The sequence below is a fragment of the Camellia sinensis genome, chromosome 3, assembly GCF_055761805.1.
Source record: "Camellia sinensis isolate YWXY chromosome 3, ASM5576180v1, whole genome shotgun sequence".
Lineage (NCBI taxonomy): Eukaryota > Viridiplantae > Streptophyta > Magnoliopsida > Ericales > Theaceae > Camellia > Camellia sinensis.
Genome location: NC_138963.1, coordinates 28,656,564 through 28,800,742, shown reverse-complemented (window position 1 = coordinate 28,800,742; position 144,179 = coordinate 28,656,564). Strand labels below are relative to the sequence as shown.

The window sequence follows — 144,179 nt, the reverse complement described above, 5'->3', positions numbered from 1 at the left end:
CCAGGGAAGAAGGATTGGCGGAAGTTTTTTGGTGGCTGATGAAGATCTGCAGGACAAACAAACAAGACATTAGAAACAGAAAAGTTTTGAGGACTTGGAAAAGAAATAACTAAGTATTGGCGCTGGGCTCTTACCCTTGCCCTCTTTAACTGTTCGAGAAAAAGGGTAGAGGTGAACATCTTTGTCTGGACCAAATTCCCAATTTCCCGAAGCAATGACAAAGTCATCCCCGGCTCCCTTGTTGGAGTCTGGGAGGTCGGCTACAATTTTGAATTCAGTAGACCTCGGCTTGAGGTAGTAGACGTAACCTTTTTCCTTCAGGTTAAGGGGGCACATGGTATAACAATATTGTACATCGGCAAGGGTGATCCTAACATTTTCCTGCCTAGCTAGGGCTATGATACCATTAATCACTCGATAGGAGTTGATGGTAAGTTGCATGGGGTTCAACTTATAGTAGTGGAGAACCTCGCGAAAAAGGGGATTAAGCGGAAGCCGGAGTCCGCATTCAGTAAAAGCTACTATTGGAAAGGGCATTGAATCATCTGTGGGCATGATAGAGTCATTATCTTCAGCCAGCCTCAGATGGACATCGGCAGGAATAGAGAACTCCTGCCTAAAGTACTCAAGTTTTGTCAGGATATCAACCTTATGTCTCCACATGCCCATAATGTCGGCCCAAAGTCAGAAGGCTAGAAAGAAAGTGTTCTTAAAGGGTTATTGGAACCTCGGCGAAACCCTAGGTATAATCTGGTAAGGATTGTTTCAGTTTTTCCTAAAAATTAAAGGTTCTATAGACAAAATCCAAACCTAAATTTATGAAGGCAAGAATTAAAGGCAGAGATCTGGAAAATAACACAGGAAACAAGAAACAAAGAATGACGTTTCAGAATCAAGAACAGAGGTATGGTTCTCAAAAGCGAAAGAAATACAGGCTCAAGAACAAAGGCAAAAAAATATTGAAACAGTACAAGTGTTCAAGACATGAGTGAAATCATGGAATAAGCGCATCCAGACAAATAGCTCAGCAAAATCAAAGGTTTAAAACAAAGCAATAATGGCAGCAAGTAAACAAAAAGCACATAGAAGAAATTTGGAACAAGAGGAACAGAGGCTTACCAGAACAAATGAAGCCGGAATAAAAGGTCGCCGAGGTAAGGGAACGGTTGCAGACACGACGGAACGGCGAAAGCTTCAAAGGGAGAATGAAGACAGTTGCAGTGCTTGAAGCTAGAGCAATGGCGGATTTGAGAAAGTTTAGAGAGAGAAAGAGCTAGAAAATCGAATGCAAAAGTAAAGAGACGAAAAGCAAGGGGGAAAAGTTTTGTAAAAAACTTGAAACGGCGGCAAAAGCAGGGCATTAATTACGCTTGGAGCAACGTACACGTCAGACGGCGCAGATGGGTGAAATACAGCTTTCAGGCGCGTCACAGACACGGGCCAATGAGGGTAAAGCACGTGAGGGGAACGGTTGAGAAAAGGTGCATGACAGCTCATGCGCGTGGAGGAATTCGTTTGAGTTCTTGTTCTCTGATGAAGGCATGTCGGCCTAAAATGAATGATCTCGGCCGAAGAGTTCTCACACCGAGGTACTGGAAGAAAATACAGATATAGGTTCCATCACCTCAGAATACCGAGGTAATAGAACCTAGGGGGCAGTTGTGGGGATGTTTTTTTTGTATACCAACATGTGGCATGGTGATGCCGACGTATCAGCCGAGGTGCCACGTGTCCTGGTAGTTGGGCCGAGGTTACCTAGGCAAGGCCGAGGTGATCTTCGAAGATATCGGAATCCGAGATAAGCGGATAGGGGACAAGAGTCCTAGAGTAAAAAGAAGACTTTGCTAGGATAAAGATAAAGCTCTTAGGGAGTTTATCTTTATCTCTTAAGGAGTCCAAAGTTGACATTGAATTGGAGTCCATAGAAGTCAAGCTTCTAGTGGGACTTGGATTGAGTAAACTATAAAAGGGAGGCACCCCCGTGGGTCTAAGGTACATAGTTTTATACTCAAGCTTGTGAGTTTAGCACTTGATTATCTTTGAGAGATATACTGACTTGATTGTCGGAGTGCCCCCGGGTGGAAGAGCCACCGTCGGAGCCTTTTCTTTCTGTTACAGGTTTGCTGAAGCCATCTATTCTGTCGGTGCTCTCCAACTGATTACTAGGCGGACAGTGTGGTCAGAAAATTACTCCCACAAAATTATTTTTAAAATTTAAACTCTTTTGAGGTCATCCACAGGACAACCACTCAATCATCCTAGGACGAAGAAAGAAAATGTATCAAGGGGTCTTCCTGTCAAATTTGACAAGGAGGGGTGATTCCAAAAGTTACATCAACTTTTGATACATTAGGTAGAGTTAATACTTGATGTTAAAATATGATTATTAAAGTGTCATATTAAATTTAAAGTTTTGGGTGAAGGTGCTTTTATTTTTTATAATTTCTCTCAAATTATATCAAAACTCCATGGGTGCTATTGGTTAGATGTTACTATTCACTTCTTATTTTTACTTTTATTTGGTAAAAATCACAAACACTCAAGTTTGACATGTCTTGAAAAAGGCAAAAAATCAAAAAGTTATCACTATTCATCAAAAAATATATTAAAAAATTAATTTAACACATAAATAATTTAACACATAATTACATTTCAGACAGCTTTGCGGTCCAACAGGCGGAGGTGACTTTTGGGAAAAATTGTACGGTTCTAGGTGCACAAATAACACGGTGATGTTCGGCTCAAAGGGCCCATCACAGGTCTCGTTTTAATAATCTGAACCGTTCAATGTGCAGAATTCGTCGAGTACTATGTATTTATAAAAAATCACGTTGATTGGATATCAGTAAATATATGATCAAATCAGTTAAAATTTATAAAATGGATGATGTTATAGTTAACGGTTGAAAAAAAACTAATTTGATCAGATAACTATCGATATCCGATTAACGTGATTTTTTACAAGCATATAATACTCGACGAGTTTTACACATTGAACTGTTTTGATTAGCAAAATGGGACCCGTGGTAGGCCCCACGGGCCGAACAACACCTTCAATTCAATGTCCGCAAAGCAGAGAATCATATCCCAGGTACAATCTGCACATGCTATCCTCAATTGTCTTACCGTACCGCCTATTTCCTCACAATTTTCTCCTATACATTAATTTATATAATTTTTTAATACACATTTTTCATAAAATGTCAAAAAATTATCCCAAACAATCATATTTTTTTCCTCAACTTTTTAGTTTAAAAAATTAAAAAGTGCACTTATTTAGGACACCCTAAACAAGTCCGGGTTATTTTAGGACATTGATTAAAAGTTAATTTTTTATTTTTTATTTTTAAAAAACGTATAAAAAAATAGAAAGATGATATGATTCAAAATAAATTAAAATGAAATTTTCAAATTAAGCTTAAATAAAATATACACCCCTAACATTTCTGATATGTCACAGAGAACTCTGGACATGTGGAAGTCATATTAGTTGAACCTTTATTGGCTATCACTGTTAATCTATTTTTAATGAATATATTTTTAATGAAAATACAAATTTACAGTTCGCTCTAAATCACAAATACCTGTAACATCAACAAAAACAAAAACAATGATAAGGTTTGGAATCCAACAAGTAAATGTTAGAGCATCTTCAGCAGTCTCTTCATTTCACTAAAATTTTTACAATAGCAACGTACAGGCTTAAATTTTTTCTCCAGCAGCGTAGCTAATGTGAATCCAAACTAATATTTTGTTACAGTACCTTGCTAGGAAAGACTTGGCATTGTGCACTATCTTTAATTTTTTTTTTATCATTTTTTAATTGAAACTTTTGTTTTTAAAAATATTTTAATAGAAGATATCTAAAGTATAAGAACATTTTAATAGAAAATAGCTAAAGGAGATAGTCTTGTCGGAGTATATATTAAAAAAAGATATACTACAAACACATTACTTGAGATTTACTTACTGTGTGGGTGAAAATCTGACCACACTGCCCGTTTAGTGATCAGCTGGAGAGCACAGGCAGAATAGATGGCTTTAGCAACCTGTAACAGAAAGAAAAAGCTCCGGCGGTGGTTCTTCCACTCGGGGGCACTCCGACGATCAAGTCAGTATATCTCTCAAAGATAAATCAAGTGCTAAACTGAATACTTAAAACATAAATTGCATACCTTAGACCCACGGGGGTGCCTCTCTTTTATAATATACTCAATCCAAGTCCCACTAGAAGTATGACTTCTATGAACTTCATATCATTGTTTACTTTGGACTCTTTCAGAGATAAAGATAAACTCCCTAAGAGCTTTATCCTTATCTAGGTTAAGTCCCCTCTTCGTCTTAGGACTCTTGTCCCCTGTCCGCCTATCTCGGATTCTGATATCTTTGGAGATAACCTCGGCAACTCCGAGATCACCTCGGCGTAACTACCAGGACACGTGGCACCTCGGCTGACACGTCGGCGTCACCATGCCACGTGTTGGCATTCAGAAAATACATCCTCACAACTGCCCCCTAGGTTCTATTACCTCGGCGCTCTGAGGTGATGGAACCTATACCGATATTTCGATATTCCTTTTCTGAGTAATGACTCAAAAATTGTTTAGCCGAGATAATCCACTTTCAACCGATGTGTTCTCTTCGGAGAACAAGGTTTCAATCGTACTTTTTTATATGCATATTTAACTGTTCCCTTCACGTGTTTTGTCTTCATTGGGGCGTGTCAGTGACGCGCCTGAAAGCTGTCTGTCATTCGTCTGCGCCGTCTGACGCGTGCGTTGCTCTAGGCGTAATAATTGCCCTAATTTTGCCGCCGTTTCAAATTTTTGACAAAACTCTTCTTTGCCTCTATTTTTCCTTCACTTTTTCATTCTGACTTCTTGCTCTTTCTCTCTCTGAAAGCTCTTTCCTCTTCGGATCTGCCATTGCTTCGATCTCCCTTCTGGAACTGTTCTTAATCTCCCATTCCTGCGAAGCTTTCTCCACTGTTGCGACCGATTTCTGGGTTCGGCGAACATTCCCTCGGCTTCATTTGTTCTGGTAAGATTCTTTCCTTTCACTCTAACATTTTTTCATGAGCTTTCGTCTGTCTGTTGTCATTGTTGCTTTTGTTCGAAGCCTTGGATTTTACTTGTATCCTGGATTGTGGCTACGTCTTGAACTTTTGTACTATTTTACCATTTTTCTTGCCACTGTTCTTGATTTTGAAACTATGTCTCTATTTTCTGTTTTTTGTATCTGTCCCAGATCTGTGCCTTCGATTTTGTTCTTTATAGTTCCTTAGCTTGGGATTTGTGTGTAGAACCTTCAATTTTTTAGGGAAAACTGAAACAAGCCTTATCAGTCCATTCCTAGTTCTTTGCCGAGGTTCTTGCAACCCTTCTCTAAACGCCCATCTTCTGAAACACATTCTTCTTTTGTTAAGTTGACGTGATGGGTATGTGGAGGCATAGGGTAAATACCCCAACAAAACTAGAATACTTTAGGCAGGAATTCTCTATCCCAGCCGATGTTCACCTTAAGCTAGCTGGGGATAGCGACACTATCATGCCCACAGATCATACAATGCCTTTTCCTATAGTTGCTTTCACCGAATGTGGACTTCGGCTTCCACTTGATCCCCTGTTTCGCGAAGTTCTTCATTTCTACAAGCTAAACCCCATGCAACTTACTATCAATTCCTATAGGGTAATTAACGGTATCATAGCCCTAGCTAGGCAGGAAAACCTCAGAATCACCCTAGCCGACCTTCAATATTGTTATACCATGTGCCCTCTCGACCTGAAGGATAGGGGTTTTGTCTATTACCTTAAGCCGAGATCTACCCAGTACAAAATTGTAGCCGACCTCCCAGACTCCAACAAGGGGGCTGGAGATAATTTTGTCATTGCTTCTGGAAATTGGGAATTTGGCCCAGATGAAGATGTCTACCTCTACCCTCTTCCTCGAACAATTACAGAGGGCAAGAGTAAGAGCCCTGAGTCAACACTTTAGTTGTTTTTATTTAAGTTTTTAATACTTTTTGTTTCTGACGTCTGTTTCTTTGTCCTGCAGATCTTCATCAGCCGCCGAAAAATTTTCGTCAATCCTTCTTCCCAGGAACAGATCTGAAAACACTCCTTAAGCTTTCAATCCATAAACGAAAAGCCCCACTGTTACTAAACTTCATCCCTACATATAAATCCACTTTACCCGACGTCCCAAGAAAAAGGAAGAAGAGCCTTTCTCCACCCACGGCTACAACTTTAACTGCTTCTACATCCCGAACAGATCAAGAGTCCACATCTGACCCAGTCGATCTTCCATCAACTTCGGCCCCCTACTTAATACCAATTCCAGAACGTAAACGTCGACGAAGGCTTGTAAAGACTGCCGAGATGGTTCGTCCAAGGCCTGTCGTTCAAGACCTTCTCGCCGACCTTCCAACTGATGCCGAAGCTGCGCCATCGCAATCAATGCTCCCACCAAAGCCAAAGAGAGTTAAAAAGGCTCAGCCCAAGGCCAAGGCTACAGATGCCAAAGCTGAGGATGCTTTGCCTATTTCGAAGCTGGCAGAAAGCAGAAAATCAACCTCTGCTTCCACCAAGAGGTCAGCTGAGGGCCAACCCTCAGGGTCTATACAATCAAAGAGGCCAAGGTCATCGTCTGCGACGACCTCGGCGTCAAAGAAGCCCGATGTTCCATGGGCTCCTGAACTAACTCTGGAGGATAGGCCTATCATGGCCAGTGAAAGTGCCGACGATATTAACGTTGGTGTCGCCCTCAGCACTGCTCTTCTGCTTCCGAATTATTTGGAGCGAAATGCTAAGCTTAGTGAGTATGAGAATTATGCTCTCATGCTCCAACATTCTGTTCAGGTAAGCATTTCTGTTTGCATTTGTGTTTTTTCCTTCTGTTTCTTACTGAGAAAATTCTCTAACACTTCTGTTTTCTTTCAGGCTATCCAACACGCCCATTCATTTTCAATGCAATCCTTTGAAAATCGTCAAAGATTGGTTGATATGAAGAGGGAGACGTCCTCTCTGAAGAGGGAAATAAAGTCTCTTGAATCAAAAATGAAAAAACTGGAGGATCAGCCCGAGGCTGCCACTAAAGCCCAAACTTTAGCTCTTGAGAAGGCCGAATCCGCTGAGGCCGTTAAAAAAGTTACTGAAGCTGAGAAAAGAGAGGCCGAGGCTAAGAGGGCCCAAGCGGAGAAAGAACTCCAGCAAGCTCTGGCCACCAAGGAGGCCGAAGTCAAAGAGGCTGATGAAAAGGCCTATGCCCAAGGTATGGCCGACGTCGCAGAAGATTATAAGCTTCAAGTCAGGCAGGCATGCAACAGGGGATTTTCCCTTGGTTGGATGTCCCTGATAAAGAGGCTTGATCTCCCTGTTGACTCGCCCCTTCGGAATGCCGATGCCATCCCCTTACCATTTCCTCCTCCAAGTCAGGCTGAAAACGAATCAGAGACTGAGGCCGATGTCGAGGATGAGGATGGAGAAAAAAATGAAGATGAAGCCTTGGTGAGAAGACCCAAGGATGTTGTTGAAGCCAAGTCCCTTCCTCCTGTTGAGCAAGTTATGGATCTAACCCTGGATGAGGAGGGTGATGAGGTGGGGGAGGCACCTAAGGAGATTGCCATCGGGCAACTATCATCCGACCTTCTTTTAGCCAAAAGAAATGTGAATAATACGCTGGCTGAGATTGATGCTGAGATTGAAGCAGAAAGGGTTGCCGAGGAGGTTCCACCAGAATCGTCCGAGGTCCCAGTCCTAGCAGCGGCTAATACTGAAGAATCTTGAAAAAATGTCTTTTGTACCTTTTTCCTTCTTTTTCTGTTTTTTGCATTTTGTACTCTTTTAATTTCTGGATAATGCAAAACTTCTTCTTATGGCCGACGTGGCTTTTTCAATATGTAACTGTTCTTCCTTTGGATGTTTTAATCTTGTGATGTTCTGTTGACTGCTTCTGCATAGTCTTGTACTTAAGAACTTTTTTTGCATGCTTCTTCATGTTGCTTCCTTTGTGCAATCTTCTAGGGGTTTCATACCTCGGGTATAACTACAAAACTTTTACTTCGGCAAGATACTGACCTGCAAAATTTTTCATAAAATTTAACAAGTATAAAACATATATTTCTGAATGTAAACTTTGCAAGTTTCTTCTCAAGTAAGTTTCAAACAGTAATCTCGATCTATCCTACTTGTAAATTGCTACAAATTTCAACAAGTAGTAAACAATATACTTAGCCTTTATTTCAACCTGTAAATTTCTGTATACCTCAGCGGGTGACCATATGTCGGCTTAACATAAACTTGTAAATTGCTACAAATTTCAACAAGTGTTAAGTATTTTCCTTAGGGTTAAGCAACCCACATATTGCTATGAGAACTTAAGCGATAACCTCGGCTTAACTTCAATTTGTAAATTGCTACAAATTTCAACAAGTGAAGATAAGGAATCAGCTTAATTCCAATTTGTAAATTGCTACAAATTTCAACAAGTGAATTAAGGAATAATCTCGGCTTAACTTCAACTTGTAAATTGCTACAAATTTCAACAAGTGAAGGTAAGGAATCAGCTTAATTCCAACTTGTAAATTGCTACAAATTTCAACAAGTGAATTAAGGAATAATCTCGGCTTAACTTCAACTTGTAAATTGCTACAAATTTCAACAAGTGAAGATAAGGAATCAGCTTAATTCCAACTTGTAAATTGCTACAAATTTCAACAAGTGAATTAAGGAATAATCTCGGCTTAACTTCAACTTGTAAATTGCTACAAATTTTAACAAGTGAAGATAAGGAATCGGCTTAATTCCAACTTGTAAATTGCTACAAATTTTAACAAGTGAATTAAAGAATAATCTCGGCTTAACTTCAACTTGTAAATTGCTACAAATTTTAACAAGTGAAGGTAAGGAATAATCTCGGCTTAACTTCAACTTGTAAATTGCTACAAATTTCAACAAGTGAAGATAAGGAATCGGCTTAATTCCAACTTGTAAATTGCTACAAATTTCAACAAGTGAATTAAGGAATAATCTCGGCTTAACTTCAACTTGTAAATTGCTACAAATTTCAACAAGTGAAGATAAGGAATCGGCTTAATTCCAACTTGTAAATTGCTACAAATTTCAACAAGTGAATTAAGGAATAACCTCGGCTTAACTTCAACTTGTAAATTGCTACAAATTTTAATAAGTGAAGGCAAGGAATCAGCTTAATTCCAACTTGTAAATTGCTACAAATTTCAACAAGTGAATTAAGGAATAATTTCGGTTTATTCTTTGCCCCCAATGTGAACTTGAGTTTGACTTGGGTTCACATTAATTACGTTTTCAATAAACAACAATGCATAACTTTATCAATCATATGTGTTGAAGGAATTCTGAAGAGACTTTATTGAAAACGTCGGTCAAAAAATGATGCACATCTTAATGATAGAAATATTTCAAATTACAAGTATTCCAAGGTCTGGGTAGTGCTTTGCCCTCATTATCCTCAAGCCGATAAGCTCCATTGCCTAATACTGAAGTAATTCTGTAGGGTCCTTCCCAGTTTGGGCCAAGTTTGCCTTCCCTGGGATCCTTCTTGTTCCCGACGACTTTCCTTAGTACTAGGTCGCCGACTTGAAAATCTCTTGGATTAACCTTCTTGTTGTAAGTTCTGGCAAGCTGTTGCTGGTATACTGCAAGCTGAATTGCAGCTTTCTCTCTTCGTTCTTCCAACAAATCCAGATCTCGGGCTAAGAGTATGTCATTGGTGCCATTTTCTACTCCCTGGGTTCTGATCCCTGGGATGCCGATTTCCAATGGGATGACTGCTTCTGTGCCATAAGCCATGGCAAAGGGGGATTCTCCCGTTGATCTTCTCGGCGTAGTCCGATATGCCCAAAGTACGTTGGGCAACTCGTCTACCCACTTTCCTTTTGCTGCCTGCAGCCTCTTCTTTATTCCGTCCAGGATTACTTTGTTGGATGCCTCCGCTTGCCCATTGCTTTGAGGAAAACTTGGTGTTGAGAAATAATTCTTGATCTTGAATTTTGCACAAAAGTTCTTGATGAGCTTGCTGTCAAACTGTGTTCCGTTGTCGGCGACTATTGCTCTTGGAATCCCAAATCTGGTGATGATGTTTCTCCATATGAAATTCTTGACGTCCACATCTCGAATTTTTGCAAGAGGTTCTGCTTCTATCCATTTTGTAAATTACCTCCTGTGGTTTTAAAAATTACATTATACTCCCCTAAGATTCTAATTTTATAACAAATAGGTCCTTTTATTAATAAATCATCAAGTTAATTAGCAGTTTTTAATAATGTTAAAATTTCATTTCAATTAATAATTCAGATAATTTCATTATTATATAGGTGAACAGTTAGAAATTTTCTTTTTATCAATTAATTTTGTTAAATAAAAAATTATGACAGAAAGGTAAATAATTTTCCAAATCACAGGAGGTAATTCGTATTTTAAGTAAACCTCAGGGGGTGTATTTATAATTTACTCTTAAAAAAATGACTAATTAAAATAGTAAAGTGATATTTTGAATAATTATTTTGACTATCCTTGCTGCAGATGTTCTTAGGAGGTGTCCTTGTAGTTTGGTTAAATGTCAAAGGGTGTCCACACTATACTTTTTTTTTGAAATTTGCTTGGGTAAAATTAAAATAAAACATAGGATTTTGAACTCGTTTAAGATAAATTATAAAATAAAAAAAGAATTTAGGTGTTCTAATTAAAAGTTAATGGGACCAAAAAGTAGAGAATTCTAATATACACACGCATTCCTTGCCTTATACATTTCTAGTTTCGTCATTTTTTTTTTAAACTATGATCATTTTCCTTCTTTAGTTATGACTTTTTTTTTAAATTTTTTTTTAATTAAGACTCAAAAAATATAAAATAGCTATAATCAACACAGAGTGCTTATTAGTAAGGACCTGGGTGATTAGCAAGTCAAGGAAAGCCTTTTATTTTTATTTTTTTTAAAGCTATGTTTGAATTTTATATTTGAAGAGGAATTTTTTTACTAAATTTTTTAGACTACTTATCACGTAATATCTACTAAATTTTTTAGATTTAATACTTATATTAGGTAGGGTTTGACAATTATTTTTTGCTTTTTGGAAATACAAAAAAATTAATGCATATAATATTTTCTTAAAAAAAAAAAACCTTTTGTAATATATTTACTTCTTTAGTGAAAAAACAGCTTTTAAAGAGCTGGTCAAATAGCGCAAAAAAGCTGGTCAAATATGAGTTTCTAAACTTGTTACTTACGTGAGGTTATTCACTTATATCTTCTAATGAATTGATGTGAACACTTTTATCAGGTACCATCGAGACTTTGACCATTCAAATTTAATTCAAATTTTACGTAGCATCCTTAACAAAGTTTGGCGATAAGGACATAATATTATTATAAAGGAAAAATTATATTGACCCTCTATGAGATTTATGTTTATTATAATTTTTTTTTTATTTTTTAGAAATTACATCTTTCTTCTTGAGGTTTAAAATTTTATTACAGATTGCCCTCTGAGGTTTAAAGTTTCATAACAGTTCCCCTTTCACCGTAATGATCATCATACATAAAATTAAATTAACAGGGGGTCAGTGTAATTTCTCAAATGTGAGGGGGTGAACTGTAATAAATATAAATCTCAGGAGATATCAGTGTAATTTACCCTATTATAAAATTAGACATAAAATGTAGGGAAATTTTTTTAAAATTTTTTAATATTAAAATTTTATAAAATAAAAGACATATAATATTTTTATAGTAATTAATTTCACTTAATATTTTTAAAGAGAAAATTCGACTCAAAGAAATTTCATTCGACTCAGATAAATTTTGGCCTCGATACAAATTTTTTTTAATTTTCACAGAGAAATTTATCTAATTTCATAAAGACATTTTGAAATTTCTCTAATATGATCATAAAAAAATTTTCATCAAGGGACTTTAACTAATAATTTTTTTTTAATTTTTCTTATTACACAAAGTTAGAGAGAGATAATTCGCTAATTTTTTCTAAAATGTATACAACCAAATATTTGTATAAAAATATTTAGATTTTTCACTATTTTCATTCATTTTGCTATACACTTCTATTCTTTAATGAATTTATGTCAACACTTACATTATACAGCAAAGGCTTTGACCATTCAAATTAATTTTAAGGGCAAATTACAAATACTCCTTCGAACTTTAGTGAAGATATAGATTCTCTCTTGAGTTTTGAGAAATTACATCCCGCCTTCTGAGGTTTATATTTTCATAATAAATTGTCCCCTGAGATTTTTATTTTCATACAGATTCCCTCCTCATTTGTTATGCAAATTTGGCCTTCAGGGGGCGGGTTGTAATTTCTCAAACCTCAAGAAAAAATCTGTGTTTTCACCAAACTTTGAGGGGAGAGTTTGTAATTTGTCCTAATTTTAAAGAATTAGATATGCATGTACTATATATGCAAAATATTAAATTTAAGAAGACAGAACATTATTACAAAATGAGACTCATTAAACATTTTATTCATTCTCTATTTTGTTTTTTTGTATTCATGTGTTTTTGTGAAGTTGGTAAAAAGTTAATTTTTTGATTTTTTAAACTTATTTTGTTTTTTTATAAGTAAGTTATATGAGAGGTGATGTAATTCAAAATGAATAAAAAAAAGTTAGAACTTAATTTTTTCAAAAATGATTTAGACCTTTAAAAGAAGAGCTCTAATAGAGCACTAATTTGTCTTTTTCTTCCCTCTTTTTTGTCTTTTACTTCACTGTTTATTTTATTTATTTTTTATTAGTTGACAGCTCATTAGAGCTGTCCTTTTGCAGCTCTAATTAGAGCTCCGGAGCATGACCCTAATTTTTTACCGGCTTTCCAAAAACTCCAATCATAAATCAGAGAAAAAAAATACAAATAAAAAGAAAGAAAACACTTTTCAGTAGATAAAGAATCTGTGGCATCTAAAGAGCACAATTTTTTGGCATTTTATACATTAGATAGATTGATTCCAACGCGAATTTTCCCGGAAAGAAAAGAAAAGAAAAAAAAAAGGAAAAGGAAAATGAGAGGCAAAAAAAGAAAAATCTTCCTACATTTCCGAGCCGTCTCTCCTTGTGCTGGGGATTTCTTCAATTTTTAAACCCACCGAAAACTCAAACTATTCTTCACTTTCCGAACTCTCCCATTTTGCCTTTCCTTGCCTTGCCTTGCCTTGACTTCAATCTCTCTCTCTCTCTCTCTCTCTCTCTCTCTCTCTCTCTCTCTATATCTGGGCCTTGCGAAAAGGGTTCAATAGATAGATATAGATGGAGATCGATAAAGCAATCAGAGAAAGCGATGATCGAAGGCTGAAAACGAAGTACAACAACGCCATTTATGTCATTCAACGAGCTCTCGCTCTGTACTCGTGAGTTCAACACTTTTTTTTTTATTTATTTTATTTATTTTTAGTTTTTACAATTCACAAGTTTTCGCAGTATTGATTGTGTGAAATGCTGAATTGGGTTTTTAGTCATGTGGGTCTTAAGGGTTTTAGAAGTTATATTATTTGATGATTGTTTTTTTTCCTTTTCCTTTTATGTGTTTTTGAGCTTAAGTGAAAATCAATGCATTTCTCAGTTTTAAATTTTAGGTCTGTGAATCTTGCAGGGGTGAAGGGTTTGTTCGAGTTTTGGGTGTCTTTCTGTTGCATTTTTATCACGTTTGAAGATTTATCTCGAGGGTTTATTTTATTTCCTGGTTATTTTTTCAGAAATCAATGCACACATTTCCATAATTTGGCAGTTATATCATGTAAACATTCTGTCAAATATGTGAATCTTTTATCGGCCACGTGTACATTTTGATTAAGATTTCACTGTGAGGGGTTTTTATTGTTTATAATCAATGAACAAATTAATGATGAAGTAAAATTACTCTCTCAATCCATTTCCACATCGGCTTATGTTAGTTGGGAAGGATAGAGATCAATAGATTTTGGATGTAGGGAACAGTTACAAATACTCAACGCCCGACAAATTTCTAATCTTGGATGCCATTCCAATGAGGTTGTTAAAATTGCCTTATCTTGGAGTCAAATCAAATCTATTTTCCCTTGCTTCAGTGTCACAGATAATAGTTGCTTATTTGGGAATTGAGCCAAATACATGTCCTCTTGTGCTGCAAATGGTTGCAAATGCCAATAAAAGGTTAGCTTATTCTTGAGTCCTGATCTGCTTGGGGCATTACTTGTCGCAATGGTAAAAGCTCGGGTTGTCAAGTTTCAGAATGTGGGTTCAAGTCTAAGAGCAACTGCATTGCACATGTAATGCCAAAGATTAGGTTTGTTTCCAGTCTTACTCCTGTCGTCACCCTTGATAATGGAAACCAACACCGGGCAATGCCTTTTATTTTCCTGAACAAGTCTCATAATATTTGCAAAATAACCTTCTATTCATTTTTTTTTATATGACCAGCTTAGTACAATCCACAAAGGCACAAACCATCACTGTATCTATCAAAGTAAATTACCTGAATGGTTTTAGGTGAGGATTTTGGATTTGTGTATAACGATTATTTTATGTCTTTCGGCCCCTCACTCTTTTGTTACGGAAAGTAGGAAACTAAACTCATTGATCCCTGACCAGAAAAAAACCTCATTTGTTGGTATTTAGTACATAATTAGATGGTGTTGAATGCGGCCTGAAAGTGTGAAAAAGGTGGGTTGAGTTTAAGAGCTGCTGCTTCATGCAAATAAGGTCAGATTTTAGGTCCGTATTTTGTCTCTCCTCCCCACCTAGAATCTTCTTATTCTTTTTTTAATGATAACTGATTTTGTTTGATAATTAGGTATATCATTTAACGGTAGGTCATGCTATTTTAACATTGGTTTAATCCAATTAGTTTGGTGGGCTACGCTGGATGACTAGATTGGTTTAATCCAATTAGTTTTTGTGTTGTTGATGTGAACAATCATTATGATGAGGTTTCCTTTTAAATGATGTTCTTTGGGACCAGATATAAAAGTTTTAAGTTAATGATGCATATTACTTGGACATTTTTCTCTTTGAACTGATATTGTGCATCTATTTCCTAATTCATTTTTAGTTGGTTTTTTATTAGTAAATTGAACAGAGAGTAATTCACTAATACAAAATATTGTCTACTTGGAAAGAAAGAGGAAATAGAGAAATAATTTTGGGTAAATTACACTTTAACCCCCTGTGGTTTGCCCCAAAAACACGGAGCCTCCCTGTAATTTCATTTGTAACACTTAAACCCCTAAACTTAATACTAAACTGTAATTTTGGACGGACTTAACTGAAGTAATAAAAAGTCATAAATGCCCTTAGATATTTTCCACTCAGTCATTTTATTTGTATCACTTCGTATCTCTATCTCCATCTCTCTCTCTCTCTCTCTCTCTCTCTCTCTCTCCATGCTTACAGCTTCGCTACCACCCTCATCCCCATCTCACAACATCATCACCGGTGACGGCTGGTCAAACACAGCAAATTGAAGCTTCTAAAATCGACTTGGAGGATGGAGTACCAGTCGTGGTGATTGTTGATCCGTTTCTGGGCAGCGAGGAGGACTTCAGCTACGGCCAAGATCTGATCGGGACCTTCTAATAAGGGCTCGGTTTCTTGAGCTAAGATCGCGAAGTCTCGAGAGCCGTTGAAATCTTGGCCTTGCAAGAGTTTCTCGACGATTCCGAGTAATCGTTCTGCTTTAGCTCTCCTAGGATGACCTTCCATTTTTTGTCGATTTTGATTTGGATTTGGATTTGGGTGTGATTGGGAACTGAGAAAATGAGGGGAGGGAGGGTTTTCTGATGTGTTCACTGTGAAAATGGGGGTGAAAGTGGTGAACTATAACACACACACACACACAATTGTATGTCTAACAGCACAGAATACACTAATGACACACCACTGTGAGGCATTCACCTGCTGTACATGTGGGATAGTTATTTGGTGCTTCTCTGGCAAGTTCACGTGGAGAGAAAATCTTGAGAGAGAGACTCTTTGCAACATGAGCTACACATCGTAAGCTTAACCAGTCAAAAAACCAGACTGGACTAAGCTCAAACACAACCACCACCATGCGCGTTGAGACCACCAACACCAACGGCAAGTCTTTGCAACATGAACTTTCAGCACTCACCACTGGGTTTTTTTTTAACCCTCGTCCTCACTTTTTTTTTTTTTTCCCTTTTTATGAAAGTAGCCATGGCTGTCCTAGTTTAAGCAGCCACCTACATACAACACCTCAAACCAAAAAAATATGAAGTTGTGAGGTAAAAACTATTTCAAGTTCCAACTATTCTTTGCATTATAATTTGCAACTTTTATTTAACAATTCAAAAAAATAATTTGACAAATTTATTATTAGCTTTTGAAGATTTATTTGGAGATTTGCTTTTGAAGATTTTCTTTTGAAGGTGTGTGTATATATATTAGTTGTAGTGCTGCTGAATGGGAATGGTGTGGCAGTGCTGTGGGTATCGCCTTGGTTTGTTGGATGAAGCGAGTGATAAGGAAAGGAAAATGAGAAGGAGATGGAGGGTGGATGGTGGTGTGGAATTGCAGGCTAGTTTTGCTATGCGGTGAGGAAGAAATCCTGAGATAATCTGCGCAATTTCAGAGGCCTCAACGTGTTTGTTGCATATTTATATAATGAGGGGAGAGAGAAAGGGTGTTTTGGTCCAAAAGTGTAATGTTTTTGGTAGGAGAGAGTGCTGCTTACACTTTTATGCTCGTGAATCTCACGCTCTGGTTAAATAAACGGATCTGTCAAAAATTACAATTTGGTATTTAGTTTAGGGGTTTTAAGTGTTACAAATGAAACTACAGGAACGCTCCATGTTTTTGGGGCAAACCACAAGGGGTTAAAGTGTAATTTACCCAATAATTTTATATAGAATGTTATTCAGGGAAATATGATTTGAAATACTACTACTTCCGAAAATGTACTCTTCTTATTGCTTTGAAGTCATAAAATCATGGTGCATCTTACAGTTCCAATTTTCGGTCTGAAATAATTTGAGAATTGACATGTTGAAATTTTTTTGAAGCAAAATGAGGTTGTTGAGTTAACATGAGTAGCATCTCTAGAAATGGTAAAAATAAAAACTGTTGTGGCCTATGGGTGGATAGAGGTGGTACTTATTGAAGATAATACAAGGGAAAGTCATTGGAGATGGTTTTCCTTTCGCATCTCTGATCAATTAATGCTTTTGATATGGAGGAGTGACTAAATCCAAGTTGAAGGTGCCAAAATGACAAGGGGACTTGTTGAGTTGAGTTAAGTTTGCAATTTAATCCTAGTTTTGAGTTGAGTTGACCTAGCAATAGAATCATTGTTTTGTGTAATAATGTGCGCCATATTTGCTTTGGATCATGCTGTTAGCGTATCACATAAATGAAGAAGCGAAATGCACTTAATAGTTGTTCTATCTTTTTGTGATTGTTCTTCTGTGCATATTAGCATGTAACATCAATATGGAAACGATCAATTAATTCTTATATAATCTTGTAGTTGTGCAATGAGCCAATTGATAATAGTTTTTCTTGTTCTTATCCATCTGTGGTCATGTAAGTCTGTGGGTACTGAAATTGTTTGCCTGAACAGAATTGAAGAGGTTGCCTTTAGCTTCAATGGAGGAAAGGATTCAACTGTAAGCTCTCATATGTGCTTGTCATTGCTAACCTCTCAATATCTGTTTTTCATTGGTTTGACTTTGTCTTCAATTATTTTTCATTGGTGTTTCTAGGTTTTGCTACATCTGCTGCGAGCTGGTTATTTTTTGCATCAAGTGGAACAAAGTGATTCGAATGGGGATCTCACTGATTGTGATTTCACATTTCCAATACGAACCATATATTTTGAGAGCTCTTCTGCATTTCCGGAAATCAACTCGTTCACTTATGAAACAGCCTCTACGTAAGAAAAGTTATTTTCTTTTTCTTAACTTTCTTTTATTTTTTGGTTTTTTTTTTTAAATTTATATTTTTGTGAGTTTCTTCTTTAACCTTGTTTCATTATGTGATCATGAGAATGCTTTGTGTTCTAGATGTAATTCTATTTTGAAGCATTTGGTTGTTGATGAAAACTATTTCTCATTGAGCAGTTATGGCGTGCTACTGGATATCATTCGCCTAGATTTCAAGTCTGGTCTTGAGGCTCTCCTAAAGGCTAATCCTATCAGAGCTATTTTTCTTGGCGTTCGCATTGGCGATCCTACTGCGGTATATTAATGCATTTTCAAATCTCTTGGCTCACTAAATTGTTCAATATTTTCATAAAATACCTTTAGAGGCTTGAAAGTGAGAAGATGTTAGCATTTATATCTGATCATTTTCTTACAGGTAGGCCAAGAACAATTCTCCCCTAGTTCCTCTGGATGGCCGCCTTTCATGAGAGTGAATCCAATCTTAGATTGGTCATACAGGTCTCTTCATGTACTATAAGCTTTACATACACATATTGATGCGCAAAGATAGCTAAGTTTTTTATTTGTATTTTTCCCCGGAAAACAGTGATGACTGTTTGGTAGCAAAGTTATTCATTTAGTCATTTGTTACTTAGAAAGAATAGACAATAAAAAAGGAAATAAAAAAAAAGGTTATGGTTATAACTAATCGTCAAGTTTTGGTAAGTGCTGGTTTTAGAAAACCAAGACCAAAAATTTAATTGTTGTTTAGTGTGCCAATAAGTGCTGTACTTTAATAGAGAGGCTTTAAAGTTGGGAAAATTAATAACAAAGTCATGCTTTTAATACAATAAAAAAAACTGGTATGCAGGTAAAGGCCAGCATTGCCATCAAGGGTGAATTTGGATTTTGTTTTTATGTGATCCCTGCAAATATGCAACAGTACAATTTCTTTTTCTTTATTTTTTCCCTCTTGGAGATAAAAAAATGGATAATACTAAAAAGGAAAAATAATGTTTATGTAAGGCCAAGAATCTGGAAACCTGTGACTCGTATACATTGTAGCTCAACTCAGGAAAAAGAAAAAAGCTTGTTTACTGTCTTTCACTTTTCAAAGAAATATTGGGCGTGTCACTGCCAGATGTTCAGCTTTTGGTGGCTGTTATGGAATTATACATAGGGCTTCTTGTATCCTTGGCCAACTTGGATAACTTATTCTACAATTCAAGATGTATAATTTGCAGTCACTTTATCTCCTTCTATTAGCAGTTCCACTGGATTCTTGTCTTTTTCTTGTTGGTTTTCCTCTATTGCTTGAGGATTTTTTTTGCCTGAGTAATCATGTTGGGGTTCTTTCAAGTAGTGAGTAAAGTTACTCTTAGCTTTCAATTCTCCTGATATTTGGGTACTCCTTGGGTTTTGCCTTTTATTCGATGTTTCCAAACTGGACCGGCCAGTACGCCTGGTTGGCCAGTCTAGGTTCTAGTCCGGATACACTTTGAACTCATTCTCATTTGAAAACTGCCATCTAAAAAAAAAATTAAACTTAAACTGGTGAAATCCATGGTTGAACTGGCTGACTGGACGAACTGACACCTGTTGAAGAGAAACGGCCCAACTTGACAGTTTTCCAACATGCCTGTCCAGGTGTTGAAAAAATCTGCCACAAGGGATCGAACACAGCACCTCTTGCTTGAAAGACCTGCTTCGTTCCACTAGACCATCATGACTCGTTAACAATGTGTAGTGGATATATATTATGTATTGTATTCAATGCAATTTATCTCAAAAACTAGTATAATTAACATTTTTGCAAACAACATCAATATAATTTTTTTCATGAATGTATCTTAACATTTATTTATTTAAAGTATAATTTTTTATATATTTATTAAGTAATTATGACATCACAGTTCAATTATGTTGACCTGATGGTTGAACTAGTGACCCGTGACCTGGTTACTTTTCCGGTTTGGCCAATGGTCTGGGTTTCCGAACATTGCTTTTATTGGCACATAATAAGAATTTAATGAATTGGAACAGCTGCTAATTTGCTACTATAATTGCATTGGGCTGTGCAAGCAGCGACAGGCACTGCAGTGTTGTTTGGGACCTTTATTTAGTTTTTAGTGATTAGTTGTTTCATCTATATATGCATAAATGCACTGCTTGTAGAGTTTGAAGATGCTATTTGTTCCACTTTGTTTTTACTTTTGGTAAATATGGTGGACTAACTTCCTCGTGTTAATTTGACAGAGATGTATGGGCATTTCTTTTGACTTGCAAGGTTCGATATTGCAGTCTGTACGATCAAGGGTAATTATTCTTTTCGATGGCTTGGAAAATTCTTCTACATGATTGTTCAATTTTTGTTGATGTACGATATGCTTTTTAGTTGTGCTTGTTTGATCTGTGGTGTAAATATGTATTTCACATATTTCTTTTTGAAGTCAAACTGGTTTCTGCTTGTTAGTTCATATTAAAATTTTGGTTTTGTAATTTTTTTGTTGTGTTCACAGTTATACTTCAATTGGGAGCATACATGATACAGTTCCAAATGCCTTATTGTGCATAAAAAATTCTGACAGCAGCAAAGAAAAATTTAGAGCTGCGTATATGCTTCCAGATGGAAGACTAGAAAGAGCAGGGAGAGCAAAGAAATATTCGACTCCAGTTTGTGGACGTTTTCTTGCTGTTGGCAATGGCTTGAAAAGTGTGGACATGAATGAAAATGGCATCCTCACAGCCTCGGTCATTGCTGTGGGAGATGAGCTTCTGTAAGTTCCTCGTTATTGCATAATTTATTTGGAATAGTCTCTACACTAGTTTACCTATCTTGAGTCACTTGTTGTGTAGTCCATAATACCATTTTTTATGTGCTCTTTTCACTTGTAGGGAATGTGATTCTGTATGTCTCTTGTTTGTTCAATTGTTTTAACAGAAACAGTCTTCACGTTGCTTTACCTTTTATAAGCCGCTTCTTCTGTTGTAATGAATAGCATTGGAATTCTATCATTAAACTTCAAGCTTTGTTTGGATACTCACTGATTCCATCATTGGACTTCAAGCTTCAAAAAAACTATTTCACTCCTATGATTCTTGTCAATTGTCTTTTGTTCTTTGTTGATCTCTATGTGGTTTTGGGCACTTTCTTAATAACATTTGTATTGCATTTTTTGAGTTTTCTGAAAGAACGTATATTTAACAATGAGTTCATATTTATGAGCTAATGTTCCACTGATTTAATGTTCCTTGCTAATCCCGGTGTTTCCATTTTAGGTTTCTGTTCAAATCAATGTGTATTAGCCGTCAAACTTATCTGTTTGGGTTTTGATGCTTTTCTTTTTGCAGTAGAATTTATGCTGTTCACCTATTTGACAATGACATAGATGTGGATATGGGTTTCTGACGTATATAGAAATGTTTCACATGTGAGTTGGACATAGATATATACGAAGTTCGAGACATTATCAGATGGTTTTCAAATTTCAGCACATTCGGGCCTTACAATAGCCTTTGTTTTTCAGAGTACATTAATTTCTTTGGGAGAGATAGTTGTTCAAACTTCAATGAATTGCATCATTCATTGTGATTAATATGTTTATATATGTATATATATTCTGCATTAATTTTTGTTGTAGTATCTTATATTTTCCTATCGGTTCCATAGCTCAGGTTTGGCACCATTGAGGACCAACTGGGACCTTCCTTGTGTAGAAAGCTTTGTTCTATAGGTTGGGCAGTATCACAAATTGCTGTGGTCCGAAATGATGTAAGTTATTATGAAATAATGTTTGTCTACGTAAGAGCACTTACTAGTATGTCTCATTCTCTCCTCCTCCTCCTCCTCCTCTCTCAAGTAAATCAGGATCTCATCAGATATTGTGTCATCATAGAGTTTTGGATGCTTTTGTGCATGAAAAGCATGAGGAAATATGTAAATAATTGATGAATTACCTTAGAGGCATGGTTGCCTTGCTTCCCCCCCAAATCCTGCTTAATCATAACACACATTTTATTTTCTTAAAAGATGCACCCTGAGTAACTCTTAAATTTTCATTTACTGACTTCTCATTTTTGAATTCCATTCCTAATGAAATTCTTTCCAAATCCAGATAGATTCTGTAGCTGATGAAGTTGAACGGCAGAAGTCTGCAAATGATCTGGTAAACTTATCGGTTTGCTTTAGAGCTCTTTCATCTTTATTGGAAAAATGAAAAGCAAAAGAGAAAAATGAATAAACACTTTTGCTGATATTCTTTGTCATCAAAATAAATTATTGGAATTTGGGTGTCTATTGTCTGATTCTTTTGTGGATCTAACTTGAGCTGGTCATTGCAGGTTTTCATATATGGAGGGGTTGGCCCATTGCATTCAGATGTTACTGTTTCAGGCGTTGCAAAGGCATTTGGGGTTCGTATGGTACGTCTTGTGTGTGTGGGGGCGTGTGTGCGTATATAGAAGAAACCATTACTTGTGAAGATCAGTCTGGACTCTGGAATTTAGCTGCATTTGAAACTTCTAGCGAATACTCGTTATCATACAATGAAGAGTTTCATGCTCTGCTATTTGGGTAGGGATTTGGAAAGGTAAAAGATTGGTGAAATGTGAAAGGGAAAGGGAAAGGGAAAATATAGGTGAAATGTGAATGAAATATAGTTACATTCAATCTACCTTTTCCCTTTCTCTTTTCAAATCTCTACCCAAATCCATGATCCAAGCACAATTAGATTTAGAACTGCCTAACTCTTCCATTGCTACACTGACTAGTAATAAGTGATTCAAAGGGATAAAATTTGCATGTTTAAGTTTGCAGATTTGTAGCACTAACTATACTTCTGTACCTTTGATTTTCTAATTCAGGCTCCTGACGAAGAATTTGAAGAATATCTTAGGCATCTTATCAGTGACAAATGCACCGGGGATCGGAATGAGGTAGAATATTAAATTTTGTTGTTTTTGATACTTCATATATCTCACATGGGTTTTGAATAAGTAATCGTCTAATAATTTATCCCAAAAATAAAATAAAAAATAGTAATCATTTAATAATAAACAAGGAATATCTGTTTTTCTGGTAAATAGGATGAATTTAACTCTTAATTCATGGGACGCTCTTATATATATATATATATATATTATAATTTTATGTATGTCGACTGAGCATTGTTAGCAGACCACTCCTGGTTGTTTAATCGTTTGATAACTAAGGTTAATTTTTTTAAAAACTGTGAGTTAGATTCAGTAGACTTCGATCTATCATATATGTAAAAATTTATGTATTATTGATTGATGTTTATTGATATATTACAATGATTCATGATTCCTATATATAGAAGAGGGTGAGTGTGTAGTAGGTAAGGAGTAGGTGAAGTGGAGGTGGTAGTGGTGTAGTGGGTTAGGTTTAGTGGAGTAGGTGAGGTGGTAGTGGTGTAGTGGGTTAGGTTTAGTGGAGTAGGTGAGGTGGTAGTGGTGTAGTGGGTTAGGTTTAGTGGAGTAGGTTTAAGTGGGTGAAGTAGGTGATAGGTTTTAACAGCCCCCCGCAAACTCAAGGGGGATAGGAACTAACCAACTTGAGTTTGGAGAGAGTTACAAAACAAGAAAATACATAAAAATAAAAGAGGATAGGTAACACTGTATGGTCGTGTCAGACCATTGGTGAAGACACTGGATGGTGGTGTTATAACGTTGTAGAGGACACGGTATGGGGGTGTCATAACGTTGTAGAGGACACTGTATGGGGGTGTCATAACGTTGTAGAGGACACTGTATGGTGGTGTCATACCAATGTAGAAGACAGTTTATGGGGTCATGTTGGACCGTTGTAGCAGACAATGTTGTGACAGTTGTTGTGACAGTTTACAGAGTCTTGCTGGACCCTTGTAGAAACTAACCGGAATCAATGTCGGAACAGTTTACAGAGTCTTGTCGGACCCATGAAGGAGCTAACCGGAATCAATGTCGGGACAGTTTACAGAGTCTTGTCGGACCCCTAAAAAGTTGCACCCTCAAAAGGTGTGCCCAATCTTTCAAAAGGCGTGCCATCAAAAGGCGTGCCCAATCCATAAAAAGACGTGCCATCAAAATGCGTGCCCAATCCATAAAAAGACGTGCCATCAAAAGTTGCGCCCTCAAAAGGCGCACCCACTTCATCAAAAGTCGTGCCCGACAGAAAGCGTCGAGCCATCAAAAGGTGAGCCGGAGACGCGGCGAGGCACGTGAGCGACAGAGTGGCGTGTCGGCCGCGTCGTCAGTGTCGATATAAACCAATGCGGAGGCTGTGCTTGAGGCAGAAGCGAAGACAAAAAAACCTGGGAAAAAACTTCTGAAAAACTCTTTATTTTCTGAGAGAGATATTCGTTTTTCTGAGAGATTGCCTCTAAGAGCTGCAAATCTTGAAACACTCCCCTTCCAAACATTATTAGTCTGAAATTGCTATTTCGCTGAAACACTCAGCAACCCAAAAAACATGGCCTCTTCTTCCCGTTCAGCTACCCAGAATATGGCCTCTTCATCCCGTGGTCTACTCACTCTCTTTCCCGACCTCAACGAGTCAACAAGAGAGATAACTGGTGCGGAGGCCCGTGAACCTCAACCAAACACCTCTGGTTTTGCTCCGTTGAACTTTCCGATGCGGTCGGTGGAGCAAAGAATGGCAGTGCAGTCGGATGTGGAGGCCAATCAGTATACATTGAAGTCATGTGTGGAAACCATGACTGCGGTTACAAATTTGTCGAACCGGCTGCAGAGTAGGACAAATGAGGTGCAGCAGTTAAACGCCCAACTGGCTCTGCTCCAACGCATGTATAAGGATGCGCGAGCAGAGTTAAGTGTGCTAAAGGCGGAAAATAAGGAGCTGAAGCGGAAGGCCACCGTGATGTTCCGATTTGGAGGTCCACCGTATGCTGTAGTGGAGGAGCAGGGAGGAGGCAACTTGCTTGGTGGTCTAGGAAGCACGGAGGCAACACCGGCAAGGACCACCCAGGACGGAGGCAAGAAGAAAAGACCGGCGGCTGAGTAGAGAAGAAAAATCCCACTGTGGGTGTGGTAGTTTTGTTTTTGTTTGTGTGGGTTTTTTTTTTTTTTTTTTGATGTAAAAGTGTGATCGGGGTTGATCCCCTGATATGAATAAAATGACAAGGTTGTGGAATGTTGTTGGTGTTATTTTGTGGTGTTGTTTTGTTTAATAAGAAAAATAAAATAAAAGAAAATAATGGATAAAGAAAAATAGAGAAAAATATTTGTGGATGGGTGATAAGAAAAACAGCAGTGTGATTTTTTTTTTTTTTTTTTTGGTGGAATATAAAATAAATAATAATAAGAGAATGGAAAACGGGTGATGCTTACTAACAAGGGATAGGGAAAATATATTATAATAAAATATATATATATATATATATATATATTAAAATAAAAGAAAAGGGTGAAAGAACGTGGATGAAATAAATTAAGAGAAAGGAGAGATATGATTAAAGTGGGTTTGAAAGTGGGAAAAGATGAGAGAGAGGGAGATAGAGTGGGTGCATGATGATGATGTTGGGTCCATGGAGAGAGAGAGAGAGGGATGTCCAAGAAGCTTGTGCTTTTGATAGTTACACATTACCCAAGCTGTATGTGAAGATGCATGTTACTGTCTTACACTTCTGCAGGCTTGGTATTCTTTGTGGGGCACTTGCAACACGTGACATTGAAAATTGTATTCGAAAATGATGACATCTCCAACATGAAACGTCTTGGAAGCAGCCCAGGCCTTGTAATCAATATTCCCAATGATGGTTCAACCAGCGGAGTCCCCAACCTTGTACACTGCTGCCATTGAAACCTTCAAGCCAGCAAACATGGCTACCAACAACAGAGCCACAGCTCTACACCCCACACCCAAATCCATGGCTAAGAGAGAGAGAGCAAATCGGGAAAAAAAAACAGCAGTGACGAGCAGAAAAGCAGCGCCAGAAACGCCAACGACGACGACGAGTAAGAGTACAACCACGGATATGTGAGAGGCGAGGTGAACGGCGATAGAGGCTAGACGATGATGCGGGTGCCGCCGCTGACATAGCGGAGGAGGGGTGTAAGAAAATGTTGAAGAAGTCAAGGTATGTGTAGAAAATAAGCGGAATAGGTTGAGGTCCGGCGGGCGGCCAAGGCGAGGTTGCCGCCCGCCGGTGAAGCGAGAAATACTAAGGTCTTAACCTTGCTCTGATACCATGTAAAAATTTATGTATTATTGATTGATGTTTATTGATATATTACAATGATTCATGATTCCTATATATAGAAGAGGGTGAGTGTGTAGTAGGTAAGGAGTAGGTGAAGTGGAGGTGGTAGTGGTGTAGTGGGTTAGGTTTAGTGGAGTAGGTGAGGTGGTAGTGGTGTAGTGGGTTAGGTTTAGTGGAGTAGGTGAGGTGGTAGTGGTGTAGTGGGTTAGGTTTAGTGGAGTAGGTTTAAGTGGGTGAAGTAGGTGATAGGTTTTAACAATATATAATATATATGTATATATATTTCTTCTGTCTTAAGGTGAAAAACCAAACCAAGTATTCTCTTTGGAGAGAATGGGACAGCTAGATCTACTTTCAATTTTATTGAAATAAGATGGGCATACATTAGTTGGAAGGAAAATAATACTTTAGATACACAAGTAACTGCTGAAACATTGCCTTCAATAGGGAAACCTACTTAACTTTCCCATATCCCTATATTTCCTAATATGCTATGGTTTTGAGTTATGCAGATGGCTCTCTTTCTCTTTCTTTCTGTATATATATATATATATGTTTTTCTAATTTGTCTCATTTCAGATGGCTCAGTTGCCCGAGGGTATCACTGAATTACTGCATCATGAAAAACTACCTGTGCCTTTGGTATGTTTTTTAGATCTGGCATGCGGTGATTATGCTTTTTGATTGCTAGGGTCTGCTATATGTTATTGCATCATTATTAATAAGCATCGATCAAATAGTAAATCATAATAAATCTCATGCTAAGAATTCTTTGGAACTACTTGATGAATTTAGCTCTATGCAAAAGGGCTCCATAAGCTTGATTATGAAGCTGTGGTGTACTTTTTCTCGAATTTTGTTATTGATTTAATCAATTTTGCTGTAAGTTTCAATTAGGCATTTCCTTAGGAGAAGCATTTGATTTGTTATAATGTTAAATATAGTAAAACAGGAAAATGGATTCTTAGGTGATGGTTCTGGTTATCAGCTATTGATGTGCATGCTACTCTTTATGAAGGAAGAAAGATTATCCTCTTCCTTTCAGTTTATTTAAGAAGCTTTATCAAGTAGTTCATTGCTATGAAGATTGTGAATTCAAATGTTAGGTTACCAATTAGGAGATTTAAAATCAGTTTCTTAATGCTGTTTTCATCTAAAATATAATATATCCTGCTGGGAAACCAGTTCGTTCTTATTTTTATTTTTAATTTTTGATGTTTGAAGTAGGAAACATCAAAAGGGAAAAAAATGAAGTACAAATTAAATTTCGAGTTGTGATATGTTAAGAGTATGGCTGTGTACCGATATTAGGCAATGCAAAAGTTACAACAATTTATAATCCATATTCATGAAGGGGCCCAATCTTTTGCTTTTGCTTGTCAATTTTTGAATGTAGTCTCTATTCATGGAACATACGGTATAATTTAGAGGGCTGAAAGCCCCTACCTTTTTCCTTTGGACCCCCACCTCTTCTATATTTTTTTTATTACAATTTAACCCTAACATCAATTTCCATTTTTGACCCATCTCTATCCTTCTAATCCTAACCCCAACCCCATCTCCATGTCCACCTCCATTCCACTCTGGCCGACAGCCTCATCTGGCAGCCATCCCAGTGCCTCCTCACCGGCAACCACCCTCTTACCACCTCTCCCCACCCTCTCCACACTTCTCGTTGGCGGCCACCGTTTCCACCTCCCACCGCCGCCACCAACCCCTCTTTCTCTATTCCCCTTCAACTCCTAAACCTTATCTACAACCCTTAGCCACAACCTCCTTTCCCACCTTCAACTACCATTGCCGCTGTCGTCAACCTCTTTTGATTCCAACCTAGATCTCTCTCTCGCAATCTCTGACCCAGATGCGCCACCCCACACCACTTCACAGCCTTCGCGAACCCTGATGCGCTCTTCTTTGCCCTTGTCGTCGATGGCTTTGAGTATGGAACTGGCAATGTTGGACGGGGTCAATGTAGGGTTGTGAATCCACCGATTCAACTATGTTCTCTTCCCATCTACATCTTTAGAAGTAGAAGAAGAACGAGGATAAAGAGAAGAGGTGGCTGTGGTGGCGGGAGAGGAGCTGGGGTTGGTGGCGGTGCGTTGCGACGGAGGGTGTAGCCAAAGTTGGTGGGGATGGGATTAGGGTTAGGGTTTGAGTTTGAATTTGGGGTTAGAGATATAGTTTGTATTAAGGCGGGGGTTCAAAGAGAAAATGGAGGGGTTTCATTTTGTTGGATGGGGGTTCAAAGAAGTGGGGGGGCCAAAGTAAAATGGTGGGGGCAAATAGCAGCCCTCATAATTTAAGACGTCAAATATGGAATGCCTTAAAACTCACATTAGCATTTCATCACAGAAATATGGATTTCAACATATTACTTATAAAAAAGCAAAACGAAAAAAAAGGCTTTCAATATATGAAAGCAAGAAGAATGTTTGCATAGCTAGGAGCAAGACTAAAGTGAGTGAAATTTAGTTAAAAATGAAGGAGAATAGATCCTATTGGCTGAAAGCTATCTTTGACATGTATATTACCAATGCTGTCCTCAACTGTGTCCTAAATATTTGTTACTAACAGTAACTGCCTGCCCTTCCTGTCTCTACTTTACTGTATAAATCTTATAATTTTAGACTGTTATGCTGCATTTTGCTGATTAGTCCTGTTGTACCTCTCTAGATTGTGATTCCATTGTTATTGGTCTATGTTTTTATTTATTTTCCCTGACAAAATCCTTTGAATTACTGACGTCAAATGGGTGTTTCTTGTTGTAGATCAAGTGTCTAAATGTAATCATCCTTACTGCAACGAATGTTACCGAGCTGGACGGGCAGTGGGATTGTCTGATTGAATTAACAAGTTCTAGTGGCCTTCTAGCATTGGCGGAACCATTTGTATCTAAGCGCTTGAGAACCACTCAGTCAGATGTACGTGCCAAGTTTACTATTCTGTACTTTGTTATTTTTTTTTTCAGTTTCCATGATTTTGTTATTGTATGGTAGTCTCTGCTAGAAAAGAAGATTTTTTGTTTTTCCTTTGTGTTTGCCACTTGATTTCTGCCCATCCTTGAATTTCCCTTCATTATACGCACAATAATTTTCCCTTTTCTTGTTATGTGTTGTTTGGGTTTTACACAACTGGCAGGAAAATGAAATATAAATAACAAAAGGATAAATTTCCCTCCATTTCACTGTCGGTTAGTCTGTACAAAAACTGAACATAGAAATGCAAAAGGGGGCAAAAGATGGTTCAATCAAGAGCCTGGTTATAAATAAGGAAAGATAATAGAGCATTATTTAATAAAACAAATAGCAAGAGCAATATTTTTGCTCAATTTAGAAATTGAGGAAAAATAGAAGAAAGCTGAAGGAGGACATAGGTTGAGATTGTACAAAAGGAGGTGATTGTCTTAGACTAATTGAGGACATGGCTTTTAATAGGAACTAACCGGAGAAAACAGTTCAACCCCAAGTAATTGGGATGGAGGCCTGTTAAGTTGAGTCAATTTGAGATTGAAAAATAAATTGTGTTGCTTGTTGTCATGAAAAGGATAATAATATTGAGAAGATTTTTATGTGGTTTTTGTTAGGAGTGAGGCTTTGACATTGCTTTAATAGCCCTCCTCAAGAATTTTTTCCTCACCAGCTCAAAGAATTTTGTGGATGAATTCTAAGTCCGATTTAATATTTATATTTCACTTATTTTATTTTATGTTATTTTTGATTTTTTGGTGGCATGTTTCCCCTTATGCTCTAGTTTATACATGCATGGGTACTCTCACACTTAGGTCCATGAGAGTACTTAACTCAATATTTGGGAATTGCAAGCTAGCAGGAAGTGTTGACATTGTTGAACTGTTAGATCATTATTCTTTGAGCCAACTTGGCTGGTAATCATTGTCTTCTTGTGCCGTTCAAATTCATTTCAACAGTTTTTCTGGTATATCCATCTACTTCTTCCTTGGTACTCTGTGAATCGGGGTAGGTAGAACTTATCAATGAGGAAACAGGTAAACATTGCATTCGTATGGGAATGGAGTGGTCAATATTGCATATGTTGAAAGTTTTGGTGAAATTGTTGCTAGGCTTGGTTTGTGTGAGTAATGCTTAATCAAATAGTTGTGCAATAGCTTTTGTTTGTGGTGTCATTGATTCTTTGTGTTCTACCTAATACAGGTAGAAACTGCTCAACCTCTATCAAAACTGTGTCTTGAATTCCCAGATCTTTACATAGGTGAGCGTCTTTAGTTTTAACTGTGATTGGGAACTAATATAACCATTTCTTTCTCTTCTAATTGTGTTATTTTCTTTGAAACATCAAGGTTGCTATCGTGAATCCAGAACTGGTCCCCTTGTTATTAGTTTTGAAGGCAAGGTACGGGGATAATTGCACGATGATGTCAATTAGTTCAAAATATATTTAATCCTTAACAATAAGTTATTTATCAAAAAAAAAAAAAAAATCCTTAACAATAAGTTATTTCGAATGACAAAGACCTTCCCATGATTGGCTGCAGGATCAATCAAGAGTAGAAGCAGCTGCGGAAGCACTTTGCAAGAAGTTTCATCCTGGGGCTTTCTATGAAATCAATTGACTCGAGGGGGGTGAAACTGCTCGTCTTTGAACCATAGCCTGCTTGGGCATTGACTGAGCTTTGTCATAGCTGCGTCAGGCAGCCTTTCTATCGGGGGATTCAGATGGTTGGTGGGTGGGTGGCATTGGAATTACAGCGGGGGGAAAGGTTTATTTTATTTTATTTTAAAATCATTAAGAAAATTATTAAAAATTTTAAAATAGAACAATTTCGGAACTTGTAAAGACCTTGATTTAATTTTTCGGAAGGTAATTGTTAAGCATTGTTGTCAGGCTAGTAACAAGCGCACAAGACAATGTATAAGTTGTTGGGCAAAGGAAAGAAATGTTGTTGCTGATCCATTGAAACTTTCAGTGCCTTTTTCGCATTCGGTTAATCTGAAAAAACTATATATAAAAATTAAAAAAAAACTCAAGTCTTGGTGATGCGATAGATATTATAGTTTCTTGTTTTTATATATCTATCTGATTGTAAGGATGAGAATTGAGTCACAAACCTCATCTTTTAAGGGTTGTTTGGGGTATTCTAAATAAGTGTATTTTTTATCTTTTTAGATTAAAAAGTTGAGGAAAAAAATATAGATGTTTGGGTTAATTTTTTAACTTTTTATAGAAAAATGTGTATTAAAAAATTGTATAAAGAAGTGTGTAGGAGAAAGTTGGAGAGATGTGAGCCATAGCCGTACAATCTTCACAAGTGGAATGGTAGTAATAAATTATTGGTTACTTTTCAGGCATTGCACTGGACAGTTTTGTTTGGCCTGTGGGGGTCATCACGAGTCCCATTTTGATAATCTGAATCGTTCAATGTGTAGAACTTGTCGAGCACTATATATTTATAAAAAATCACGTTGATCGGATATCGATAGCTATCTGATCAGATTTGTTTTTTTTCAATCGTTAATTATAACACCATTCATTTGTTGTACATAACTGATTTGATCATGCAGTTATCGATATCCGATCAATGTGATTTTTTACAGACATATAGTAGTCGACGAGTTCTACACATTGAACGGTTCAGATTATCAAAATGGGACCCGTGATGGCCCCTACGGGCGGAACATCAACCATCTAAAATTACACCCAATCATTTCATTTTTGTCAACAAACGCAGCTTACACCCAATCATTTCATTTTTGTCAACAAACGCAGCACCAGCTGCACAAAACTCAAACCAAAGTTGTACTTTTGTTTAGAAAATTGATTATAAATTTTTTTTTGGTAAATATTGATAATTTTTTAACTTTTTGACTTTTTATCTTTTTTAAGTTATGCTAAACCAGCCCTTAATGTGTGAAGTCAGCCAAACAACTTAAAAGACAACCAAACATAGGAATGGCAACGGGGCGGGGCCGGGGATCACACTCCCCGTCCCCCGATCCCCGATGGTGAAAATCTCCCCGTCCCCGGCCCCGATCCCCGACGGGGACCCTATCACCGTCCCCGCCCTCACCCCCTAACGGGGATCGGGTTTCCCCGACCCCGCAAATTCCCCGACCAAAAAAAAAAGTCAATTTCATCTCCTCATCATCAACATCAACAAAAAAATTCAAGAGTTCAGAAAATTTTAAATAAAAAATTATATGTACATATATTACGTTTAAAATCAGAACAAAATTTAAAACTAAAAAATTTCATCCCAACTGTTGCTCATCATCATCATCATAGATCTGTAGAACATTTAAAATCAGAACAAAAAAAATTATATTTCAACATTAAAAAATCTGTTTCATCAACAATCTTCCTCAACATCAACATTAACAACAACCATTGTGTATATATATATATATATATATTACGTTGATTGGAGAGGAGAGCCATTGGAGAGGAGAGGAGAGCCGAGCAACTCAGATCTGACGGTGGTGTGATCATCGCGGAGAGCCAAGCCATGACGATGGTGCGATCATCGCGGTGCTTAGATCTGGGGTAGAGTTGCTGCTCAAATCTGGGGAGGCAAAACTCTTCAAACCAGTAGCGGTGAGGGATGGAGGGAGGATCGGCGCCGTCAAACTAGGGAGGATCGGCGCGAGGGAGGGAGGGAGGATTGGGAGAGAGAGGAGGCGAAACCCTAGATAGAGAGAGAGAGAGAGAGTGGCTGCCATACTCACATACAACACACGCATATGTTATATATAAGCAGGGGCAAAGTAGTAAATTCACATTGGGGCAATCGGGCCGAGGATCGGGGCCGGGGTCGGGCTGGGTCTGGGACTGAAACATGTATCCCCGTCCCCGGCCCGATTATCACCGGGGATTTAATTTTTAATACCATCCCCGGCCCGTCGGGGGTATTTTTCGAGGAATAACCGCTCAATTCGGGGTCGGGGGATCGGGTCACCGTCGGGCCGGGTTCCGATTGCCATCTCTAACCAAACAAAATGAAATTGACCCATGGTCTAGGAAGTGACGCCCAACAAATATGACTTACTAACAAGTAAAAATAAATGTTAAACAAGCAACACTAAAATAAAACATTTTTATACACTCTTACAAATGAAAACCCAACAATTAGAAGGGCAATTTTAGTTAAAGGACATACTTGTAGGTCCTAATAAGTCGATTTTATTCTCTAATAAGTCATGTGAGAGTTAATGACATTTTTCATCAAATATTATTAAAAAAGTCACTAATTATTAATTTTTAACGACAATTTAAAAATTGTCACAAAAATGTCACTAACTAGTATAAGTTTTAGTGCATGCCAAGAAAAAAAAAAGTATAAGTTTTAGTGACAATTTAAAAAAATCGTCACAAATTAACCTTCAACGACAGTTTAAAAAATTCGTCATAGAAAAATATCACTAATTGTAGATTTTAGCGATAATTTATAAAAAATGTGATAAAAAAGAAGTCATTGATTGTCAAATTTTAACGACATATGTAAAAAAAAGTTACAAAAAATTATTTTTAACGACAATTTTATTAAAACTTATTTTCAATAAGACTTGATGGAAATTAAGTCTAACTATTAGGACTTATTAATAGTTTACCTTTTTTTATTCATGATTAATTATCCCGATGGGTAGAGCTGACATTTTTTTTTTTTAATCCTATTAAATTGGTGTTAAAAAAAAGAGAGAGTTAAACACCATGTGACAAGAGTTATCCAATACAATAGGACTGAGTTATCCAATACAATAGGACTGAATTATTATTATTGTTTTTTTAGATAGAATAGGACTGAATTATTGGAGTGACGATTTCATGTCACCATTAAAATGTGTAGCAACAAGTTAACATTATTGTAGACCATAAAAGTCATCCTTCCCTGCAACCTTCCAAATCCATATCCCATTTGCTAATGATAAAGCAAAAATAGATTTAAAAGAAGGTTAAAAAACACAAACCAATCACAAAATTAAGTACAATCTTTTGATAGGAGATATATCTCATATTTATAATTAAAAAAATTCACAAAACCAAAACCATAATACACAGTTGGTTTTAGTTCCTCAATTAACAAAAGCAAACGGTTTGTTTCAGTATTAAATTTTTGCTCAATCCCGATTGAATTGAACTACTTACACTCCTAATTGTATCTCTAAAATTTTAGAAAGAATTATACTGTGAATTTATTGAGAAATATCACTTAATTGCGTCATATGCTGACATTCTACTTACCTAATACAAACAAAATAAAAAAAGAAATGGAGGACAACTTTGCATATTATTATAATTTTTAATTCCTCCATTGATTGAAATATGCATGCACCAAAGCTGTATTTGCATACCCAAAATTGCCCTCCAAAAAAAAAAAAAAAAAAATCTTTTAATCCAGATTTTTGTCAAGAATTAATTTGTGCGGTAAAAATTAAATGGGTGAAGTATGAGTCCATATATAAAATGAATTTGAATCATAAATTGTTATTTCTAAATAAAATTTTAAATATAAATTTTGAATTTGTAATCCCTTTGAAAGAAAATTGAACAAGTAGGTCCACACTTCAAAACCCTTAAAATGACCTAAAACAAAACAAAAAAAAAAAAAACAATAGTAAAACCCACTAGCCTGTTCATACTTGTCGTATTTATCATGGAATCCAGTAATAAATTAGTTGGTGTTGATTGTGGATTGTAGCAATGGTCATTAATTTTTGGGAAAATTGCAAATTCAGTATAGATTTTTTTTTTTATTAGTGATAAATCTTTTCAACTTCAATAATTAAAATTATAAAATTTTCCATACATTTATAAATATTTTGTGAAATCTCAACTGAATTGCAATTTTTTCCTTAATTTTTTTTTTGTCCCTTTTATTTGTTTTCTTCATGTTTCTTTTGCCCCTTTGTCTTCTTGTCTTTCCTATCTTTTAAATTTGTAAACAATAGCACATATATATGAGCATCATCCTTTTCTGTTTTAATTGATGTTTGATAATTTAATTTAATATTTAAAATTAAATGTATTAAATAAAAATTAATTAAATTTGTTTGATAATTATAGTTTAATATTACTTAAAAATTTAAGTAACTTTAAAAATATAAGTTAAAAAAATTTGAGTAATTAAATTTATAATTACTTATGCATAAGTATTAACGTGTACTATTATTACTTTATTACTGTTGCCATCATCATCACCATAACCCTCACGATCGCCATTGCCACTGCCTCGATTGTCATCATCACCATAGATATCAACCATCATTTTACTGCTACCACCACTACTGCGGTCATCGCTGCCACTACTATCACTTCATCACCACTACCACAAGTACTATAATCTTTCATCTCCACCATTATCCCTACCTCTATTATATTCAGCACCATCATCATTACACCACCACGCTTCTCCACCATCATCACCACAACTATTGCTCCACCTCAACCACCATCACCATTGATAACATAGTCACCACAGTTGCCCCTGTCACCTCCTCCCCTTCGACCACCACTTTACCACCTCACAACTCAACATAAAAATTGAAGGATAAAATTTTAAAAATAATAAATTTATATCAAACAATTTACTTTAGTTTAACAATATAAAAATTAGAACTTTCAAATTTTATTTTATACATATGAATTACTTTGTTTTGGTTCAATGCTTCAATTTTTACCAAATAATTTTTTCTTAAAATTCAATATTCAATTTTTGATACTTGATTTTTAATTTAAAGTTTTATCAACATCACTTTAATCATCTGCATCTCCCAAACTCTCTTCTCATTATACAATATAAATAATTAATTTATTTTAATTAAGTGTTAATGCATAGTAAAAATGAGAAGAGAGTTTGATTTGAGACGTGAAAAAATTGCCGAACCTTCTTCCTACGTCTGGTCTTCTCCAACTTCATTTAAGTAAAAAAGTGTAGAAAGAAAGTTGAAGCATTTTTAATGGAAATATTAAATTTATGTTTTAATTGACAAAAAGTGATAAAAAAAAATTTGTGTGTTAAGTGTTTGATGATTTAATGAGTGTATGGATATTTCAATAGAGAAGAAAAAATATGTGTTAAATTTAAAATCTACTTAAATGTGTATAAATATAAAAATAAAATATATATAAAAAATGATAATGCTATATATGGTACACACAGTTCAAAAGGTGTACCATATACACCCTTCTTATACATTTTTTTGGTGCATTTTACTCATTTTTGTGGTAAATGTCACGTATTTTTCTTGATAGAATTATGATGAGTTGTGGTTAAAAAATGAAATTATGCATTTTGTGGTAATATTATGCATTTTTGACATAATATTTTACATTTTTTGGTTAGAAAATGATTTCATTAAAAATTTGTAACATTACCACAAAATGTGCAATTTCATTTTTAATCCATTAATTGTATTAATTTAATAAAAAAAAATACACAGCATATTTGCCATAACAATACATAACTTATACATCATAAAAATTAATTGAGCCCAAATTATATTGTATTTAGACAGCTAAAAAATTAATCCCCCAGCCCAGTTAACAATTAGGAGCCCAGTTAACAAATTCAAATCTTATTTTTAAATTTTTGTGCTCTTTTAGGAAGCTGGTAAAAAGCCAACTTCTAACTTTTTACCAATTTTGGGTCACATCACCTCTCACATAACTTACCCACAAAAAGAAATAATAAGCTAAAAAAGTAAAAAAGTCAACTTTTTACCAACTTCCCAAAACAACTCAACTAATCTCTTAAAGTTTTGAAACTGTTAGCAATGACAAATTACGAGAGTTTCACACCACTGGATCAAGAGATTAGAATACATAAAAAAAAAAAAAAATTCCTTTAAATAGATGAATTAAAATTATTGATTTTTTTGGGAAAAAGATTTAATGAAAAAAACTAATATGAAAATTGACTATGTTAAAATATCATAAAAAATATTTTTTTCTTTTATATTGAAACAAACAAATACATAATTTTAAGGGTAAATTACAAATACACCCATTGAGATTTGATTAAAATACGAATCGCCTCCTGTGATTCTAGAAATTACATCTCACCTCCTGAGGTTTTTAATTTCATAACAAATCGCTTATTTTATTAATAAATCATGAAATCAATTAATAATTTTTAATGATGTTAGAAATATATTTTAATTAATAATTTAGATAATTTTATTATTGTATAAGAGAACAATTATGAATTTTATTTTTTTAGTTAATTCTGTTAAATAAAAATTATTGACAAAATAATGTTTATATTTTTTTAAATCATAAAAAATAATTTATAATTTAAATTTATAATTTACCTTACTTTTAACAAAGTCATGTTGAGTTTATTGATAACCCTTCCAAAAGAAAACAAAATAACGCTATGTGGGAATTCTGTCAAAAAAAAAAAAAAAAAAAGGTTCTGTTTACTTGTCTTCTTTTTTTTTCTGATGGATTCTTTTCAATATTTTAATATTTTTTTTATTTTTAATAATTACTGTTTAAAAGTGGTGTGCCGCCGCCACACGGAAACATTTTAACAACCAGGCTTGATTTTTTTAAAATTAAGATTTTATAAAATAAATAATATATAATATTCTTATAGTAGTTGGAATTTTAATATTTTTAAGAGAACATTTGATGCAAAAAAAATTTGTTCCGAGAAAGAAATTTTAAAAATTTTACTAATTTCACAAAGAAATTTTAAAATTTCTCTCTATTAGAGAAATTTTATTGAGGGATCTTAATTAAAAAAAAATATTGAACCTCTCCTGCTATCCAAAGTTAGAGAGAGATATTTCATTAATTTTTCTTTAATCTAAATATATTTAAAAATTATAATATTTATGAATTTTTACAAAAAATATTAATAATATTAAATCTAGATGTAGATCATATTATACGAAGTTTAAATTTGCATAAATTACACTCGGAGTCCTTGTTTGCATCTTGTATCAACTTTATCCATAATTTTTAAAAAATATATCAATTTAGTTGACTTGATAATGTCTTTTTAAAAATATCAAGAGATAAAATAATTTAATCGCTCTTCTCAAAGATTTGAGGGGTCGCCTTCTAAGTTAAAATGATTCAATTTTTTTTAAGTGAACCATTTTGCCCATGATTCAATTTCGTAACGAATGTCATGGTTTGTATTAAATTAACACAATATAAAAAAAATTAAGGACAAAACTGATACAATCAAAATTATAGAGACTAAATTGGTACAAAGATAAATTACAAGGATTACAAATGTAATATGGGCTTCAAATTTTAAACAATTTAATGATTTTTTTTTTTACCAATTAACACCCTAACTATAGATGTTAGATTGATCATAATTGGATGTTTTAAGGAATTAGCTGAGTTATAACTGGAATCGTGATAAACAAACTAAGAAACATAAGTTACGAGTTTGAATCTCACAAAACTCTTGAACGTTTTGAGATTATTTCGAAACTTATGTTTAGTAATTACTTAATATTCACTCAATATGTGCGAGTTGATATATGTAAAATAAAATATTCATTGGAACAAAGCTCTGAATATTCCACTAAACATAAAAAAAAAGGTAGGTAGAGAACTATTATAAAGTGTATGAAATGAAATGAAATGAACCTTTTTACTTATTTTTTAGGCCTTTATTTGTTGACTTTCAATTCTTGAGATTAATGTCGCTGAGTGATCTTTTTTGTGGCTTATAAAAACTCTGACTGGTGACTTGAGGACTCAAGGTTACTTTTTAAAATTTTTAATTTTTAATTTTTAAATTTATTTTTAGGTCGGGCTCTAAAAAAAGAATTTTTTTTCAAGTTTAAATATGATTGAATCCTTATGTTCAGGTTCGTTGGATTCACTATGGATCTCGTAAATCAAGTCGTTCCGATAATCATATCATTTTTATTTTATTGCGTTTAGTCTATTTTTAAAAATACGCATGTAGTCTATTTTTTATATATTTGTTCACAAATATTTTATTTTTTTAATGTATCTAAAATTAAGTGCATTTAAAAAGTTTTATTAAAAATTAAAAAAAATTACTAAAAACAAAAAATGAAAAACTTAAAAATAATTTTCAAAGACTAAATTATTATTATTATTTTTTAAATTTGTGCAATGAGTGCTCAAAAGCTGTGGGCAATATAGAAAGAGTTTTTATCCAAATCAATACATTGAAATTGAGTAATGCAAGAGTCCTAAAAGTTTCATTAAAATCTTTACTAAATGTTTTATATTATGTGGATCTCACAATCATGTGAAACATTTGGTAGAAATTTTAATAAAAATTTTAAAATCTCTAACATTTTTGTTGAAAATTATTTTATTCGTATAACTTGGACGAGATAGATTAAAATAGTGTATTGAGCCCTATTTCAAAGTGTGATTGGCTCACTTAAAATAAAATATTTTACTGTATTATCAGAAAACAAAATTGGAGAGAGCATGAATCATTGGAGTTCTCAGGTCAGTAGTGCAAAGTTTATAAACAATTAGTAATCGATAAAATCATCACACTGTGAACTCAACAATTCAAGCTATCACGGAAAATATCAATTCCGTGTTGAAAAATCTAAAAACTTTTGAGATTGTGATTTATAATTAGAATTTAATTTGAACAATGAATAACAATTTTCAATCAAATAAAAAATGATCTAATTAGATAATAATATAAATCATCAAGTCAATACGATAGTGATTTAGATTATTCCTAAACAATCAACAAAAGCGACACAACGATATAACGTAAAAAAATTACAATTAGAGCACCTCCAATTGTGATAAAAAATCACGGACGAAAATCACAAAATAATTTACTAAGAAGACAAATGAATTACACAATAGAACCATTAATTACCAAGCGAATCCACGCCTAAATTGAACCGAACTTGTTATGCCTCTTCCAACAGTGTCTTCACCTCAAAATTGCTTCGCCAAATGTTGAATTCATAACGCCAAACTCGAATCTACGATAAAGAGCCACTTTGGAATTCACCAAAGCCTCCAAACTCAAGTTCTACAGAATCCAGTGATGAATCTCTTTTTAGAATGAACTTGAATGAAAGAAATCCCTTGATGATCTTCAATATAAAACTTGTTAATCCATTGATCACCTTCAATTCATCAAGGTAAACAATCAATAAACACCCTTTAATATAGAACGCTTTGCCTTATCTCTTTAGAGAGAATTCTGGAAGGGTTAGCCCTAAATTATGCATCTAAGGCGATTTAAAAGATCCAGAGTGGTGATGACTGCTCGAGCACATAAATGACTGCTTGAGTGGTGTGTCTGAAAGGCGATTCTAACAACATTCCACCTGTCATTTCGCTCGAGTGCAAGACTTACTGCTCAAGCAATAAAGCACACCTCTCAGTATCTCTGTCTCTCTGAAATCAAATAGAGATACAGACAGAGATACGGGGATGTTCCAAATTAGCAATCGAGCGCACAATTAACTGTTCGAGCGGTCCAAGAAGTTTGACAAGATCAATAAAAGATTATGAGCATACAAACCTTTCCTCTAGCACAAACACCTTTGCTCAAACACAAATTGAGTTGGATTCACATCTAAAATTTCAAATTACCTACCTAATAAAATAAACAAGATAAAAGGGTGGATTAAATAAAAAAGGGTAAATTACACTGACACCCCCTGGGGTTTATGTTTATTATAGTTTCCCCCCTCACATTTGGAAAATTACACTGACCCCCCTGTTAATTTAATTTTATATATGATGATCATTACGGTAAGGGGGGGAACTGTTATGCAGTTTTAAACCTCAGGGGACAATCTGTAATGAAACTTTAAACCTCTGGGAGGGGGATATAATTTTCAAAAGGTGTGGGAGAACTGTAATAAACATAAAACTGAGGGGTGTCAATATAATTTATCCAATAAAAAAAGAAAAAAAAAAGAAGAAGGAGAAAAGGCCCAAATTCCACTAACCCAAAAAAAAAAAAAATCCAAAACGAAAAAGAGAAAATGTAACCCTACTAGCTTTTGAAGCATGATAACCGCAAATTCCCTTTTGCCTGTAATTTGTGCTAAATGACAACTAAATAAGTCATCTTATCTTCTATTTTATATTGGGTAATCATTTAGTAATGGGACACTTTTTTATAAATATTTTTTTACCTACTTATATTTTATTTAGTTCACATTATTTTTTTATATTCTAATAAGTTTTATGAGTGACATATCAAATATCCCTAATAATATTCACATTTATAGTATAAATATTCCGTGATATAAACCGTCAATGTGAATGTTCATACCATCAGTGTGAATGTTAATACGTCAATGTGAATGTTCACACTGTCAATGTGAATATGTACAGTGTGAACATTCACACCATCAATGTAAATATTCATATTATAAAATATGAATATTCACATCACCAAATTGATAACCGTTCAAAAAATATTTGTAAGGATAGAAATGTCCATAAAACACTTTAAATATGAGAATTAAGATTTGGTAGATCAAATGTTCAAATAATAGGACTTATTGGAATACAAAAATATCTAATGAACTAGGGTTAATTACATTGATAGTCCCTATAGTTTGGGACTTGTGTCACTTTGGTCCCTGACTTTTCAATTGTGACACATTTGACCCTGAATTTTGAATTTTGTTCCAAACAAGGACAATTGAAAATATCATTAGATTTCTCAAGGGTAAAATTGTCAATTTGATAAAATATAAACTAATTTGACAAAAATAAATGTCAAAAAAATATTTTTAATTTTTTTAAAATTATTTTTATCCACCAATGATAAAATTATGTAAAATTAATAAAAATTACATGATTAATTTTTTAAAATTAATTTTACATGATCATCATCCAAATACATAATAAAAATTAATTTAGTAAAAAAAAAAATGTCTAAAAGATTTATCAATTTTACATAATTTTATTTTTCGTAGGTAGAAATAATTTTTTAAAATTCAAAAATATTTGTTTGACATTTATTTTTGTCAAATTAGTTTATATTTTATCAAATTGACAATTTTACCCTTGAAAAATCTAATTATATATTCAATTGTCCTTATTTGGAATAAGATTCAAAATTCAGGGTCAAATGTGTCACAATTGAAAAGTGAGGGACTAAAGTGACACAAGCCTCAAACTATAGGGACTATTTGTGTAATTTGACCAATGAACTAATTGGAATACGAATACTTAAAAAAGGATTTTCTAATAAATTTCCTCCTAGATTATCATGGGACATTATTTACATAATGTTTTAAATTAATTATATTGCAAAATTTTTTATAAATAGAACATGTAAACTCACCATTATTAAATAGTGGATAAATGATGACTAACTTTTCATGTGTATTACAGTTTTTATTAAATAAAATTACCACGTAAATAATATCACATCATTAAAATATCTAATAATTTTTCTATATATAGCTATAAGCATGCTTCAATCAAAACACAGAAGTCATCATTAACTTCTTTGAGTTACCGAGAGAAAATCAGAGAGAACAATTCTTCATTTTTAGTCAAGAATGGCAGCTCAAGTAGGTAGATTCATGGCCAAGACCATGGTCCTAAAGAACTGTGGAATATATTGCAGGTGATAAAGTTGCAGTTATACAACTAAGAAGATGTGCATCTACGAGTTTCCATTGGAAATAGGCAGGATTATCAACATCTGATCCAGAAGCATCTTTGATTGTGATGGATGGACAAGGTGATCAACAATTCCAAGCAAATCAGTAGCTTTCAAAATATTCTGAGTTTGATTTTTCCAAATCAAAAAATTTGAAGCATCAAGTTTGACAGTGATAAACGAAGACAGATTGGAAATTAAAAAGAAAGATTAGAAGGAATCAAAGACATCGAATAAGAAGATGAATTGGATTCAAACACAGATGAGGATCAACTCGCAAGAGATTGAAGCTCTGATACCATGTGGAAAGTTAGAATTCAACACAGAGATTTAAGATTTAGATATTTTCATTGATAGCTCTCTCTCACACTTTTCAACTCTCTCAGGATAGTATCTATATATAGAAGCCTAATACATTCTTTTAGAATCTCTAACAGATTTGCATACCTCAAGTTAGTTATAATTGAGAGATGAACTAGTCTCATATCTTTCAGCACACGTGGAATCCATAACTGCTTTTTCAACTGTGGCTCAAGGTGTGGCTTGCTTCTGCAACTGTGGCTAAAGTGTGGTTTGAGCTGAAGTTGAAGCTGAGACTGCAGTTGAACTTTGTTCGGTCATTGGCTCAGTAGTCTCAACACATGTACATTGTAATGAGTTTTATTCCTCTTGTATTTATTAAGAATTTCTCTCCTTTAATTAATTTTTTATTTTTTATTTTGGTAATAATGATATGTTGTATTTCATTTTCAATGTAATGTTGGTAAAATTATAATGTTCAATGATGTCTTCCCTAGCATGCCAAATTAAAGTACTTGATAGCCCAGCTTGAAAAGCATTTCTAAATTTTTTTATTGAAAGTAATTTCCATTTTTAAATTTTATAAAAAGAAATGTGTTTTGTTTGGTTCTTACCCTAGCATAAAATTTGTTTTCTTATTATATTTATTGTGTATGTCATACACAATTCAACTCCTAAAATGGGAGAAAAAACATGCCCTTTTGTGAAAGGAATTGAACCTTTGAGTTTATAGGGAGATGCAACCACTCAAGTGAAATAAATTTTGTATTTTGAGAAATTAATTTAAGAAATTACTTGATGATGACAACTATACTTTCAAACCTTCTTAATTATAACTTTTGAATTGATGGGTAAGTAAAAAGAACTAGATATGGAATCAGAAATCAAATATATCAAACAAAGTAGTGAATGTTGCATTACACGTAATTGATTCTCATACCATATGTTTTAAAATAATTTCTCGATAAGTGGGTATTGAATTAAATCTATTGATTAGCTTAAGTGCGTATAAGTATAGAAAAAGTAGAGTGGACCTATTGGTTGGGGGAGCAAATTGGTCACAGCTCGTTAAGCCTTAATTTGGGGATGTATAATTAACTATAGTTAGGTAAACCTTACTTGAAGTTTGGCCTTTAACTTTTTTCTAAATGAGAATGAACTATACTTTAGTTCATCTTAAATTTGGTCATGGAAATTATCGAGACACGAAAATCTTAAGATATGATTCAATAATTAAAAATGTAATGAGACAGCAGAAAAAAAATAAAATAAAATTGGGAACTCATAATTATATATCCCAGACAATTTGCATATATTTTTTTCAACAGTTTGATATTTATTATTTAAAATAAAGAAAATATATTTATTATATCATATTACAAAATCCGTATTTGGTCAATGAATTCCAAACTTTTATGAAAACATAAAAGTATAGGCTATTTGATAATAGGGTAATATTCAGAAATTTAATCTGAATAGTACACTAAATAAAATATTTTTAAATTTTAAATGAAAGCCTAAGAAAATCTAAATTAAACCACCGGCAGTCATAATCAAAGAGATCATAATATAATAATCAAATGTCACTTAAGATACAATCAAAAAAATTTAGTCATAACAAAAATAACAACTACAATAGATGATAATTAGGTCATAACTAAAAAATACAATGAAACATATCAAGTCATAATCAACGCTACAATAGATCATAATTAAAAATCATAAAAGATTATAATTGAAGCATATGATACACCCTTTCAAGAATAATACATATTATTTAAAGAATTTAAAATCTGAATAAAAGTCCCATATAAATTGGGTTTAGGCTAAAAAATAAAAGAAAAGAATATTGTCAATTTCGTTAGTAATAATAATTTTTTTTACAACACTTAAAGATTGTGTCACAAATAATCCCAACACAAAAAAAATCATTTTAGTGGGTACGAATTATGGGTCAGTAATTCTGTTTACCCAAAAAAATAATCTCAAATTTCTATCGACGTAACAAGATTGTGTGATTAAGATTGAATTCATTTAATATGAGATTATACATAGAATAAATTCAAACCACAAGTTTAATAATTCTAAATAAATTTTGAAAAGGATTTTTGGTTTTTTGGGCTAAAATAGAATTAAAAGATAAAATATGCTAAAATAACTAATAACACAAAATGTCATATCAAATTCATAATTATTTTATTTTTTCTCTCACAAACATCATATTCAGCTATAAAAAAATCTCACCCTCTCCTCAAACATAACTATTTTAACCTATTAAAATAGTCAATATTTAAAATAACCTATTAAAATAGCCAACTTCTCAAATGTGAAGGCTCCATTAGGGTTGTTTTGGAAATATAGTTAAACAAAAATGGTAGACACCTCAAAAATTCTACCAAAAATTCTATCAAATGTCTCACATGGGTGTGGGATCCACATGGGACACACATTGTATGGGTTCCCAACCCATGTGAGACATTTGGTAGAAACTTTGGTATAATTTTTAGGATCTCTAGCATTACTCATAGTTAAAAGTTAACTTTTTAATTTTTTTTTTCAAAAAAAACGTGTAAAAAATATTAAAAATAATATGACCTAAAATGAATTAAAAGTTAAAAAATAATTTTTAACCATCCTTTTAAAATAGCCGTAGAAAGCTACTGTTGGGGATTACCCATTAATATCATGCGTGCCAACCACCAACATATATAAACTCGTTACACTGCCAACCACCAACATATATAAACTCATGACACTGTATTTTGTAAGAGTTTTCACACTAGTCTCTATAAATTAAAATTTTTAATTAAATATAGTTAGCAAATCATGAAACAATGCTCCATTTGACTCAAAAATCTAATTTACTGGCAATTGAATAGTTTATCTTCTTTTTTTTTTGGGGGGGAGGGGGGGATAAACTTTATCTCCACTATTTTGAATTTTTTGAGTATTTTTCATTGAGGGAATGAATGATAAAATAGAATTAGAATAGAGAGTCTAATGAATGATACAGTTAAAACAGTAATTAATTAAAATAAGAAATTAGTTTTTTTAAATTAGAATTTGGCTCAAAATTTGTTAAAACTGATGTCGATGTTCTAATTAATCATAGAGCAGAAGATTGTTAGATATTAAAAGAATTTGTTTTTTTTTCTCACACATTAGAGCATCTCCAATGGCAAGCTATTGGAACTGCCATTGCCAAAATTTAGCAATAGTCTCCAAAAATCTTACCCCAGTGGACTGCTATAACCCTTGTTAAATTTGACAATTGCCATTTTCTCTGTCAAATTTGGCAACACGTTTGGCAATCATCATCCAAGCAAATAGAATTTGGCTCCAAAATTTCTATGGAACAAACAAACACATTGGGAAAAATCCAGCAACAATACAATAATAATAAAAAATACTATTTTCTAGATTTTTGGAGATGGAGATAAAGGCAAAATCCCCCCCCCTCCGAACAGAACATATATATATATATATATAACAAATTTAGAAAACAACAACAATAATCACTACAAAGACAATAATCAAACAATTTTAGAGAAATTTCAAGCAATCTCAAACAAAGCAAAAGGAATCGCAACTAATTTCAAGCAAATTTCAAACAATTTCATAAATGAAATTTCACAAAAATAAATACTTGGAAAGGGGTTTGAAGTTTCTTCATCTTCTTCACTCAATTTTGTAGTGGTATCAAATGGTGGGGTAAATTATATATATATATATATATATATATTTAATTTTTTATATTTGTCTAGTCAGATAGAATGTAAATATTTAATTTTTTTAGAAAAAATTTGAAAAAGATCATAAAAGATAAAATAAATAAACAATAAAAAAATCATTAAAAAACACATAACCTAAAATCCTATTCAAGACTTATAAAAAATTTTAAAAAAATTTTGGAAATATTTTTGATTTAAAATATAAAAATAACAGGTGTAAACAAAAAAAAAAAAAATCGAACACTGTTTCGATCAACCAGCCGGACGTCCGGGTTAGCCAAATTTTCCAGCCTAGAAAAGAGTTTTCAAAAGTGGGTGTAAAATTATAATTTGAAAATTCAAAACAAATACTACACTGAAATCAATGGGTGGAAATGTGTTTGGGGAACTTCTCCAAACGCAACCTAGTTTTTTGTCAAATTAAGGATGAACCAAATCTTTCACTAAAATTTCAATAAGCTTTTTTCTTTTAAATTTGATTCCGTCCCAAAATAATAGTCTATTTTGGAGAATTTAATTTTTTTTAGTAATACAATTATTACATTTAAAAAAATTAATTTTCAAAATTATCCTTTGATAGTACAGTATATTTTGTAGGAAATATCAATTATCATAATTATACTTTTTTGTGTTGTTAATAAATTTTTTTTAAAAAAGAGAACAAAATAAGAAATTTATATTATTTTAGTCCTTAATTTTTAAGAAAAGACTTATATTTTGAGTGGGATGGAGAGAATAATAAAATTTAAGATGAACAAGTTATTTTTTAAAAACTTTTGATGAAATTTAATGAAAGATTGGAATAACTCATATCAAAACAAAATTTTAACTCATTTAAAATCAAATAAAAAATTTAGTAAATGATTAGAGATGGTGTATCTATTTTTCTAGTCAGATCAGTCGTTTCCAAAATTTTCATAACTCATTCCTCAATTAAATTCATTAATCAACTTTCATTCTCTTAAAATTCAAAATTCCCTCTCTGCAATCTATTTTTCTTTCCAAAATTTTCACAACTCATTCCTTAATTAAATTCATTAATCAACTTCCATTCTCTTGAAATTCAAAATTCTCTCTCTCGAATCTATTTTTCTTGTCAAAATTTTCATAACTAATACCTTAATTAAATTCATTAATCAACCTTCATTCTCTCTTGAAATTCAAGGTTGCGTTTGGTAAAACTTTCTAACTATGATTTGAAAGTAAGAGTTGCAATAAATAAATAAATATATAAAAATTTATATTATTTGATCAACTGGCTGAACCGACCAATTAATCTAAATTTTCCCGCCTTTGATAAAGCTTTCAAAACTGAGTGTAAAATTAACTTTGGAAACTATAAACAACCATTCAACACAATTAAAGAAATGGAATCATAGTTTTAAAACCATTCCAAACAGAGTCCAAAATTCTCTCTCCCCGCAATCTCTCTCTCTCTCTCTCTCCATAAATACCTACCCCTCTCTTCCTCACCTTCCACATCCTACATTAACACACTCTCTCTCTCTGTACACACACAGGGTCTTTTGTTAGAATGGCAAAGGAAGTTGAGGAAACAGTAGTAACAGAGCAGGAGTTCTCAGCCAAGGACTACCACGACCCGCCTCCAGCTCCGCTAGTGGACGTGGTGGAGCTGACAAAATGGTCGTTCTACAGAGCTATCATTGCAGAGTTCATAGCCACACTTCTCTTCCTCTACATCACCGTCCTCACCGTCATCGATTACAAGAGCCAGATTGACCCCATCAAGAACCGTGACCAGTGTGGCGGTGTCGGCATCCTCGGCATCGCATGGGCCTTCGGCGGCATGATCTTCGTCCTTGTTTACTGCACCGCCGTTATTTCTGGTTAGTATAACCTAAAACCATTATTTACCATTTTACTAATTTAAACCCTAATAATTATACATATTTTTTTATTAGTTAAGATTGTCACTGACCTTTGTAAACAATAATTATTCTACCTGCACAAAAATATATGGCTGAATTGATGTAGGATTAATAAAAAGTGAGATTCATCTCATGTAAAAGGGTTCTGTTTAATTTTATATTCAATTTTTATGTTTCTAATTATTTATTTTGGAAAGAATTGAATTGTCCAATATTTTGATGTGAGCTCAAAATAAGATGATTCATCCTATTTATTTATTTTTAATTTTTATCATTTACAATGATATCATCTCACCTTGTTATATTATTTCGTCATTTTTGTTTGGGTGAAGTACCAATAAATGCTAAATTTAGATTTTGTGAACTGATTAGTCCCTAGGTTTTTCTTATGGACCCAAAAGTCCCGTTATAAGTGAAATTACTTTAAGGGATGGGGGCAGAACACGCGTGTGTGGAAAACAAAGGGTGAATGTGGGATTTTGCAATAGGCTGAAATTACACATTTACACCAAGCTCACTATAGATTTTTTGTGTTTTCCCTCCTTTGCAATCGAATCTCACACTATCAGGGTAGGAAAGTTTCTGTATTCCCAATGTTGAATTGTTGCGTAGTTAATATGACATTGGGTTCCAATATGTTCTTTGTTGCAACTTCGAGAAGTCGTGAGATTGAGGCACATTAGGATACAGAAACCCTACATTGTGTGAACGAGGGATTGGGTGTTAGAGCCAGCAGACGTTGAATTTGTATCGTTGAATGGGTGTTGCGGAGATGACAACGCCACGACCAAGTTAGTGATGTTTATTTCAGGAGTCGGGAATGGGAGGCCTATTGATAGGGTTTGCTAGCGTAGAGTTAGGGGTTGCAACGTTGGGGTTTAATACTTATGTCGTATGCCTTTTTTGTGGTATGTGCTTGGTATTTGGTCCACCACTGTTAGATTTTTGAATTTTGTTGGGTTTAGATTGTTTGGCAACGTCATCTGGTATTCAATCTTGTGTTGATGTGTGTTTTTTTTTTTTGGTAGGATCAACCATTCTGTGTTTCTCTTTCACTTTTAGGTTGGGGTATTATCCAGGTGGCACATTTTGCAATTGGATTGTGATGTTAATGGGTGATATATGAGAATTCCACATACACATTAAACCATATAACCAAAATGTGGTCCTGGTTATGTGATCCTAATGTCTATGTGGTTTGGCATTACATGTTGGCCAACCTAGGTATAGTGTCCTGTGTTGTGGAACTGTAGATGTGTTGGATCTGCTTATATAACACGGCATTGACACCGTACTCAACTATGTCGTTGAACGATATGAAAATAAGGAGTAGTGGTTATATTGTCAATGTGTATGGACATTGTTCTGTCAAGGTTTTCTAGTGTTTTTTATCGTTTTAATGTGTTCTTATTTTTAAACCAGTATGGGTCGGAATGGGTGGCTGATGTGTTGTTGTAGGTGTTGTTTGTATGTGATTCGTAAATTTGCGATAGTTGTTTAGGTCTTTGATGGGAAATGTTATATTGGTTATTATGTGTTCCGTCACACTTCTTTGAAAATGTATTATTGGGTCTTCCATAAGCTTGTGAGATTGTATTAATTGTTTCCGTATGTAAGGAATCGTTAAGGCATACACGTTTACATTGGAAGTGCGTTTATGGAGAGTGATAACAATTATTGAGTCCATGAATGGAACAATGTTTTGCACGTTTGGTGAGCGAGTCCTGTACAGGCATAACCTAAGTACACTGCAATGCACATGACAAAGAATATGTTATTCAACTCATTGTCAACATGATACAAACATATGTGTATTACACATTAGTATACAGTCGTTATAAGGAAATGATGAATTCAAACGTCGATCCACCTTGAACTTATTGTAACCAGGTATGTCGAACAACATGTATACCGGACCCGGCACCAACCCATCAAACTTCCCACAAATAACATCAACGATTCTCTCGAACGTCGATGCATAATGCAACCGAATAGCAGCATAACGACAAAATCCCAGCATCCATACCTGCGCATAACAAACACATGGCCATCACACATTCCATACATTACACATTATGGTGATGTATAATTTTTTTGAATTAGACACCATTACAGTTAACTTCTTGATTGAAAAAAAAAAAAATGAAACCCAGATTGAAACAAAACCACCATGATGACCAAACATGCTAACGTGCATCAGTAAACCAACATAGACACATCGAGACCACCGAATGCGAAAAAAATTGCCAACCCGTGTAGAAAACCACATTGATCAACCACCAAACAAACCCACATTACACATAAACACCCACCATTAACACAACACACGACAAACATGAAAAATGACCCCCAACCAATAACAATACCCACCCCCCTATCCAACTAAAAAATCACATCACACCCCTGTGCATAAAGAACAATCGACGAAAATGTACATACCTTGTGTCATTCTACTAGACCCGAGCAAATGCAACACCACCGTCTCTAGAAAAACACACTAGTAAAAAAGACTCTGTTCACTCCCCGAAATGCCAAAATCCACATCCACCGTGATACACTCCATCAAATCTCACACACAGAATAATATCAATCACGTCTTACCCACCAAATCTCACACACCCAGGAATTTGTTCCCAAAATGAATCATTAAAAAGGGTATTCTATTCAAGAGATACGCCTTTTCAAAAAAAAACTAGGACCTATCCGTCCATAAGAAAACTCTTAGGACTAAATGGATCAAAGCTCCCCCATATAGGATTTATGGGTAAATTCTCCTTTTTGTTTTGTAGTATATTTTAAAATTATATTTATTATTGGAAAATGTTACGAACCCCAAATAATCTACCAAACTTCGACCCACACAAACTCACACAAGTGAGAGATTTGGCAGAAAATTTAGTAGATTATTTGGGATCCCTAACATCACTCTTTATCATTTATTTATTACAAGAGTCTAGTTAATATGTGCTTTTAGAATAAATTCTAAAAATATTTAAAAATATTATGGTCTTGTTTGGTTTGTTTTTAAAATATTTCGATATTTCTTTAGAAAATTATTTTCTTGTTGCTGCTTATTTGTGATAGCTTCCAAGACTTTCGACTTTTAGGTTCTCCTTTATCTTCCTTCTTATATGTAGTTACATCAATATCTATGTTTGTGTTTGTTTATCTCGGTTATATACAATTGTTATACAAGTTTCAAATTTCCAATTCATTCCGAAACTAAACGAAGTTTAGGGTTTGAGGATTTATTTTGATGTTTGTTAATTGTGAAAATCTTGATGAAGCTTGATTTTGTGAATTGTGACATGTTCTTGTATGAAAGAAACTGCTTTTCTTTATCTCGATTGGATTATTTAATTTTTATTATTATTTATTTTTGAAAAAATCTGTATTGGAGTTTTGTCATTTAGCTGTGTGATGTAAGGGAAAGACTTTAAATTGTACTTGAAGGGTTAAGTTGCTTGTGGGTATTAATGGCAAAATCAAAGAATCAAACTTTGATTAGATAGTATATTAGTATCTACTTGTTTATATATATATATATATGTTCTTCAAAACGAAACATCCTAGGGTTTGGGAAAGATTCCAGCATTCACCCGAACTTCTTCCACCCAATTTGATTCGGATTTCGGAGTCCCTCTCCTCCAGATTTGACATTCATTGCAACCTATGAAATATAGATACTTCTAGATGAGAGTTGTATTTGTATCGAGTATCAATACTTTTTGGATACTAGCATAAACCTATTTGATACTTCTTAAACGTATCTATAATTTGAAATTTATTTTATTTTATTTCAATCAAGTACTAAATCGGCTATTCAATTGATCCTAAAATCAGAATATGTGGAGAATTGATCTAAAAGAGAAGATCAAAAAGTTTTGAGAAGAACTAGAAGAGAAAAGAAGAATACAACGGTCAAAACCTTAATCTCACAAAAACGGCCACAACCTTTAACAACTCAACACTATTATCTCAAAGCTAACCGAAAACTATTACATAGAGCCATATATATAGGCAACGTAGAAAACCCTAATTAAAAATAACAAAGTAAATCATGACATTATTTGGAAGCCTAATCTCTAATAAAATAAGTAACTAAATATACTAAGGTTTTAATTAAATTATTAATAAAAAAAAATAAACATAAATTAAAAAAAAATTACAAATAAATGAAATCCACATATCACGTTCCGCATTGCCTAGATCATGTAACTTATTTTGAAAGTTGAGTTTTTCTTGCATAGCATTAGAGTAATTGTTAGGATAAATACAAGAGTAGTTTCCAGGTAAGAAGAATTGGGAAACATTGAGAATAAAGCATGTCAAATTTGGTCCAAGTTTGAGTGGACATAATGAACCCTCAATATATCTTATATGAATATATTATCAATATTAATATATAAAGGGGGCTCATTTTGGTGTTGATCATGTACTGAAGTTGTGTATTATTTTCCTTCTATCAAGTTATGGGGCAATAATCAAAATTCTCACAAACTCCTTTCCACTTAGAAACATTAAAATCAACTTCCCACAAATTCACATCCTGACAACTTCTCCCGAAACTGCTTTTCACTTGCCAACTTTCTCTTTCAAATCAAATGGTTTCCTATATGAATTGGAGGATGTCTGTGGTGCAAGTGCTATTATACATCAAGTGTTTTCTTGCTCCTACTGGTGTTGCAACTTGAAGGATGACATTTTCGCTTGAAGGCCTCAAGGTGGGTTGGGTCTTTGATTAAATAATGATTGTCATTCCGTTTCTTGTTGCAGTGGAAAAAATAGAGTTGCAAAGTACATTGTCTCTGTGTGTATTATATATATATATATATTTGCTCCATCAAAGAGGAATAGACTTTCCAATTCCTCCAAACCAATAGTATGGAGCAGAAGAACATTCAATTCTCTCCTTGGATTTGCTCAGTAATTTTATACTATCACCACCACCTTGGTTTAAATGACATCACTTATGTTGGAAATTGGGCCAGGTATTGGACCCGAATTTGGGCGCCTATGTGGCATGACCCATGGCCCATTCAAATTACCCATGTAATTTGAATTTGATTTCTTGATTATCCTATTTGTTAGGATAATCCTCTATCTATCTACATCAATCCTATCCTTAGGAGATATAGATAGATGGATATATATGGTTAGATATTTGATTATATATTTTAATATATAGAGCATCAGATACGTGATGTGGTTTTTTATCTATAACATTTTTTCCCTATACTCTCTCTCTAACTCTCTCCCATCAGAGAACGATCTAGCCTTTGCACTGTGACTAGTGTGGGTGATACTCATACTGTAGTATCACTCCATTGCTGGTTGTTCATAGTTAATGGTTGTCAAGCACGTGATTTACCAACAAGGTTCTTTGTTTTGGATTCTTTTACACAAGATATAGTTTGAATCATTTTACCTGTTGCGTTATCTGTTTCTTACATTGGTATCAGAGCCATAAATGGGTATTTTCGTGCTTGTTTTTTGTGCATTAAAATATGTATATAATTATATATATATACACACGTGATATATGCATGAAAAATTAATATTTTTTCGAACTGTCCCCAATCAACTTGAAATTTACATATGTTGTGGTATATTTCATGTAGAATATATCTGCAAAGTTTCATGAAAATCCAATGGTCGGATTTTGAGAAAAATGGAGATTCATATTTAATTTTTCGAAACTTTGACTGCATGCTGGTTTTAAACGCTTTGTTTTTATGTTATGAAAATTATATATTTGGAATCCTTGTTTTGATACCTTCGAAATGGTATATTATGGGCTTGATTCCGACTTACGGTTGATGAGAAAAAAAAAACTCTAATTTCGGTTCGTTTTGTGTTTTGTGTTTTTAGTGGCTTAAGGAAGAAGATGAAGTGTAGAGTTTCTACACTTCCACTCTCATTAGAGAGAGGGTGTGCTACACTCCATTATTTGTATTTGTTAAATGTCATTTTTGATACCACCATAGTTTTTATTTTGGAAAATGGAGTCTAGTAGTACCAAAATTGGACTAGAAAACACACCGGAAGGCAGCGTGTGTGCCTCATGCGCCAACTGACGCCGTCAGCGGCGGCCACGTGCCATCACGCGCCGGGCGTGCTTCCACGCTCCATCACACGCGTGTCAGCCACGTTGTCCATGCGCGCCGCGTGCCCAGCCGAGCTATGCTGTTTTCACCGCCGGCTTGTTTGGTTTGGCAGCTGGGTGTAAGGCGTTGTTTGTTGTATTTTAAAATCTAGAATTGCTTTAAATGGTCATAAGTAATTCGTTATAGTTTTGTTTTAAGCGTGGTTGGTACTGTTAGACTTAGAATTAAATTTTTAATCTACTGTAAAATTTTCAAAATTTTATGAAAATAAAAATATTTTTCCTGAAATAATAATTCATTATTTCTGTTTTAAAATGCTTCTGGTGTTGCATGACTAAGTTTCTGGGCTAAAATTTTTTCTGTAGACTACTGTAATGGTTTACTATTTACTGGTATGATTTTTTCTTTTTCCCAGATTCTGGAATATTTATTTATGATTTTATGTGTATTTATTAATTATTTGAAATTCCAGAAAATATTAGAAAATTTCAGAACTGATATACTTTCTGTTATGGCATAGTCTGAATATTAAACATAGCATATTGTTATTTTTTGCCTAGAGAGTTTCTAATATGTTGTGATTAGAATAACATGATTAATTGTTTTTTATTTAAATTCCATTATTAAATGTAACATAGCGTGAGTTGATTGTGAATCTATATTAAGATGCTATTGTATGGAATTAGAATATTTTATCATGCTTTAGACATGCCATAGTCAGTGGGAGGTTGTTCGGTTGAGAGAAATTTTTGTAGATTTACTCCTGAAAACTAATATTTTTCGCTTGAATTAAATTAAATTTTTGGATAATTGTCACATGTGGCACAAGAGATGATTACGAGCATAGCGGATTTTCGATCTTGCGACTTGTGTAATATTGTTACTATTTAATTTAGATTTTTGCAACAAAATTATATTATGCTTATCAAATTAATCCCAATGCGAATTTATCTCTAAATTGACTTAGCTGATGGAAGTTAATTTGGTTGACCTAAACTTAGTAGAGATGTTTAAATGTGAACAATGTAATCCTATTATTTAGATGAGCAAAAAGTCTTGGAGACTTTATGTTAGAGTTTAATTGAGCCAGAGTAAGGAAACATGACTCAAAGTCTCCGTGGTTTTGTTGCCTTGTTTGGCACAATAAAAATTGATGCATGCGCTATGGTTAGCGGCATGCTACGTAGTTTTGATTGGTGAGTTTTGGAGTTGTGAAATTAGTAAGCCCTCAATAGATCTGTATATGATCTTGACTATTGAGCTGCGCGGATTGACTTTGTAATTTAACTTGTACTAATGTTGCATCATTGGATAAAGTAACATTCAAGAGTAACACCATCTAAGAAATGCGAGCTTAAATGAATTAGTCATTAAGTGTAAGACGAGTAACTAGTATGAGCAATGTTTTGCTCTCTACCCAACTGTTGGGAGTGGATGGAGCAAAAATTTCACGCACTATAATAGTGTACATTAAAGTATCACTTGAAGTTAAAAGATTAGCGCTTAGTAGCAGCAAAAATCTATTAACACTAAGTGAAAAGATTAGCACCAAGTGACTGCAAAATCTATTAGCATTGCCAACTTGTCCAAGTCTGGACACTTACTGTTTCCACACTTGAGTGTGAGACATGATGAGGCGCTTCTTTGTATGATTCCTTAGCTAGGCTAACGCTTTTGAATAACGTTTACCACTTAGCAAACGTTGCAACATAGTAATGAAAAGGTCCAGGCCGACAAGGTTAAGAATTTGACGCATGGCTTGTGAGAGCATTGTGTTGAATTAGACTCTTTAGCCTAATTCGCGCTTAAGTTACTTCGGGAGTTGTCATAGATTGATAGCTTATTCTCTCCTTCTTGTGGATAGTAGAATTAATTGCAAGTAACTATGAAGCGAGAAACAGAGATGGCAAAAGGAGTATCGTCATCTTTCAACTAGATGCAGTAAAGTGTACGGAGAATAAAATTGACTTGAAAGTGCAGGGGATTAGCACTTGCTAGCTAAATTTGCGACTTAGGTGCACTTGATATCTCCATAACATCCTTTTATGATCTAGTGAACATGAATTTGTCGTGAGTCATTACCTAGTTGGGCCTAAAACCTTTAAAACTTGCCTTCGAGAATTCACGCATTAGAATGATTGGAATTAGTTTATGACATTGGTCATGAACTGGTGGCTTATTATACTCAATCACATTAATGAGAAGATGACATAGATGGTTTGAGTAGGCCCTCTCGGGCCCACTCGCTTGTGACATCTTGCTCTCATGTGAATGTGTAACTTTGTTCGCAATGGTTGCGCACAAGTAAGTAGGAAAGCTGCAGAAGGGCATTTGTATTGGCACATTTAGTTCACTATGATATTTGTGACTGGATATGTGTAAGGGTATGATAGTGCAAGAATTTGATATATTATTGATTGATATGTGTTATATTACAAATGGTGAGGGGCTCCTTATATAAGAGATGTAGTGGAGTAGGTGGTAGTAGGTGGTAGTGGTAGGTGTGTAGTAGGTGGTAGTAGGTGGTAGTGGTAGGTGTAGTAGGTGGAGTAGGTGATGGTAGGTTTTAACAGCCCCCCGCAAACTCAAGGGGGACAGGAACTAACCAACTTGAGTTTGGAGAGAGTAACAAAACAAGAAAATATATAAAAATAAAAGAGGATAGGAGACACTGTATGGTCGTGTCAGACCATTGGTGAAGACACTGGATGGTGGTGTCATAACGTTGTAGAGGACACTGTATGGTGGTGTCATAACGTTGTAGAGGACACTGTATGGGGGTGTCATAACGTTGTAGAGGACACTGTATGGTGGTGTCAGACCGATGTAGAAGACAGTTTATGGGGTCATGTCGGACCGTTGTAGCAGACAATGTTCTGACAGTTGTTGTGACAGTTTACAGAGTCTTGCTGGACCCTTGTAGAAACTAACCGGAATCAATGTCGGGACAGTTTACAGAGTCTTGTCGGACCCATAAAGGAGCTAACCGGAATCAATGTTGGGACAGTTTACAGAGTCTTGTCGGACCCATAAAGGAGCTAACCGGAATTAATGTCGGGACAGTTTACAGAGTCTTGTCGGACCCCTAAAAAGTCGCACCCTCAAAAGGTGTGCCCAATCTTTCAAAAGGTGTGCCATCAAAAGGCGTGCCCAATCCATAAAAAGGCGTGCCAGATATGATGGCGAGGCACGTGAGTGCCTTGGCTGGCGCGCCCGTTTGTCGTCTGGCGTCAAGTGGCGCGCGATACGCGTGGCTGCCTCGGCTATTTAACCAAGACGGAGGCTGAGGCTGAGGCTGAGGCAGAAGCTGAGACAGAAAAACTGAGAGAAACCTCTGAAAAATTCTTCCTTTGCTGAGAGAGAAACTCTGTAATACGCTGTAACACTCTGTTGCCCAGAAAATGGCTTCGTCTTCCCGTGGGCTGCTCACTCTCTTTCCCGACCTCAATGAGTCAACAAGAGAGAGAACTGGTGCGGTGGCCAGTGAACCTCAACCAAACACCTCTGTGTTTGCTCCGTTGAACTTTCCGATGCGGTCGGTGGAGCAAAAAATGGCGGTGCAAACTGATATTGAGGCCAATCAGTATACTCTGAAGTCATGTGTGGAAACCATGACTGCGGTCACAAACTTGTCGTACCTGCTGCAGAGCAGGACAAATGAGGTGCAACAGTTAAACTCCCAGCTGGCTCTGCTCCAACGCATGTATAAGGATGCGCGAGCAGAGATAAGTGTGCTAAAGGCAGAAAACAAGGAGCTGAAGCGGAAGGCCACCGTGATGTTCCGATTTGGAGGTCCACCATATGCTGTAGTGGAGGAGCAGGGAGGAGGCAACGTGCTTGGTGGTCTAGGAAACACGGAGGCAACACCGTCAAGGGCCGGCCAGGACGGAGGCAAGAAGAAGAGACCGATGGCCGAGTAGAGAAGAAAAATCCCGCCTGTGGATGTGGTTTTTGTTATGTTTTGTTTTGTTTTGTTTTTTTTTTTTTTTTTGTGTGATGTAAAAGTGTGATCGGGGTTGATCCCCTGATATGAATAAAATGACAAGATTGTGAAAAGTTGTTGGTGTTATTTTGTTGTGGTGTTTTGTTTAATAAGAAAAATAAAATAAAAGAAAACAATGGATAAAGAAAATAGAGAAAAATAGTTGTGGATGGGTGATAAGAAAAACAGCAGTGTGATTTTTTTTTATTTATTTTTATTTTTATTTTATTTTTTATTTTATTTTTATTTTTTTGGTGGAATATAAAAAAAAATAATAATAAGAGAATGGAAAAACGGGGGATGCTCATTAACCAGGAGAGGGAAAATATAGTATAATAAAAATATATATATAGATATATATTAAAAATAAAAGAAAAAGGTGAAAGAATGTGGGTGGAATAAATTAAGAGAAAGGAGAGATATGATTAAAGTGGGTTTGAAAGTGGGAAAAGATGAGAGAGAGGGATGTCCCGCATGTGTGTGTATGGGGCAGTGTGTGGAGTGTGTGCCCATGTGAAGGCCAAGCTTTTCAGTCGGCTGTTTGCAAAGAAAGAGATGCGCATATTGATGGTGGGTGGAGAATATGTTAGAATAGAATAGAAAAATATATGTCTCTCCCTGAACCATTTGTCTCTCGTCCCAAACAACAAAAGATGCCAGCTTGAAACCATACTTCAAGACCAGACACCACTCAAGCAAACCCACGTTCCTGCGATCCAAACGGGTTCCAAGTTCACAATGACCTAAAATGATACCGCCGTGCGTGAATGGATGAGAGAGGAATAAAGTGTGTTTTCAAAAAAGGATGAGAAGCTTATAGGGAGGTTGGAATCGGCGGTGGTGCATCTCGAGGCGCTGTCCGCCGTGTTCCGGACCGGAGTTTCCCTAGAGAGCGGCAGAGATGCGACGGCGCTGGATCCGTCAATCACCGCATTCGACGATCTGATGGCGGAATTCGTTGGGAGATTTCGGCTTCTGCGGAGAAGATTAAGAACAGTCCACCAAAGGAGAAGATGAACCTCCTTCCCCCCTGCACTAAGGATCCCGCTAAGCCACCCGCCAAGGCACAGGTGGTGGGTTGGCCGCCAGTTAGGTCATTCCGGAAGAACATAATGTCTCAGAAGAGCACCACCGAGGAGGTAGAGAAGACTAGCAGGAGCAGTGGTGGCGGTGTAGCCTTTGTGAAGGTTTCCATGGATGGCGCACCTTACCTTCGTAAGGTGGATCTGAAGATGTACAAGAGCTACCAAGAACTTTCTGATGCCTTGGGTAACTATGGGGCCCAAGGAATGATAGATTTCATGAATGAGAGCAAGTTGATGAATCTGTTGCACAGCTCCGAGTATGTGCCCACCTATGAAGATAAGGATGGAGACTGGATGCTCGTGGGGAATGATGTAGATCGAGGATACTACTTCCGAGTATCAATCTGTGAGACCAAGCACTGTATCGCCGGATATGAAGGAAGATTCGCCGGAATATTCGTCTAGGGTTCGAACATAGTCGCCGGGAAATTGAAGGAGGAGCTGGAGGGGCTGTTGAGCTGCTTGCTGAATGAGTTCCATTTGTTTTTGAGTACTGACTTGAGCTTGGTTAGTTTGCCTCCTTTTGCCATCTTATTGTATATGATTAACCAGTGTGGTTCAAGACTTGGTTGAGATCCGGCGGGCGGTCAAGGCAAGGTTGCCGCCCGCCGGAAGGCGAAGAACACCAAGATCTTTAACCTATTGCTCTGATACCATGCAAGAATTTGATATATTATTGATTGATATGTGTTATATTACAAATGGTGAGGGGCTCCTTATATAAGAGATGTAGTGGAGTAGGTGGTAGTAGGTGGTAGTGGTAGGTGTGTAGTAGGTGGTGGTAGGTGTAGTAGGTGGAGTAGGTGATGGTAGGTTTTAACAGATAGCTAGCCTCAATCTTGACACATTTATAGATTACGATACGCATCTTAGTCAAGGTTATTTGATCTCCCATAAGTCAAAAGTTTTGAGATGATTTTTGACATTGCACAAATGAGGTTGAGATCAATTAGATAAGAGCTTTTGTGCTTTTAGTTTTGACCAAGGTGGCGAGTATCTATTTGAGTTTTTTCTGAAAACTCTGTGAAGAGAGATGGATGCTTAGAAAATTGATTATTCCTAGTACCCAGCAACACAATGGTGTAGTAGAGATAAGGAATTAAATATTGTTTGTGTTAGGTGGATGATGGCGCAAAATGTTTCCCAATTGGGAATTGCACTAGTTTGTTGCCTATATCCTTAACTAAGTACCCTCCATATCAGATTTTACACTCCATTTAAGTAATGGGTTAGCAGAGAGCCATTTGTGAGCGATTTGTTACCATCAAGTAGCTTATCTTTATTTTATTTCTCTTAAGGTTGCGAAGTTAAGACCTAAAGATCTAGGGCGCATTATTGTATGCTGTCTTGTAAAAACTTAGGGTCATGTGGCGCATTATTGTATGCAGTCATGTAAACCCTCCAGGTCATGTGCTTATAGATAAGCAGCTTTGTGGGAGTGTAACTAAGTCACATAAAGTTTTCTTAGTAAAGGTGACGTGAATAGAGTTTTGGAACTCTATAAAATAGAGAATTCTAAGTATAGCGGTTTATGTAGCCTAGTTGAGAATGGAAAGAAATTTCCAATATCCTAGGGACAGTGGGAGCGATGTGCCTACTAGTGGATTACTCCATTAGAGAAGATTACTCTACATTCTTAGTTGCGTGGTAGAGAATGTGAAAATTTTCCACGTCATCAGTAGGTGATTGAGAGGGAAACATTCATGATTGCTCCACAAGATGATAAAGAGCCTAGGATAATGCCAAAGGCTCTCTAGTCCCCTACTTTTAGAAAAGTGGATCAATGTTGCGCAGTTTAAGACAAAGTCTTTGAGGATTAACCATTTCTATAATTTGGTTGACTTTCCGCTATGACGCGAAACTGTTCTAAAGTTATGCGCGATTTGGATAGTCATTTTTTGAGGCATAAGGCTCGCTAGATACCGAAAAGTCGCACCATTGAGGAAGGTGTAGACCATGAGAAGACTTTCTCCTGGGGAGTAAGGTTACTTTGACTTAGGCTATGATTGACATGAGTTCGGAATTTTGATTTGTGGACGTTGTGACCCAACTTCTTGTTGGAGAATTGGATAAGTAGATCTGTAGGGATTTACCTTCTGCTTTTATGGTGAAAAGCTAGGAGCGCAAAAAGGATTGCTAGTTCTAATAAATCTTTTACGTCTAAAACAGTTACCCAAATAGTGGTTCTTAGATTTCATTGAGCCATGATAAGCAAACGATGATCGATGAAGACCACTGAGGCATGATCATTGGTCCAAAAGAAGTTTTTCCTTACTTAGTCATTATGAGTCAGGAATTTATACGGTTGTCACCACCTAGGATTGGCAGTCCTCTGTTTTAGACATGATGGACATGGGTGATGTTATTTATATGCTCAGATGTAAGATCCTTAGAGATTGTTCTGGGAGAATTCTCGGTTTGTCTTTAATGACTTGCATAAGGAATATCCTAGAATGATTCTAAATGCGAAATTGCAAACCCATTGACTTACCTATCGGTAAAAGCTAGAGCCTTAGCTATTGAGTGAATCCTCGGATTGTCTTTGGGAGAAACAAATGACCTATATTCCTTGATTTTTTTTTTTGTGGGAGCCTGAAGTATGCTATGTGGGCGTATTCGGCATAATGAGTGCTATCTCTTTAGATGGTCAACTGAGTAGTTTTAGACCTTGACCTTGCTCATTAGACTGTGGATAGGATGCTTTACTGGTAGTGTATAAATTTGCCATTTGTAAGATTCAATGCGCTAGTTGGGCACATCTTGAATGAACGTAGATTGGTCAACAACATATCTTTAGAGAGGTAATTGCGCAAGAGGTAGTGATCTTGAACCACTTCATGTGAGGCGCACATGGTGGATTCTGTTGTATATGCTTATCGCAAGAGGTGCTGATAAGGTTTATGCTTGGAATCCAGAATTGCGCAGACTGTGGTCATGTTTTTTTTTAAAATCGATCACTTATTTGTTGTGAGATGATGGGATGTTGACACTATTATGGTTTGTGTCATAACGATTAGCAGATGATGATGTGAGCAGGCAAGATTGGCTCACTCACACGAGCAATCACCCTTGGTGCTTGGGAGCGAGTAAGGATGAGACTAGTGGTTTATTTTTATTTGGAGCCAAGAAAGACTTAAATTATCCACTATATATGTCGCCTTGGTTACAACCAAGATGAGGTTGTGTCAAGGACCAAACATGGATGTTAGTACCCACTTTCCACGTTGTGCCTGTTATGATTAACTAGATGCGAGATCTCATTTGGCACCTGGAAGGCGAGCAAATAGAGAATTCGGGTTAGGCGCTAGAAAGAGACTAGACTAAGATCTGTACGGTGTATCGAGTATGAAGTCACTCTTTTGGAAGAGTTACTCCACCGTAGCATGTATTCATACTCCATGTGTTTGGCGACCGAGTAATGAGGTTAGAGAATGGATCCCTGTTTCCTCACCGTGTGAGTCTTACGTGTCATTATTGATATGACTTTCACTTATGTACCCTTTTGTGACATTTGACTATGTCACAAGGTAAGGGGTTGATGTTTTGCTACCTTGGTATGTTGCTTGCGATCATGGATGATTCGGCCTTAAGGGGCATCACTGGGAAAGTGGTCAATCCTAAACTAAATGGCATAAGGGTAAGGGGAAGATCATCTAGTATTACATCATAGTTGTACATTCACTGCCGGCAACTCACATCGCTCTGTATGAGGCGGATTGAGTGAATACATTGCAAGAATTGAGAGGGTCAAACATGCTCTTTTAAGGAATTAAAGATGTTTTTGGACCGGTGTAATTAGATGGGTCTGGGATATATGAGACACTATTTCTATTTTTTGGGTTGATGTCCCTATGCTGGCTCATTTTGAGTTTCTAGTATAGAGCTCCCACATGCAAGTGTTTCTCAGCGGTCGCACGGTTCATTGGCTAGTATGGGATTGTTCAATATTTGGGAGATTGAGATAGAGATGTGGCAGTATCATGCCAACTCATGTGTGAGTGGGAGATGTTGGAAATTGGGCCGGGTATTGGACCCGAATTTGGGCACCCATGACCCATGGCCCATTCAAATTACCCATGTAATTTGAATTTGATTTCCCGATTATCCTATTTGTTAGGATAACCCTCTATCTATCTACATCCATCCTATCCTTAGGAGATATGGATAGATGGATATATATGGTTATATATCTGATTATATGTTTTAATATATAGAACATCAGATACGTGATGTGATTTTTTACCCATAACATTTTTTCCCTATACTCTCTCTCTAACTCTCTCCCATCAGAGAACGATCCAGCCTTTGCACTGTGACTAGTGTCGGTGATACTCATACTGTAGTATCACTCCATTGCTGGGTGTTCATAGTTAATGGTTGTAAAGCATGTGATTTACCAACAAGGTTCTTCGTTTCGAATTCTTTTACGCAAGGTATGGTTTGAATCCTTTTACCCGTTGCGTTATCTGTATCTTACAACTTAAAAGACTTTTCTTCATTTTTACGTACATATACATCTATGATAAATTGTATGTATATATAATGTTATGTTGACTTTTGTTGTGTGATGTTGTGTATGAAGCTTTTCATAGTCATTGTTGCCTATGAAGCACGGGTACAGGTACGAATACGAATACTAGTACTGGTACGATACGGGTACTACATCAATACGGTAAACTTTTTAAAAAATAGGGTACGGGTAAGGCTTGGTACGCTTGTAAAAAAATATTCATTTTTAATTTAGAGTAATGAAAAAATTAATTAAATGATTTAATTTGTTAAGGTTCAACTTACAATTAACATTTAATGTCAAAAGTAAAGGTATAAATCAAAGTTAAATGTCAATATAGTTTAATTTTAAAATCATGCTAAGTATAAAACAAAAAATAAAAAAGAAGTCTAGTGAAAGGAGTTTTATCTCTGCAATAGAAGAAAATATTATTTCAACTGAGGTACGGTGCGGCTTGGGTATATACTAGGTACGTCTGGATACGCCAAAAATTAAAAAGAAAAAGCTTGGGTATGTGTTGTGTACCTGGTCAGTACGTATGCAGAAGTACCATACGAGGAATATACATATTTGCTCTATCAAAGAGGGATAGACTTTCCAATTCCTCCAAACCAATATTATAGAGAAGAAGAACATTCAATTTTCTCCTTGGATTTGCTCAATAATTTTATACTATCACCGCCATCTTAGTTTAAATGACATCACTTAAAAGATTTTTCAACATTTTTACGTACATATACATCTACCATAAATTGTATGTATATATATAAAAAAAATTTTGATTTTTTTTGTGTGATGTTGTGTATGAAGCTTTTCATAGTCATTGTCGCTATATGCTTAGCTAGATATAGTGATCTATCTGCCTATAATTTTCATTTCTTTCACTGTTATTAATTTCCTATGTCAAATGTGTTACAAAGAGATTAAATAACTTCAATTTGATGATGGTATTATTATCCCCTGAAAAAAAAAACACAAAAATTGATGATATTCTAAACATAAAATTTAACAGGGACTTTGAATATTTTGTTAATTACTTTTTTATTTTTCTTTTTGTCCATTTTTTTAAAAAATTTACTGGGTTGCTGATCTTTTGAAGTAATTTACGGCATCATTTCTGGTAACATTTCATTTATACCATAAATTTTATATTTAGAATTGTTATTGTCTTTCAATGATTCATGCACACTTTGTGCTTGCTATGACTCCTAGTAGTTTGAAAAACAGTCTTCACAAAATTACTTTTTAAATTTATCCATTTCTTACTTTTCCAGAATTTGTATCGATGTATCCATATTGTGTCACACCTCTATCATGTATCCCATTCTATGCTTTATAGATTCAACTAGTCACTTAATCTCTACCAATATTACACTTTGAATTTTTTTGCGTGCCGTGACTTCTAGTAGTTTGAAATGAAGACTATTTGGTAGACAAGAAAGTCAACACATACTTGATGTGCTTGAATACATCGTAGGGAAGCATTGCAACTCTTGATGATAGTGGAGTTATATGCGGAGCATGGGACTGGAAGTAGAGATCTTACATACTTTATGGTGGTTATGTAACTGTGTATATAAAATAACTATGTGACTCTCAAATGATTTGATTAATTATCACCATCTGAATAAATTAATCAATTTTTATTCAACTTTTTTCTAGAAATCTAAAGTCTGACTCAGCTTCGCCAAAATTAGAGTGTTTCCTAATTATAGATAAATAAAGAAAAATAGTTTATCCTAAAAGATTTATGACAATTACTTTTTAATTTATATATATTTTTATTTATGGTCGTATCCTTTAACATAATCCATATCCTACTTTTTTCAAAATTTGTATTGATGTATCCATATTGTGTCATAACTCTTTCTTGTATCCCTCTAGCCATGCTTTATAAATTGTAACTAGTCACCTAATCTCCGCCAATACAATACTTTGTACTTATGTCTTAATGTGAGATAACACAAGTATATTGGAAGAAATACTCTGTAATAATCTAATTGTAGGTTATATAGTACGTGAATGATATTTCTCTGCTCCATGTAGGCATGTTTATATTCTAATTCTAATTTTCATGTCTTATTGTTTATCATATTGTTAAGACTAATAATCAATCCATTAGAATAGACCTGTGTTTCTAATTCTTCAGTTACTTTCGGGGATGGGAGCAAAATTTTAAGAACCTTAATATTTTACAGTAGTTCCCTTATGGTAAGTCTGAATTTCTGATATCATTTTATTTGTGAGATATTTCATAGTTCTGCATCATCTTTGACTCTCCTAATTCCTGATAACTAACACATCAATATCTAAAGGACTCTAATTTGCTTAGGCTGCATGAAAAACCACCAACTGATCTTAGTTTCTGCATCAACATTAGGAACAATTCTGCAGTTACTTGAACTGATACATTCTTCCATTTTCAATTTTAGCCTGAAACATTTTATTCTTGAATTCATTTTCACAGTAGTGTTGGAGAAAATAGATGAGCAAGAAGGTTTCAAGCTGTTTGGGACCACAGATACTCGTGAACCTGAAAATGCAATAGAAATACTTGAGCAAAGGGAGCAAAAGGTCTTATTTCATGAATCCACTGAGTTGGGAAGAGCAAGCAACTTGCGCAAAAGTTTAGATTGGGATACTGCTTTTTTCACCAGTGCAGGTATGCTTTTACAAGAAATCTGAAATATTTGGTGCCTTCTGCCAATGTTAACTCATTTCATATGGTTAGAGCAAGTTAAAATTCGAAGTCATTAATGCTTCATGCGTGATCAGGACTTCTAGATCCAGAAGAGTTGTTTATTATAAATAAAGGATTTGAGAAGGTTGAAGCTCACCTATTACCCGTAACTCAAGAAGATCTGTGTACGTGGAGATATGCAGACTCAGAATCTACATTAGATGGTGATGACTTCTCCTTGGACAGCAACCAAAGCACTGAGGTTGATTTGTTTGAAGATATAAGAGCATCCATTGAGAAATCCAATATAATGTCCAATATTTGCAAGTCAGTTTGCAAATCAGGAGTTGGAGAAGCCCACAAACGGGAAACCCACTGTAAGTATATTGCAAATTCAGAACAAATCTTATTGTGAATGGAAGAATAAATTTTTGCCTGTTCATTTTGTATGCGAATTGCAATGTGATTGCATTTAAGGTATCCCAAAGAGATTTAATGGGTAATCAAGCCTTCCGCTATTGTTGCAGCAGGAAATATTGAAACCTCACTTGTCCTAAATTCTTTTCTTACTCTTAGGCTTAGTAAGCATAATATCTTGTGTTTAGGAGGTTGGTACCTAGCCTTAGTGTCTTGTAAAAAAATGTTATATGGTCTCCCTTTTTATGCATCTGTTTATCACAAATCTATGCTCAATATCTATGGTTGCATCTTTTCAGCCTTGAAGAAACTTGATGACGTCTCTCGAAATAGGGTATGTGCTATTGATTGTAGTCTTTCATTGTAATTGTTCTAGCATTTATTGAGAAATTAAGTTCTCTTATATCTAAATATCAGGTGAAATCCACACCAACTTCTAGAAGCCAAAGCGTCTATATGCAAGGATCAAAAAGAGTTAAGGAGGTTGTCCATCCACAAATCGTCCAGGCATGTATAAATCGAAGAAAATGAGATTATATAGTTCCTTTTAGTATTTAGTATGCATAAGTGTATCTCAATTGCTCAAATTGAAAGGCTGCATTATTATTTATAACTTACAAGTTACAAGTTTGTCTAGGCATGTATAAATCGAAGACAATGAGATTATATAGTTCCTTTTAGTATTTAGTATGCATAAGTGTTCATCTCGATTGCTCAAATTGAAAGGCTGCATTATTATTTATTACTTACAAATCACAAGTTTGTCCAACATTTGGTGGTCTAACATGTTGGATATGTAGACACAAGAGTGTGTAAGGAAATGAAATTTTAACTCTAGGATATGAATTAACTGAGTCAAATTTATTTGATCAATACAGGATGCTAAAAAGAACATGGTGTCAGTAGGACAAAGAAAAAAGATTTCCTTAGGTGCAGACCATGTCAAGATGGGAAATAAAGATGCAACCCTTGGATCTGGTAAGAACCATCACATAATTTAAAAGTTCCTTTCTTCCAATTCTAATGGAATTTACATCAAAATGCATTGACTGTTACAGGAAAAGATTTAGTATCCAAGAAATCTGGATTGGGGAACTCATGTTGTTCCACTAGCTCTACAACATCCCTTGAATCATCTTCTTCAGTTTCTGTCACTACCAGTAATGATTCATCAGCTTCTTGTTCTCCATCTGGTAGTGCTTCGTCGTTGAAATCTTCCTCAAACTCGAGAAGAAAAGCAGATTCCAGGAAAAGTAGATTTGCTGCCTCTAGTTCAACCTCCAAGACTCCTCTTAGGTGCTTACTAGGAGACAAAATTGTGTTGGAAAATCCTGGTTTGTCCACCCCTTCATTGTCCATGTCAAACCATTCATCCAATGGTCCTGCAAAATCGACCAAAAATTTCAAACCTTCAGGTCTCCGAATGCCATCACCAAAGATTGGGTTCTTTGATGAGGTAGTTTTATTTTCTTCCAATTTGTTTAGTTCTATGTTATGAGTATTATTATTTATTACTTACAAGTTACAATTTTTGTCCAGCATTTGGTAGTCTAACTTGTTGGATATGTAGACACAAGATTGTGTAAGGAAATGAAACTTAACTCTAGGATATGAATTAACTAGCTCAAATTAATTTGATCAATACAGGATGCTAAAAAGAATGGTGAAGCTAATTCATTTCCTCATAAGTCACCCAAGAAATTAAGCAGGATGAACATGGCGTCAGCAGGACAAAGAAAAAAGATTTCCTTAGGTGCGGACCATGTCAAAATGGGAAATAAAGTTGCAACCCTTGGATCTGGTAAGAACCTTCATATAATTTATTAAAAGTTCTTTTCTTCCACTTCTAATGGAATTTACGTCAAAATGCATTGACTGTTACAGGGAAAGATTTTATATTATCCAAGAAATCTGGATTGGGAAACTCATGTTCCACTAGCTCTAAAACATCCCTTGAATCATCTTCTTCAGTTTCTGTCACTACCAGTAGTGCTTCGTCGTTGAAATCTTCCTCAAACTCGAGAAGAAAAGCAGATTCCAGGAAAAGTAGTCTTGCTGCCTCTGGTTCAACCTCCAAGACTCCTCTCAGGTGCTCACTAGGAGACAAAATTGTGTTGGAAAATCCTGGTTTGTCAACCCCTTCGTTGTCCATGTCAAACCATTCTTCTTATGAATCACCTGCTAGCTCCATTGATGGATGGTCCTCAGAATCATCATCAATTGCCAACCAAAGCTCCAACTGTTTAGAGGTCAGTTTTCATACCAATACTTCCAGAGGAGCTTGTTTAGGAAATGATGCCACCCAAGCATTAAATTTTCAGAGTTTCCCACATGATGAATGTTTCGATGATCAAGAAAGTCATCAAACAAGGTTTCCAAATCTATGTCTTGAAGTAGTTAGGGGAACTGCTAATGATCTTGCAAAATCGACCAGAAATTTCAAACCTTCGGGTCTCCGAATGCCATCACCAAGGATTGGGTTCTTTGATGAGGTAGTTTTATTTTCTTTCAATTTGTTTAGTTCTATGTTATGAGTATTACCTTGTGAAGTTAGTATTTCAATCAAGTAAAGCTTATCTGCTTTGGCAGGACAAAGCTATGCTGTCGACGGTAGGTAGAGCGCAGAGTGCTTTGCCTAATATCAGTGGGGTGACAAACAGAAAAAGGCCGGATGAACTTCAGACTACTAGAATTTTACTAGCGAATGGGGATACAAAGCTTGGTTCTGTGCAAAATGGAGTGATAAATCCTTCTTTGAATGCCATTCGCAGATATGCAGCACAGAATCAAGAGCTAGATAAAAATTCCCCAAAAATGTCCAGCACGTCTGCAACCTCGAGAAATTTACCAGGGAAAACTTCAAAAGGTCAGACTGATACATCTCCTCAATTGTGCAGAGAAAATTGCTCAAGATCTAGTAAAGTTATTGATGGGGACATAATTCAAAAAAACTAGGCCTGCGTTCTAGTTTGAAGGCAGAAAGGAAAAGAACAGAAGGGATATTGAAAAATGAAATGGGTGGAGAGAGCAAGAGGCCAATGACAAAAGAACATGAAAGGGCCAGCAGGCGCCCTCTTGAGAATGACCCTCATTCACTTCATGACAACGAAAAAGAAAACATACCTAGTTTTGGAGATCATGTTAATGGTTTAAATAGATGTTTGGAGGTCATTGATCTCAACAGGGGCGTGGTGATAGAGCTCGAAGGGAAGAGGGGTTGCTCTCATTCCCACCTTGGTGACAATTTTGCTGAAAATGACAGAGCCCCCATATATATATCATCCTTCTCTAAGGAGTACCTTTTTCCCCGCCAGCAGGTTTCACCAAATATGCTGTCAAAGACTGGACCACTCTCTCTTTCGACAACAGTTGAGTTCATGCCCAGCACAAGAACTCCATTGGCGGACAAAAATTCTGCTCCCATGTAGCAGCAGATTAATTCAGGTTTATAACAGAATCAGAATCAACAGTAGACAAGGCAGTGGAAAAAGTGTCAAAACACTCCATTACATGGCATTGGAGATCAGATTTTTTTTTTTTTTTTATTTTATTATCTGAACCTAGGATTAACATTTCAAGGCATGGGTCTCTGTTCTATATTTCTCTCACCTGAGTTTATTAATCTTTAAGTTGGTTCTTCTGTGAACACTTCCCATATATTAGCAAATTGTCCGATCAACCTTGTCATTTAGTGTTTTTTGATTGTGCAAGAGTTTAATTGGATTGGAGTTCATAGTACTTGTATAGGAAAAATTGTTCCTGAATAAACACATACTATTTGTCAGATCAGATATAATAAATGTGTTGGATTTCTCATCTGTTTTGAGATTTGAATGCTAGCGTATGCTTAGCACATATTAACGTGGAGAAAACAAGTAAGGTAATATAGAACATCATTAAATCCATTGACATTCCAGGCACTGAAGTTAGCCACTGAAAATGCAGCAGTCACTGAAGTTAGCCACTGAAAATGCAGCAGTCACTGATCCTGTTCTGTAAGGATAAATCACTATTAATATGCTGTGAATAATCTGCAGGAAATTTGAGAGGGAATTTAATTCTGAGCTTGAGAGTCTCGGGCCAATTTTGAGCAGCAGTTCTCAAGCCGAGCCATATTTAACTCATCCTGCTCAGTTGATTCTTAGTGTTGGAAGGGACCAGTAAGTTAGTTCTGACACTCTGCTCCGTCGTTTTTTGGGTGTAGACAATATTATTTAAGATGCCTTGCTTGCATTTGACTGTATGTATAGGATAGAGAGTTTTGTCCCTTGTTTGATTCTTGAGTTTTGACTGTATGTATAAACTCGTTACACTGCCAACCACCAACCTATGTAAACTCATGACACTGTATTTTGGGTTTGAATTTGGGGTTAGAGATATAGTTTGTATTAAGGTGGGGGTTCAAAGAGAAAATGGAGGGGTTTCATTTTGTTGGATGGGGGTTCAAAGAAGTGGGGGGGCCAAAGTAAAATGGTGGGGGCAAATAGCAGCCCTCATAATTTAAGATGTCAAATATGGAATGCCTTAAAACTCACATTAGCATTTCATCACAGAAATATGGATTTCAACATATAACTTATAAAAAAGCAAAAAGAAAAAAAAGGCTTTCAATAAATGAAAGCAAGAAGAATGTTTTCATAGCTAGGAGCAAGACTAAAGTGAGTGAAATTTAGGTAAAAATGAAGGAGCATAGATCCTATTGGCTGAAAGCTATCTTTGACATGTATATTACCAATGCTGTCCTCTACTGTGTCCTAAATATTTGTCCTCTACTGTCGGTTAGTCTGTACAAAAACTGAACATAGAAATGCAAAAGAGGGCCAAAAATGGTTCAATCAAGAGCCTGGTTATAAATAAGGAAAGATAATAGAGCATTATTTAATAAAACAAATAGCAAGAGCAATATTTTTGCTCAATTTAGAAATTGAGCAAAAATAGAAGAAAGCTGAAGGAGGACATAGGTTGAGATTGTACAAAAGGAGGTGATTGTCTTAGACTAATTGAGGACATGACTTTTAATAGGAACTAACCGGAGAAAACAGTTCAACCCGAACTTGTTAAGTTGAGTCAATTTGAGATTGAAGAATAAATTGTGTTGCTTATTGTCATGAAAAGGATAATAATATTGAGAAGATTTTTATGTGGTTTTTGTTAGGAGTGAGGCTTTGACATTGCTTTAATTGCCCTCCTCGAGAATTTTTTCCTCACCAGCTCAAAGAATTTTGTGGATGAATTCTAAGTCAGATTTAATATTTGTATTTCACTTGTTTTATTTTATGTTATTTTTTAATTTTTGGTGGCATGTTTCCCTTTATGCTCTAGTTTATACATGCATGGGTACTCTCACACTTAGGTCCATGAGAGTACTTAACTCAATATTTGGGTATTGCAAGCTAGCAGGAAGTGTTGACATTGTTGAACTGTTAGATCATTATTCTTTGAGCCAACTTGGCTGGTAATCATTGTCTTCTTGTGCCGATGCCATGTTCAAATTCCTTTCAACAGTTTTTCTGGTATATCCATCCACTTCTTCCTTGGTACTCTGTGAATCGGGGTAGGTAGAACTTATCAATGAGGAAACAGGTATACATTGCATTCGTATGGGAATGGAGTGGTCAATATTGCATATTTTGAAAGTTTTGGTGAAATTGTTGCTTGGCTTGGTTTGTGTGAGTAATGCTTAATCAAATAGTTGTGCAATAGCTTTTGTTTGTGGTGTCATTGATTCTTGATGTGTTCTACCTAATACAGGTAGAAACTGCTCAACCTCTATCAAAACTGTCTTGAATTCCCAGATCTTTACATAGGTGAGCATCTTTAGTTTTAACTGTGATTGGGAACTATAATATAACCGTTTCTTTCTCTTCTAATTGTGTTATTTTTTTTGAAACATCAAGGTTGCTATCGTGAATCCAGAACTGGTCCCCTTGTTATTAGTTTTGAAGGCAAGGTACGGGGATAATTGCACGATGATGTCAATTAGTTCAAAATATATTTAATCCTTAACAATATGTTATTTCGAATGATAAAGACCTTCTTCCCATAATTGGCTGCAGGATCAATCAAGAGTAGAAGCAGCTGCGGAAGCACATTGCAAGAAGTTTCATCCTGGGGCTTTCTATGAAATCAATTGACTTGAGGGGGGTGAAACTGCTCGTCTTTGAACCATAGCCTGCTCGGGCATTGACTGAGCTTTGTTGTAGCGGCATCAGGCGGCCTTTCTATCGGGGGATTAAGATAGTTGGTGGGTGGGTGGCATTGGAATTACAACGGGGGAAAGGTTTATTTTATTTTATTTTATTTTAAAATCATTAAGAAAATAATTAAAAATTAAAAATAGAACAATTTCGGAACTTGTAAAGACCTTGATTTAATTTTAGGAAGGGAATTGTTAAGCACTGTTGTCAGGCTAGTAACAAGCGCACAAGACAATGTATTAGTTGTTGGGCAAAGGAAAGAAATGTTGTTGCTGATCCAATTGAAACTTTCAGTGCCTTTTTCGCATTCAGTTAATCTAAAAAAACTATATATAAAAATAAAAAAAAACTCTAGTCTTGGTGATGCGAAAGATATTATAGTTTCTTGTTTTTATATATCTATCTGATTGTAAGGATGAGAATTGAGTCACAAACCTCATCTTTTAATGCGTGAATTGAATCAATTGAAACTTAAAGGACAACCAAACAAAATGAAATTGACCCATGGTCTAGGAAGTGACACCAAACAAATACGGCTTACTAAGAGCATTTCCAATTGTTCATTTCTTTTTTTATCAAATTTGAATAAAAAATAGGTTATTTTTTCAATTTGATACGGCTTCCTTAAACGGTGAGCATCAAACTTGTCGAACAAAATATATGCAGAATTGAGGGAAGGGTTATCCGGTGGGTCGACGACCGGTAAGACTAAATTTTTTTTTTTTTTGTTTTAGCCTGTTTGAACTTACCTATTTGAAAGGGAACCGGTCGACCGGTTGGTCAACCGGCCAGGCATCCGGCTAGTTGACTGGTTGGTCTCTCCCAATGGTAAAGCACAGTAAAATAGTGAAATCTGTAGCCTGTTTCACTTTGATGAATTTTTTATTTCATTCTCATTTTGATACCAATTTGCTTAAATCTTTGGAGCTCTAAAAAGTGATTTTTTTACCAAATTTCAAATCTGATGCAAGGTTTGATGAACCGTTGGAGATGGCTTAACAAATAAAAATAAATGTTAAACAAGCAACTTTAAAATAAAACATTTTTATACACTCTTACAAATGAAAACCCAACCATTAGAAGGGCAATTTTGGTTAAGAGACTTACCTGCAGGTCTTAATAAGTCGATTTTATTCTCTAATAAGTCATGTGAGAATTAATGACATTTTTCATCAAATACTATTAGAAAAGTCACTAATTGTTAATTTTTAACGACAATTTAAAAATTGTCACAAAATGTCACTAATTAGTATAAGTTTTAGTGACAATTTAAAAAAATTGCCACAAATTAACTTTCAGCGACAGTTTAAAAAATTCGTCATAGAAAAACATCACTAATTGTAAATTTTAGTGACAATTTATAAAAAAACGTGAAAAAAGAAGTCATTGATTGTCAAATTTTAACGACATATGCAAAAACATGTTACAAAAAATTATTTTTAATGACGGCTTTACTAAGACTTATTTTTAATAAAAATTGATAGAAATTAAGTTTAACTATTATGACTTATTAATAGTTTGCTCTTTTGGTTATTAACGATTAATTATCCTGATGGATAGAGCTGACATTTTTTTAAAATCCTATTAAATTGGTGTAAAAAAAAAAAGAAAAAAAAGAAAGAAAAAAAGTTAAAAGACCATGTGACAAGAGTTATCCAATACAATAGGACTGAATTATTATTATTGTTTTTTAAGATAGAATAGGACTGAATTATTGGAGTGACGATTTCATGTCACCATTAAAAAGTGTAGCAACAAGTTAACATTATTGTAGACCATAAATGTCAGTCCACAACATGCTTCCCTGCAATCTTCCAAATCCGTATCCCATTTGCTAATGATAAAGCAAAAATAGATTTAAAAAAAGTTTAAAAAACACAAACTAATCACAAAATTAAATACAATCTTTTGATAGGAGATATATCTCATATTTTTATGAGTTTTATATTCATGCGAGAAAGTTGTGTTTAATTCTATAATTGATTTATGTGAAAAAAAAAAAAACTAAAATAGACAAGTGGTGAGCCTAATTTGGTCAATTAATTTTTTATAATTAAACCTGAGTTACTACAGAATTTATTTTTTAGATGCTAGTTGTTTTAATTTTATTTCTTAAGCTTCGATTATTTTTCATTTTTTGTATTTTTTTTTTTTTTTTTTGAAGTGGTATTTTCAAAATTTACACTTTACAAAACAATATGGATGTAGGAAAGGAATCTGCTTACCTTAAGAGGAAAGATATTTACAAAGCATTCTTCTCCATCTCTTTTCATTTATTTTGGACGTGGAATTTTATAGATTTTTATAAAAAAACTTAAAATCTTTCTTGAAGCCATCATTTATACTAAATTAAAAAAATTCACAAAACCAAAACCATAATACACCGTTGGTTTTAGTTCCTCAACTAACAAAAGCAAACGGTTTGTTTCAGTGTTAAATTTTTGTTCAATCTCGACTGAATTGAACTACTTACACTCCTAATTGTATCTCTAAAATTTTAGAAAGAATTATACTGTGAATTTATTGAGAAATATCACTTGATTGCGTCACATGCTGACATTCTACTTAAGGAAAATTAGTGTACGGTCCCTCTCCCACTTTTCATAATGGAAGAGATCCACAAAATTATTTTCTGATGTCTAAGGTCCCTAAACATATATCAGAGAAATTAGTCTCTCCTCTCTCTCTTCTCTGCTCCTCCACCCTCCTCTCCACCATCCTCTACGACATCTTTCTTAACACCTTCTCCTCCGACTCCTCCCTCCGCTCTACCACCGTCAGCCGGTTGAATCTGATGAGGAAGAAGAGACTTTCTTCGATTTGGAATTTGCTGTGCCAGGTTCTGACGAGAAGGAAGACAAGGACGATGGTTCGGACACTAACGAAGATTCGTACAACGATTTGGCTAAAAAAAGGACGGCGTGATCGAGTCCGATTTCGTTGAATCTCCTAATGATGTGTTTTTTAAAGGAACCAAGCCTTTGTCTCTGATTTCGTTCCTGAGATCTCCGCCGAAGTTTCGTGTGTTTATGCTGTTTAAGAAGCCGAAATTGGAGAAAATCGAGTCCGCCGATGCATCGCCGGCGACTCACCAGCAGAGCAAGCGTTTTGCTGAGAAATGTAAGGTTGAGGAAGTTTCGATTTTCTCACTGCTTGCGAGAGTGAACAGTTCGAGAAGCAATTCACGGAAGCAGAGCTCTGAGAACGGTTCGTCGAAGTGTTTCGCCAAGGATGTGGTCCAGAAGTATCTGAAGCTTTTAAGGCTAAATCCTCACATGAAGAACCAAATGAATGGCAGGTTTGCAGTGGCAGTGAAAAGCTGATTCAGATGATCCATTATCAGAAAGAAATGGTAAATCACGATCACCTAAACTGAATTTTCTCTGGGTTGAAACCAGAGAAATTCTCTAGTTTGAATTGAAATTTCTCTGGGTTGGTCTGGAGAAATTTTCTGGCTTAAAGTGAATTTTCTCTAGATTGGTCCAGAGAAATTCTATGATTTGAACTGAATTTTCTCTGGGTTGATCCAGAGAAATTCTCTGGTTTGGCGGAGAATTTAGTTTCTTCGACAGCTATGATTTCTGGGTATGCCCGAAGTGGATGAAAATCGGAAGCTGTTGAACTCTTGCGTGGTATGGCGGAGAAGAATTTGTTTTCTTGGACGGCTTTGATATCTGGGTTGGTACAGAGTGACAATGGATTGATGGGTTTAATCTCTTCATTGAAATGAGGTGAGCAGGGGTTGATATTGTAGACCCTTTTATTCTTTCAAGCATTATTGGAGCCTCAGCTAATTTAGCAGCATTGGAGCTTGGAAAACAGATTCATTGCTTAGTTTTATCTCTTGGTTATGAATCTAGTTTATTTGTTAGTAATGCACTTGTTGATATGTATGCTAAATGTAGTGACATACTAGCAGCAAAGACCATTTTTGATACTACGTGCCGAAAAGATATAGTTTCTTGGACTTCAATTATAGTTGGGATGGCCCAGCATGGACGAGCAAACGAATCATTGTCTCTGCATGATGAGGTGATTTCAGCTGAATTTTCTTTGGTTTTTTAACTAAATTTTCTCTAGGTTGAAACCAGAGAAATTCTTTGGTTTTTAAACTGAATTTTCCCAATTCAAGAATTTCAGTATTATGGAGATCCAGGTAGATTTCGGCAAATCATCACAAATCTTATGGGTAATTCAATCAAGGTAAGTATGTATCAGCTTCTCAAATTTCAGTCCAACAACCTAGAGAAAATTCAGACCAACCAAACCAGAGAAATTCTTTGGACCAACCCAGAGAAAGTCTAGAGAAAATTCAGTTCAGACCAAAGAAAATTCAGTCTAAACCAAAGAATTTCTCTGGACCATGTAAACAAACCCATGGTGGTAACGCTGCAAATTCAAACAGGTGAAGAAATTATGAAAATATTGAGGAATTTTCTCTGGATCAATTTTCTCTAGACCAAATTTCTCTGGACCAAATTCCTCTGGATTAATTTTCTCTGGACCAATTTTCTCTAGATCAACTTGAGAGACCTTAGACATTATGAAAATATTAAGTGTCATTTATGCTGTAAAGTCTTAATACCAAGGACCTGAAAAAAAATTCCCCTTCTACTTACCTAATACAAATAAAATAAAAAAGAAATGGAGGACAACTTTGCATATTATTATAATTTTTAATTCCTCCATTGATTGAAATATGCATGCACCAAAGCTGTATTTGCATACCCAAAATTGCCCTCCAAAAAAAAAAATTCTTTTAATCTAGATTTTTGTCAAGAAATAATTTGTGCGGTAAAAATTAAATTGGTGAAGTATGAGTCCATATATAAAATGAATTTGAATCATAAATTGTTATTTCTAAATAAAATTTTAAATATAAATTTTGAATTTGTAATCCCTTTGAAAGAAAATTGAACAAGTAGGTCCACATTTCAAAACCCTTAAAATGACCTAAAACAAAAAAAAGAAAACAATAGTAAAACCCACTAGCCTGTTCATAGTTGTCTTATTTATCATGGAATCCAGTAATAAATTAGTTGGTGTTCATTGTAGCAATGGTCATTAATTTTTGGGAAAATTGCAAATTCAGTATAGATTTTTTTTTTATTAGTGATAAATCTTTTCAACTTCCACAATTAAAATTATAAAATTTTCCATACATTTATAAATATTTTGTGAAATCTCAACTGAATTGCAATTTTTTCCTTAATTTTTTTTTGTCTCTTTTATTTGTTTTCTTCATGTTTCTTTTGCCCCTTTGTCTTCTTGTCTTTCTTATCTTTTCAATTTGTAAACAATAGCACATATATATGAGCATCATCCTTTTCTATTTTAATTGATGTTTGATAATTTAATTTAATATTTAAAATTAAATGTATTAAATAAAAATTAATTAAATTTGTTTGATAATTATAGTTTAATATTACTTAAAAATTTAAGTAACTTTAAAAATATAAGTTAAAAGTTAAAAAAAATTTGAGTAATTAAATTTATAATTACTTATGCATAAGTATTAACGTGCACTATTATTACTTTATTACTGTTGCCATCATCATCACACTACTAAAAAAAATACGTTTTGCGACCACTATAAACCGTCGCAAATAATAAAAAACAGTCGCAAAAGACTTTTTGCGACGGCCCATGCGACGACAAATGGGGTCGCGAATATGGGGGTGACAAATACTTTTTGCGACGGCAAAACAATAGTCACAAATTATTTGCGACCACCTAAACTACTTATGGCGACCGCTATTTTGCCGTCGTAAAAAACAAAGAAAAACACTAACATGATCTTTGGTGACCTTCTTGTTACCGTCGCAAAAAATTAAAAATAAAAATAAAAATAGAAGTGTAGCGTTAAGCACTCTAGGAATAATAATGACAAGAATTCAGACAGTATAGCATTAAAGTTTTATTGAACATTCTATTTGAGTCTCAAAATTTGAGCCATATGTAAAAGTTATTACAACTAAAAACTTGAAAAAAACTATTTGAGTCTCAAAACTTTATCAATGAACTGGAAAAAAGCTCATTCATTTACATGCATTTGTTCTCCATTCCATAGTAAAAAAGAAACACTTAAATCTTGATATGTCTCTCATATTCACTTATTCTTACAGTGACTAGAAAAGGCATCCAAGAGTTTTTCAATCTTGAGCCGATTGATAGAAAGGGACCACTGACATATTATCAGTAGAAGACATAAGAAACTAATTGATGCACCTTGCCACTGCCACTGCCACTGCCTCGATTGTCGTCATCACCATAGATATCAACCATCATTTTACTACTACCACCACTACTGCGGTCATCGCTGCCACTACTATCACTTCATCACCCCTACTATAATCTTTCATCTCCACCACTATCCCTACCTCTATTATATTCAGCACCATCATCATTACACCACCACGCTTCTCCACCATCATCACCACAACTATTGCTCCACCTCAACCACCATCACCATTGATAACATAGTCACCACAGTTGCCCCTGTCACCTCCTCCCCTTCGACCACCACTTTACCACCTCACAACTCAACATAAAAATTGAAGGATAAAATTTTAAAAACAATAAATTTATATCAAACAATTTACTTTAGTTTAACAATATAAAAATTAGAACTTTCAAATTTTATTTTATACATATGAATTAATTTGTTTTGGTTCAATACTTCAATTTTTACCCAATAATTTTTTCTTAAAATTCAATATTCAATTTTTGATACTTGATTTTTAATTTAAAGTTTTATCAACATCACTTTAATCATCTGCATCTCCCAAACTCTCTTCTCATTATACAATATAAATAATTAATTTATTTTAATTAAGTGTTAATACATAGTAAAAATGAGAAGAGAGTTTGATTTGAGACGTGAAAAAATTGCCGAACCTTCTTCCTACGTCTTGGCTCGGGGAGTTTCCACTGCAAATTGGTATGCAAATTGTAAATATATATTTTTTCTTTTTCTTTTTGAGTCATCATTAAAGATTGCATATGCTTGCTTTAAAGACTAGAATTTCTGGTCTTCTCCAACTTCATTTAAGTAAAAAAGTGTAGAAAGAAAGTTGAAGCATTTTTAATGGAAATATTAAATTTATGTTTTAATTGACAAAAAGTGATAAAAAAAAATTTGTGTGTTAAGTGTTTGATGATTTAATGAGTGTATGGATATTTCAATAGAGAAGAAAAAATATGTGTTAAATTTAAAATCTACTTAAATGTGTGTAAATATAAAAATAAAATATATATAAAAAATGATAATGCTATATATGGTACACACAGTTCAAAAGGTGTACCATATACACCCTTCTTATACATTTTTTTGGTGCATTTTACTCATTTTTGTGGTAAATGTCACGTATTTTTCTTGATAGAATTATGATGAGTTGTGGTTAAAAAATGAAATTATGCATTTTGTGGTAATATTATGCATTTTTGACATAATATTTCACATTTTTTGGTTAGAAAATGATTTCATTAAAAATTTGTAACATTACCACAAAATGTGCAATTTCATTTTTAATCCATTAATTGTATTAATTTAATAAAAAAAAATACACAGCATATTTGCCATAACAATACATAACTTATACATCATAAAAATTAATTGAGCCCAAATTATATTGTATTTAGACAGCTAAAAAATTAATCCCCCAGCCCAGTTAACAATTAGGAGCCCAGTTAACAAATTCAAATCTTATTTTTAAATTTTTGTGCTCTTTTGGGAAGCTGGTAAAATGTCAACTTCTAACTTTTTACTAATTTTGGGTCAGATCACCTCTCACATAACTTACCCACAAAAAGAAATAATAAGCTAAAAAAAGTAAAAAAGTCAACTTTTTACCAACTTCCCAAAACAACTCAACTAATCTCTTAAAGTTTTGAAACTGTTAGCAATGACAAATTACGAGAGTTTCACACCACTGGATCAAGAGATTAGAATACATAAAAAAAAAAAAAAAAAAGCCCTTTCAATAGAGGAATCAAAATTATTGATTTTTTTGGGAAAAAGATTTAATGAAAAAAAACTAATATGAAAATTGACTATGCTAAAATATCATAAAAAATATTTTTTTTCTTTTATATTGAAACAAACAAATACATAATTTTAAGGGTAAATTACAAACAAACCCATTGAGATTTGATTAAAATACGAATCACCTCCTGTGATTCTAGAAATTACATCTCACCTCCTGAGGTTTTTAATTTCATAACAAATCGCTCATTTTATTAATAAATCATGAAATCAATTAATAATTTTTAATGATGTTAGAAATATATTTTAATTAATAATTTAAATAATTTTATTATTGTATAGGAGAACAATTATGAATTTTATTTTTTTAGTTAATTCTGTTAAATAAAAATTATTGACAAAATAATGTTTATAATTTTTTAAATCATAAAAAATAATTTATAAATTAAATTTCTAATTTACCTTAATTTTAACAAAGTCATGTTGAGTTTATTGATAACCCTTCCAAAAGAAAACAAAATAACGCTAAGTGGGAATTCTGTCCAAAAAAAAAAAAAAGGTTCTGTTTACTTGTCTTCTTTTTTTTCTGATGGATTCTTTTTAATATTTTAATATTTTTTTATTTTTAATAATTACTGTTCAAAAGTGGTGTGCCGCCGCCACACGGAAACATTTTAACAACCATCTTGGCTTGATTTTTTTACAATTAAGATTTTATAAAATAAATAATATATAATATTCTTATAGTAGTTGGAATCTTAATATTTTTAAAGAGAACATTTGATACAAAAAAAATTTGTTCTGAGAAAGAAATTTTAAAAATTTTACTAATTTCACAAAGAAATTTTACCGATTTTGGGTCACATCACCTCCCACATAACTTACCCACAAAAGAAATAATAAGCTAAAAAAGTAAAAAAGTCAACTTTTTACGAACTTCCCAAACATTAAAAAAAAAGCTCTGAATATTCCACTAAACATAAAAAAAAAGTAGTTAGAGAACTATTATAAAGTGTATGAAATGAAATGAAATGAACCTTTTTACTTATTTTTTAGGCCTTTATTTGTTGACTTTCAATTTTTGAGATTAATGTCGCTGAGTGATCTTTTTTGTGGCTTATAAAGACTCTGACTGGTGACTTGAGGACTCAAGGTTACTTTTTAAAATTTTTAATTTTTAAATTTATTTTTAGGTCGGGCTCTAAAAAAAGAATTTTTTTTCAAGTTTAAATATGATTGAATCGTTATGTTCAGGTTCGTTGGATTCATTACGGATCTCGTATATCAAGTCGTTCCGATAATCATATCATTTTTATTTTATTGCGTTTAGTCTATTTTTAAAAATACGCATGTAGTCTATTTTTTATATATTTGTTCACAAATATTTTATTTTTTTAATGTATCTAAAATTAAGTGCATTTAAAAATTTTTATTAAAAATTGAAAAAAATTACTAAAAACAAAAAATGAAAAACTTAAAAATAATTTTCAAAGACTAAATTATTATTATTATTTTTTAAATTTGTGCAATGAGTGCTCAAAAGCTGTGGGCAATATAGAAAGAGTTTTTATCCAAATCAATACATTGAAATTGAGTAATGCAAGAGTCCTAAAAGTTTCATTAAAATCTTTACTAAATGTTTTATATTATGTGGATCTCACAATCATGTGAAACATTTGGTAGAAATTTTAATAAAAATTTTAAAATCTCTAACATTTTTGTTGAAAATTATTTTATTCGTATAACTTGGACGAGATAGATTAAAATAGTGTATTGAGCCCTATTTCAAAGTGTGATTGGCTCACTTAAAATAAAATATTTTACTGTATTATCAGAAAACAAAATTGGAGAGAGCATGAATCATTGGAGTTCTCAGGTCAGTAGTGCAAAGTTTATAAACAATTAGTAATCGATAAAATCATCACACTGTGAACTCAACAATTCAAGCTATCACGGAAAATATCAATTCCGTGTTGAAAAATCTAAAAACTTTTGAGATTGTGATTTATAATTAGAATTTAATTTCAACAATGAATAACAATTTTCAATCAAATAAAAAATGATCTAATTAGATAATAATATAAATCATCAAGTCAATATGATAGTGATTTAGATTATTCCTAAACAATCAACAAAAGCGACACAACGATATAACGTAAAAAATTTACAATTAGAGCACCTCCAATTGTGATAAAAAATCACGGACGAAAATCACAAAATAATTTACTAAGAAGACAAATGAATTACACAATAGAACTACTAATTACCAAGCGAATCCACGCCTAAATTGAACCGAACTTGTTATGCCTCTTCCAACAGTGTCTTCACCTCAAAATTGCTTCGCCAAATGTTGAATTCATAACGCCAAACTCGAATCTACGATAAAGAGCCACTTTGGAATTCACCAAAGCCTCCAAACTCAAGTTCTACAGAATCCAGTGATGAATCTCTTTTTAGAATGAATTTGAATGAAAGAAATCCCTTGATGATCTTCAATATAAAACTTGTTAATCCATTGATCACCTTCAATTCATCAAGGTAAACAATCAATAAAGACCCTTTAATATAGAACGCTTTGCCTTATCTCTTTAGAGAGAATTCTGGAAGGATTAGCCCTAAATTATGCATCTAAGGCGATTTAAAAGATCCAGAGTGGTGATGACTGCTCAAGCACATAAATGACCGCTTGAGTGGTGTGTCTGAAAGGCGATTCCAACAACATTCCACCTGTCATTTCGCTCGAGTGCAAGACTTACTGCTCAAGCAATAAAGCACACCTCTCAGTATCTCTGTCTCTCTGAAATCAAATAGAGATACAGACAGAGATACGGGGATGTTCCAAATTAGCAATCGAACGCACACTTAACTGTTCGAGCGGTCCAAGAAGTTTGACAAGATCAATAAAAGATTATGAGCATACAAACCTTTCCTCTAGCACAAACACCTTTGCTCAAACACAAATTGAGTTGGATTCACATCTAAAATTTCAAATTACCTACCTAATAAAATAAACAAGATAAAAGGGTGGATTAAATAAAAAAGGGTAAATTACACTGACACCCCCTGGGATTTATGTTTATTACAGTTCCCCCCCTCACATTTGGAAAATTACACTGACCCCCCTGCTAATTTAATTTTATATATGATGATCATTACGGTGAGGGGGGGAACTGTTATGCAGTTTTAAACCTCAGGGGGCAATCTGTAATGAAACTTTAAACCTTAGGGAGGGGGATATAATTTTCAAAAGGTGAGAGAGAACTGTAATAAACATAAAACTGAGGGGTGTCAATATAATTTACCCAATAAAAAAAGAAAAAAAAAGGAGAAAAGGCCCAAATTCCACTAACCCAAAAAAAAAAAAAATCCAAAACGAAGAAGAGAAAAAATATCTAATGAACTAGGGTTAATTACACTAATAGTCCCTATAGTTTGGGACTTGTGTCACTTTGGTCCCTGACTTTTCAATTGTGACACATTTGATCCTGAATTTTGAATTTTGTTCCAAACAAGGACAATTGAAAATATCATTAGATTTCTCAAGGGTAAAATTGTCAATTTGATAAAATATAAACTAATTTGACAAAAATAAATGTCAAAAAAATATTTTTAATTTTTTTAAAATTATTTTTATCCACAAATGATAAAATTATGTAAAATTAATAAAAATTACATGATTAATTTTTTAAAATTAATTTTACATGATCATTGAGAGGGTGATTTATGATCTGGAGTTGGGCCGAGATATCGACCGAGCAAGTTGAAAGCCCAGCAGTGCATTGGGCCGGGATGATCGACTGTTCGCCCAGAGAAGGGCTGCCAGAACTTGGGCCGGGCAGAGTTCGGGCTGTGTGCCACCCCGGATCGGACAGAAACTGCTCGGCAAGGCAGTGCTCGGTCGGACCAGGATGCTCGGTCCGAGGATGGCCGAAGCCAGATAGGCCGAGTGACCGGCGCCCGGGAAGGCGCGGACATCCGAGGAAGTTGTCTGACCGGCAGAAAGGCCGACCCCAGGAGGCACCTCGGGCTAGGCTTTGCCGAGATGCCGCCTAGCCCGGTCCTCCTCAGTCTTGGCCAGTGAAGTGCTAGGGTATGGAGCACGGCATGGCACAACAACGGATAGGGCAGCTCGGCTGCCGAGCTCCAGCTGTGATGACAGGCAGTTGAGGTTAGGTGATGAATGGCATGGTTTATGCTAACAGATGGGATAGCAGAGCCACGTGTCAGGAGATGACTAGGAGTGGATATGGGGCTCAGAAGGTATATAAGCATGTCTGCGCCCCCCATACGCAACACACGAACATCTCTGTAAGGACTTCTTACACTCAAACACTCTCTCTCTTCTCTCTATCCATCCTAAGGTGTGTGCTAACTTGACCGTCGGAGGGTTTTTCCGGCCACACACCGCCGGGTAGCTCACCATTACTTGCTCGCAGGTGATCGGACATCGACGGAGCTCGGAAGAAAGGAATACGGGCTTGCCGGAATATTTGCTCCCCGTACAATCATCATCCAAATACATAATAAAAATTAATTTGGTAAAAAAAAATAAATGTCTAAAAGATTTATCAATTTTACATAATTTTATTTTTCGTAGGTAGAAATAATTTTTTAAAATTCAAAAATATTTGTTTGACATTTATTTTTGTCAAATTAGTTTATATTTTATCAAATTGACAATTTTACCCTTGAAAAATCTAATTATATATTCAATTGTCCTTATTTGGAATAAGATTCAAAATTCAGGGTCAAATGTGTCACAATTGAAAAGTGAGGGACCAAAGTGACACAAGCCTAAAACTATAGGGACTATTTGTGTAATTTGACCAATGAACTAATTGGAATACGAATACTTAAAAAAGGATTTTCTAATAAATTTCCTCCTAGATTATCATGGGACATTATTTACATAATGTTTTAAATTAATTATATAGCAAAATTTTTTATAAATAGAACATGTAAACTCACCATTATTAAATAGTGGATAAATGATGACTAACTTTTCATGTGTATTACAGTTTTTATTAAATAAAATTACCACGTAAATAATATCACATCATTAAAATATCTAATTATTTTTCTATATATAGCTATAAGCATGCTTCAATCAAAACACAGAAGTCATCATTAACTTCTTTGAGTTATCGAGAGAAAATCAGAGAGAACAATTCTTCATTTTTAGTCAAGAATGGCAGCTCAAGCAAGTAGATTCATGGCCAAGACCATGGTCCTAAAGAACTGTGGAATATATTGCAGGTGATAAAGTTGTAGTTATACAACTAAGAAGATGTGCATCTACGAGTTTCCATTGGAAATAGGCAGGATTATCAACATCTGATCCAGAAGCATCTTTGATTGTGATGGATGGGCAAGGTGATCAACAATTCCAAGCAAATCAGTAGCTTTCAAAATATTCTGAGTTTGATTTTTCCAAATCAAAAAATTTGAAGCATCAAGTTTGACAGTGATAAACGAAGACAGATTGGAAATTAAAAAGAAAGATTAGAAGGAATCGAAGACATCGAATAAGAAGATGAATTGGATTCAAACACAGATGAGGATCAACTCGCAAGAGATTGAAGCTCTGGTACCATGTGGAAAGTTAGAATTGAACACAGAGATTTAAGATTTAGATATTTTCATTGATAGCTCTCTCTCACACTTTTCAACTCTCTCAGGATAGTATCTATATATAGAAGCCTAATACATTCTTCTAGAATCTCTAACAGATTTGCATATCTCAAGTTAGTTATAATTGAGGGATGAACTAGTCTCATATCTTTCAGCACACGTGGAATCCATAACTGCTTTTTCAACTGTGGCTCAAGGTGTGGCTTGCTTCTGCAACTGTGGCTAAAGTGTGGTTTGAGCTGAAGTTGAAGCTGAGACTGCAACTGAACTTTGTTCAGTCATTGGCTCAGTAGTCTCAACACATGTACATTGTAATGAGTTTTATTCCTCTTGTATTTATTTAGAATTTCTCTCCTTTAATTAATTTTTTATTTTTTATTTTGGTAATAATGATATGTTGTATTTCATTTTCAATGTAATGTTGGTAAAATTATAACGTTCAATGATGTCTTCCCTAGCATGCCAAATTAAAGTACTTAATAGCCCAGCTTGAAAAGCATTTCTAAATTTTTTTATTGAAAGTAATTTCCATTTTTTAATTTTATAAAAAGAAATGTGTTTTGTTTGGTTCTTACCCTAGCATAAAATTTGTTTTCTTATTATATTTATTGTGTATGTCATACACAATTCAACTCCTAAAATGGGAGAAAAAACATGCCCTTTTGTGAAAGGAATTGAACCTTTGAGTTTATAGGGAGATGCAGCCACTCAAGCGAAATAAATTTTGTATTTTGAGAAATTAATTTAAGAAATTACTTGATGATGACAACTATACTTTCAAACCTTCTTAATTTTAACTTTTGAAAAGTAAAAAGAACTAGATATGGAATCAGAAATCAAATATATCAAACAAAGTAGTGAATGTTGCATTACACATAATTGATTCTCATACCATATGTTTTAAAATAATTTCTCAATAAGTGGGTATTGAATTAAATCTATTGATTAGCTTAAGTGCGTATAAGTATAGAAATAGTAAAGTGGACCTAATGGTTGGGGCAGCAAATTGATCACAGCTCATTTAGCCTAAATTTGGGGATGTATAATTAACTATAGTTAGGTAAACCTTACTTGAAGTTTGGCCTTTAACTTTTTTCTAAATGAGAATGAACTATACTTTAGTTCATCTTAAATTTGGTCATGGAAATTCTCGAGACACGAAAATCTTAAGATATGATTCAATAATTAAAAATGTAATGAGACAGGAGAAAAAAAAAAAAAAAAAAACTGGGAACTCATAATTATGTATCCCAGACAATTTGCATATATTTTTTTCAACAGTTTGATATTTATTATTTAAAATAAAGAAAATATATTTATTATATCATATTACAAAATCCGTATTTGGTCAATGAATTCCAAACTTTTATGAAAACATAAAAGTATAGGCTATTTGATAATAGGGTAATATTCAGAAATTTAATCTGAATAGTACACTAAGTAAAATATTTTTAAATTTTAAATGAAAGCCTAAGAAAATCTAAATTAAACCACCGGCAGTCATAATCAAAGAGATCATAATATAATAATCAAATGTCACTTAAGATACAATCAAAAAAATTTAGTCATAACAAAAATAACAACTACAATAGATGATAATTAGGTCATAACTAAAAAATACAATGAAACATATCAAGTCATAATCAACGCTACAATAGATCATAATTAAAAATCATAAAAGATTATAATTGAAGCATATGATACACCCTTTCAAGAATAATACATATTATTTAAAGAATTTAAAATCTGAATAAAAGTCCCATATAAATTGGGTTTAGGCTAAAAAATAAAAGAAAAGAATATTGTCAATTTCGTTAGTAATAATAATTTTTTTCACAACACTTAAAGATTGTGTCACAAATAATCCCAACACAAAAAAAATCATTTTAGTGGGTACGAATTATGGGTCAGTAATTCTGTTTACCCAAAAAAATAATCTCAAATTTCTATCGACGTAACAAGATTGTGTGATTAAGATTGAATTCATTTAATATGAGATTATACATAGAATAAATTGAAACCACAAGTTTAATAATTCTAAATAAATTTTGAAAAGGATTTTTGGTTTTTTGGGCTAAAATAGAATTAAAAGATAAAATATGCTAAAATAACTAATAACATAAAATGTCATATCAAATTCATAATTATTTTATTTTTTCTCTCACAAACATCATATTCAGCTATAAAAAAATCTCACCCTCTCCTCAAACATAACTATTTTAACCTATTAAAATAGTCAATATTTAAAATAACCTATTAAAATAGCCAACTTCTCAAATGTGAAGGCTCCATTAGGGTTGTTTTGGAAATATAGTTAAACAAAAATGGTAGACACCTCAAAAATTCTACCAAAAATTCTGTCAAATGTCTCACATTAACTTTTTAATTTTTTTTTTCAAAAAAAACGTGTAAAAAATATTAAAAATAATATGACCTAAAATGAATTAAAAGTTTAAAAATAATTTTTGACCATCCTTTTAAAATAGCCGTAGAAAGCTACTGTTGGGGATTACCCATTAATATCACGCGTGCCAACCACCAACATATATAAACTCGTTACACTGCCAACCACCAACATATATAAACTCATGACAGTGTATTTTGTAAGAGTATTCACACTAGTCTCTATAAATTAAAATTTTAATTAAATATAGTTAGCAAATCATGAAACAATGCTCCATTTGACTCAAAAATCTAATTTACTGGCAATTGAATAGTTTATCTTCTTTTTTTTTTTTGGGGGGGGGGTGGGGGGATAAGCTTTGTCTCCACTATTTTGACTTTTTTGAGTATTTTTCATTGAGGGAATGAATGATAAAACAGAATTAGAATAGAGAGTCTAATGAATGATACAGTTAAAACAGTAATTAATTAAAATAAGAAATTAGTTTTTTTAAATTAGAATTTGGCTCAAAATTTGTTGAAACTGATGTGGATGTTCTAATTAATCATAGAGCAGAAGGTTGTTAGATATTAAAAGAATTTGTTTTTTTTTTCTCACACATTAGAGCATCTCCAATGGCAAGCTATTGGAACTGCCATTGCCAAAATTTAGCCATAGTCTCCAAAAATCTTACTCCAGTGGACTGCTATAACCCTTGTTAAATTTGACAATTGCCATTTTCTCTGTCAAATTTGGCAACACGTTTGGCAATCATCATCCAAGCAAATAGAATTTTGCTCCAAAATTTCTATGGAACAAACAAACACATTGGGAAAAATCAAGCAGCAATACAATAATAATAAAAAATACTATTTTCTAGATTTTTGGAGATGGAGATAAAGGCAAAATCCCCCCTCCCTCCGAACAGAACATATATATATATATATATATATAACAAATTTAGAAAACAACAACAATAATCACTACAAAGACAATAATCAAACAATTTCAGAGAAATTTCAAGCAATCTCAAACAAAGCAAAAGGAATCTCAACTAATTTCAAGCAAATTTCAAACAATTTCATAAATGAAATTTCATAAAAATAAATACTTGGAAAGGGGTTTGAAGTTTCTTCATCTTCTTCACTCAATTTTGTAGTGGTATCAAATGGTGGGGTAAATTATATATATATATATATATATATTTATTTTTTTATATTTGTCTAGTCAGATAGAATGTAAATATTTAATTTTTTTTAGAAAAAATTTGAAAAAGGTCATAAAAGATAAAAAAAATAAACAATAAAAAAATCATTAAAAAACACATAACCTAAAATCCTATTCAAGACTTATAAAAAATTTTAAAAAAATTCTGGAAATATTTTTGATTTAAAATATAAAAATAACAGGTGTAAACAAAAAAAAAAAAATTGAACACTGTTTCGATCAACCAGCCGGATGTTCGGGTTAGCCAAATTTTCCCGCCTAGAAAAGAGTTTTCAAAAGTGGGTGTAGAATTATAATTTGAAAATTCAAAACAAATACTACATTGAAATCAATGGGTGGAAATGTGTTTGGGGAGCTTCTCCAAACGCGGCCTAGTTTTTTGTCAAATTAAGGATGAACCAAATCTTTCACTAAATTTTCAATAAGCTTTTTTCTTTTAAATTTGATTCCGTCCCAAAATAATAGTCTATTTTGGAGAATTTACTTTTTTTTAGTAATACAATTATTACATTTAAAAAAATTAATTTTCAAAATTATCCTTTGATAGTACAGTATATTTTTTAGGAAATATCAATTATCATAATTATACTTTTTTGTGTTGTTAATAAATTTTTTTAAAAAAAGAGAACAAAATAAGAAATTTATATTATTTTAGTCCTTAATTTTTAAGAAAAGACTTATATTTTGAGTGGGATGGAGAGAATAATAAAATTTAAGATGAACAAGTTATTTTTTAAAAACTTTTGATGAAATTTAATGAAAGATTGGAATAACTCATATCAAAACAAAATTTTAACTCATTTAAAATCAAATAAAAAATTTAGTAAATGATTAGAGATGGTGTATCTATTTTTCTAGTCAGATCAGTCGTTTCCAAAATTTTCATAACTCATTCCTTAATTAAATCCATTAATCAACTTTCATTCTCTTAAAATTCAAAATTCCCTCTCTGCAATCTATTTTTCTTTTCAAAATTTTCACAACTCATTCCTTAATTAAATTCATTAATCAACTTCCATTCTCTTGAAATTCAAAATTCTCTCTCTGGAATCTATTTTTCTTTTCAAAATTTTCATAACTAATTCCTTAATTAAATTCATTAATCAAACTTCATTCTCTCTTGAAATTTAAAGTTAAGTTTGATAGAGCTTTCTAACTATGATTTGAAAGTAAGAGTTGTAATAAATAAATAAATAAATAAAAATTTATATTATTCTGATCAACTGGCTGAACGACCAATTAATCTAAATTTTCCCGCCTTTGATAAAGCTTTCAAAAGTGAATGTAGAATTACCTTTGGAAACTATAAACAAACATTCAACACAAATAAAGAAGTGGAATCATAGTTTTAAAACCATTCTGTTCCAAACAGAGTCCAATATTCTCTCTCCCCGCAATCTCTCTCTCTCTCCATAAATACCTACCCCTCTCTTCCTCACCTTCCACATCCTACATTAACTCTGGCCAATTTCCCTCTTTGTGCCATTTTGAATATTTTAGTCCCATTTTAGGGTGTGTTTTTATCTTTATTCCCAAAATAGGGTAAAACGGTTTTCGTAATGCCGTTTTTTAGAAAACGGTTTTCGCAAAACCGTATTCATCGATTAAAATAATAATAAAATTTCAAAATAGAAACCGGCTTTTCTAAAGCCGTTTTTGATTAAGATTTTAATTATTTTGAATTAATTAAAAACGGTTTTCGTAAAACCGTTTTCCCATTATTTTTTTTTTAATTTATATTTTCAACATAAATATTTTTTGGTCAAATTTTTTTTTTAATAAAAACCGGTTTTAGAAAAGCCGTTTTTGCATTAATTTCTTTTAAATAAATATTTTATGACAAAATTTTTTTTTTAATAAAAAACGGTTTTACAAAAGTCGTTTTTGAGTAAAATTTTTTTTTTGAAAACGGTTTTACAAAAGTCGTTTTTTGACCAAAAACATTTTTAATGAAAACCGGTTTTAGAAAACCCATTTCATTCCTTCTCCTCCCTTACGAAAGCCGTGTTTGATCCAAACCATTTTCTTCTCCCTCTCTCAGCCGACGAAGACCGACGACTCGATCCAACCCATCTTCTTCTCCCTCTCTCAGCCGAAGAAGACCGACGACTTGATCCAACCCATCTTCTTCTCCCTCTCTCAGCCGAAGAAGACCGACGACTTCTCCCTCTCTCAGCCGAAGAAGACCGGCGACGAAGAGGAAGCACACCACCGGCGGAACACCTTCATCAAACACCCACTTCAGGTTTGTATCGCGAGGGATTTCATTTTAGATTTGGGATTTTAAATTTTGAAATTAGGGTTTCAGATTTGGGATTTAAATTTTGAAATTAGGGTTTCAGATTTGGGATTTTAATTTTGAAATTAGGGTTTCAGATTTGGGATTTTAAATTTCGAAATTAGGGTTTCAGATTTGGGATTTTAAATTTCGAAATTAGGGATTCAGATTTGGGATTTTAAATTTCGAAATTAGGGTTTCAGATTTGGGATTTTAAATTTCGAAATTAGGGTTTCAGATTTGGGATTTTAAATTTTGAAATTAGGGTTTCAGATTTGGGATTTTAAATTTCGAAATTAGGGTTGTAAACTTTTCATTCAACAACGGCAGAATTTTTTGAATAATTTTCTCGTCAGTTCCATGATATAAAAATGATATTTGTGAATAATTTTTCAAATTAATTTGATAGGTTGTGATCATATATATGAAAATAGTTTCTATGATATTTTAAAGAATTTTGTAAGATTGACGAAAACTTAGTGAATATTAGGAGCTGTAATGATGAATAAATCAATCAAATGCCTATATTTAGATGAATAGCATGATGATTCGAACCATTTCTTCCTAATAACAAGCCAATATCTTATTGAAGACCTAACAACCACCTTCAAAATGAAGTATGTCTTGAGATTTATCATACAGAATGTGATTGAAATAGAGATTCAAGGAAAAGAAAGAGAGAGAGAGCTTACATGTGCAAATGTAGTTATATAAATGTATCAAGAATAAGAGCTGCAAAAGAGAAACCCAAAGAAAGAGAAAGCTCTGTCACAGATACAAATTGGTGTGAGAAGCGAAGCAAAGATAAGCTCACAACCAATATAGGAGAGAGAAGTGCAAAGATGATTCTTCAGTTCTCTCTCTCTTTTAGAACAAAGCTCAAGATAATCAACAACAAATGACAGTTTTTCTAATTAATTTGAGAGAGAGAGAGAGAGAATTGCTGAGTTAGGGATTGTCAATGAGAGTGTGGTGGATTAGCTTAAATAAAATGGAAAGGAATGATTGGTAATGATTTGCTCTAGTTGAAAAGTCAGGTTAGGGTGTCAAAGAGGGACAAGTGCACATACAAACATATAATTAGAGAGAGAGAGAATCCATGTGAAAGGAAAGTGAGGTGGATTACGATGATAGAAGAAGAGAAAGAAATGGATGGTAGAGTGAATTCACTGATTTACCTTACAGTGACCATCTTTTATTGATATATGTGGGATTCTCAATTCAGAAAGTCACATGGCAACAGTGAATTCACTGATTTACCTTACAGTGACCATGCATTTATTTTGTCCGTATATGCAGATGGATTGTCAAGTCATGTGACTTGGTGCACAGGATTGGGTTTTCTCGATTTTTGCCTCGATTTTTTTTTATTACAGTGGCAACTCATCTTTTATTGATATATATGGGATTCTCAATTCAGAAAGTCACATGGCAACAGTGAATTCACTGATTTACCTTACAGTGAGCATGCCCTTATGTTGTCCGTATATGGAGATGGATTGTCAAGTCATGTGACTTGGTGCACAGGCTTTGGTTTTCTCGATTTTTGCCTCGATTTTTTTTTATTACAGTGGCAACTCATCTTTTATTGATATATATGGGATTCTCAATTCAGAAAGTCACATGGCAACAGTGAATTCACTGATTTACCTTACAGTGAGCATGCCCTTATTTTGTCCGTATATGCAGATGGATTGTCAAGTCATGTGACTTGGTGCACAGGCTTTGGTTTTCTCGATTTTTGCCTCTATTTTTTTTATTACAATGGCAACTCATATTTTATTGATATATGTGGGATTCTCAATTCAGAAAGTCACATGGCAACAGTGAATTCACTGATTTACCTTACAGTGAGCATGCCCTTATTTTGTCCGTATATGCAGATGGATTGTCAAGTCATGTGACTTGGTGCATAGGATTGGGTTTTCTCGATTTTTTCCTCGATTTTATTTTATTACAGTGGCAACTCATCTTTTATTAATATATGTGAGATTCTCAATTCAGAAAGTCACATGGCAACAGTGAATTCACTGATTTACCTTACAGTGAGCATGCCCTTATTTTGTCCGTATATGCAGATGGATTGTCAAGTCATGTGACTTGGTGCACAGGCTTTGGTTTTCTCGATTTTTGCCTCGATTTTTTTTTATTACAGTGGCAACTCATCTTTTATTGATATATGTGAGATTCTGAATTCAGAAAGTCACATGGCAACAGTGAATTCACCGATTTACCTTACAGTGAGCATACCCTTACTTTGTCAGTATATGCAGATGCATTGTCAAGTCACATGACTTGGCACACAATATTTGATTTAGTCTGGTTTTCCATTCTAGTGACAACTCATACCTTGTTCGTATATGTGGGACTGCCATGCAGAGGCATCTTGCTAAAGCTGTTCATAACCAACTATATAAACAACTAAAGGTGAAGACACAACCTTACAACTTATTTCGCCCTACGAAATTATCATTCATTTGTTTTAAAAAATTAGCATGGCTACATGGTTCATGGGAGGGAGTGGGAGTCGCAGAGGTGGTAGGAACTTGCAAAGGGGTGAAAGTTCACGCAGAGGAGGGGGAAGGGGAAATGGCGATGCTGAAGATGAACCACCATTTCCTTTGTTGGATGCCTCTTGTGCTTATCATGATAGGTTTGGGAAGCGACATTTTGTCATGCCCAAGTACTATCGAGATCCATGTGGTTTGGTGGAGGATCCATCAGAAAATCAAACAGGATATGGTTATGCAAAGGCTAGACTTCTTAAGTGGCCCGCACTATTTATAGAGCGAGTGCAAAACGAAAGATTATGTCGGGAAAGACGACTGAAGGTGCCAAAAGCACGTTCTGTTGAGATCCAAAAGGAAGATCCTGATAATGTTGATCGACTATGTCAAACACTACAACGTGAGATTTCTCAAATGGGTCGTAGATTGGCCCGCGATATGCAGCTACTCATACTTAAGAAGGATGCCCAGAAGAACAGAACAGAACCAAATGCTGCGGCTATCAAGGGTATCATGGAGGATCCTGAACTTGTCTCTGACGCTGAGCTTTCGGATTGTTCAGACTCTGAGCCACCTGTCGATTTAAGCGCGAATTAGGTGTTAATGTCTACACTTCGGCAATATAACAACTTGCATTAATATGTAATGTCTGTGTTAGACTAAGTGTTTCCCTAATGAGTTTGTGAGATTGTCTACGTAATATTTGTCTGTCTAACTATTATGTTTATGTATTGTGTGTTCAGTTCATCGTGTCTAGGATGTATGTATTGTGTGTTCAGTTCATGGTGTCCAGAATGTATTTTTGTGGGAGACTTATGTCTGTACTACCTATGTAACTGAAAACTGTTACATTTGCAACTTCAGTTATGTTGTTTTCACGCATGTATGAGTATTTAGTAAATTAGTGACTTCTTATATTATGTATTAAGTTTTATTACAAAAATGTTGACAAAATTTATTTGTGGAGAAATACACTTTTATTTGTATTAAGCTTTCAATGTTCATCAAATTTTCAGCCCCAAATAGTGAAAGCGTGTTTTGTAATAGCGCTTTAGCCTAATTTGGAAATTCCGTCCAAACTAGGCCTAGTTTGGGAATTAAGATAATAATTTGGCATAATATGGGAAAAGCCCCCAAATATAGTGCACATTAAAAAAATAAATAAATATTTAAAACATAAAATATTTATTCCCACTCTAGGGTGGGTTTTGTAAACACTTTGAAATTTTGAAAATTTTTTAAAAGTGATTTTGGAATTTTTTTTTCAAAAAATTTGAACTACAAAAATTCGTTTTTTCTGTTTGTTTGTATTTTTTGCATTTAGTGTATTTATGCTAGGTATGTTTAAAAACTTAAAATATTAAAAAATTCAACAAAAACAAAAAAATTTGAAAAATAAGAAAATAGAATTTTCTAAAAAATGTTTTAGAAAACTCAAAGCAAGCATTACGTTTTAATTTTTATTTTTATTTGTGCTGTAATTTTCTAAAGAAACCCATCTTTGAATGCATTGAAATTGCTGCTCTCTTACTCATCTTTTCATGCCCAAGTCCAACCTTCCCACATGAGAAAACATAATTAAAAAAAAAAAAATTCTAAAACCATTTTTTATTAAAAATATTTGTCGTCAAAAAATATTTATGTTGAAAATTTAAATTTAAAAAAATTAATGTAAAAACTTTATATTTTAAAACCACTTTTAAGTTGAAAATATAAATTTTAAAAAATTAAAAATTAATGTGAAAAACGATTTTTCTAAAAACGTTTTTTATTAAAAAATATTTTTGGTCATAACATATTTATTTAAAAAAAATTAATGTAAAAACGGCTTTTCTAAAACTGGTTTTTATTAAAAAAAAATTTTGAACAAAAAATATTTATGTTGAAAATATAAATAAAAAAAAAATTAATTTTAAAAAACGGCTTTTCTAAAACCGGTTTTCATAAAAAAAAAATTTTGAACAAAAAATATTTATGTTGAAAATAAAAAAAAAATTAATTTAAAAAAACGGCTTTTCTAAAACCGGTTTTAAAAAAAAATTAATTTTAAAAAACGGCTTTTCTAAAACCGGTTTTAAAAAAAATTAATTTTAAAAAACGGCTTTTCTAAAACCGGTTTTCATGAAAAAAAAAAATTTTGAACAAAAAGTATTTATGTTGAAAATATAAATAAAAAAAAATTAATTTAAAAAACGGCTTTTCTAAAACCGGTTTTCATGAAAAAAAAAATTTTGAACAAAAAGTATTTATGTTGAAAATATAAATAAAAAAAAATTAATAGGAAAACGGTTTTACGAAAACCGTTTTTAATTAATTCAGAATAATTAAAATCTTAATCAAAAACGGCTTTAGAAAAGCCGGTTTTCATTTTCAAATTTTATTATTATTTTAATCGATGAATACGGTTTTGCGAAAACCGTTTTCTAAAAAACGGCATTACAAAAACCGTTTTACCCTACTTTGGGAATAAAGATAAAAGTACACCCTAAAATGGGATTAAAATGTTCAAAATGGCACAAAGAGGGAAATTGGCCATTAACTCTCTCTCTCTCTCTCTCTCTGTACACACACAGGGTCTTTTGTTAGAATGGCAAAGGAAGTTGAGGAAACAGTAGTAACAGAGCAGGAGTTCTCAGCCAAGGACTACCACGACCCGCCTCCAGCTCCGCTAGTGGACGTGGTGGAGCTGACAAAATGGTCGTTCTACAGAGCTATCATTGCAGAGTTCATAGCCACACTTCTCTTCCTCTACATCACCGTCCTCACCGTCATCGATTACAAGAGCCAGATTGACCCCATCAAGAACCGTGACCAGTGTGGCGGTGTCGGCATCCTCGGCATCGCATGGGCCTTCGGCGGCATGATCTTCGTCCTTGTTTACTGCACCGCCGGTATTTCTGGTTAGTATAAGCTAAAACCATTATTTACCATTTTACTAATTTAAACCCTAATAATTATACATATTTTTTTATTAGTTAAGATTGTCACTGACCTTTGTAAACAATAATTATTCTACCTGCACAAAAATATATGGCTGAATTGATGTAGGATTAATAAAAAGTGAGATTCATCTCATGTAAAAGGGTTCTGTTTAATTTTATATTCAATTTTTATGTTTCTAATTATTTATTTTGGAAAGAATTGAATTGTCCAATATTTTGATGTGAGCTCAAAATAAGATGATTCATCCTATTTATTTATTTTTAATTTGGATCACAATCATATCATCTCACCTTATTATATTATTTCGTCATTTTTGTTTGGGTGAAGTACCAATAAATGCTAAATTTAGATTTTGTGAACTGATCAGTCCCTAGGTTTTTCTTATGGACCCAAAAGTCCTGTTATAAGTGAAATTACTTTAAGGGATGGGGGCAGAACACGCGTGTGTGGAAAACAAAGGGTGAATGTGGGATTTTGCAATAGGCTGAAATTACACATTTACACCAAGCTCACTATAGATTTTTTGTGTTTTCCCTCCTTCGCAATTGAATCTCACACTATCAGGGTAGGAAAGTTTCTGTATTCCCAATGTTGAATTGTTGCGTAGTTAATATGACATTGGGTTCCAATATGTTCTTCGTTGCAACTTCCAGAAGTCGTGAGATTGAGGCACATTAGGATACAGAAACCCTACATTGTGTGAACGAGGGATTGGGTGTTAGAGCCAGCAGACGTTGAATTTGTATTGTTGAATGGGTGTTGCGGAGATGACAACGCCACGACCAAGTTAGTGATGTTTATTTGAAAAGGAGTCGGGAATGGGAGGCCTATTGATAGGGTTTGCTAGCGTAGAGTTAGGGATTGCAACGTTGGGGTTTAATACTGATGTTGTATGCCTTTTTTGTGGTATGTGCTTGGTATTTGGTCCACCACTGTTAGATTTTTGAATTTTGTTGGGTTTAGATTGTTTGGCAACGTCATCTGGTATTCAATCTTGTGTTGATGTGTGTTTTTTTTTTTGGTAGGATCAACCATTCTGTGTTTCTCTTTCACTTTTAGGTTGGGGTATTATCCGGGTGACACATTTTGCAATTGGATTGTGATGTTAATGGGTGATATATGAGAATTTCACATACACATTAAACCATATAACCAAAATGTGGTCCTGGTTATGTGATCCTAATGTCTATGTGGTTTGGCATTACATGTTGGCCAACCTAGGTATAGTGTCCTGTGTTGTGGAACTGTAGATGTGTTGGATCTGCTTATATAACACGGCATTGACACCGTACTCAACTATGTCGTTGAACGATATGAAAATAAGGAGTAGTGGTTATATTGTCAATGTGTATGGACATTGTTCTGTCAAGGTTTTCTAGTGTTTTTTATCGTTTTAATGTGTTCTTATTTTTAAACCAGTATGGGTCGGAATGGGTGGCTGATGTGTTGTTGTAGTTGTTGTTTGTATGTGATTCGTAAATTTGCGATAGTTGTTTAGGTCTTTGATGGGAAATGTTATATTGGTTATTATGTGTTCCGTCACACTTCTTTGAAAATGTATTATTGGGTCTTCCATAAGCTTGTGAGATTGTATTAATTGTTTCCGTATGTAAGGAATCGTTAAGGCATACACGTTTACATTGGAAGTGCGTTTATGGAGAGTGATAACAATTATTGAGTCCATGAATGGAACAATGTTTTGCACGTTTGGTGAGCGAGTCCTGTACAGGAATAACCTAAGTACACTGCAATGCACATGACAAAGAATATGTTATTCAACTCGTTGTCAACATGATACAAACATATGTGTATTACACATTAGTATACAGTCGTTATAAGGAAATGATGAATTCAAACGTCGATCCACCTTGAACTTATTGTAACCAGGTACGTCGAACAACATGTATACCGGACCCGGCACCAACCCATCAAACTTCCCACAAATAACATCAACGATTCTCTCGAACGTCGATGCATAATGCAACCGAATAGCAGCATAACGACAAAATCCCAGCATCCATACCTGCGCATAACAAACACATGGCCATCACACATTCCATACATTATACATTATGGTGATGTATAATTTTTTTGAATTAGACACCATTACAGTTAACTTCTTGATTGAAAAAAAAAAAAAATGAAACCCAGATTGAAACAAAACCACCATGATGACCAAACATGCTAACGTGCATCAGTAAACCAACATAGACACATCGAGACCACCGAATGCGAAAAAAATTGCCAACCCGTGTAGAAAACCACATCGATCAACCACCAAACAAACCCACATTACACATAAACACCCACCATTAACACAACACACGACAAACATGAAAAATGACCCCCAACCAATAACAATACCCACCCCTCTATCCAACTAAAAAATCACATCACACCCCTGTGCATAAAGAACAATCGACCAAAATGTACATACCTTGTGTCATTCTACTAGACCCGAGCAAATGCAACACCACCGTCTCTAGAAAAACACACTAGTAAAAAAGACTCCTGTTCACTCCCCGAAATGCCAAAATCCACATCCACCGTGATACACTCCATCAAATCTCACACACAGAATAATATCAATCACGTCTTACCCACCAAATCTCACACACCCAGGAATTTGTTCCCAAAATGAATCATTAAAAAGGGTATTCTAGTCAAGAGATACGCCTTTTCAAAAAAAAACTAAGACCTATCCGTCCATAAGAAAACTCTTAGGACTAAATGGATCAACGCTCCCCCATATAGGATTTATGGGTAAATTCTCCTTTTTGTTTTATAGTATATTTTAAAATTATATTTATTATTGGAAAATGTTACGAACCCCAAATAATCTACCAAACTTCGACCCACACAAACTCACACAAGTGAGAGATTTGGCAGAAAATTTAGTAGATTATTTGGGATCCCTAATATCACTCTTTATCATTTATTTATTACAAGAGTCTAGTTAATATGTGCTTTTAGAATAAATGCTAAAAATATTTAAAAATATTATGGTCTTGTTTGGTTTGTTTTTAAAATATTTCGATATTTCTTTAGAAAATTATTTTCTTGTTGCTGCTTATTTGTGATAGCTTCCAAGACTTTCGACTTTTAGGTTCTCCTTTATCTTCCTTCTTATATGTAGTTACATCAATATCTATGTTTGTGTTTGTTTATCTCGGTTATATACAATTGTTATACAAGTTTCAAAATTCCCATTCATTCCGAAACTAAACGAAGTTTAGGGTTTGAGGATTTATTTTGATGTTTGTTAATTGTGAAAATCTTGATGAAGCTTGATTTTGTGAATTGTGACATGTTCTTGTATGAAAGGAACTGCTTTTCTTGATCTCGATTGGATTGTTTAATTTTTATTATTATTTATTTTTGAAAAAATCTATATTGGAGTTTTGTCATTTAGCTGTGTGATGTAAGGGAAAGACTTTAAATTGTACTTGAAGGGTTAAGTTGCTTGTGGGTATTAATGGCAAAATCAAAGAATCAAACATTGATTAGATAGTATATTAGTATCTACTTGTTTATATATATATATATGTTCTTCAAAACGAAACATTCTAGGGTTTGGGAAAGATTCCAGCATTCACCCGAACTTCTTCCACCCAATTTGATTCGGATTTCGGAGTCCCTCTCCTCCATATTTGACATTCATTGCAACCTATGAAATATAGATACTTCTAGATGAGAGTTGTATTTGTATCGAGTATCAATACTTTTTGGATACTAGCATAAACCTATTTGATACTTCTTAAACGTATCTATAATTTGAAATTTATTTTATTTTATTTCAATCAAGTACTAAATCGGCTATTCAATTGATCCTAAAATCAGAATATGTGGAGAATTGATCTAAAAGAGAAGATCAAAAAGTTTTGAGAAGAACTAGAAGAGAAAAGAAGAATACAACGGTCAAAACCTTAATCTCACAAAAACGGCCACAACCTATAACTACTCAATACTATTATCTCAAAGCTAACCGAAAACTATTACATAGAGCCATATATATAGGCAACGTAGGAAACCCTAATTAAAAATAACAAAGTAAATCATGACATTATTTGGAAGCCTAATCTCTAATAAAATAAGTAACTAAATATACTAAGGTTTTAATTAAATTATTAATAAAAAAAAATAAACATAAATTAAAAAAAAATTACAAATAAATGAAATCCACATATCACGTTCCGCATTGCGTAGATCATGTAACTTATTTTGAAAGTTGAGTATTTCTTGCATAGCATTAGAGTAATTGTTAGGATAAATACAAGAGTAGTTTCCAGGTAAGAAGAATTGGGAAACATTGAGAATAAAGGGGGCTCATTTTGGTCCAAGTTTGAGTGGACATAATGTACCCTCAATATATCTTATATGAATATATTATCAATATTAATATATAAAGGGGGCTCATTTTGGTGTTGATCATGTACTGAAGTTGTGTATTATTTTCCTTCTATCAAGTTATGGGGCAATAATCAAAATTCTCACAAACTCCTTTCCACTTAGAAACATTAAAATCAACTTCCCACAAATTCACATTCTGACAACTTCTCCCGAAACTGCTTTTCACTTGCCAACTTTCTCTTTCAAATCAAATGGTTTCCTATATGAATTGGAGGATGTCTGTGGTGCAAGTGCTATTATACATCAAGTGTTTTCTTGCTCCTACTGGTGTTGCAACTTGAAGGATGACATTTTCGCTTGAAGGCCTCAAGGTGGGTTGGGTCTTTGATTAAATAATGATTGTCATTCAGTTTCTTGTTGCAGTGGAAAAAACAGAGTTGCAAAGTACATTGTCTCTGTGTGTATTATATATATATATATATATATTTGCTCTATCAAAGAGGAATAGACTTTCCAATTCCTCCAAACCAATAGTATGGAGCAGAAGAACATTCAATTATCTCCTTGGATTTGCTCAGTAATTTTATACTATCACCACCACCCTGGTTTAAATGACATCACTTATGTTGGAAATTGGGCCGAGTATTTGACCCGAATTTGGGCGCCTATGTGGCATGACCCATGGCCCATTCAAATTACCCATGTAATTTGAATTTGATTTCTTGATTATCCTATTTGTTAGGATAATCCTCTATCTATCTACATCAATCCTATCCTTAGGAGATATAGATAGATGGATATATATGGTTAGATATTTGATTATATATTTTAATATATAGAACATCAGATACGTGATGTGGTTTTTTATCTACAACATTTTTTCCCTATACTCTCTCTCTAACTCTCTCCCATCAGAGAACGATCTAGCCTTTGCACTGTGACTAGTGTGGGTGATACTCATACTGTAGTATCACTCCATTGTTGGTTGTTCATGGTTAATGGTTGTCAAGCACGTGATTTACCAACAAGGTTCTTTGTTTTGGATTCTTTTACACAAGATATAGTTTGAATCATTTTACCTGTTGCGTTATCTGTATCTTACATTGGTATCAGAGCCATAAATGGGTATTTTCGTGCTTGTTTTTTGTGCATTAAAATATGTATATAATTATATATATATACACACGTGATATATGCATGAAAAATTAATATTTTTTCGAACTGTCCCCGATCAACTTGAAATTTACATATGTTGTGGTATTTTTCATGTAGAATATATCTGCAAAGTTTCATGAAAATCCAATGGTCGGGTTTTGAGAAAAATGGAGATTCATATTTAATTTTTCGAAACTTTGACTGCATGCTGGTTTTAAATGCTTTGTTTTTATGTTATGAAAATTATATATTTGGAATCCTTGTTTTGATACCTTCGAAATGGTATATTATGGGCTTGATTCCGACTTACGGTTGATGAGAAAAAAAAAACTCTAATTTCAGTTCGTTTTGTGTTTTGTGTTTTTGGTGGCTTAAGGAAGAAGATGAAGTGTAGAGTTTCTGCACTTCCACTCTCATTAGAGAGAGGGTGTGCTACACTCCATTATTTGTATTTGTTAAATGTCATTTTTGATACCACCATAGTTTTTATTTTGGATAATGGAGTCCAGCAGTACCAAAATTGGACCAGAAAACACACTGGAAGACAGCGCGTGTGCCTCATGCGCCAACTGAAGCCGTCAGCGGCGGCCACGTGCCATCACGCGCCGGGCGTGCTTCCACGCTCCATCACACGCGTGTCAGCCACGTTGTCCACGCGCGCCGCGCACCCAGCCGAGCCGTGCTGTTTTCAGCGTCGGCTTGTTTGGTTTGGCAGCTGGGTGTAAGGCGCTGTTTGTTGTTTTTTAAAATCTAGAATTGCTTTAAATGGTCATAAGTAATTCATTATAGCTTTGTTTTAAGCGTGGTTGGTACTGTTAGACTTAGAATTAAATTTTTAATCTACTGTAAAATTTTCAAAATTTTATGAAAATAAAAATATTTTTCCTGAAATAATAATTCATTGTTTCTGCTTTAAAATGCTTCTGGTGTTGCATGACTAAGTTTCTGGGCTAAAATTTTTTCTATAGACTACTGTAATGCTTTACTATTTACTGGTATGATTTTTTCTTTTTCCCAGATTCTGGAATATTTATTTCTGATTTTATGTGTATTTATTAATTATTTGAAATTCCAGAAAATACCAAAAAATTTCAGAACTGATATACTTTCTGTTATGGCATAATCTGAATATTAAACATAGCATATTGTTATTTTTTGCCTAGAGAGTTTCTAATATGTTGTGATTAGAATAACATGATTAATTATTTTTTATTTAAATTCCATTATTAAATGTAACATAGCGTGAGTTGATTGTGAATCTACATTAAGATGCTATTGTATAGAATTAGAATATTTTATCATGCTTTAGACATGCCATAGTCAGTGGGAGGTTATTCGGTTAAGAGAAATCTTTGTAGATTTACTCCTGAAAACTAATATTTTGCGCATGAATTAAATTAAATTTTTGGATAATTGTCACCTGTGGCACAAGAGATGATTACAAGCATAGCGGATTTTCGATCTTGCGACTTGTGTAATATTGTCACTATTTAATTTAGATTTTTGCAGTAAAATTATATTATACTAATCAAATTAATCCCAATGCGAATTTCTCTCTAAATTGACTTAGCTTATGGAAGTTAATTTGGTTGACCTAAACTTAGTAGAGATGTTTAAATGTGAACAATGTAATCCTATTATTTAGATGAGCAAAAAGTCTTGGAGACTTTATGTTAGAGTTTAATTGAGCCAGAGTAAGGAAACATGACTCAAAGTCTCCGTGGTTTTGTTGCCTTGTTTGGCACAATAAAAATTGATGCATGCGCTATGGTTAGCGGCATGCTACGTAGTTTTGATTGGTGAGTTTTGGAGTTGTGAAATTAGTAAGCCCTCAATAGATGTGTATATGATCTTTGACTATTGAGCTGCGCGGATTGACTTTGTAATTTAACTTGTACTATTGTTGCATCATTGGATGAAGTAACATTCAAGAGTAACGCCATCTAAGAAATGCGAGCTTAAATGAATTAGTCATTAAGTATAAGACGAGTAACCAGTATGAGCAATGTTTTTCTCTCTACCCAACTGTTGGGAGTGGATGGAGCAAAAATTTCACGCACTATAGTAGTGTACATTAAAGTATCACTTGAAGTTAAGAGATTTGCTCTTAGTAGCAGCAAAAATCTATTAACACTAAGTGAGAAGATTAGCACCAAGTGACTGCAAAATCTATTAGCATTGCCAACTTGTCCAAGTCTGGACACTTACTGTTTCCACACTTGAGTGTGAGACATGATGAGGCGCTTCTTTGTATGATTCCTTAGCTAGGCTAACGCTTTTGAATAACGTTTACCACTTAGCAAACGTTGCAACATAGTAATGAAAAGGTCAAGGCCGACAAGGTTGTTATGACTCTAAGAATTTGACGCATGGCTCGTGAGAGCATTGTGTTGAATTAGACTCTTTAGCCTAATTCGCGCTTAAGTTACTTCGGGAGTTGTCATAGATTGATAGCTTATTCTCTCCTTCTTGTGGATAGTAGAATTAATTGTAAGTAACTATGAAGCGAGAAACAGAGATGGCAAGAGGAGTATCGTCATCTTTCAACTAGATGCAGTAAAGTGTATGGAGAATAAAATTGACTTGAAAGTGCAGGGGATTAGCACTTGCTAGTTAAATTTGCGACTTAGGTGCACTTGATATTTCCATAACATCCTTTTATGATCTAGTGAACATGAATTTGTCGTGAGTCATTACCTAGTTGGGCCTAAAACCTTTAAAACTTGCCTTCGAGAATTCACGCATTAGAATGATTGGAATTAGTTTATGACATTGGTCATGAACTGGTGGCTTATTATACTCAATCACATTAATGAGAAGATGACATAGATGGTTTGAGTAGGCCCTCTCGGGCCCACTCGCTTGTGACATCTTGCTCTCATGTGAATGTGTAACTTTGTTCGCAATGGTTGCGCACAAGTAAGTAGGAAAGCTGCAGAAGGGCATTTGTATTGGCGCATTTAGTTCACTATGATATTTGTGACTGGATATGTGTAAGGGTATGATAGCTAGCCTCAATCTTGACACATTTATAGATTACGATACGCATCTTAGTCAAGGCTATTTGATCTCCCATAAGTCAAAAGTTTTGAGATGATTTTTGACATTGCACAAATGAGGTTGAGATCAATTAGATAAGAGCTTTTGTGCTTTTAGTTTTGGCCAAAGTGGCGAGTATCTATTTGAGTTTTTTCTGAAAACTCTGTGAAGAGAGATGGATGCTTAGAAAATTGATTATTCCTAGTACTCAGCAACACAATGGTGTAGTAGAGATAAGGAATTAAATATTGTTTGTGTTAGGTGGATGATGGCGCAAAATGTTTCCCAATTGGGAATTGCACTAGTTTGTTGCCTATATGCTTAACTAAGTACCCTCCATATCAGATTTTACACTCCATTTAAGTAATGGGTTAGCAGAGAGCCATTTGTGAGCGATCTGTTACCATCAAGTAGCTTATCTTTATTTTACTTCTCTTAAGGTTGCGAAATTAAGACCTAAAGATCTAGGGCGCATTATTGTATGCTGCCTTGTAAAAACTTAGGGTCATGTGGCGCATTATTGTATGCAGTCATGTAAACCCTCCAGGTCATGTGCTTATAGATAAGCAGCTTTGTGGGAGTGTAACTAAGTCACATAAAGTTTTCTTAGTAAAGATGACGTGAATAGAGTTTTGGAACTCTATAAAATAGAGAATTCTAAGTATAGCGGTTTATGTAGCCTAGTTGAGAATAGAAAGAAATTTCCAATATCCTAGGGACAGTGGGAGCGATGTGCCTACTAGTGGATTACTCCATTAGAGAAGATTACGCTACATTCTTAGTTGCGTGGTAGAGAATGTGAAAATTTTCCACGTCATCAGTAGGTGATTGAGAGGGAAACATTCATGATTGCTCCACAAGATGATAAAGAGCCTAGGATAATGCCAAAGGCTCTCTAGTCCCCCACTTTTAGAAAAGTGGATCAATGTTGCGCAGTTTAAGACAAAGTTTTTGAGGATTAACCATTTCTATAATTTGGTTGACTTTCCGATATGACGCAAAACTGTTCTAAAGTTATGCGCGATTTGGATAGTCATTTTTTGAAGCATAAGGCTCGCTAGATACCGAAAAGTCGCACCATTGAGGAAGGTGTAGACCATGAGAAGACTTTCTCCTGGGGAGTAAGGTTACTTTGACTTAGGCTATGATTGACATGAGTTCGGAATTTTGATTTGTGGACGTTGTGACCCAACTTCTTGTTGGAGAATTGGATAAGTAGATCTGTAGGGATTTACCTTTTGCTTTTATGGTGAAAAGTTAGGAGCGCAAAAAGGATTGCTAGTTCTAATAAATATTTTACGGCCTAAAACAGTTACCCAAATAGTGGTTCTTAGATTTCATTGAGCCATGATAGGCCAACGATGATCAATGAAGACCACTGAGGCATGATCAATGGTCCAAAAGAAGTTTTTCCTTACTTAGTCATTATGAGCCAAGAATTTATACGGTTGTCGCCACCTAGGATTGGCAGTCCTCTGTTTTAGACATGATGGACATGGGTGATGTTATTTATATGCTCAGATGTAAGATCCTTAGAGATTGTTCTGGGAGAATTCTCGGTTTGTCTTTAATGACTTGCATAAGGAATATCCTAGAATGATTCTAAATGCGAAATTGCAAACCCATTGACTTACCTATCGGTAAAAGCTAGAGCCTTAGCTATTGAGTGAATCCTCGGATTGTCTTTGGGAGAAACAAATGGCCTATATTCCTTGATTTTTTTTTTTTTGTGGGAGCCTGAAGTATGCTATGTGGGCGTATTCGGCATAATGAGTGCTATCTCTTTAGATGGTCAACTGAGTAGTTTTAGACCTTGACCTTGCTCATTAGACTGTGGATAGGATGCTTTACTGGTAGTGTATAAATTTGCCATTTGTAAGATTCAATGCGCTAGTTGGGCACATCTTGAATGAACGTAGATTGGTCAACAAAATATCTTTAGAGAGGTAATTGCGCAAGAGGTAGTGATCTTGAACCACTTCATGTGAGGCGCACATGGTGGATTCTGTTGTATATGCTTATCGCAAGAGGTGCTGATAAGGTTTATGCTTGGAATCCAGAATTGCGCAGACTGTGGTCATGTTTTTTTTTAAAATCGATCACTTATTTGTTGTGAGATGATGGGATGTTGACACTATTATGGTTTGTGTCATAACGATTAGCAGATGATGATGTGAGCAGGCAAGATTGGCTCACTCACACGAGCAATCACCCTTGGTGCTTGGGAGTGAGCAAGAATGAGACTAGTGGTTTATTTTTATTTGGAACCAAGAAAGACTTAAATTATCCACTATATATGTCGCCTTGGTTACAACCAAGATGAGGTTGTGTCAAGGACCAAACCTGGATGTTAGTACCCACTTTCCATGTTGTGCCTGTTATGATTAGCTAGATGCGAGATCTCATTTGGCGCCTGGAAGGCGAGCAAATAGAGAATTCGGGTTAGGTGCTAGAAAGAGACTAGACTAAGATCTGTACGGTGTATCGAGCATGACGTCACTCTTTTGGAAGAGTTACTCCACCGTAGCATGTATTCATACTCCATGTGCTTGGCGACTGAGTAATGAGGTGAGAGAATGGATCCCTGTTTCCTCACCGTGTGAGTCTTATGTGTCATTATTGATATGACTTTCACTTATGTACCTTTTTGTGACCTTTGACTATGTCACAAGGTAAGGGGTTGATGTTTTGCTACCTTGGTATGTTGCTTGCGGTCATGTATGATTCGGCCTTAAGGGGCATCACTGGGAAAGCGGTCAATCCTAAACTAAATGGCATAAGGGCAAGGGGAAGATCATCTAGTATTACATCACAGTTGTATATTCACTGCCGACAACTCACATCGCTCTGTATGAGGCGGATTGAGTCTGAATATATTGCAATAATTGAGAGGGTCAAACATGCTCTTTTAAGTGATTAGAGATGTTTTTGGACCGGTGTAATTAGATGGGTCTGGGATATATGAGACACTATTTCTATTTTTTGGGTTGATGTCCCTATGCTGGCTCATTTTGAGTTTTTAGTATAGAGCTCCCACATGCAAGTGTTTCTCAGCGGTCGCACGGTTCATTGGTTAGTATGGGATTGTTCAATATTTGGGAGATTGAGATAGAGATGTGCCAGTATAATGCCAACTCATGTGCGAGTGGGAGATGTTGGAAATTGGGCCGGGTATTGGACCCGAATTTGGGCACCCATGACCCATGGCCCATTCAAATTACCCATGTAATTTGAATTTGATTTCCCGATTATCCTATTTCTTAGGATAACCCTCTATCTATCTACATCCATCCTATCCTTAGGAGATATGGATAGATGGATATATATGGTTATATATCTGATTATATGTTTTAATATATAGAACATCAGATACGTGATGTGGTTTTTTACCCATAACATTTTTTCCCTATACTCTCTCTCTAACGCTCTCCCATCAGAGAACGATCCAGCCTTTGCACTGTGACTAGTGTCGGTGATACTCATACTGTAGTATCACTCCATTGCTGGGTGTTCATAGTTAATGGTTGTCAAGTATGTGATTTACCAACAAGGTTCTTCGTTTCGAATTCTTTTACGCAAGGTATGGTTTGAATCCTTTTACTCATTGCGTTATCTGTATCTTACAACTTAAAAGACTTTTCTTCATTTTTACGTACATATGCATCTATGATAAATTGTATGTATATATAATGTTATGTTGACTTTTTTTGTGTGATGTTGTGTATGAAGCTTTTCATAGTCATTGTTGCCTATGAAGCACAGGTACAGGTACGAATACGAATACTAGTACTGGTACAATACGGGTACTACATCAATATGGTAAACTTTTTAAAAAATAGGGTACGGGTAAGGCTTGGTACACTTGTAAAAAAATATTCATTTTTAATTTAGAGTAATGAAAAAATTAATTAAATGATTTAATTTGTTAAGGTTCAACTTACAATTAACATTTAATGTCAAAAGTAAAGGTATAAATCAAAGTTAAATGTCAATATATTAAATAACTTACAAACCATAGTTTAATTTTAAAATCATGCTAAGTATAAAACAAAAAATAAAAAAGAAGTCTAGTGAAAGGAGTTTTATCTCTGCAGTAGAAGAAAATATTATTTCAACTGAGGTACGGTACGGCTTGGGTATATACTAGGTACGTCTAGATACGTCAAAAATTAAAAAGAAAAAGCTTGGGTATGTGTTGTGTACCTGGTCAGTACGTATGCAGAAGTACCATACGAGGAATATACATATTTTCTCTATCAAAGAGGGATAGACTTTCCAATTCCTCCAAACCAATATTATAGAGAAGAAGAACATTCAATTATCTCCTTGGATTTGCTCAATAATTTTATACTATCACCGCCACCTTGGTTTAAATGACATCACTTAAAAGATTTTTCATCATTTTTACGTACATATACATCTACCATAAATTGTATGTATATATGTAAAATTTATTTTGATTTTTTTTGTGTGATGTTGTGTATGAAGCTTTTCATAGTCATTGTCGCTATATGCTTAGCTAGATATAGTGACCTATCTGCCTATAATTTTCATTTCTTTCACTGTTATTAATTTCCTATGTCAAATGTGTTACAAAGAGATTAAATAACTTCAATTTGATGATGGTATTATTATCCCCTGAAAAAAAAAAAACACAAAAATTGATGATATTCTAAACATAAAATTTAACAGGGACTTTGAATATTTTGTTAATTACTTTTTTATTTTTCTTTTTGTCCATTTTTTAAAAAAATTTACTGGGTTGCTGATCTTTTGAAGTAATTTACGGCATCATTTTTGGTAACATTTCATTTATACCATAAATTTTATATTTAGAATTGTTATTGTCTTTCAATGATTTATGCACACTTTGTGCTTGCTATGACTCCTAGTAGTTTGAAAAACAGTCTTCACAAAATTACTTTTTAAATTTATCCATATCTTACTTTTCCAGAATTTGTATGGATGTATCCATATTGTGTCGTACCTCTATCATGTATCCCATTCCATGCTTTATAGATTCAACTAGTCACTTAATCTCTACCAATATTACACTTTGAATTTTTTTGCGTGCCGTGACTTCTAGTAGTTTGAAATTAAGACTATTTGGTAGACTAGAAAGTCAACACATACTTGATGTGCTTGAATACATCGTAGGGAAGCATTGCAACTCTTGATGATAGTGGAGTTATATGCGGAGCATGGGACTGGAAGTAGAGAGCTTACATACTTTATGGTGGTTATGTAACTGTGTATATTAAATAACTATGTGACTCTCAAATGATTTGATTAATTATCACCATCTGAATAAATTAATCAATTTTTATTCAACTTTTTTCTAGAAATCTAAAGTCTGACTCAGCTTCACCAAAATTAGAGTGTTTCCTAATTATAGATAAATAAAGAAAAATAGTTTATCCTAAAAGATTTATGACAATTACTTTTTAATTTATATATATTTTTATTTATGGTCGTATCCTTTAACATAATCCATATCCTACTTTTTTCAGAATTTGTATTGATGTATCCATATTGTGTCATACCTCTATCTTGTATCCCTCTAGCCATGCTTTATAAATTGTAACTAGTCACCTAATCTCCGCCAATACAATACTTTGTACTTATGTCTTAATGTGAGATAACACAAGTATATTGGAAGAAATACTCTGTAATAATCTAATTGTAGGTTATATAATACGTGAATGATATTTCTCTGCTCCATGTAGGCATGTTTATATTCTAATTCTAATTTTCATGTCTTATTGTTTATCATAGTGTTAAGACTAATAATCAATCCATTAGAATAGACCTGTGTTTCTAATTCTTCAGTTACTTTCGGGGATGGGAGCAAAATTTTAAGAACCTTAATATTTTACAGTAGTTCCCTTATGGTAGGTCTGAATTTCTGATATCATTTTATTTGTGAGATATTTCATAGTTCTGCATCATCTTTGACTCTCCTAATTCCTGATAACTAACACATCAATATCTAAAGGACTCTAATTTGCTTAGGCTGCATGAAAAACCACCAACTGATCTTAGTTTCTGCATCAACATTAGGAACAATTCTGCAGTTACTTGAACAGATACATTCTTCCATTTTCAATTTTAGCCTGAAACATTTTATTCTTGAATTCATTTTCACAGTAGTGTTGGAGAAAATAGATGAGCAAGAAGGTTTCAAGCTGTTTGGGACCACAGATTCTCGTGAACCTGAAAATGCAGTAGAAATACTCGAGCAAAGGGAGCAAAAGGTCTTATTTCATGAATCCACTAAGTTGGGAAGAGCAAGCAACTTGCGCAGAAGTTTAGATTGGGATACTGCTTTTTTCACCAGTGCAGGTATGCTTTTACAAGAAATCTGAAATATTTGGTGCCTTCTGCCAATGTTAACTCATTTCATATGGTTAGAGCAAGTTAAAATTTAAAGTCATTAATGCTTCATGCGTGATCAGGACTTCTAGATCCAGAAGAGTTGTTTATTATAAATAAAGGATTTGAGAAGGTTGAAGCTCACCTATTACCCGTAACTCAAGAAGATCTGTGTACGCGGAGATATGTAGACTCAGAATCTACATTAGATAGTGATGACTTCTCCTTGGACAGCAACCAAAGCACTGAGGTTGATTTGTTTGAAGATATAAGAGCATCCATTGAGAAATCCAATATAATGTCCAATATTTGCAAGTCAGTTTGCAAATCAGGAGTTGGAGAAGCCCACAAACGGGAAACCCACTGTAAGTATATTGCAAATTCAGAACAAATCTTATTGTGAATGGAAGAAGAAATTTTTGCCTGTTCATTTTGTATGTGAATTGCAATGTGATTGCATTTAAGGTATCCCAAAGAGATTTAATGGGTAATCAGGCCTTCCGCTATTGTTGCAGCAGGAAATATTGAAACCTCACTTGTCCTAAATTCTTTTCTTACTCTTAGGCTTAGTAAGCATAATATCTTGTGTTTAGGAGGTTGGTACCTAGCCTTAGTGTCTTGTAAAAAATGTTATATGGTCTCCCTTTTTATGCATCTGTTTATCACAAATATATGCTCAATATCTATGGTTGCATCTTTTCAGCCTTGAAGAAACTTGATGACATCTCTCGAAATAGGGTATGTGCTATTGATTGTAGTCTTTCATTGTAATTGTTCTAGCATTTATTGAGAAATTAAGTTCTCTTGTATCTAAATATCAGGTGAAATCCACACCAACTTCTAGAAGCCAAATCGTCTATATGAAAGGATCAAAAAGAGTTAAGGAGGTTGTCCATCCACAAATCGTCCAGGCATGTATAAATCGAAGAAAATGAGATTATATAGTTCCTTTTAGTATTTAGTATGCATAAGTGTATCTCAATTGCTCAAATTGAAAGGCTGCATTATTATTTATAACTTACAAGTTACAAGTTTGTCTAGGCATGTATAAATCGAAGACAATGAGATTATATAGTTCCTTTTAGTATTTAGTATGCATAAGTGTTCATCTCGATTGCTCAAATTGAAAGGCTGCATTATTATTTATTACTTACAAATCACAAGTTTGTCCAACATTTGGTAGTCTAACATGTTGGATATGTAGACACAAGAGTGTGTAAGGAAATGAAATTTTAACTCTAGGATATGAATTAACTGAGTCAAATTTATTTGATCAATACAGGATGCTAAAAAGAACATGGTGTCAGTAGGACAAAGAAAAAAGATTTCCTTAGGTGCAGACCATGTCAAGATGGGAAATAAAGATGCAACCCTTGGATCTGGTAAGAACCATCACATAATTTAAAAGTTCCTTTCTTCCAATTCTAATGGAATTTACATCAAAATGCATTGACTGTTACAGGAAAAGATTTAGTATCCAAGAAATCTGGATTGGGGAACTCATGTTGTTCCACTAGCTCTACAACATCCCTTGAATCATCTTCTTCAGTTTCTGTCACTACCAGTAATGATTCATCAGCTTCTTGTTCTCCATCTGGTAGTGCTTCGTCATTGAAATCTTCCTCAAACTCGAGAAAAAAAGCAGATTCCAGGAAAAGTAGACTTGCTGCCTCTAGTTCAACCTCCAAGACTCCTCTCAGGTGCTTACTAGGAGACAAAATTGTGTTGGAAAATCCTGGTTTGTCCACCCCTTCATCGTCCATGTCAAACCATTCTTCCAATGATCCTGCAAAATCGACCAAAAATTTCAAACCTTCAGGTCCCCGAATGCCATCACCAAAGATTGGGTTCTTTGATGAGGTAGTTTTATTTTCTTCCAATTTGTTTAGTTCTATGTTATGAGTATTATTATTTATTACTTACAAGTTACAATTTTTGTCTAGCATTTGGTAGTCTAACTTGTTGGATATGTAGACACAAGATTGTGTAAGGAAATGAAACTTAACTCTAGGATATGAATTAACTAACTCAAATTAATTTGATCAATACAGGATGCTATAAAGAATGGTGAAGCTAATTCATTTCCTCATAAGTCACCCAAGATATTAAGCAAGATGAACATGGCGTCAGCAGGACAAAGAAAAAAGATTTCCTTAGGTGCGGACCATGTCAAAATGGGAAATAAAGTTGCAACCCTTGGATCTGGTAAGAACCTTCATATAATTTATTAAAAGTTCTTTTCTTCCACTTCTAATGGAATTTACGTCAAAATGCGTTGACTGTTACAGGGAAAGATTTTATATTATCCAAGAAATCTGGATTGGGAAACTCATGTTCCACTAGCTCTACAACATCCCTCGAATCATCTTCTTCAGTTTCTGTCACTACCAATAGTGCTTCGTCGTTGAAATCTTCCTCAAACTCAAGAAGAAAAGCAGATTCCAGGAAAAGTAGTATTGTTGCCTCTGGTTCAACCTCCAAGACTCCTCTCAGGTGCTCACTAGGAGACAATATTGTGTTGGAAAATCCTGGTTTGTCAACCCCTTCATTGTCCATGTCAAACCATTCTTCTTATGAATCACCTGCTAGCTCCATTGATGGATGGTCCTCAGAATCATCATCAACTGCCAACCAAAGCTCCAACTGTTTAGAGGTCAGTTTTCATACCAGTACTTCCAGAGGAGCTTGTTTAGGAAATGATGCCACCCAAGCATTAAATTTTCAGAGTTTCCCACATGATGAATGTTTCGATGATCAAGAAAGTCATCAAACAAGGTTTCCAAATCTATGTCTTGAAATAGTTAGGGGAACTGCTAATGATCTTGCAAAATCGACCAGAAATTTCAAACCTTCGGGTCTCCGAATGCCATCACCAAGGATTGGGTTCTTTGATGAGGTAGTTTTATTTTCTTCCAATTTGTTTAGTTCTATGTTATGAGTATTACCTTGTGAAGTCAGTATTTCAATCAAGTAAAGCTTATCTGCTTTGGCAGGACAAAGCTATGCTGTCGACGGTAGGTAGAGCGCAGAGTGCTTTGCCTAATATCAGTGGGGTGACAAACAGAAAAAGGCCGGATGAACTTCAGACTGCTAGAATTTTACTAGAGAATGGGGATACAAAGCTTGGTTCTGTGCAAAATGGAGTGATAAATCCTTCTTTGAATGCCATTCGCAGATATGCAGCACAAAATCAAGAGCTAGATAAAAATTCCCCAAAAATGTCCAGCACGTCTGCAACCTCGAGAAATTTACCAGGGAAAACTTCAAAAGGTCAGACTGATACATCTCCTCAATTGTGCAGAGAAAATTGCTCAAGATCTAGTAAAGTTATTGACGGGGGACATAATTCAAAAAAACTCGGCCTGCGTTCTAGTTTGAAGGCAGAAAGGAAAAGAACAGAAGGGATATTGAAAAATGAAATGGGTGGAGAGAGCAAGAGGCCAATGACGAAAGAACATGAAAGGGCCAGCAGACGCCCTCTTGAGAATGACCCTCATTCACTTCATGACAACGAAAAAGAAAACATACCTAGTTTTGGAGATCATGTTAATGGTTTAAATAGATGTTTGGAGGTCATTGATCTCAACAGGGGCGTGGTGATAGAGCTCGAAGGGAAGAGGGGTTGCTCTCATTCCCACCTTGGTGACAATTTCGCTGAAAATGACAGAGCCCCCATATATATGTCATCCTTCTCTAAGGAGTACCTTTTTCCCCGCCAGCAGGTTTCACCAAATGTGCTGTCAAAGACTGGACCACTCTCTCTTTCGACAACAGTTGAGTTCATGCCCAGCACAAGAACTCCATTGGTGGACAAAAATTCTGCTCCCATGTAGCAGCAGATTAATTCAGGTTTATAACAGAATCAGAATCAACAGTAGACAAGGCAGTGGAAAAGGTGTCAAAACACTCCATTACATGGCATTGGAGATCAGATTTTATTTTTTATTTTTTATTTTATTATCTGAACCTAGGATTAACATTTCAAGGCATGGTTCTCTGTTCTATATTTCTCTCACCTGAGTTTATTAATCTTTAAGTTGGTTCTTCTGTGAACACTTCCCATATATTAGCAAATTGTCCGATCAACCTTGTCATTTAGTGTTTTTTGATTGTGCAAGAGTTTAATTGGATTGGAGTTCATAGTACTTGTATAGGAAAAATTGTTCCTGAATAAACACATACTATTTGTCAGATCAGATATAATAAATGTGTTGGATTTCTCATCTGTTTTGAGATTTGAATGCTAGCGTATGCTTAGCACATATTAACGTGGAGAAAACAAGTAAGGTAATATAGAACATCATTAAATCCATTGACATTCCAGGCACTGAAGTTAGCCACTGAAAATGCAGCAGTCACTGAAGTTAGCCACTGAAAATGCAGCAGTCACTGATCCTGTTCTGTAAGGAAAAATCACTATTAATATGCTGTGAATAATCTGCAGGAAATTTGAGAGGGAATTTAATTCTGAGCTTGAGAGTCTCGGGCCAATTTTGAGCAGCAGTTCTCAAGCCGAGCCATATTTAACTCTTCCTGCTCAGTGGATTCTTAGTGTTGGAAGGGACCAGTAAGTTAGTTCTGACACTTTGCTCCGTCGTTTTTTGGGTGTAGACAATATTATTTAAGATGCCTTGATTGCATTTGACTGTATGTATAGGATGGAGAGTTTTGTCCCTTGTTTGATTCTTGAGTTTTGACTGTATGTATAAACTCGTTACACTGCCAACCACCAACATATATAAACTCATGACACTGTATTTTGGGTTTGAATTTGGGGTTAGAGATATAGTTTGTATTAAGGTGGGGGTTCAAAGAGAAAATGGGGTTTCATTTTGTTGGATGGGGGTTCAAAGAAGTGGGGGGGCCAAAGTAAAATGGTGGGGGCAAATAGCAGCCCTCATAATTTAAGATGTCAAATATGGAATGCCTTAAAACTCACATTAGCATTTCATCACAGAAATATGGATTTCAACATATAACTTACAAAAAAGCAAAAAGAAAAAAAAGGCTTTCAATATATGAAAGCAAGAAGAATGTTTTCATAGCTAGGAGCAAGACTAAAGTGAGTGAAATTTAGGTAAAAATGAAGGAGCATAGATCCTATTGGCTGAAAGCTATCTTTGACATGTATATTACCAATGCTGTCCTCTACTGTGTCCTAAATATTTGTTACTAACAGTGACTGCCTGCCCTTCCTGTCTCTACTTTACTGTATAAATCTTATAATTTTAGACTGTTTGCTGCATTTTGCTGATTAGTCCTGTTGTACCTCTCTAGATTGTGATTCCATTGTTATTGGTCTATGTTTTTATTTATTTTCCCTGACAATCCTTTGAATTACTGACGTCAAATTGGTGTTTCTTGTTGTAGATCGAGTGTCTAAATGTAATCATCCTTACTGCAACAAATGTTACCGAGCTGGACGGGCAATGGGATTGTCTGATTGAATTAACAAATTCTAGTGGCCTTCTAGCATTGGCGGAACCGTTTGTATCTAAGCGCTTGAGAACCACTCAGTCAGATGTACGTGCCAAGTTTACTATTCTGTACTTTGTTATTTTTTTTTTCAGTTTCCATGATTTTGTTATTGTATGGTAGTCTCTGCTAGAAAAGAAGATTTTTTGTTTTGCCTTCGTGTTTGCCACTTGATTTCTGCCCACCCTTGAATTTCCCTTCATTATACACACAATAATTTTCCCTTTTCTTGTTATGTGTTGTTTGGGTTTTACACAACTGGCAGGAAAACGAAATATAAATAACAAAAGGATAAATTTCCCTCCATTTCACTGTCGGTTAGTCTGTACAAAAACTGAACATAGAAATGCAAAAGGGGGCCAAAAATGGTTCAATCAAGAGCCTGGTTATAAATAAGGAAAGATAATAGAGCATTATTTAATAAAACAAATAGCAAGAGCAATATTTTTGCTCAATTTAGAAATTGAGCAAAAATAGAAGAAAGCTGAAGGAGGACATAGGTTGAGATTGTACAAAAGGAGGTGATTGTCTTAGACTAATTGAGGACATGACTTTTAATAGGAACTAACCGGAGAAAACAGTTCAACCCCAAGTAATTGGGATGGAGGCTTGTTAAGTTGAGTCAATTTGAGATTGAAGAATAAATTGTGTTGCTTATTGTCATGAAGAGGATAATAATATTGAGAAGATTTTTATGTGGTTTTTGTTAGGAGTGAGGCTTTGACATTGCTTTAATAGCCCTCCTCGAGAATTTTTTCCTCACCAGCTCAAAGAATTTTGTGGATGAATTCTAAGTCAGATTTAATATTTATATTTCACTTATTTTATTTTATGTTTTTTTTTATTTTTTGGTGGCATGTTTCCCTTTATGCTCTAGTTTATACATGCATGGGTACTCTCACACTTAGGTCCATGAGAGTACTTAACTCAATATTTGGGTATTGCAAGCTAGCAGGAAGTGTCGACATTGTTGAACTGTTAGATCATTATTCTTTGAGCCAACTTGGCTGGTAATCATTGTCTTCTTGTGCCGATGCCATGTTCAAATTCCTTTCAACAGTTTTTCTGGTATATCCATCTACTTCTTCCTTGGTACTCTGTGAATCGGGGTAGGTAGAACTTATCAATGAGGAAACAGGTAAACATTGCATTCGTATGGGAATGGAGTGGTCAATATTGCATATTTTGAAAGTTTTGGTGAAATTGTTGCTAGGCTTGGTTTGTGTGAGTAATGCTTAATCAAATAGTTGTGCAATAGCTTTTGTTTGTGGTGTCATTGATTCTTGATGTGTTCTACCTAATACAGGTAGAAACTGCTCAACCTCTATCAAAACTGTGTCTTGAATTCCCAGATCTTTACATAGGTGAGCATCTTTAGTTTTAACTGTGATTGGGAACTATAACATAACCGTTTCTTTCTCTTCTAATTGTGTTATTTTTTTTGAAACATCAAGGTTGCTATCGTGAATCCAGAACTGGTCCCCTTGTTATTAGTTTTGAAGGCAAGGTACGGGGATAATTGCACGATGATGTCAATTAGTTCAAAATATATTTAATCCTTAACAATATGTTATTTCGAATGGTAAAGACCTTCTTCCCATGATTGGCTGCCGGATCAATCAAGAGTAGAAGCAGCTGCGGAAGCACTTTGCAAGAAGTTTCATCCTGGGGCTTTCTATGAAATCAATTGACTTGAGGGTGGTGAAACTGCTCGTCTTTGAACCATAGCCTGCTCGGGCATTGACTGAGCTTTGTTGTAGCGGCGTCAGGCGGCCTTTCTATCGGGGGATTAAGATAGTTGGTGGGTGGGTGGCATTGGAATTACAACGGGGGAAAGGTTTATTTTATTTTATTTTATTTTAAAATCATTAAGAAAATAATTAAAAATTAAAAATAGAACAATTTCGGAACTTGTAAAGACCTTGATTTAATTTTTAGGAAGGGAATTGTTAAGCAGTGTTGTCAGGCTAGTAACAAGCGCACAAGACAATGTATTAGTTGTTGGGCAAAGGAAAGAAATGTTGTTGCTGATCCAATTGAAACTTTCAGTGCCTTCTTCGCATTCAGTTAATCTAAAAAAACTATATATAAAAATAAAAAAAAAACTCTAGTCTTGGTGATGCGATAGATATTATAGTTTCTTGTTTTTATATATCTATCTGATTGTAAGGATGAGAATTGAGTCACAAACCTCATCTTTTAATGCATGAAGTCGGCCAAACAACTTAAAGGACAACCAAACAAAATGAAATTGACCCATGGTCTAGGAAGTGACGCCAAACAAATACGACTTACTAAGAGCATTTCCAATTGTTCATTTCTTTTTTTATCAAATTTGAATAAAAAATAGGTTATTTTTTCAATTTGATACGGCTTCCTTCAACGGTGAGCATCAAACTTGTCGAACAAAATATATGCAGAATTGAGGGAAGGGTTATCCGGTGGGTCGACGACCGGTAAGACTAAATTTTTAATTTTTTTTTTTTAACCTGTTTGAACCTACTTATTTGAAAGGGAACCAGTCGACCGGTTGGTCAACCGGCCAGGCATTCGGCTAGTTGACTGGTTGGTCTCTCCCAACGGTAAAGCACAGTAAAATAGTGAAATTTGGAGCCTATTTCACTTTGATGAATTTTTTATTTCATTCTCATTTTGATACCAATTTGCTTAAATCATTGGAGCTCTAAAAAGTGACTTTTTTACCAAATTTCAAATCTGATGCAAGGTTTGATGAACCGTTAGAGATGGCCTAACAAGTAAAAATAAATGTTAAACAAGCAACTTTAAAATAAAACATTTTTATACACTCTTACAAATGAAAACCCAACAATTAGAAGGGCAATTTTGGTTAAGAGACTTACCTGCAGGTCTTAATAAGTCGATTTTATTCTATAATAAGTCATATGAGAATTAATGACATTGTTCATCAAATACTATTAGAAAAGTCACTAATTGTTGATTTTTAACGACAATTTAAAAATTGTCACAAAATGTCACTAATTAGTATAAGTTTTAGTGACAATTTAAAAAAATTGTCACAAATTAACTTTCAGCGACAGTTTAAAAAATTCGTCATAGAAAAACATCACTAATTGTAAATTTTAGTGACAATTTATAAAAAAACATGAAAAAAGAAGTCATTGATTGTCAAATTTTAACGACATATGCAAAAACATGTTACAAAAAATTATTTTTAATGATGGCTTTACTAAGACTTATTTTTAATAAAAATTGATAGAAATTAAGTTTAACTATTAGGACTTATTAATAGTCTGCTCTTTTGGTTATTCACGATTAATTATCCTGATGGATAGAGCTGACATTTTTTTAAAATCCTATTAAATTGGTGTAAAAAAAAAAAGAAAAAAAAGAAAGAAAAAAAGTTAAAAGACCATGTGACAAGAGTTATCCAATACAATAGGACTGAATTATTATTATTGTTTTTTAGATACAATAGGACTGAATTATTGGAGTGACGATTTCATGTCACCATTAAAAAGTGTAGCAACAAGTTAATGATAAATGTCAGTCCACAACATGCTTCCCTGCAATCTTCCAAATCCATATCCCATTTGCTAATGATAAAGCAAAAATAGATTTAAAAAAAGTTTAAAAAACACAAACTAATCACAAAATTAAATACAATCTTTTGATAGGAGATATATCTCATATTTTTATGAGTTTTATATTCATGCGAGAAAGTTGTGTTTAATTCTATAATTGATTTATGTGAAAAAAAAAAAACTAAAATAGACAAGTGGTGAGCCTAATTTGGTCAATTAATTTTTTATAATTAAACCCGAGTTACTACAGAATTTATTTTTTAGATGCTAGTTGTTTTAATTTTATTTCTTAAGCTTCGATTATTTTTCATTTTTTGTATTTTTTTTGAAGTGGTATTTTCAAAATTTACACTTTACAAAACAATATGGATGTAGGAAAGGAATCTGCTTACCTTAAGAGGAAAGATATTTACAAAGCATTCTTCTCCATCTCTTTTCATTTATTTTGGACGTGGAATTTTATAGATTTTTATAAAAATTTTAAAATCTTTCTTGAAGCCATCATTTATACTAAATTAAAAAAATTCACAAAACCAAAACCATAATACACAGTTGGTTTTAGTTCCTCAACTAACAAAAGCAAACGGTTTGTTTCAGTGTTAAATTTTTGTTCAATCTCGACTGAATTGAACTACTTACACTCCTAATTGTATCTCTAAAATTTTAGAAAGAATTATACTGTGAATTTATTGAGAAATATCACTTGCTGCGTCACATGCTGACATTCTACTTAGGGAAAATTAGTGTACGGTCCCTCTCCCACTTTTCATAATGGAAGAGATCCACAAAATTATTTTCTGATGTCTAAGGTCCCTAAACATATATCAGAGAAATTTGTCTCTCCTCTCTCTCTTCTCTGCTCCTCCACCCTGCTCTCCACCATCCTCTACGACATCTTCCTCAACACCTTCTCCTCCGACTCCTCCCTCCGCTCTACCACCGTCAGCCGGTTGAATCTGATGAGGAAGAAGAGACTTTCTTCGATTTGGAATTTGCTGTGCCAGGTTCTTACGAGAAGGAAGACAAGGACGATGGTTCGGACACTGACGAAGATTCGTACAACAATTTGGCTAAAAAAAGGACGGCGTGATCGAGTCCGATTTCGTTGAATCTCCTAATGATGTGTTTTTTAAAGGAACCAAGCCTTTGTCTCCAATTTCGTTCTTGAGATCTCCGCCGAAGTTTCGTATGTTTATGCTGTTTAAGAAGCCGAAATTGGAGAAAATCGAGTCCGCCGATGCGTCGCTGGCGACTCACCAGCAGAGCAAGCGTTTCGCTGAGAAATGTAAGGTTGAGGAATTTTCGATTTTCTCACTGCTTGCGAGAGTGAACAGTTCGAGAAGCAATTCACGGAAGCAAAGCTTTGAGAACGGTTCGTCGAAGCGTTTCGCCAAGGATGTGGTCCAGAAGTATCTGAAGCTTTTAAGGCTAAATCCTCACATGAAGAACCAAAGGAATGGCAGGTTTGCAGTGGCAGTGAAAAGCTGATTCAGATGATCCATTATCAGAAAGAAATGGTAAATCACGATCACCTGAACTGAATTTTTTCTGGGTTGAAACCAGAGAAATTCTCTAGTTTGAATTGAAATTTCTCTGGGTTGGTCCGGAGAAATTTTCTGGCTTAAAGTGAATTTTCTCTGGATTGGTCTAGAGAAATTCTATGATTTGAACTGAATTTTCTCTGGGTTGATCCAGAGAAATTCTCTGGTTTGGCGGAGAATTTAGTTTCTTCGACAGTTATGATTTCTGGGTATGCCCGAAGTGGATGAAAATCAGAAGCTGTTGAACTCTTGCGTGGTATGGTGGAGAAGAATTTGTTTTCTTGGACGACTTTGATATCTGGGTTGGTACAGAGTGGACAATGGATTGATGGGTTTAATCTTTTCATTGAAATGAGGAGAGCAGGGGTTGATATTGTAGACCCTTTTATTCTTTCAAGCATTGTTGGAGCCTCAGCTAATTTAGCAGCATTGGAGCTTGGAAAATAGATTCATTGCTTAGTTTTATCTCTTGGTTATGAATCTAGTTTATTTGTTAGTAATGCACTTGTTGATATGTATGCTAAATGTAGTGACATAGTAGCAGCAAAGACCATTTTTGATACTATGTGCCGAAGAGATATAGTTTCTTGGACTTCAATTATAGTTGGGATGGCCCAGCATGGACGAGCAAACGAATCATTGTCTCTGCATGATGAGGTGATTTCAGCTGAATTTTCTTTGGTTTTTTAACTAAATTTTCTCTAGGTTGAAACTAGAGAAATTCTTTGGTTTTTTAAATGAATTTTCTCTGGGTTGGTTCAGAGAAATTCTTTGGTTTTACTAAAGTTTCTCAAGGTTGATCCAGAGAAATTCTTTGGTTTTTAAACTAAATTTTCCCAATTCAAGAATTTCAGTATTATGGAGATCCAGGTAGATTTCGGCAAATCATCACAAATCTTATGGGTAATTCAATCAAGGTAAGTATGCATCAGCTTCTCAAATTTCAGTCCAACAACCTAGAGAAAATTCAGACCAACCAAACCAGAGAAATTCTCTGGACCAACCCAAAGAAAGTCTAGAGAAAATTCAATTCAGACCAAAGAAAATTCAGTCTAAACCAAAGAATTTCTATGGACCATGTAAACAAACCCATGGTGGTAACGCTGCAAATTCAAACAGGTGAAGAAATTATGAAAATATTGAGGAATTTTCTCTAGATCAATTTTCTCTGGACCAAATTCCTCTGGATCAATTTTCTCTGGACTAATTTTCTCTGGATCAACTTGAGGGATCTTAGACATTATGAAAATATTAAGTGTCTTTTATGCTGTAAAGTTTTAATACCAGGGACCTGAAAAAAAAAATTACCCTTCTACTTACCTAATACAAATAAAATAAAAAAGAAATGGAGGACAACTTTGCATATTATTATAATTTTTAATTCCTCCATTGATTGAAATATGCATGCACCAAAGCTGTATTTGCATACCCAAAATTGCCCTCCAAAAAAAAAACAAATTCTTTTAATCTAGATTTTTGTCAAGAAATAATTTGTGCGGTAAAAATTAAATTGGTGAAGTATGAGTCCATATATAAAATGAATTTGAATCATAAATTGTTATTTCTAAATAAAATTTTAAATATAAATTTTGCATTTGTAATCCCTTTGAAAGAAAATTGAACAAGTAGGTCCACATTTCAAAACCCTTAAAATGACCTAAAACAAAAAAAAAAAGAAAACAATAGTAAAACCCACTAGCCTGTTCATAGTTGTCTTATTTATCATGATATCCAGTAATAAATTAGTTGGTGTTCATTGTTGCAATGGTCATTAATTTTTGGGAAAATTGCAAATTCAGTATAGATTTTTTTTTATTAGTGATAAATCTTTTCAACTTCAATAATTAAAATTATAAAATTTTCCATACATTTATAAATATTTTGTGAAACCTCAACTGAATTGCAATTTTTTCCTTAATTTTTTTTTGTCTCTTTTATTTGTTTTCTTCATGTTTTTTTTGCCCCTTTGTCTTCTTGTCTTTCCTATCTTTTGAATTTGTAAACAATAGCACATATATATGAGCATCATCCTTTTCTATTTTAATTGATGTTTGATAATTTAATTTAATATTTAAAATTAAATGTATTAAATAAAAATTAATTAAATTTGTTTGATAATTATAGTTTAATATTACTTAAAAATTTAAGTAACTTTAAAAATATAAGTTAAAAGTTAAAAAAAATTTGAGTAATTAAATTTATAATTACTTATGCATAAGTATTAACGTGCACTATTATTACTTTATTACTGTTGCCATCATCATCACACTACTAAAAAAAATACTTTTTGTGACCGCTATAAACCGTCGCAAATAATAAAAAACAGTCACAAAAGACTTTTTGCGACGGCCCATGCGACGGCAAATGGGGGTCGCGAATATGGGGGTGGCAAATACTTTTTGCGACGGCAAAACAACAGTCACAAATTATTTGCGACCACCTAAACTACTTATGGCGACCGCTATTTTGCCGTCGCAAAAAACAAAGAAAAACACTAACATGATCTTTGGTGACCATCTTGTTACCGTCGCAAAAAATTAAAAATAAAAATAAAAATAAATAAAAATAAAAATAAAAGTGTAGCGTTAAGCACTCTAGGAATAACAATGACAAGAATTCAGACAGTATAGCATTAAAGTTTTATTGAACATTCTATTTGAGTCTCAAAATTTGAGCCATATGTAAAAGTTATTACAACTAAAAACTTGAAAAAAACTATTTGAGTCTCAAAACTCTATCAATGAACTGGAAAAAAGCTCCTTCATTTACATGCATTTGTTCTCCATTCCATAGTAAAAAAAGAAATATTTAAATCTTGATATGTCTCTCATATTCACTTATTCTTTACAGTGACTAGAAAAGGCATCCAAGAGTTTTTCAATCTTGAGCCGATTGATAGAAAGGGACCACTGACATATAATCAGTAGAAGACATAAGAAACTAATTGATGCACCTTGCCACTGCCACTGCCACTGCCTCGATTGTCGTCATCACCATAGATATCAACCATCATTTTACTACTACCACCACTACTGCGGTCATCGCTGCCACTACTATCACTTCATCACCCCTACTATAATCTTTCATCTCCACCACTATCGATCCCTACCTCTATTATATTCAGCACCATCATCATAACACCACCACGCTTCTCCACCATCATCACCACAACTATTGCTCCACCTCAACCACCATTACCACTGATAACATAGTCACCACAGTTGCCCCCGTCACCTCCTCCCCTTCGACCACCACTTTACCACCTCACAACTCAACATAAAAATTGAAGGATAAAATTTTAAAAATAATAAATTTATATCAAACAATTTACTTTAGTTTAACAATATAAAAATTAGAACTTTCAAATTTTATTTTATACATATGAATTAATTTGTTTTGGTTCAATACTTCAATTTTTACCCAATAATTTTTTCTTAAAATTCAATATTCAATTTTTGATACTTGATTTTTAATTTAAAGTTTTATCAACATTACTTTAATCATCTGCATCTCCCAAACTCTCTTCTCATTATACAATATAAATAATTAATTATTTTAATTAAGACCAAGTTTGGCATCCTCCAAAAAATTCAAAAAGTCAAAAAGTCACTATCATATTTAAGTCACATCATCTTATTTAAGTCACATCACTTCTCTAACACATCACTTCAAACCTAACCCAAATCCAACCCATATTTCATAAAAAGTCAAAAAGTGCACTTATTTAATCTTTCCAAACTTAGCCTAAGTGTTAATACATAGTAAAAATGAGAAGAGAGTTTGATTTGAGACGTAAAAAAATTGCCGAACCTTCTTCCTACGTCTTGGCTCGGGGAGTTTCCACTGCAAATTGGTATGCAAATTGTAAATATATATTTTTTCTTTTTCTTTTTGAGTCATCATTAAAGATTGCATATGCTTGCTTTAAAGACTAGAATTTCTGGTCTTCTCCAACTTCATTTAAGTAAAAAAGTGTAGAAAGAAAGTTGAAGCATTTTTAATGGAAATATTAAATTTATGTTTTAATTGACAAAAAGTGATAAAAAAAAATTTGTGTGTTAAGTGTTTGATGATTTAATGAGTGTATGGATATTTCAATAGAGAAGAAAAAATATGTGTTAAATTTAAAATCTACTTAAATGTGTATAAATATAAAAATAAAAAATATATAAAAAATGATAATGCTATATATGGTACACACAGTTCAAAAGGTGTACCATATACACCCTTCTTATACATTTTTTTGGTGCATTTTACTCATTTTTGTGGTAAATGTCACGTATTTTTCTTGATAGAATTATGATGAGTTGTGGTTAAAAAATGCAATTATGCATTTTGTGGTAATATTATGCATTTTTGACATAATATTTCACATTTTTTGGTTAGAAAATGATTTCATTAAAAATTTGTAACATTATCAGAAAATGTGCAATTTCATTTTTAAACCATTAATTGTATTAATTTAATAAAAAAAAAATACACAACATATTTGCCATAACAATACATAACATATACATCATAAAAATTAATTGAGCCCAAATTATATTGTATTTAGACAGCTAAAAATTAATCCCCGAGCCCAGTTAACAATTAGGAGCCCAGTTAACAAATTCAAATCTTATTTTTAAATTTTTGTGCACTTTTGGGAAGCTGGTAAAAAGCCAACTTCTAACTTTTTACCAATTTTGTGTCACATCACCTCTCACATAACTTACCCACAAAAAGACATAATAAGCTAAAAAAGTAAAAAAGTTGTTGGCTTTTTGGCTTTCGAAGGTTATTTTTGTAATTATGAGCGTGCCAGCAAGGATCAATCAGTCCTTACAGAATTTTGATTGCCAACCAATTATCAGACGATTGTGTTGTAGTTCTTTAACCTCAATGAAAAGGACTTTTACTAGTAGCTTGATTTAGGAGAATTTAAGCACAAGAACAGTTAAATAAAGAGCAATTGAAGCATTTCATCAGTATGAAAAACTTACAATGATCCAAACTCTGCCTCGTAGAGGTTTACAGCAACAATCTACTTGAAACTACTCCTATGAATGAAGTACAATGCAGGAATTTAAAGTACAAGAATGTAAAGAACATGAAATATAAAAACTGGAACGAAAATATGTAAAGTAAGACTGGTTTCTTGGATCTGAGTCTGGGGGTTTTTCTGGGGTCTTCCCTGCTATTTATACTCCTCAAAGATGACCATCGAATTGCACTTCAAACCGTCGAACTGCTCCTCCGTGGTTGCTGATCATGCTGCCTTATAAGTAGTTCCACTACGCCATCACTTGCAGTTAGGCTTCCCTCCTATATTTGAATTTGAATGTGAGTAACCGTTGAAGCCACGTCACCTTGCATCTCTTTGTTGATCCACTGCTACTCAGATCTCATAACAACCAATATTAACTGCCACGTGTACGATCAGGATCGAAGACTTGAATGGTCTCCCCATATTACCCTTACTTTGCCACGCGTTGAATTGTAACTGGCTTACACAAAATATGTAGCCAACATTACCCCCCGCACTAACATAACCAAGACTTGGTGATATTAGTGGATCAGGGTCTTTTCCTCACGTCTCAGAACGTGCATGGGTTTTTCATCTTCCCAGAAATGCAACTGTCACTCACCATCTGTATTAAACTCTCGTTTAATCCTTTGAATACTTCCACCGTCTTAGCATTCGAACAGACTAATACATTTCATGGCCGAATTACTTTTTCCCTCCAACGATCGAGCACACGAAGAGTCATATGTCGATGCTGTTCTTCCTCGAAAGAACATCCATGCATTTATTAGCCACTTTTACCCACCTTTCTATATTCAGGTCATGGACGCCTTTGCAAATTATCAACCCTTGGACTTCGAACATATTGCCATTAATCCTTCGATCCAGAAACTCACAAATATGGATATGGGAGGTTCTTTTTCTGTCTCATCCTTGGACTACGAACAAATTGCTCTCAATCCTTTAATTCAGAAAGTTGTAGATATGGACATGGGAAATTCTTCTTCACAATCCTCTACATGGGATAAAGCTGCAACTTCTTCCTCTTCTGGGGGTTCTGACTGGACAAGCTGGTCAACACCTGAGAACTGTGATTTGAGGGAGCAGATCAACCATCATTTTGTTGAGTTCACTGACCCTTTTCTTCCTTCGAGGCCATCTTCGAAGCTGGCTGTGAAGGCAATTGCTTGGCCCTGACCTCAAGCTTTGAGCCTAATTCAGGCCTTCGATGAAGGTGATCATTTTCTATCCTCCGTGAGGCTGGTCTAGGGGGCCAATCTCTGGCTTTGATCCTAAAACCTGAACTCTTCTCCAGTTTTCTTTCAGCATGACTACTCTCCATTCTGTAATAGTTAGGTGTCCTGGACTCATATAAGGGCCTCTTGCCTTTAGCATGCATTCTATCAACTGCAGGCTCAACCACTAATGGCTGCTGCCTAACCTTAGCCGGATACGGCCTTTTATTATAAGCATTGGTTGGTTTGGGATGCCTCTGCACATCCCTGTAATATTGCTTCCCATTGACTGGAAGGCCTTTCAACCACTTATAACTCAGTCTGCACCTGGGACACATTCTCTGTATTACGGCTGCCTCTAGGGAGTCATCATCCAGTGCTTCTTCATCAGAGTCTTCCCTCTGGTGTGAGAAATCTTGTCCAATAGCTGGTAGATTTCTAGTGTCTTTTACTGTCTGGTTGGCCACATGCATCTGTACATTGACTTCTTCCAATTCTTTCAAAGACAGGTTCTGAAAATCTGGCATAATGACATTGGCTGCCACCTCTCCAATTTCTGAAAATGGATTACTGTCGATCCCCATGGCCTTTTCAACTTTGGCTAGGAATTTCAAACTCCCTTTCCGAATTTGTTCTTAAATCCTGTCTCGAAAGACAACACAGTTTTTAGTCGAGTGAGACCAAGAATTATGCCATTTAAAATATACATTTCCTTTAAGTTCATCAAGAGATGAAATTTTAACCCCTTTTGGTAATTTAAGGAAGTTGGCCGCAAGAAAGTGATAAAAAATGTCATTTGCCTTAGTTAAATCGAAAGAATACTTCCTGTGGAGATCTTTCTTTTTAAACTGCTGGTCAATTGTCATATCCTTGTGAATTAATGCTTCACAGATCATAAGCTCTTTCCCTACAATCTCTGTTGCATCAATCTCGTAGTTAGGATCTTTATAGTATGTCTTATATGATGCATTATTTCGATCTTGCTCATCTTCTAGTAATGCTTCATATCTAGACACTTTGTAAGTCAGTTCCACTAAGTCCCTGAACTCTGTTGAGTCAAACTTCTTTCGAAGCCTGAACTCTAAGCCATTTTGGGCCAATCTTACGAATTCTGGCTCTAGCAAGATTACTCTACATTTATTTCGAGCCCTTTTAAATCTAGCAATAAACTAAGTAGCCTTCTCTTCAGGCCTTTGACTCAATCTTGCCAAGTCTGCCATGGAAACTTCTGGCTCTAATTGGAAGAATTGGGCATGAAATGCCTCTTCCATTTGTTGCCAAGTCTGGATAGAGCCAGGTGGAAGGTTAATGTACCATACAAATGCTCCCCCAGTTAGAGAGTTTGGGAATAGTCTCAACTTAATATAGACATGATTGGTAAATTCATCACATTGAGCAGCAAACCTAGTAATATGCTCTACTGTTGATTGGTTTCTGTTCTCATAAAAAAGGACAAAATCTGGTATCCTGAAACCCCTTGGGTATTCATGTACCCTATCGACCCATTCTGGGTATGGTTTTCTGTACATAGGAGTTTGGACCCCCCGAGCCATTGGTCCATACATCTTCCTAACTATATCAGCAATTTGGTCCCTAGAGACCATATTTTGTGCCTGCTGAACCACTATTGGGGGAACAAACACCGAATTTGGTGGACAAACTTGTGCTTGTGGTCCTCTTGGTCCATAGGGTGGACTGGTTGTCCCTGTGGTACAGGTTGCTGTTGGGGGTGTGGGTAACCTCTTTGAGTCTGCCCTGCGAAGGGACCTACGAAAGGTGCTGGAACAGGTGTTGTATCCCTTCCATTTGTGGGAAAACCTTCCAACCCCCCGGGTATAAATTCGAATAAGGGATTATTGCACCCCCTAGTGCCAGGTATGGCTTCGAACGTGGGATTTGGAACCATTCTTATGCCATTTTCTTGTACTGGGCCAGATCCACTAACTTGCATGGCTTCACTGTTGAACATTGAGGCATTTTGGCCTGCTATAGGCCTCGAAATGGGTTCGTACCAAGACTGAGGTGGTGGTCTTTCATGACTCTGATTACTAGTTTGACCATTAGAATGTCCATTAACTTGCATAGGCTGTTTATCTCTAGCCAATCTTTGCTGAGGGACATTTACTTCCTCCATGTGTCTTGCATTTGGTGGTTGGTGGTTATTCATTCGATCCAAAAAGGATGTTGCCCACTTTCCCATTGTGTTTATTAATTGCTGTCCCATGGCATCTACTAGGCCACCCCATGGATTCACTGGTTGAGTAGATGGGACAGTGGATGGTCCCACTGGGCGTGCCAAAAATATATGTTGGCTTTTTGGCTTTCGAAGGTTATTTTTGTAATTATGAGCGTGCCAACAAGGATCAATCAGTCCTTACAGAATTTTGATTGCCAACCAATTATCAGACGATTGTGTTGTAGTTCTTTCAGCCTCAATGAAGAGGACTTTTACTGGTAGCTTGATTTAGGAGAATTTAAGCACAAGAACAGTTAAATAAAGAGCAATTGAAGCATTTCATCAGTATGAAAAACTTACAATGATCCAAACTCTGCCTCGTAGAGGTTTACAGCGACAATCTACTTGAAACTACTCCTATGAATGAAGTGCAGTACAGGAATTTAAAGTACAAGAATGTAAGGAACAGGAAATATAAAAACTGGAACGAAAATATGTAAAGTAAGACTGGTTTCTTGGATCTGAGTCTGGGGGTTTTTTTGGGGTCTTCCCTGCTATTTATACTCCTCAAAGATGACCATTGAATTGCACTTCAAACCGTCGAACTACTCCTCCGTGGTCGCTGATCATGCTGCCTTATAAGTAGTTCCACTACGCCATCACTTGCAGTTAGGCTTCCCTCCTATATTTGAATTTGAATGTGAGTAACCGTTGAAGCCACGTCACCTTGCATCTCTTTGTTGATCCACTGCTACTCAGATCTCATAACAACCAATATTAACTGCCACGTGTACGATCAGGATCGAAGACTTGAATGGTCTCCCTATATTACCCTTACTTTGCCACGCGTTGAATTGTAACTGGCTTGCACAAAATATGTAGCCAACATTACCCCCCGCATTAATATACTCAAGACTTGGTGATATTAGTGGATCAGGGTCTTTTCCCCATATCTCAGAACGTGCATGGGTTTTTCATCTTCCCAGAAATGCAACTGTCACTCACCATCTGTATTAAACTCTCGTTTAATTCTTTGAATACTTCCACCGTCTTAGCATTCGAACAGACTAATACATTTCATGGCCGAATTACTTTTTTCCTCCAGCGATCGAGCACACGAAGAGTCATATGTCGATGCTGTTCCTCCTCGAAAGAACGTCCATGCATTTATTAGCCACTTTTACCCACCTTTCTATATTCAGGTCATGGACGCCTTTGCAAATTATCAACCCTTGGACTTCGAATATATTGCCCTTAATCCTTCGATCTAGAAACTCACAAATATGGATATGGGAGGTTCTTCTTCTGTCTCACCCTTGGACTACGAACAAATTGCTCTCAATCCTTTAATTTAGAAAGTTGTAAATATGGACATGGGAAATTCTTATTCACAATCCTCTGCATGGGATAAAGCTGCAACTTCTTCCTCTTCTGGGGGTTCGACTGGACAAGCTGGTCAACACCTGAGACCTGTGATTTGAGGGAGCGGATCAACCATCATTTTGTTGAGTTCACTGACCCTTTAGAGTTTCCTTCCTGAGAGGGTGATTTATGATCCGGTGTTGGGCCGGGGTATCGACCGGGCAAGCTGAGGGCCCAGCAATGCATTGGGCCGAGATGATCAACTGTTCACCCGGAGATGGGCTACCAGAATTTGGGCCGGGCAAGGTTTGGACTGTGTGCCGCCCCGGACCGTGCAGAAGTTGCTCGGTCGGGAAGTGACCGGTCAGACCAGGATGCTTGGTCCGAGGATGGTCGAAACCAGACAGACCGAGAGACCGGCGCTCGGAAAGGCGCGGTCAGCCGAGGTAGTTGATTGACCGGCGAGAAGGCCGATCAAAGTAAGCATCCGGGCTAGGCTCGGCCGGGATGCCGCTTAGCCCGGTCCACCGTTTGTTTATCCGGTTAGGCGCTTAAGGTATGAAGCATGGTACGACCGGGGTAGGGCAGCTCGGCTGCCGAGCACCAGCTGTGTTGGCAGGCAGTTGAGAGCAGGTGATGAATGGCATGGTTTATGCTGACAGATGGGATAGCAGAGCCACATGTCAGGAGATGACAGGGAGTGGATATGGGGCTCAGAAGGTATATAAGCATGTCTGCGCCCCCCATACGCAACACACGAACACTCTGTAAGAAAATCCTTACACTCAAACACTCTCTCCCTTCTCTCTATTCCCTCTAAGGTGTGTGCTAACTTGACCGTCGGAGGGTTTTTCCGGCCACACACCGCCGGGTAGCTCACCGTTATTTGCTCGCAGGTGATCGGATATCGACGGAGCACGGAAGAAAGGAATACGGGCACGCCGGAATATTTGCTCCCCGTACAATTGGCGCCGTCTGTGGGAATCTTGACAGACAAAACCTTGTCTTCCAGGTTCATCTGATCGCCATCCATGGCGAACAACGACGAGTTCCCGTTGTCCGCCATCGATGGAGCCACCCCGGAGTATACCCGAAGGAGAGAGGGACCACCTGCCGTCCATCCAATGGCTGACTTGGGGACGCCCACTGGAGGACAGTCAGGTGACGCGCGGGATAAGCGCGGAAGGAGTCATGGGCATTCACGGAGTCCAGACGGTCACCGGCGGAGAGACTCACACTCCAGGCAATTGGAAAGCAAGTTAAGGGACCAAGACGCTGTCATCAGGCGGATGGCGGCGGAGATGGAGGATCTAAAGCGGCATGTCAAAGGGAAAGGTGTAACTGGAGTGGGAGACCACAGTGAGCGCACCCCATCCCGCCGGTCAGGCGATCAGAGTCAGCGACGTACTCAGTCAATTTCCATCACCAGGAGTTACCAGGTTGGTGATTCCGACATGCGTGCAGAAAAGTCTAGCGCGCAAGACAGCACTTACAAACCCTCACGTCCGGCGACGACGTCGAGGTACTCTTATTCTGCTCAGTCAGAGGATCTACGGGCAGTGTTAAGGGAGCGGGCTCGCCGGCGCGAAGCTCAGAGAATACCTGCTTTCCAGCGGCTCTCCTACGGGGTTCACGGCAGCGAGGAGGTCAGAATGCCTCCACCCCGCCCAGCAATGCCAATATTCGAAGATACAGACTTGGCAAGGCTGAGTGCCACTCCCTTTTCCCTGGAAATAGAAACAACGCCGCTTCCGGCAGGCTTCCACCAGCCTAAGTTCACACTTTACGACGGAAAAACCGATCCGTACATGCATGTGAGCCACTTCCGACAGGTTATGGCCGGACATTGGCGCAATGACGGACTTATGTGCCTAATCTTCCCGTCAAGTTTAGGCGAGCTGGGCCTAAAGTGGTTCGAGAGGTTGCCGGAAGGGAGCATACAAAGGTGGCATCAGTTGGCCGAGGCGTTTGTTACGCGCTTCAAAACCAACACAAAAACACCAAAGGAAGTCGATCACTTGCTAAGTGTCAAGATGGAACCGTGCGACACACTGAAGGCGTACAATTCAAGGTATTGGGAAACCTTCAACGAGATCTTAGACTGCCCGGTCAACCTTGCTATCACGCAATATAAGCACGGTCTCCCGGTCGGACATAGACTGCGGGACTCGCTTACCATGCACCAACCGACCTCCATGGGCCAGCTCATGCAGCGCATCAATGAGCACATCCGAGTAGAGGATGATGCGTCGGTTTCCACCGTGAAGGCCACTCCGGTCGGAACAGACAAGAAGACAGCAGGCAAGGTGCACGCAGTTGGGCAAGAGTCCAACCGCTCAAATGACCGAGCAGAGGAATCAGACCGAGGTTCAAATCGAAAAAACCGGGGTAGAGGACGTCGGAATGACCGGGATGATTATCCCCGAGATGACATTGAGGACGCAAACAGAAGAATGAAGGCAAGGACTGGCATAACCACGGTCTTCAAGATTCCAATCTATCGCATACTTAGTGAAATCCGAGACGAGGAGTATGTCCGGTTTCCTGCTAAATTGGGCGATGGACAAAAGGGCTACAATCTGCGGTATCGTTGTACGTTTCACCGGGAGAGGGGCCACCGGACTGAGGATTGTTTGCCTCTGCGACAACACTTGGAAGAACTGGTTGCGGCCGGGCATCTGGACCTTTACATTGATGGCGGAGTGAAACCGAATCAGGCTCCGGTCGATCCCAGGGGACAGGACGATCGAGATGCACCACCACAGGGAGTTATTAATGTCATCCACGGAATCGTGGAACCGGAGCGTGTCTGCGAACTCCGGGGCATGATCAAGAAGGCCGAGCATTTGAGGGAAGTGTTGTCAGTGCAACCTGCCATCAAGAGGGGGAAGACAGAAGAGAAAGACGTGATAAGTTTCACCTCAAGAGATTTAGAGCGTATCCAGACGCCGCACAACGATGCTCTTGTAGTAACACTACGCGTCAAAGAATTTGATGTTAGACGGATCTTGATCGATCAGGGAAGCTCGGTCGAGATCATGTATTATGATGCGTTCAAACAGCTCAAACTCCGTGAGACAGACTTGGCTCCGGCCACTTCGCCACTGGTTGGATTTAACTCGCAGCCGGAGTGGCCATTGGGAAAGATTATCCTGCCGGTCAAAGCGGGATCCGTGGTCAAGCAAGTGGAGTTTTGGGTGCTACAAGTCCCTTCAACGTACAACCTTATCCTTGGAAGAGGATGGCTTCACGCCATGCAAGCCGTAGCATCGACCTACCACCAGGTGATGAGATTCCCCTCGGCTATGGGGGCAATCGAGGAGATTTGGGGTGATCAGGTCATGTCCAAGCAATGCTTCGTGGCGGTCAATGGGAGCCGGGCTGCCAAAGGACTCGTTCAAATGATCGAGGGACCGGAGGACCAGAGTGTCCTGGATGATGTTGGCACCAAAGCCGAGGACAAGGCTGTTGAAGAATTGGTTGAGGTGCGGATTGATGCCGAGCAGCCGGACAGATTCTTCTTGCTCGGTTCAAGTCTCTCGGCCATGGAGAGAACCGAGATGATTGAGTTTTTGATGGCAAATATCGAAGTCTTTGCATGGTCGCCCTACGACATGCCCGGCCTTGACCCAAGTTTTATCTGCCATCACCTCAATGTCTTCCCTGGCGCAAAGCCAGTCATCCAGCGAGCAAGGAGGTCGGCGCTGCATCACGCCGAGGTAGTAGCAGAGGAGGTAAAAAACTTGCTTGAAGCACGAGCAATACAGGAAGTGCACTACCCTCGGTGGATTTCCAACACGGTAGTGGTGCCTAAGAAGAATGGAAAGTGGCGAGTTTGTGTTGACTACAAGACAGTCAACCGAGCTTGTCCAAAAGACAGTTTCCCTTTGCCGCGCATTGACCAGCTAGTGGATTTGACGGCTGGACACAATCGGCTCAGTTTCTTGGATGCGTACCGTGGCTATCACCAGATTGCCATGCATGGGCCTGACCAAGAGATCACCTCTTTCACGACTCCAAGGGGACTCTTCTGCTATCGAGTTATGCCCTTTGGTTTGAAAAACGCCGGGGCAACCTTTCAGAGGATGGTGACCAAAATGTTTGCTCCTTTGCTCGGCCGGACGATGGAGGCTTACATCGATGATATGGTGGTAAAGAGCCGACATGAGGCAAACCATTTGACCGACCTAACCGAGATGTTCGCCATTCTAAAGAAGCACAAGCTGCGCTTGAACGCCTCGAAGTGTGCCTTTGGCGTGGGGTCCGGGAAATTTTTGGGATTCTTAGTCACGAACCGAGGCATCGAAGCAGACCCTACTCAGATCAGAGCCGTGCAAGAATTGAAGCAGCCCAGCTCGGCTAAGGACGTGCAGCATCTGGCCGGGATGGCCGCCGCGCTTAATCGATTTATAAGCCGGTCATCAGATCGCTGCCGCCCTTTCTTTCAAGCCTTGAAGTCAAAGTTCTCATGGGATGACGAGTGTGACCGAGCTTTGGCCGAGCTCAAGAATTATTTGTCTTCTCCGCCGCTGTTGGTTACACCAGAGCCTGGTGAGGAACTTTACCTTTACCTCGCCGTCTCCCAGCAGTAAGTGCGGTGTTAGTCCGGGCTGAAGGAATCAAGCACCTCCCAATTTTTTACGTAAGTAAGACCTTGCTGCCGGCTGAGACGAGGTACTTGCCGCTAGAAAGGCTTGCGTTGGCACTAATGATGGCTTCGAGGAAATTGGCACATTATTTTCACGCCCATCCCATCGTCGTACTGACCGAGTTTCCCCTCAAGGCCTTGTTTGAGCGCGCAGACTTTTCAGGCCGAATTTTAAAGTGGGCGGTCGAGTTGGGACAGTTCGAAGTGAAGTTCCAGCCGCGCACCGCAATCAAAATGCAAACCTTGGCTGATTTTGTTGCCGAGTTCTCACCTGGCACTCATCCGGTATGCCCGGTCGACATTGCCGAGGCAGATGATGAGACGCACCCAATGCCAACCGAGGAACAACCAGCTGAAGAAGGTCGCGCCGCGGAGTTAGCGCACACCATCGAAGTTCCCTCACTTTGCACGGTAATACCACCCGGCGATGCGATGACGGAGTTGTCTATCACCAACCCATCCACTCTGTCCGGTACGGCATCACCAAGGGGGGAAGGCATGGTTCCGCACAGCTCAGAACTTGATGATTCGCTTACGGACTTGGGCATTCTGAACCAACTTGCTGAGTCCGGTGCCGAATCCTCAAGGGGAGGAGTAATGGTTCCAGGCAGCTCAGACCTTGCGGCCGGCTTCACACCGCAACCTGGTGATTCGCCTACGGACTTGGGCATTACGGACCAACTTGCTGAGTCCGGTGTCGAATCACCAAGGGGCACTAAATTTGAACCGGTCAACACCAAACTTGACACCGCACAGCCGAGCAGTTGTGATCCCATCGCCCTTCGCAACTCTCAGGACCCATCTGACTGCTGGAAGCTTTTTGTGGGGGACATGTGGAAGCTTTTTGTTGATGGAGCGTCCAACCGTCATGGCGCCGGCCTAGGTATCGTTCTTATATCCCCGGACGGCCTAACCATTGAGCATTCTATCACACTCGGCTTCCCGGCGTCTAACAACGAGGCTGAGTACGAGGCGCTTCTTGCTGGGCTCAAGAGCGCAATTCAAATGAAGGCTGCCGAGCTTCTGGTATATAGTGATTCCCAGCTTGTGGTTAACCAAGTTTCAGGGATTTATGAAGCGAAGGACGACAGGATGGCGAAGTACCAAGCTCTGGTCAGAGACCATATCAAGCAGTTTGAGGCAATCAGAGTCCAACGGATTGGCCGAGAAGAAAACAGCCGGGCTGATGAACTCGCCGGCCTCGCCTCCATGGTCGATAGCACGTCTCCAAACCCATTGTTGATTGACTTTCTTCCGCGGTCGAGCATTGAAAACGCCGGGCAGACGGATGTACTCTGCGCCGAGCTAGGCCCTTCCTGGATGGACCCCTTGATCTTGTTCCTCCGAGACCGGACTCTTCCAACAGACAAGAAAGAAGCGCACAAAATCCGGGTGAAGTCAGAGCGGTTTTGGCTCTCTCCATCTGGCGCGTTGTATAAGAAGTCCTACACCGGTCCTTATCTCAAATGCGTGCACCCGAATAGTGTGGAGGCCTTCTTGTTTGAAATTCATGAAGGCATTTGTGGTAGCCTCATCGGGGGCAGATCCTTGGCCTACCGAGCTATTTCGCAGGGATACTGGTGGCCGTGCATGCAGGCCGACGCGCAAAAATATGTCCGCAAGTGCGAAAAATGCCAGAAATTCGCCCATCAGATCCACCAGCCCGCCAGGGAACTTCTTCCCCTCACCAGTCCTTGGCCTTTCGCCATGTGGGGACTAGATATAGTGGGACCACTGCCAACAGCACCGGGCAACCGGAAATTCTTCATCGCGGCCACTGATTACTTCACAAAGTGGATTGAAGCTGAGCCCTTGGCAACCATCAAAGAGAAAGACGTGAAGCGATTTTTCTGGCAGAACGTGGTCACGCGGTTTGGCGTCCCCAAGATTTTGATCTCCGACAATGGCACCCAGTTTGATGGTCGCCTATTCAGGGGATTTTGTGAAGATATGAAGATAGCATTCTACAACTCCACCCCGGCCTACCCGCAGTCCAATGGTCAAGCCGAAGCATCAAACAAGACTATACTGGATGGGTTGAAGAAACGGTTGGAAAAGGCTAAGGGCAAGTGGGCTGAAGAATTACCGAGCGTCCTTTGGGCATACCGAACAACCCCGCGACGTTCGACCGGGGAAACCCCATTTGCTTTGGCTTATGGCATGGAGGCGGTCATACCCTTGGAAGTTGAAATGCCCACCCTCAGAACTGAGAGTTTTGAGCCCGAGCTAAATGCCGAGGCTATTGCCTTGGAGTTGGACCTAGCGGAAGAGCGCCGGGAGAAAGCCCTCATCCATGTTGCCGCTTACCAACAAGAGCTCTCCAAGAAGTATAACAAGACAGTGCACCCCAGACCGTTCAAAGTTGGGGATTGGGTTTTGAGGAAGATTATGGGCAACACCCTGGTGCCAGGAGAAGGCAAACTAGGGGCAAATTGGGAAGGACCCTACAAGATCACTGGTCTGGCTGGCAAGGGGGCTTACCACTTGGAGGATCTAGAGGGAAGAGCCATACCCCGGCCATGGAATGCGGCCAACTTGAAATTGTATTATTTTTAAGCTTTTTACTTTCCTCTTTTTAAAGCAATTTTTTGGCTTGCAAAGCAGAATGTAATTCTTTTTGTCAAATTATAGAAGTCATTTTGCATTAGCACTTGGATTGTTCTTTTAATGTTTAAAACCGAGATGGTGTACTCCGGTTGGAAGAGTTGGTGTCTTGTCCAACTTCGGATCCCCAACCGAGATGATGTACTCCGGTTGGAAGAGTTGGTGTTCTGTCCAGCTTAGGATTCCCAACCGAGATGGTGAACTCCGGTTGGAAGAGTTGGTGTCTTGTCCAACTTAGGATTCCCAACCGAGATGGTGTACTCCGGTTGGAAGAGTTGGTGTCTTGTCCAACTTAGGCTTCCCAACCGAGATGGTGTACTCCGATTGGAAGAGTTGGTGTTCTGTCCAACTTTGGATTCCCAACCGAGATGATGTACTCCGGTTGGAAGAGTTGGTGTCTTGTCCAACTTCGGATCCCCAACCGAGATGATGTACTCCGGTTGGAAGAGTTGGTGTCTTGTCCAACTTTGGCTTCCCAACCGAGATGGTGTACTCCGGTTGGAAGAGTTGGTGTCTTGTCCAACTTAGGCTTCCCAACCGAGATGGTGTACTCCGGTTGGAAGAGTTGGTGTCTTGTCCAACTTAGGATTCCCAACCGAGATGGTGTACTCCGGTTGGAAGAGTTGGTGTCTTGTCCAACTTAGGCTTCCCAACCGAGATGGTGTACTCCGGTTGGAAGAGTTGGTGTCTTGTCCAACTTTGGATTCCCAACCGAGATGATGTACTCCGGTTGGAAGTGTTGGTTTGTTCAACTTAGTTACAGCCGAAGTGGCTATTTCGGTTCATGAATTTGTCTCGTTCTGCTAAAGTACTTAGACCGTGTTATGTATTCCGGTTCGATGAGTTATACCGAGATGTTTTGCTGAAGACAGAATTGATTACAACCGTGCGTACACTTGCAAAAATTCAAAATCTTTCATTGATAAAGAAATTCATTACAAAAGATGGGGACAGAGCCCGGTTACATCAAAAGTATTGAAAGCAAAAATACAAAGAAAAGAAAACTAAACCAAGGGGGATAGATTGGTGAATTCATCCTCGGCAGCCTCAAGGTTGACGGTTGGGCTCGCTTCTTGGGCACCGGGCTCAACTTGACCGGGCTGCACTTCCACTTCGGCGTCCTCAGCCTCCGAATCTGTCTCATCACTTCCTTCTTCAAGCCCCTCCTCGGCCTCCGCTTGAAGCGCACTGAATACATCATTTGCGTAAGGCACGAGGTAGACCGGTAGCTTGGCGGGAGGAGGATTAGTAAATACATCGGTGTCGGAGCCCTGGCCGAGGTGCTCGCAGGCGGACTTCCAGCCAGCCTTGAAAAAGATGTCTTGTGTTGCAAAGACTTGCTTCTTGTAGTTCTTCTCGGCTTTGTTAAACCCGGCATTGTTGGCAGCCCGGCAAGCTCTCCTCTTCATCTTCTTAAAAGCGTCCACCTCAATCTGGAGCTCACTTTGTTTTTTCTCAGCCGCCTCCAGCTGACCGAGCAGTCTGTTGTTGTCAGCATTGGCTATCTGGAGGGAAGCCTTAGCCCGGCCCAGCTCGGCTTGAAGGCTCTCAACCTGGCTGGCTGTGTCGTTTGCCTTTTGCCTAAGCCGGTGGATGCGCTCCAAAACCAGATGCTGTTTTTGAATGGCCTACAAAAAACAAAGTTGATGAGAAACGGAACCGGGCAAACACTTAGGAAAATTTTCAGAGCTGCATTGGCTTACCCTGGCCATGGACTTTACTGATGACTTGACTAACCGAGTGTCAGGGACGTGGTCGCTGCCAACCACGTCGCTCGGTAATAGGAATGCTTTGGACAGATCAAAGGCGAGCAGATGCTCTTTGTCAGCCTTGATCGAAGCCGTCGCCGGGATGTCCTGACCCCGGTGCTTCAGATGTGGGCGCCAGGCTGGCACTGGGGCGGGGGCGTCCGTGGGGTGCTTGGTGGCGAGCTCGGTGACTAGCTCGGCGGACGGATCTGCCCGAGCTCTTTTCCCGGCCCGCCGCGCAGAAGGTTCTCGGCTGGATTGCCCGGCGGATGGAGTGGCTAGGGCGACCACGGCGCCACTGGATTGACCGGCGGTTGGCGACCGGGTTACCACGCTTGGCACCTCGGCAGATGTGGCGGTGAGCAGGTTCTTGATTCGACTTCTCTTGGCCATTTCTTGCTCGTCTGTTAACCGGATTAATGGGACGTCGGGAAGGGTTGGATCTGGCGGTGGCGAAGGAGCTCTGAGGAAGTCGGTTACTTTACTCCGGCGGGGAGCGGAATATCTATATGTAGGACTGTAGCCGAGTAGTTGGTTACAGTCACGATCCCGGTAGCGAAGCGCGGTCCTGATCGCCTCTACGTTGGGGAAGTTGTAGTTGGCTTGCAAGGCTTGGATGGCTGCAAAAGAAACAAGAGAATGATTAAACTGCGAAAAACATAAGTATGTAAACCGAGATTATTTGCGCAGCTTACATGTGCTCCCAAAACTTTTGCTAATCATCCAGCCCGGTGTCTCGGCTGTTTCATAGTTACCAGACACCCAGAAGAAATCATCGTCATGAAGATCCTTGTCTGGTGTGCCGGTTACGATTTTTTCTCGGCCCGGTCGAATCTTCAAGTAATAGGCGAGACCGTCGCCGGTGTGGCCAAGTGTGTATTGGCGTAGGATCTCGGCTAAACCTAGGCTTATGCCTAACCGGTTATTTAACTCATGCACGCCATTTATTATCCTGTATGTGTTGGTGGACACTTGGGTTGGCGCTAGCCCGGTTCGGCGTAAGAACTCGGTAATCAGCGGGTTAAGAGGGAAACGAAGGCCCCCTTCGACAATGGACAGCACGGTGAAGGGGCATTCCTTCCTACCCCAAGGCGTGGTTTCTTCTTCGGCCAGCTCGAGATGGACGTCGGCCGGGACGCCGTAATCCTCTCTGAAAGCGGCTAGCGCGGCCGGAGTGTCCACTAGGAAGCGGAATTTCCCCATTCGTGGCCGACTTACTATAGCCCAGTTGATGGGTTGGGCACGGTGGTAATTGGCTGCAGCTCGGTCCTGAGAGGTTCAGGAATGGCAGTGGTCCCCTTGGACTCTGCAGGAAAAGGATGGCAAGTGTAAGTGAGCGCGGTTTC

General features: G+C 35.8%; 2 protein-coding genes, 2 long non-coding RNA genes and 1 pseudogene across 7 annotated transcripts; all 5 read left to right on the top strand.

The window, feature by feature from the left end:
• Positions 1 to 12,913: 12,913 nt before the first annotated feature.
• LOC114275229 (phosphoadenosine phosphosulfate (PAPS) reductase family protein) lies at positions 12,914 to 31,056 on the top strand. Of its 2 annotated transcripts, XM_082919415.1 has the most exons (17): positions 13,091 to 13,231; positions 13,264 to 13,399; positions 17,605 to 17,650; positions 17,747 to 17,916; positions 18,104 to 18,221; positions 18,342 to 18,424; positions 20,162 to 20,221; positions 20,425 to 20,682; positions 21,581 to 21,677; positions 22,021 to 22,071; positions 22,247 to 22,327; positions 22,769 to 22,840; positions 26,704 to 26,766; positions 28,896 to 29,048; positions 30,297 to 30,354; positions 30,443 to 30,495; positions 30,638 to 31,056. In XM_082919415.1, exons 2-17 carry the CDS (start codon positions 13,299 to 13,301, stop codon positions 30,713 to 30,715), a joined length of 1,542 nt encoding a protein of 513 aa, XP_082775541.1. In that variant the 5' UTR covers positions 13,091 to 13,231; positions 13,264 to 13,298; the 3' UTR covers positions 30,716 to 31,056. The 2 variants fall into 2 exon arrangements, with proteins under 2 accessions (XP_028073030.2, XP_082775541.1); XM_028217229.2 differs by having other exon boundaries at positions 12,914 to 13,399.
• A 17,053-nt stretch (positions 31,057 to 48,109) lies between these two features.
• Positions 48,110 to 117,699, top strand: LOC114295875 (uncharacterized). Of its 2 annotated transcripts, XM_082919412.1 has the most exons (12): positions 48,110 to 48,587; positions 66,781 to 66,975; positions 67,089 to 67,370; positions 67,710 to 67,744; positions 67,828 to 67,917; positions 68,289 to 68,388; positions 68,469 to 68,866; positions 69,058 to 69,211; positions 114,939 to 115,336; positions 115,528 to 115,681; positions 115,765 to 116,372; positions 116,470 to 117,699. In XM_082919412.1, the coding sequence occupies exons 1-12, from the start codon at positions 48,275 to 48,277 to the stop codon at positions 117,307 to 117,309; spliced, it is 3,567 nt and encodes a 1,188-aa protein (XP_082775538.1). In that variant the 5' UTR covers positions 48,110 to 48,274; the 3' UTR covers positions 117,310 to 117,699. The 2 variants fall into 2 exon arrangements, with proteins under 2 accessions (XP_082775538.1, XP_082775539.1); XM_082919413.1 differs by lacking the exons at positions 48,110 to 48,587; positions 66,781 to 66,975; positions 67,089 to 67,370; ... (3 more) ...; positions 68,469 to 68,866; positions 69,058 to 69,211 and adding exons at positions 98,157 to 98,517; positions 113,252 to 113,446; positions 113,560 to 113,841; ... (1 more) ...; positions 114,298 to 114,387; positions 114,759 to 114,858.
• On the top strand, positions 59,528 to 60,315 carry LOC114266166 (auxin-responsive protein IAA7 pseudogene; annotated as a pseudogene).
• On the top strand, positions 71,445 to 73,894 carry LOC114266164 (uncharacterized). 2 transcript variants are annotated; one of them, XR_014363671.1, is made up of 4 exons: positions 71,445 to 71,574; positions 73,162 to 73,217; positions 73,308 to 73,360; positions 73,467 to 73,894. It is a non-coding gene; the product is annotated as an uncharacterized LOC114266164 (long non-coding RNA). The 2 variants fall into 2 exon arrangements; XR_014363670.1 differs by having other exon boundaries at positions 71,447 to 71,570.
• A 2,475-nt stretch (positions 117,700 to 120,174) lies between the features above and the next one.
• Positions 120,175 to 120,639, top strand: LOC114266155 (uncharacterized). Its single transcript, XR_014363672.1, has 3 exons — positions 120,175 to 120,315; positions 120,406 to 120,458; positions 120,540 to 120,639. It is a non-coding gene; the product is annotated as an uncharacterized LOC114266155 (long non-coding RNA).
• The last annotated feature ends 23,540 nt before the right edge of the window (positions 120,640 to 144,179 follow it).

Coding starts and splice junctions, on each gene's coding strand:
- LOC114275229 (XM_028217229.2), top strand. CDS start 13,299: ATGGAGATCGATAAAGCAATCAGAGAAAGCGATGATCGAAGGCTGAAA. Junction 22,841..26,703: donor GCACCGGGGATCGGAATGAG/GTAGAATATTAA, acceptor GTCTCATTTCAG/ATGGCTCAGTTGCCCGAGGG. Junction 29,049..30,296: donor TGAGAACCACTCAGTCAGAT/GTACGTGCCAAG, acceptor TACCTAATACAG/GTAGAAACTGCTCAACCTCT.
- LOC114295875 (XM_082919412.1), top strand. CDS start 48,275: ATGGCAAAGGAAGTTGAGGAAACAGTAGTAACAGAGCAGGAGTTCTCA. Junction 68,389..68,468: donor AGATGCAACCCTTGGATCTG/GTAAGAACCATC, acceptor TGACTGTTACAG/GAAAAGATTTAGTATCCAAG. Junction 115,337..115,527: donor AGATTGGGTTCTTTGATGAG/GTAGTTTTATTT, acceptor TGATCAATACAG/GATGCTATAAAGAATGGTGA.